This window comes from Halichoerus grypus, chromosome 6 (assembly GCF_964656455.1).
Source record: "Halichoerus grypus chromosome 6, mHalGry1.hap1.1, whole genome shotgun sequence".
NCBI classification, from domain to species: Eukaryota; Metazoa; Chordata; class Mammalia; order Carnivora; family Phocidae; genus Halichoerus; species Halichoerus grypus.
In genome coordinates this window covers 113286960-113431138 of record NC_135717.1, presented here as the reverse complement: position 1 = coordinate 113431138, position 144179 = coordinate 113286960, and the positions used below count along the sequence as shown (strand labels likewise).

Here is a 144179-nt window from a genome sequence, read left to right as displayed (position 1 = left end):
GTGGAGTAAACTTAGATGTATATTATTAAGTAAAAGAAGCCTTAGCAAAACTGTGGAGACAGTAAAATGGTCAGTGGTTGCCAGGGGGTAGGGAGGATGAAAGGATGAATAGTGGAGCATAGAGGATTTCTTAAGGCAGTGATGCCATTCTGTATGATACTATAAGAGTGGGTACATGTTATCATACATTTGTTAGAAACCATCAAATGTGCAACACCAAGAGGGAACCCTAAGGTAAACAATGACCTTTGGTAGATAATGATGTGTCAATATAGGCTAATTGACTGTAATAAATATGCCACTGTAATGAGAGGTGTTGATGGTGAGAGAGGCTGAGCATGTGTGGGGTCAGGCAGTATATGGGAACTCTGGACTTTCCCCTTAATTTTGCTGTAACCCAAAACTGCTCTAAAAATAGTCTATTTTTAAAAACTGTATACCTAAAAATAGAATTATTCTTCTCTCACCCACATTCTGTGTCCTGTTTTCTCTCATTTTTCTTTGTCATTCACACTAGTTAGATATTGGATGTCTTAGCTTATCTTTCTAATTTTGTTCCCTTTTCTTTCAATTGCTCTTGTTTTTGTTTTTGTTTTTTTGTCTTTTTTTCTGCTTTCTTGGAAATTTCTTCATTATACTCCAAACTTCTTACCGATTTTTTTCTGCTATAATATTTTTAAATTTCCATGATATCTTTCTTGTTCTCTGACTTTTTCTTCCTCCTATCCTCTACTTCCCAGCCCCAGATTCTGTTTATTTCATGGTTGTAATATCTTTTCTTATGTATATGTCGTGTATACAGTTTTGGGTTTGTGTTTTATTCTCTTTCCTAAAATATCCTGGGTTCCATTAAGTTGTAGCTTTTAATGTCTATGTGTTTTTCATATTGGAAGTCTTCCTCTTATGTCTGAAGATTGTATCTCTCCATTCATATTCAAGAATGAGGCACTACAAAGTTGATTGTGAACTAAGTCCATGGCATCATTGTAGGATGATAAGGCTGAGAGTTAGCTTTTCTGTTAGTTGATCCACAAATATGGTACCTGTGGCTTTTTAAGCATCTGGGTTCTTTTAGTTTTGTTTCTCCATAAGATTTTCCAATTTGTTGTCTTGCTAATATCAGCCTAGCTGCCAGTGTTCTGGAGGGATCTCATCTTTTCACTTGTAGACTTTCACTCAAACCCCCATTTTTAGTCTCTTGTATCACCTCTGGCTTCTCTCCTGACCTTTGTCAGGCTGGTCAATCACAAGTCTAGAAGGTTCTCTGGTTCATTTTCTCCAGAGAATGAATTCTCTTTGTCTTTGGGTAGGAAGGGATAGTCTCTTGGCTATACTCTGTTTTTGTAAAATCCTCCCATGTGATCATTGATATTATCATTACTTAATTTTAAATGTCCAATGTTTGATTTATTTCCAGTCATAATCATGTTTTTTAGGCAGAGAAGTTATTTTTGTGGTCTAGTAGAGTCAAATCATTCATTTATTTGATCACAGAGTAAAGTAAAATGAAGTAAGCTGGATATGCCCTGCATTACTTTGGGGGGGGGGATATTTTACTGTTTCGTTGGGGGGTGGAATAATTTTCATGTTTTGCTTGGTTTTGGATAAAGCTCAGGAGGTCATGGTTCCCAGCTGTTTTCCAGCATCCCTGGCATTTTGTATAGCTTAGAGCATCTTGTGGGAGTAAATATACTAAAATATGTCTGTAGGTGCTGGTTATTGTTAAATTATACAGCTGGAGCCCTGAGACATAAAGGTATATTATCTAATTTTCAAGCAAATACAATTTTAATGAAAGTAATCACTCAGGGATTTTCTTCACTACATTTGCTTTTTATGTCTGGGCTACTTTTATGAAAGGAAATGGGAAAAATAATTTGAGAACCTAAAATAAATCAAACTTTATCCACCAATATTCTTAAACTGGACTATCTGAACTTATAAATGGTGGAATTTACAATAAATTGCATAGAAATAATCAGTTCTTCTTAAACAATTTTTAAAGGCTTCCAGATTGAGAGTAGAGACGTGTTCTAGTCCCAGCTCTGCCACTAAAAAGCTCCAAGATACTGGTATTAGTACTATTAATAGCAACTTTTATTGAAGGCTTAAGATATGCTTCAGTTCTGACTCAACTAGTTATTGTGCTTTAGTCTCTACACGCACAAACTCTTTTAATCTTCACTACACCCCATCAAAGGGTTGGACTAAATTACTCTTCAGCCCTTTTCCAGGCTTAAATGATTCCAGGAGATATGTCTCTGAAGCCAGACCATAGTTCCACTAGGGGAGATGGGGAGGAGAATCAGGAAGTGAAGAAATCTTATTCTCACTAAAAGAGATGGGTAGACAAGCTTTTTGGAGCCTGAGATGAAAAATAAGAGCCATTTTCTATTCTAAACCAATATATAATCTAGTATAACATACATTATAATCAGATGTTTTAAATTGGTTTTTGTGGTGGCCCAAGCATCTGATACCCAAAAATAGCATTGCTTTCTTAGAACACAGCCTGTTTAAATTGGGCAGGGAAAAGGTGGCTTGTAATGACTTGCCCATCAACATGGGGTCTTGTGTTTGACAAGTTAGACATCAACTCTATCAGTCAGGTGGCATAATGTCTCCCATCACAGTAATTCCACCACCACTTGATATTTATAAAGCATCTTGAAATTTTAAATGCCTCTCCATACCCATGATCTCATTTGATATCTAGTTCTCAACACTGTATCATGTCTGAAAGACAAGAACTTCTAGAATATTACTGTTACTGTCTTGAGTACAGGATTGTGTCACCATCCAGTGGAATTAGGGAGAGAAGGTAAAATCCAGACACTTATTCTCAGTTCTGACTCAGCAGACTGAAAGCTTTCACTGCCTAATGATTCTTTTCTTTCTTTCTCTTTCTTTTTTTCTCTTTCTTTCTTTTCTTTCTTTCTTCTTTCTTTTTCTTTCTTCTCTTTCTTTCCTTCTTTCTTTTTCTTTCTTTCTTCCTTTCTTTCCTTTCTTTTTTTCTTCTTTCTTTTTCTTTCTTTCTCTTTCTTAGCTTTTCTTTTTTTTTAGAATTTTACTTAAACAAAAACAGCTCACCTGCTTCTCCCACTTACCACCCCCTGCTTCTTGCAACTACCAATCTGTTCCCTGTATCTATGAGCTTGGTTTTTTATTTTGTTTGTTTGTTTGTTTGTTTGTTTTTTAGATTCTACTTAGAAGAGAGATCACATCATATTTGCTTTTCCCTGTCTGAATTATTTCACTTATTATACTTAGCATAATGTCTTCAAGATCCACCCATGTTGTCCCAAATGGCAAGATTTCATTCTTTTTTTATGGCTGAGTAATATTTCATTGTAAATGCATTCCACATCTTTATCCATTCATCTATGGATGGATAGTTTGGTTATTTCCCTATCTTGGCTATTGTAAATAATGCTGCAATGAACATGAGGGTGCATATATCTTTTTGAATCAGTGCTTTTGTTTTCTTTGCCTAAATACCCAGAAGTAGAATTGCTGGATCATATGGTAGTTCTATTTTTAATTTTTTGAGGAACTTCCATTCTGCTTCCCATAATGGTTGTACTAATTTACATTCCCACCAACACTGCACAAGGTTTCCCTTTTCTCCACATTTTTACCAATGCCTGTTATTTCTTGTCTTTTTTTGTCATCTTTTTGATAACAACCATTCTAACAGGTGCATAGTGATATATCATTGTGGTTTTGATTTGCATTTCCCTGATGATTAATGATGTTGAGCATCTTTTCGTGTACCTGCTGGCCATATGTATGCCTTCTTTGGAAAGTCTCTATACAGATCTTCTGCCCCATGTTCATTTTTTGCTATTGAGTTGTATGAGTTCTTTAGGTATTTTGGATATTAGCCCCTTATTGGACACATGATTTGCAATTATTTTCTCCCATTAAGTTGTCTTTTCATTTTGTTGATCATTTCTTTTGCTGTACAGAAGCTTTTTTAGTTTGATGTAGGTCTCACCTATTTATTTTTGCTTTTGTTGCTTTTGCTTTCTATTAAAAAAACATCAGACTAAAAAAATCATCTCTAAGACCAATGTCAAGGAGCTTACTGCCTATGTTTTCTTCAGGAGTTTTATGGTTTCAGGTCTTATATCTCTCTTTAATCTATTTGGAGTTAAATTTTGTGTATGGGGTAAGATAGTTTCATTTTTTTGCATGTAGCTGTCCAATTTTCCCAACACCATTTATTGAAGATACTGTTCTTTCTCTCATTGTATGCTCTTGGCTCCTTTGTCATAAATTAATTGACCATATATGCATGGGTTTATTTCTAAGCTCTCTATTCTTTTCCATTGATCTATGTTTTGCCCTTTATGCCAATGCTGTATTGTTTTAATTACTATAGTTTTGTAATATAGTTTGAAATCATCATGGTGAAACCTCCATGGAGCATGGTGTCTCTATCTTTGTTCTGTCTCAAGATTACTTTGGCTATTTGGGGTCTTTTGTGGCTTCAAACAAATTTTAGGATTGATCAACTTCTGTGAAAAATACCCTTAGAATTTTGATAGAGATCGCACTGAATCTGTATATTCCTTTGAGTAGTATGGACATCCTAACAATATTAATTCTTTCAATCCGTGAGCATAGAATATCTTTCCATTTATTTGTGTCCTCTTTAATTTTTTTTATTAATGTCTTGTAGTTTTCATTGTAAATGAAATTTACAGTGGGATTGTTTTCTTTATTTCTCCTTCTGATAATTTGCTATTAGTATAAACACAACAGATTTTTGTGTATTGATTTTGTATCCTACAACTTTACTGAATTCATTTCTTAGTTCTGACCAGTCTTTTGATGGAATTGTTAGTTTTCTATATACAATATCATGTCATCTGCAAACTGTGACAGTTTTACTTCTTCCTTTCCAATTTGGATTCCTCTTTTTTTCTTGCTTAATTGCACTGGCTAGGACATCCAATACCATGTTGAGTAAAAGTGGTGAGGGTGAACCTCCTTGTCTTGTTCCTGATCTTGGAGGAAAAGCTTTCACTTTTCACCACTGAGTATGATATTATCTATGGGCTTGTCATCTGTGGCCTTTATTTGTTGGGGTAAGTTCCCTCTATGTCTGCTCTGATGAAAGTTTTTATCATAAGTAGATGTTGAATTTTATCAAATGTTTTTTCTGCATCTTTTGAAATTATTATATTTTTTAATTTTTTATTGAAGTATAATTAACATACAGTAATACATCAGTTTCAGGTATACAACATAATGATTCAACAATTTGATACATTACTTGGTGCTCAGTATGGTAAGTGTAGGCACCATCTATCACCAAACGTTATTAAAATCTTATTGACAGTATTCCTTATGCTGCACTTTTCATTTCCATAACTTACTTATTTTGTAACTGGAAGTTACAATTCTCTTTATTTATTTCAGCCATCCCCCCTTCTGGCAACCATCAGTTTGTTCTCTGTATTTAAGAGTCTGGTTTTTTTGTCTCTTTTTCTCTGTTTGTTCATTTGTTTTGTTTCTTAAATTCCTATATGAGTGAAATCATATGGTATTTGCCTTTTTCAGTGTGACTTATTTCATTTAGTATTATACTTTCCAGGTCCATCCATGTTACAAATGGTAAGATCTCATTCTTTATTATGGCTGAGTAATATTCCAGTGTGTGTGTGTGTGTGTGTGTGTGTGTGTGTGTGTGTCACTTGGGTCACTGTTTATCCTTCATTTTATTAAGGTGGTATATCACACTGACTGATTTGTCCTTGAATCTCTGGAGTAAAGCCCATTTGATCATGGTGAATGATCCTTTTAATATATTGCTGAATTTTGTTTGCTAATATTTTGTTGAGGATTTTTGCATCTATGTTGATCACTGATATTGGCTTGTAATTTTGTGTGTGTGTGTGTGTGGCATCTTTGTCTGGTTTTGGTGCCAGGATAATGCTGGACTTGTAAAATGTGTTTGGAAGATTTCCCCCTTTTTTCTATTTTTCTGGAAGAATTCAAGAAGGATTGGTCTTAATACTTCTTTGAATGTTTGGTAGAATTCACCAGTTAAGCCATCTGGTCCTGGACTTTTGTTTATTGGAGGTTTTTGATAACAGATTCATTCTCCTTGCTAGTAATTGATCTGTTCATATTTTCTATTTCATAATGATTTGGACTTGGTAGGTTGCATGTTTCTAGGAATTTATCTATTTCTTCTAGGTTGTCCAATTTGTTTGCATATAAATTGTTCATAGTAGTCTCATGATCTTTTGTGCTTCTGTGGTATTGGTTGTAACATCTCCTCTTTATCATTTTATTTATTTGAGTCCTCTCTTTTTTCTTGGTGATTCTAGCTGAAGATTTGTCAATTTTGTTTTTTCTTTCCCAAGAACAATCTCTTGCTTTCACTGATCTTTTCTGTTGTCTTTTTTGTCTGTTTCATGTATTTTTGCCCTAATCTTTACTATTTCCTTCCTTCTACTAACTTTGGGCTTCATTTGTTCTTTTTCTAATTCCTTGAGGTGTAAAGTTAGGTGTTTATTTGAGATTGTTCTTGTTTCTTGAGGTAAACATTTATCACTATGAACTTCCCTCTTAGAGCTGCTTTTGCTGCATCCCATAAATTTTGGTATGTTACATTTCCACTTTTGTTTGTCTCAATGTATTTTCTTAATTTTCCAGTTTTCCTTAAGTAATTAATTTCTAGTTTTATATCACTGTGGTTGGAAAAGATGCTTGATATGATTTCAACGCTCTTTAAATGTATTAAGACTTGTTTTGTGCCTTAACATATGATCTATCTTGGAAAATGTTCCAAGTATACTTGAGAAGACTGTGTGTTGTGTTGCTTTTGGATGGAATGTTCTATAAATATCCAGTCCATTTGGTCTAACATGCCATTTAAGGTCAATATTTTCTTACTAATTTTTCTGTCTAGATAATCTATCCATTGATGTAAGTGAGGTATTAAAGTCCCCTATTATTACTGTATTGCTATTTATTTCTCCCTTTAAGTGTCTTAATATTTGCTTTATATATTTAGGTGCTCCTATGTTGGGTGCATAAATATTTACAAATGTTATATCCTCTTGTTGGATTGATCCCTTTATCACTATATAATCTATTCTTTGTCTCTTATTATAGTTTTTGTTTTAAAGTCTATTTTGTCTGGTATAAATATAGCTACTCCAGCTTTCTTTTGGTTTCTATTTCCATGAAATATCTTTTCCCATTTCTTTACTTTTAGTCTGGTGTCCTTACATCTAAAGTGTGTCTCTTATAGGCAGCATATAGATGGGTATTGTGTTTTTATCTATTCAGCCACTCTATATCTTTTGATTGGAGAATTCAGTCCTTTTATACTTAAAATTAGCATTAATAGGTATGTGCTTATTGCCATTCAGTTAATTGTTTTCTACATGTTTCTGTAGTTCTTCTCTGTTTCTTTCTTCTTTTCTTGCTCTCTTCCTTTATGGTTCGATGATTTTCACTAGTGGCATGCTTATATTCTGTTCTCTTTATCTTTTGTATATTTACTATAGGTTTTTGCTTTGCAGTTACCATGAGGCTTCCATATAACAATTTATATCTAGAGCAGTCTATCTTCAGTTGAAAATAACTTGTTTGATCCCATTCTAAAGTTCAACATTTTTACTCTCCCTCCATGTTTTATGTTTTTGATGTCACATTTTATATCTTTTTAGCCTGTGTATCCCTTAATTAATAATTGAAGTCAGTTATTTTTTTTATTTTTTTTTAAAGATTTTATTTATTTATTTGACAGAGAGAGAGAGAGCACAAGTAGGCAGAGAAGCAGGCAGAGGGAGAGGGAGAAGCAGGCTCCCTGCTGAGCAGGGAGCCCGACGCGGGACTCAATCCCAGGACCCTGGGATCATGACCTGAGCCAAAGGCAGCCGCTTAACCGACTGAGCCACCCAGGCGCCCCAGAAGTCAGTAATTTTTACTATTTTTGTCTTTTAGCCTTCATACTAGCTTTATAAGTAATTAACCCACTACCTTTATTACTACATTTACTTTTCCAATGAGATTTATCCTTTCATATATATTCTTGTTACTAATTAGTGCCCTTTCTTTTCAGCTTAAAGATGTCCCTTTAATATTTCTTCTAAGTATGGCTAAGTGGTGATCAACTCCTCTAACTTTTGCTTGTCTGGAAAACTTTTTATCTCTCCTTCAATTCTGAATGATTACTTTACTAGGGAGAATATTCTTGGTTGAGTTTTTTCTTTCAGCATTTTGAATATATTGTGCCACTATCTTCTGGACTGCAAAGTTTGTGCTGAAAAATCTGCTTATAGCCTTATGGGGGTTCCTCTTGTATGTAAAAAAAAAAACAAGTTGTTTTTCTCTTGCTGTTTTAATATTTTTGTCTTTAACTTTTGACTTTTTAATGTGTCTTGGTGTGGGTATCTTTGTGTTCTCTTTTTTGGTAGTTTCTAGGCTTCCTGGATCTGGATGTCTGCTTCCTTCCCTGAGTTAAGAAAGTTTTCAGCCATTATTTCTTCAAATAAGAATTCTGCCCCTTTCTCTCTCTCTCTTCTCCATTTGGGAGCCCCAAATTGCAAATGTTAATCCATCTGATGTTGACCCATAATTCCTTTATATTATCTTCACTTTTTTAAATTCTTTTTTCTTTTTGTTGCTCTAATTGGGTGAGTTCCACTGCCTTGTCTTCAAGTTGACCATCTTTTTTCTGCTTCGTCAAGTCTGCTGTTGAACCCCATAGTGTATTTTTCAGATTAGTTATTATATTCTTCAGCTCTGTGACTTCTAATTGGTACTTTCTTATGTTTTCCACCTCTTTGTTGAAGTTCTCACTGTGTTCATCCATTCTTCTCCCTATTTCAGTATCTTTATGACCATTATTTGAACTCTTTATCAGGTATTTTACTTTTCTCCATTCATTAAGGATTTTTTTCTGAGACTTTATCTTGTTTTTTCATTTGGAACATATTTCTCTGTTTCTTCATTTTGTTTGACTCTCTGTGTGTCAAGACACAAGAGCACAAACCATAAAATAAAAGACAGATAATATGACTGCATTAAAAAAGAAAAGATCTAAACATAAAAAGATAGTATGAACAGTAAAAATAAATAAATAAATAAACCCCAACTGGGAGAAGATATTTACAAAGTATAAAGCTGGCATTTGATTTGTATCCTAAATAAAGTACTTTTATAAATCAAAGAAAAAGAAAGGATAAAAAACTAAATTTAAAAATGAACAAAGGGTATGAGCAGGCAATTTTAAAAGATCAAGAACTATATGAACTACCATCAGGGAAATGCCAATTAAAACCTGACACCTTACAGATTAGAAAAAGCTTAAAAGTCTGACAATTCCAATTTTTCATTGGCATTGATGTGGAAAGATGACTCTTATACTCTGTTAATAAGGAACATAAATTGGTATAACCATTTTGGAAAGTGTACCATAGACACAAAAATTACATTTCTAAATATAATTTTCCTAAAGCAGTGTTTTGCAAATAGTAGGTCTCAATCCATGTGAAGGCAAGTTAGTAAATCACGACCATCTTTTTTTTAATGAAGTAAGGCAAAATAAAAATAATAGTGTATGTCATAGTGTGTTGCAAATAGTAAAAGTTTAGTTTTGTGAAACTTTTGTTTCAGTTATAAATATTCAGATGGGTGTATCCTTATACATGTATGGGTATTCTGGGCATAGTATACAAAATTTATTTCTTACTAGAAGTCATGGTCAAAAATGTTTGAAAGCCATTGGCTTAGAACAGCAGTTCTCAAAGTGTAGTCCAGAAATTCCTGAGGGTCCCTAAGACTCTTTCAGTAGAGCCACAAACTCAAAACTATTTTTATAACAATACTACAATGTTATTTGCCCTTTTTACACTTACAAGTGTACAGTGGAATTTTCTAGAGGATACATGATCTACAATATCAGAATAGAGTAAATGCAGAAGTAGATAGGAGAATCCAGCTACCTTCTATTAAAGAGATTTATAAAAATTTAAAGTAATGCCACTCTTCACACTAATTTTTTTTTACTTTTGTAAAATGTAGTTATTCTATAGTATACTTTATACTATTTTATTGTTATTAAAATAATTGTTATTTATGTTAACATATAATGTGTTTATTACATTATTTTAAGTGGACTAATAAATGTTTAAATTTATCAGGTTTAATTTACAACATAATAAATACTAATAGATATAACTCACATAAAGAAAGATCTTTGGGGTCCTTAATAACTTTTAGGAGTGTAACAGGGCCCTGAAACCAAAAAGCTTAGGAAATGCTAGCTTAGAGAAAGTCTCCCACATGTTCCCCAGGTGACAATTATGGGAATGTTCACTGGCACACTGTAATAGCAAAATAAAGAAAAGAGAAAGGAAAGGTGGAAAAAAAGAGGGGAGTGAGAAAGGGATGAAAAGAAGGAAAAAAGGAAAAAAAGACATTAAAGGAAAAAAGAGAGAAGAAACAATTTAAATACCCACTTACAGGGAAATGGATAATTTAATTAATTTTGATGTAGTCATACAATGGAAAACTATACAAAATTAAAAATGAACTAGATCTACATATTACTCATACAAATATGTTGAAAGAAGAAAGCAAGTTTTAGAAGGATATACAAGGATAACACCATTTACATAAAGTTTGAAAACACTCAAAATAGTACTATGTTTTTCGTATGTATATAAAAATGGAAATTAAGTAAGTATAAAGTCATGCAGGAGAAGATAAACACTATATTCAAAATGGTGATTCTTGTCATGGTGGTGATATCAGGGGAGTAGTTGAAAGTGATATGAGATTGGGAAGAGCTTCAGTGAGAGGCTTCAACCATATTTGTAAAGTTTTGTTTCTTAAGCTGAATAGTATGTCCTGGATGCTTATTATTTCATTCTCTATACATTTTAGATTTCTTAAATATTTCAAAAAGGATTGAATTTGTATTGGCTTTGGGCTATATGACTACACTCCCTCCAATTTGCTTGGGTTATAATAACTATTTAGCTTTATACTATGTCACCTATGAAAACCAAAGAACTATAGGACCAGTGGCAAAAAGAAAAAGAAATTTGTGTGCCTACCTATGTGCCATCACTGCACTGGGTAGTTTTTTTTCCTTATTTAATCTTCACCAGAATCATAAAGTACTCTACTGATTTTAATAATGGTAGAAAGAGGGGTGCCTGGGGGGCTCAGTCAGTTGAGTGTCTGACTCTTGTTTTCAGCTCAGGTCATGATCTCAGGGTCGTGGGATCAAGCTCCACTTTGAGCTCTGCACTCAGCAGGAACTCTGCTGGCGATTCAATCTCCTGCTGCCCCTCCCTCTCTCTAAAAATAAGTAAATAAATCATTTTAAAAAGGAATCTTTAAAAAAAAAAAAAAAGAATGGTAGAAAGACTTTCAAGTTGAGTCAACCCTTCCAAGTCATCAGCGATCATAACAACGCAACTGAAATGTTTAGGTTGTACAATGTGTTAATGGTAGGTCTTCATGAAATTGATTTTTTTATGTTGTCCCAGCGCACACAGACCTGTGGCTTATTTTTCACAATTTATGGGACTGATTTCAGGTATTTTGACACTTTGGAAAATGTGATAAGTTGGGACAACTTGCCCCTCTCCATCTCTATGATATGATTATAGGAGCAACGCTGAGGCATGTATTATACCACTATAAACAAAAGGGCCAAATCCAGAATGGGGGATAAAGATTTAATTCCCCAAACTGGTAATTGTCAAAATTGAAGATGTGACATTTTTCCCAAGCCAAAATCTCTTAAAAATAAGGAGGAGCACCAAAAAAAAAAAAAAAAATTAGCAAATGATAGTCATATGTATTCATATTTCCTATGCTAAATAAAAAAAATACACACTAAAATCATGAGATATTTTGATGTCTATCAAATTAGCAAAGACTTTTCTTTTTTAAAGATTTTATTTATTTATTCATGAGAGACAGAGAGAGAGAGAGAGAGAGGCAGAGGGAGAAGCAGGCTCCCAAGGAGCAGGGAGCCCGATGCGGGACTCGATCCAGGACCCTGAGATCATGACCTGAGCCGCGAAGGCAGACGCTTAACCATCTGAGCCACCCAGGTGCCCAGCAAAGATTTTTTTTACAGGAAATATTCTATGTAACTAGAATGGGACAATACATATAGTGTAAATTAATACATTTTTTAAAAGGAACAGAAATATATACTACATATACATTGCATACAATATATATATACACAAGTATGCATACATGTATACAATTATACATCTTCTATATACATTGTATTATATAATATATGTAGTGTTTCCCAGAATTTCTTTGCAAAGCCATGGATAGGCACACAGGTCCACTGCCACGTGGAACACTAGCACTGTAGAGTGTTGATAAGCATTTGGTGACAAGATATTTTCCTAGTCTAATGCGATTGGGAAACGCTAGGTTAAACAAACTTAAACAGATTTTCTTTAATAAGCTAATGTGCATAATAAACCTCCAAAAGATGATCTTTTACATGCAGCAGTACCCAAATTTATTTAGTTATGAAATCCTCCTTTCAAGGAAATTCCCTTGTGAATAATTTCTCTAGAACACAGTCTAGGAAATGATGCACCTCACCATTTTACTGTGCTCCACATCTCAATAATCTCATCCCTGGAATCATAAAGGGAATTGGCACATTGTGTAACAATTCATACAACTGGCAGGGTTCTGGTCATATATTGATGCTGTCTTGTTATTACAATTAATTAAAAGCATTTAGGATTTTGTTGATATTCTTTGAAATAAGACATCACTCTTCACGATGAAAACATCTGTCCTCAAGCTCTCCTCACTCCCTAATAGGGAGACTTCTCTGCTGTGAAAATCATCACAGAGAAGATACACAAATAGGAAAGTTGGAGCTTTTCCCACTTTACCAGCAAAACAGAGAAATGCCTCTAAAAATTTTTTTAACACAACTCCTATAATTCTTCTATGAAAATGTTAAGTGACCAAAAGAGAAGAATTGACTTTTCAAAAATCCACACATGGATTAGTTCCTGGCCTGTGACATTAGAGTTGCCTGTCTCAGTAGATGAGTTGTTAGCATTGCTGCTCAAGGGAGTAGAGCAGGGGAGTTGGGGGGGGGGGGGGCATCAGCTGTTGCCTGTTTGCCTGTGGCGCTGCACCTGTGTGCCTACCCAGAGCTTTTTGAAGAAATGTAGTCCCATCCCGAATATTTCTAGTCACTTGAATATTGGTGAAGACCAACACATTGCTCCTTAGCTTTGGCAAAAATGCCCAAGCAATACCACTTCATCTTTCTTTTGGACTCTTACAGAATGCTAATTTCAACTCTTCTGGAATTCAAGCAATCTTGGAAAGAGTAGAAGGAATTTTTTTCCTCCTCTTCTCTGCACCCTCCAGCCAACCTTTATTTTCTTCCCCAGCAGAGGAGAGTCCTCAACCCCCTCTATCTTTGACACCCTCTACCCTGCCATCCCAGATGACCTGAACTTTCCATTTGGTGAAACTATTATGTCCAAACCTTTCACTATGGCCACCCACTCTTTGCCTTCCTCTTCTTTTCTAGCCCACTTAATTTCTTGTCTTCCTTCCTTCTCTCCATCTAGTTCTCAAAGTAAAACCCCATTCTTGGCTTACGGTTTGTACTCTTTCTCATTTTCAGGGTGAAATTCCCACCAGTCCTCCTTGACCTCCTGGTCTCAATGTAGAGAAGTATCAGACAGACCTGGGCTCAGACTCCCACTCAGCTGCTGTATGGACTTGGGCTTTGGTTCCCTCATCTGTACAACAGATATTTCTCTAGATACTCCCCAGGGTCTGGGGAGAAATCAGTGTAGGCAGAGTGCCTGATACTTAATTGGGGCTAACGAAATGGAACCTATTATTATTGTTGTTACTTTAATGGTTATCACTTCAATCTGCCGGTGACCCCTCTTCCTGGACTTCCCCTCATTGTGCCCGGATCGCTGACCTCTTCCTTTTCTGTGAGGGGCATCCGGGCACTGATCCATACCCGAATTGCTGTTTCTTTTGGCCAAAGGCATTTGGTTACTAACGAGAGCTTCTCTTCTTCCCATCCGCTTGAGCCATGGGCCACATTATTTTGCCGAAATGCAATTACAACTAAATGGGAGCGTGAGACTTACACGTAATCCAGCTACTACCTCTCCTGACCAAAGTGAAAATGTGGAGACTTTTGCCACAACCGGGAGTGAGGACTTCACGTGCTTTATCAGTTAGTTCGAGGGCTAGGCCCCACTCCAGATACCTCCACAGCAAGAGACTTCCTTCTCGCGCACTTTAACCGCAGACGCTGGTTCCGGACCATCCCTCCATAGACAGAATGTGGAGAACTCGTTGTTTGGCCCGGAATTGGCTAAGCTGAGGAACCTCACCCTTACTAACCTGCTGCCCGGTCCGCCTCTCGAGAGAGAACTCCGCGCCCCAGGGGAGGATCATGCACAGCTGCAGCCTGCAGTCAGCGGCTCCTCAGATAAACAGCCACCTCCCTTGCCAGCACTGAGAGAAAAACCAGGCCCCCGGGGCTCTGGGCCAGAGGAATTTAGAAAGCCTTCTCTCCGTTGGGTCAGCCATTTCCCTGAGCCCTGAGGACCTCCCCCACCCGCTTTCCTCTGCCCTCTCCAGAGGGGTCACAGCTCCTCAACAAGCCCGCGCTGTCTGACTCGGCGCCCCTGCCCACCCTAACCTGCCTCCTACCGCTACTCCTAGGCTTTTACTTGCTCTTCCCTGCACATGGAAAAAGCCACCCAGGCCCTCCCATTCTGACCTACTACCTTGGAAGGCACAGATGGAGAGGTATTTGTGACACCGGCCACATTTAGGGAGAGAGGAGGAGGGACCCCCAGTTTTCAGGTCTTCCCAGTTTCTCCGTGGTTGAGCTCTCATCGTTGGGCCTCAATGAGCAAGGCTGCTAGTAGTAGGGCTGGCAACTCTCAGGCAGACTGGACCAGATATTCTAGAAAACCTGTTCTGCTCACTGCCTGACAGAGGCGGCTCTCACCTTCCGTGTGAGCTTCACCGCACAGGCCACGACTGACTGGATCACGGGCTAACAGCTGACCCAAAAAGGAGCCAACCGATTGGCTGGGCAATGGCCTGGGACTCGCGTGGCCCGGCTCAAAGAAATGAAGCGGGCCAGTCCGATTTCTCTCATACGTGAGGTGTCGAAACACGCAAGCCCACTGCAATCGGTGGTGGCTGGGAAGCCACAGGAGCCACATGCAAGATAATGAGCAAAGGAATCTGGCCAAGACAGAGGAAGAGGGAGCAGAAGTATGGGCAGAAGCATAGACCGGAAGGCCACGTAGGGACTGAGGAACGGAGAGCTACCCCCCCCCCCCGTCGTGTGTCCCAGCCCCCAGCAACACCCGTGAGCCTGACTCGACCTTTCATCTTTGTCCTGTGAGATTCTTCTATAAATGCTCATTCACACCCTTCTGACTGGAACCAGCTCGAACAGGCTTTGTTTCTTTGCAACTAAAAGAATCTTGACTGCAACAGTTTTCTCCAAATAGATGCCGAGGTCTAAAATGATTCCTCCAGACATGCTGCATTACAGTTTGAGCCTCCTGTTAGTGTGTCTATAAGAGTAAAAAACATGGCCATCGCTTCCTGAACACTTTCTTTTGTGCCAGGCAATGTGCTAAGAGCTTCACACACATTGTCTTACTTCTTCTCATTTACACCCTACGATGTAATATTATTATCCCTGTCTTAGATGTAAGAAAACCGACACCTTGAGAGGTGAAGCAAATTACCCAAGGTCATGCACTTTTCAAGGGGCCCACCCAGCATCTAAGTCTAGTTGGGATGATTCCAAGTCTGTACTATCCATCCCCAGGATTTGTCTCCCATGTGATCTGACAAGGCAGGATGAAGCCATGTCACTGCTCCCTGCCGGTGTGTGCTTACAGGCCCCCAGAGCCTCCCCTGAGAATGACCAGTATCCCAGAGCTACAAACCAACAGGGATGCCCAAAGTGGGACTGAGAATTATGGAAGCAACCACAGATACGGCTCACAACTCCCAGTATCCCACCGGTGGATCCCAAAGGACATCAGACATGTACAGGCCCCACCCCCTGCTCACTGCAGGCTTTTGATAGGAAATGTGGGGGCGCCTGGGTGGCTCAGTCGGTTAAGCGGGGAACTCTTGATTTCAGCTCAGGTCATGATCTCAGGGTCTTGAGAAAAAGCCCACATTGGGCTCCCCACTGAGTGCGGAGGCTGCTTGAGATTCTTTCCCCCTGCCCCTCCCTTCTCTGATACTCCCCCCACACCTCCTCGTGCTCGCTAAATAAATAAATAAATAAATAAATAAATAAAATCTTTTTTTAAAAAGGAAGGAAATGTGGAATTAAAAGCATGTTAGGAAAGGCAGCTACACCTGCAAAATTACCTACAGCAGTGATGCCCTTTTGAGGAACAAATTCAAATATATTGAATAATAGATCCATTTGATTTTTTTTTTTTAAGATTTTTATTTATTTGACAGAGAGAGAAGGAACACAAGCAGGGGCAGTGGGAGAGGGAGAAGCAGGCTCCCCGCTGACCAGGGAGCCCGACGTAGGACTCGATCCCAGGACCCCAGGATCATGACCTGAGCCAAAGGCAGACACTTAATGACTGAGCCACCCCGGCGCCCCCATTTGATTTTTTTTTTTAAATCCTCCCTCAATGTACCCCTTATTAACCCTAAACACTGTTTAAAATTAACATTTTCTAAAATAATTTCCCGGTGGGGCGCCTGGGTGGCTCAGTCGTTAAGCGTCTGCCTTCGGCTCAGGTCATGATCCCAGGGTCCTGGGATGGAGCCCCGCATCGGGCTCCCTGCTCCGCGGGAAGCCTGCTTCTCCTTCTCCCACTCCCCCTGCTTGTGTTCCCTTTCTTGCTGTGTCTCTCTCTGTCAAAAAAATAAATAAAATCTTTAAAAAAAAATAAAATAATTTCTGGGAGATGATTTTCATTGTTAGGCTCCTTTCGTTGGTATACAACCCATTAAACTTGTCCATTTGTGCAGGAAAAGACAAAAATAAGTGCAGGTTGACGCTTTCGTGAAGTATAGACAGCAACATACTATTCACTAAGAGGCTCAAGCCCCAATTCCGATCAACCACTATCGATTATCCCTCGGACTATCTTCTAGGATAATAGAAATCATACTGGATGAAAATGTTTTATTCAAAAACACATTTACCTTTTCAGGGCAGAGAAGTGAACGCTCCTATGGGAAGGAAGGTGATGATAAAGGCAGATAGTCATTAAATGTGCCCTCGAACTTGCTGGGGGTTTTTTAAACTAGATCTGTAATTATAGGGCTACTGAAGATATGAAGGATATAGTTAAGGTTTCGTCAGCACTTTTATTGTAATACTTAGTGAGATTAGTCATTTTAGTGTTCCCTTTCTATGCCAAAAATGGAAGACAGCTGTTTGTGCTCCAAAAACTGTTTTTTAAAGGATAGTTCTGTTTATCAAGTGTATTTTGCCACTGGGGAAACATATCTTAAAGCTTTTGCATTTCAGCCCATCATGTCAAAATGAAGTAAGTAGGAATGATGACTTTAGCTGTTACTCCTAGATAATGACAGGAAGCTTTTCGCATGCAGACAAGCCACACAGGGATGATAGGGAATATCTGGTGCACAAATATCTCAATTCCCATCTCCTGCAAAGAGGTATTCCAGATGGCACCAATCAGTCCCGAAGTTCATTCCCTGAGCTAGAGAGCCCTTCGAAGTATTGAGAGGCAGCTGTGTGAGGGCTTGGTGACCTATATCAAGACCAGCCTGTCACCCAAGGACAGAAAGCCAGATTCTTTTGTAAGACTGTGCCTCTTAGTGAATCAGATCTAAATGCAGGAGTTGTGACTGGCCTGGACGTATTCATCTTCCCAAGTATAAACCTCGAGAATTTGTTTCCCCTAGTACATTAAATATTTGCAATCTCACACCAACAAGTTTGAAAACTTAATTAAATTTTAAACAAAGCTCATGTTTATCATTTGTTCTTAATTCCAACTTGTCAAGTTTCCCCAAGAGAGGTAATATTTCTTTCTCTCTCTTCTGTGAATGTTTTGAAGACTGTCATATTCTTTATTCCAGAGGCACCCAGATATTTTGTTCCTCAATTCAATCGGTGGCCTAATGGGAAATCCAATGTGTGGCTTTACAGAAGAGGTTTAAAAAATCCATAAAATGACCCTGACTCTTTTTTTTTTTTCCTTTTTAGCATATATTACTTTGTTTGGGATTTTGTTGTTGTCCTAAGGCCTTGACTTTTAATAAGGTTATACTCTAGTTAGTGAGGCAAGACCTAAGGACATAAAACAATTAAATGATGAACACAAATCAGCATATTAAGGAGCTGTTGGCACAGAAAGGGCTGTGCAGCTCAGATCCCCCCTTCCAGAAAGGGCTCACTGCCCAGCTGCAAGGACTGTGGTGAGCTGGCAGCCTTCAGCTCTCAGGCCAAGGTCATGCTCCTCTCAGGAGGCCCCCAGATAACTGAGCAGCCCAGGAGTACAGGGCCTGGCCATTTCCACGCAACGCATAGCCCACCAGCAGGCCATCTTTGCCCCCCGGACGCTCCATTGGGCTGGCCGACACTTTGTCAGGTCAGCGTGCAGGGTGATGGCTCCCTGTGCCTGATCCCACCTCCCCTTCTTTTCCTTTCACGGAGACCACTCCTCAATAAACTTTTGCAATACTATGTCTCAGAGACATAACCTAATCCGCAACAATGTTGAAATGTTAACAGAAATCAAGAAGGGGTTGGGACTAGGACCGTGTGTGTGTGTGTGTGTGTGTGTGTGTGAGGGGGTGTTAGAAGTGATATTAAAGTTCCCCTAGGGAATTGTGATAAGTCATGAACTTTGGGCTCCACAGCCTTGAAAGATCCCTGCACTTGGAAAGCCAGGGAAGATCGGGAACCAATGAAGGAGAGACCTGGGCAGACCAATCCAATGTAGGTCAAGGCAGAAGGGCACCCAGGAGTCAGGCCTCCCCCGCCCCTCTGAGGAGACAGTTTGCAGAGATGCAGTGGGGGAACATGCCTGTCTTGCATTCAGAAAAACTCAACCTGAGTCTTAACTCAATGTTTGATGACCCGTATGACACCGGGTGGGTCCCTTCACTTCCCTGGACCTCCCTTGTTCACTGGGGATGATGCTGATTCTCCCGGCCAATCCTACACAGCATCTGCACAGGATCAAGAGAGACAGTGAAAGCATTTTGTTGGCTGAATGGCCCTAGGAAACTGTAAGGTATTATTACCGTGTCTGAAAAGTTGGGAGGAAGCATGTATAATGGTGGCCCTAGGGCCCCAGCACTGCCACCTCTGGACACAGGTATGAAGAGCTCATTCACCCTGGTGGGGTCCGCTCCCCAGCTTCCCAGCACCACCCCAAGTCTGAATGTATATTTAGCTGATCTGAACTTAACTTATGCTGAAGATATATTTAGCACATCCCTACCTTTTCAAATGTATATCAGCTAATCATTTTACTATTTTCTTCCTGGTATATTTATAATTTAATCTGGTGATCCTGGCACAAAATATATACTCAATAAATATTTGTTGACGTGAATTGAACTGACCCTTTCATTTTTTTCTCTTGGTCTCTAAATACTTTGTGACAGCTTTCACAAACCGATTTTTTATGATACTGTACCATCCTGTTCTTTATATCAGAGTGGATGATTTAGCCCCTAGCTGTTAAGTAACATGTTAGCTATTCCCTTCACTAGGAGATGATGATGAATTCAATGTCAATTATCAGTGAAAATAAATGTTCATGGACTTTAGCTTATCTTTCACGAATTTTATTCTGAAAAGTTCGCTTAAGGTTTGAAGGTATTTCTTATGATGTATGGCCTTAAAAATAATTGTCCACTAGACATGATAGATATTGCCATTTACTCTGGTTTGGTTTGGTTTTGCTTTTTCCTACTCAGAATCCTTCCCCCAATTTCTTCTGATAATAGCACTCTCACTTTGTTGGGGGCACCACACTCCCTACCTCCACTTAGCCTCGGTGGAACCGCCAGTCCCAGTAACTATGGCCCCGGCCTCAGAGTAAGGCCACAGCCCAGATGGGCTACATCATGGTATTCGTCCCCTTGGCCTGGGAGACTGACTGGGGAATGTAAACACACCCCAAGCTGGGCAAATTGAAATAACTTCTAGATGGATGCTGCAAGAGCGGCGATATCTTCTTCCTCTACAGGGTCAAGGCCTGAGTTGGTGTAAACATAGAGCTAACTATTGTCAAATTCCTCCTTTTCCTCACCACAGGGAGGTAATGAGATCAAATTCCAAAAGAAGCAAAGCTGAGGGAGGGAGAAAGAAGAGAGGTAAAGAAGAGAGAGAAGGAGAGAGAGAGAGAAGACGGCAGGAGGGAGAGAGAAGAGGAAGGAGGAGGAACAGAGAAGAAAGTAGGATTAAAGAGGGAAAGAGAAGAGGTTATAGATAGAGAGAGAGAGAGAGAAGCAGAGGGAGGGTTGAGAGAAGAAAGAAGAGAAAGAAGGTAACACAGAGGAGAAGGGGGAGAAAAGAGGACGGGGGTTGGAGAGAGATGGGCAGAAGAGGAAAGAGAGGGGAAAGAGATGTAGAGATTCATAAAGACAACAGTATAAATACACTATAGACAAAGTGAAATGTCTCCACATTATCATGTTGGCTTACTTGCTAAACCGCCAAAAAAATTTTGAGAAAGTACATTTTGTGATTGAAAAAATAACATACTTTTCTAGACTAGAGAGTACAAATAATCACAGAGTAACTTTAGGATCATGACCTTGAAAACTTTTGAAACACTGTGTCAGACAATGCAACATTACTATTTTTCCACCTTACACAATTAGGTTATTAAGATTCCTTAGTCAGAAATTACATCTGTATTCCCTTCAGTGCCGTGGGCGTAGCACTCAATAAATGTCTGTTAAATTAATGTGGGATGGATGGACAGAATGAACACACTGAAATTTGGAGGCTCTCAAATTGCATCCTCAAGGCTGCGGCTAAGACCCCATAATAAAGTGAGAAGTAACATTTGTCTGTGGCTTGCTCAGCCTCCTCTTTATGGATACTTTTATCCCTTTTTGGCACCTGCCCCCACCCCCCAATGCTTTCCCCACTTCCCATATAATAAAACCTGCCTTCAAAGGACAATCCAACACTCCTGCGTAAGAGTTGTAAATAGCCAGTAGAACTTAATGGTCTGTTCTTCCTGGGCCCTTCTAAGGGCATTTCAAGAGGAGACAAAGAAAGAAAAGCTTTAAAATTCACAAAAATAAATGTTCAGTTCTGGAATTTCTGGCCTAAGTGAGCCAGTGCTAGAAGCATTCAGGATGATGGCACAGGAAGGCACGGGCCTCCTGGGACTCCAGTGGTCACATGAGTGGTCTGGGTAACAGTGGCACAGAATCAGGGTTCAGACTCAGAATTCCTGAAATCCTGACCACTGGGCCCCAGAAGGAAACCCATCTGTTTGAGTCTGATTTCATTTGTTTATGTTTTGCATTTTTTTCTTGTAGAAAAATACCTGATTATTTTGGCCATGTTGTGCCCACTGAAATCACAGAATGTTTTCCAATGCTTTTAATGTCCACCCTGAAAAGAACACATTTATTACTATTCCACAACTCCAGAGTGTTTCTCAGAATCTATAAACAAAAAAATTTCCTATTAATAAATGAACACATACGGAGAGAAACAAAAAGGAGGGGGCCAACTGAAAATGCTCATTAATGATCAATTTAAACCTTACTATAGAATGCTTTTACTCTGCTTCTGCCCCGATTTACTGAGGAAGAAAAGCATGGCTTTCTCAAAGAATTGTCAGGTGCTTTGTGCATCAAAGCCAATGTTCATCTTGCTTGTCAAGTCTGATGAACTACTAACGGCTGGGCACAGCAGTGCATGGACGAGGTTGCCAAAACCATGTCCAGTACAGTTGGAAAAAAGTACCATGATTGATCATCATCCACCATGGGTGCAGAAGGAGAAAATGGAAGATCACGTGCCCTCAACTGTATTTGCCACGGGACATTCATTCAATCTTCTTCAAGTGACTGAAACCAGATTTCCCCTGGATAAACAACCCATTCTTCCAAGCTAGCCCATGTACTTCATACAAGACCAGGTCTAAGCTAATCAGTATTTCCTATTCTCTGGATCATAATTATAGGTTTGTGGTGGTTAAATGACCCAGTCAGAGCCAATGAGACTGTCAGCAGGAGATACCACAACAGTGACATTTTTCCTGCAGGATTTCAGCTTGTAAAGTTTTTATATTTCCTAGTAACTATCTTGCAATCATGAAAGAAGGATGGAATCAACCCTGAGGAAATAGAACCCAAATCCACTGCCTGAGAAAGGAATCATCCGAGAGGAAGTGGTACCAAAATTGACATGAGCAACTCTCTTTGGCCTTAACTTGGCCCCTATTTAAAGCCAGGTCTGAAGCCATATTTTTGCTTTGCTTAAGCTAGTTTGGGTTAAATATTCTGTTATTTGCAACAGAAGAATCCTAATTGACATAGCTATCAAGGCTATTTCCTCCCTCAGCTGTAACCTTTAACTAACAAGTTTTAAAATTAGTTCACCATAAAGAAGACATCAAACAAAAATTGAGGGTTAAGATTTGTGGGTACAATTTCGGAGGTCTTTTTCATAATTCTGGGGTCTCACGTGCCAGAGAACTTCATACCAAAGAAATATAAGCTTCAAGAAGATTCAGATTTTATCTCCAATCCATCCTACTGGACATCCTCACTCCACTCTGAGAAATAAGAAGTGACTGGACAGCATGAGAAGGAATTCCTAGAATTTGAGGGTATTCTTTTGTCAAAGAACCCTGATACAATCAATGAATATTTACTGAGCACCTGCCACTTGATAGGCCCTAGTCAAGGAACTGAATCTAAAAGATGAAGATAAAATATCATCTCTGCCATCAGGGAGTCTGTGAGGTAGCACAGAACACTAACCTGTATTAGCCACCTGATCAGCATTCCAGCTATGCCTGATCCAGCCCTGTGAGGAGAAGTCGCGTGTCTAGATAATTAACTAAGGTTCCACACACAAAGAGGTGGACAGCATGCACTAGAGGTTTTTTTTTTTTTTTTTAACTCATAATACCTCATTTGAGCACACGTGATACTCTGTAAGGAAAGAGAAATCTCTTTCTTGGATCAGCAGCACCAGGAATTGGCCTTGCAAAAGAACCATTTCCCTGGCTGGTTTAAGTTTTCTTCAGTCTCCCAATGCAAGGCCTGAACTCACCACCCTGAGATCAAGATCTGAGCTGAGATCAAGAGTCCATTGCTTAATCGACTGAGCCACCCAGGTGCCCCAATAAATATGGTTCTAACTGCAGTTCTCCAAGTGGAAAATGCCCTCCGTTACCTCTGGGATTTTGCACCCTCTGGCTGAAATATTCTTTCATTGCCTTCTATCTTTCCTACCAACTCCACATTCCTTCAGGTTCCTACTTTTTTCCTGCATTTTGGCTTGCATGTTTACTCACTACATATGTTATTTACTATTTCCCAATTATTACATCGCTATTTCAGTGACCTTGTGGTAAGCATATGACAAGAGCATTGAGCTATGAAGATAATGTTCCTTGAAACTAATTACCTGGTATTACAACAATTTCTCCTACAACTGTGCTAACTATAGCTCTGGAGCGTATAAGAAACCACCTGAATTTTGATTACCTGTGTGTGTGTGTGTGTGTCACATAAGACTTAGAAGCTATAATTTCTAAATTCAATTAGAGAAATTTCTAATTTCTCTCATGGTGCAGTAAGTCCCACATGTGCTCGCTCTCAGGGACCTGCACACTGTGGTCCCTGAGCCAGGTCTGTGCTGTGATCCTGCCCCTCACACCCCAGATCTTACATCCGAGGTGGACTGATCCACACTGACCCACCAAGTCTCCTTCTCTCAAGAATTAGGAATCCGGTGCTAATCTAGTGTCCTGAGAAATGAGTCCATTTGACATGCTCTGTAAATGCCATGGTACCTCACCTGCAGCTCACCAAGGCCCACCTGTTCAATTCCTCCTCAGGGCCTATGGGAATCCTCAGAATCATTTAAATGAATTCTCTCTTTTTAAAGTCACAGTCTGTGACTTCTCATGAAAAGAACCTTTCTAACTCATGCAGCAGCAATGTTACTAAAAACTATCAATACCATATTTTCCTTATTGGTTCAGACTTCTCGATGGCTACATTCTCTATAATTAAAGGCACTTCATTCCATGAGTTACAGAATGCCTTATTAGATAAAAGGGAAATAATTTGATTGCATCTTGTTAGAAGTCTAAACTTCAAGAAGAGGCATCTTCTAAGAAAATCTTTCTCAACCATTATTAAAGGCAACTATCTTATATCCTGAAGCCTCATTGTAATGCTCGCCTCAGAGCCCACATTGTAGGATCTAATGCAACCCTAAAAGAAGACCATGAACTGAAAGTTCTACAGAATCTCCCATGTTGGTGGAGCAATCCTTCCTATATCCTCCTTAACATATAATCTGGTCCTAAGTGAAAAGACTATGGTGTAGCTCATCAGTTTCTTCCTGCAATGACCAGGCATATTTTGAATACTGACCCTTCTCTCAGAATTCTTTCTATATTGACACCATTAAAGCAAACTTGATTTTATAATTTAAAGTTGGCATTGAAATGCACAGTGATCAGCCAATAAGAAATATCTGTAAATTCTGAAGGAGTAATCCATCTCTATTAATTTATAATTCTACTATATGTGTTGCTATTTGTACTTTTACGCTGTTTATGCTAAATCTTTTAAGTGTCCTCAAAGCTGACCTTTTTGCATCATACACAAAAGCTATAATTAGTTGAAGAAAAGAAATTCAAATTCCAGATGTTTGAGTGAGTATTTTAATTTTAAAACAAACACCACCACCACCACCACCCCACACACAATCTTCTATTTCTTTTTAGTGAATATGCAAGTAAGAAGAGGTTAAGTTTATTAGATGGTTTCTTTGATGATTTAGGTTTGGGCTCAAAAATGCCTCAGACTCTTAGAAAATTATCAAATTATAGTGGGCAGTAGAAAAAAATGAAAGTAATTCTAAACTCAAAGGTTTTGCCTGTTAGCAGTGGTGCTCAACATATCGGTGACACTGTTCTACACGTGCTGAAGGACGTGAGGAACGTCTTTACCACCGGTGCCCAGCACTTGTCCAGCCTCTACCAAGCCCACCTGATGGCATCCCTCATGACTTCTATAGCAAATGAACTCTTCACAGTACTCCATAGGATTAGCAGTAGAATCTACAAGTGGCCAAAATTCATCAAAGTCTTGGTAGATAAAAATGGGTCTCTTTCTGGGTTGGCTGTCGGAGGACCATGGAAAGGAAATTTGCCATAGACTTCCCCAAAATGAGGCTGCTCTTTCCATTAGGAGAGATCTTTAATGCCCCAAACTTTTGAAACATTAACTATTAGCTTACGTTTTGGGAAATCGGTATTACCAAAAAGTCCCAGCAAATCTGAGTCTCCTTCAGAGATCCTGACTGAACATCATGATTTACATTCCATCTTCAAAGTGAGATAATGCAAGAATGCCAAAAATTCAACAGAGCCTTCTCAAGTAACAATCTTGTCCTTGAGGGAGCACTGGGATTTTGAGTTGTGGAATTTTCCACTCATTTATCCTTTCATTTTCCAACTTCTTTGCCTTCAAGTGCCCACTGGCTCCTCTCAGTCACAGCTGTACAAATCACAGGACTCTCGTTGGCATGAGACATATATATTATTCATCTATCCAGTTTCATCTGAAGGAAATCCAATAAAGACACAATTTTACTTTCCAATGAAATATTCAAAGCTGCTTTTTCCCCCACGAGAAACTGGGCAGAAAACTCCACCAATGATCTATGTAAGTACAAAACTTTTTGCCTATCAGAGCATGTATGAATTTGATTTTATTAAAATATATGTCTGCTTTCCTCCTGTTGTGCTTCATAGTACTTTGTGTATAAATATGTAGCAATTTCAATGTTTTTACTAATTTGTGAAACCTTCTGTAACATAATAATACCAAGAACACCCTGTGCTTTTCCTTGCAAATATTTACTTAAAAGGACACCTTGTTTACATTTGTGCTACATCCTTGATAGAATGCGTGTACATATTGCTGGATTTGTTTTCCTTGAACTGTAAATACAGTGGAGCAGAAAATTCAAGTGGTGATTATACATCAAGTAATAACCTTTGCCTCTGGGTTGTTGATTGAACTAGAGCCCAGGTTAAGGTCATCATGACCCTCATTTAATAGGCCCTTCTGTTGCTAGAGGAAGTTGCCTGTGCCAAACTCAACACACACACACACACACACACACACACACACACACCCCTTCCTTCTTGACAGAAGTCGGTTCTGAGTCACAAAAATCCCATATGAAAGGAAGGAAGAAAATGAGGTTAATATGGGCATGGAGGTGTTTATCAGCCTCGTGCATTTGCCACAATCATGGGTTAATTATATGCTGTAAAGATAGACCTTTCTCTCCTCCAGGAGCCAGTTCACCACCCCGCTCTGTGAAAGGGTTGTGGGGGACACTCACAGAGTAGCAGGGAGAAACGTCCACCTGTCCCCCAAGCCCCATGTTCTCACCTTCCACCCAGTTCTCCATGCCTGAAGAATTACACCCTCGAATAATAACCATCAGCCCCTGAGCAAAAAAACACTGAGCGAAAACACGGAGCAAAGAAAGATGTGAGATCCATGCTCTCTGTCGGAAGATAAAAGTCACATTATAAAAGAGACAGTCATGTTTTTATAAGCAAAACACAACTTTCTCAACATCTCACAGCCATCTCATTAACCAATGCTCTCTCATCATGAGTGATCATGGTTATTTAGAGTCAGAAGCAAAATATGGAGCGATCTGTCTGTAGGCAAGTGGAGACAAGGCATAATAAAGGAAGAGCTAGGTGTGTGAGGAAAATGATGAAGTGGACATACTTCAGTGCTTAATTCATAATGAAGAAAATGTATCAACTCGAGCAGGGATTTAACCCCTTCTGGGTGGAACGTCAAATACCCATGTAAACAATTATTTCTATTTCTTTCAGCATCCATCTACTCTATATGGTTTGAACTTGGGTTTTTTTCAAGCCTTCGTAAAGGCATCTCATAAAACTTAAACATGCAAAAAGCTATAAATTTCAACATCTATAATTGTTTTTAAAAACTCATTGATTCCGAGTCAAGAAAGTTATAATTTGTGATGATTCAGTTCTGAGCTGCACCAGGATATACCACTGAACTCACAGCTGGGCACCTCAAATGACAGACAGAGAGAATTTCTGGGACCTCATACTTCAGGGGTAGCAAGGAAGATGGCCCTACGGTAGCTGATGTTGAAAAAGACCTTAATGTCGAATAATACAGTGCACCCGGAACACGCTCCAACAGCATTACATAAGCGGTGAGCCTTATCTATTCTACAAAGGGTTGTACACAAGCCTTGATGTTTATTGGTGACGTCACCTTGCTATTTCCCCATTTCAGGTTGTCCTCCTACTCATTTCCACCTAATTTCGTTTGTATAAACATGTTGGGGCAAGGGAAAGAACTGTGAGATTTTAGACTTTCTATTCCTTTGTAAAGGATTTTGTATTACCTCTGAGAAAAGGGTTCAAAAAAGAATATTTTAGGAAATAAGTGGGAGGGAAGAGAGAAGGAATGGTTATGTCCTTTCCCTGTTTTTCCCAAGTTAAAACGTTTTGAAGGGTTAGCACACCTGATATATATATAAATAAAAATGATAATGATATGTGGCTTTTGTTTATCCCTGGAATGAGGCAAAGGTGGTGCAGGAAAGGGTGGAATAGGGTATGACAGGACAGCCTAGGTCCATGGAGCTTAAGATAGGACGTAAAAGGGGGTGGCGGGCTGCTAATAGAACCAGTGTAAACCCTCAAGATCAACTGGTTCAACCCATTTTTTTAGAGCACAAAAACTGTGGTTCAAAGAGGGGAGCATCTTTGCCTAAAGACAAAGAATCAAACAGCAAGGGTTATTATATAAAAATTATGAGCATTTTGGGGGTGCCTGACTGGCTTAGTCAGAAGATCATGCGACTCTTGATCTCAGGGTCATGAGTTTAAGTACCATGTGGAGTATAGAGCTTATTTAAAAAAAAAAAAAAAAGATTAAAAAAAATTGTGAACATTTTTAAAAAGAAAAAGAAAAATGTGAATTTTACATATTGGCCATTTGCTAGCTGTGTCACCTGGAGCAAGTTACTTAACCTCTCTGTGCCTCAGTTTCATCATCTGTAAAACTGAGATAATAACGGTGCCTAGTTCTTAGCCTTACTGGGAAAAATCAAATCAGTTACTACTTGTAAACTACCTAGAACAGCACGTGGAACACCACTCTTCTTCTTATTATTATTACTATTATTACCACTATTATTGGTAATTCAGTCAGGCCTTTTTCAAGTAAATGAAGTTTTGTTAATGAACTGGAAAACTCAGTCCACTGTGGATGGGCACGTCACAGTGGCATGGATGTCAACATTTTGGGATACGTTGGGATGGAACCTAGCTTTGGCTTAGATCCAAACACAGATGGGGGGGCAGGAAGAATCTCATCTCCATGACTAATAGCCACTCATATTTAAAAACACTTAGATAGCAACTTCCATGTAGCAATAAAAAACAACAACAAAACAAAACAAAACAAAACAAAAAAACCTCCAGGAATGGAATTGAAAACCCAAGCTTTCTTGAATCCCAGTTTTGATTTTTAGAAACCTTGACCAAGCCACTTCCTCCTACTTGGTGGTTTCCATATCTAGTGTTAATAACGATCTTCACCTGAACTGTTGTAAAGATTAAATGTTTTGAAGAAGCACTTTATGACCTATAAATTTTACAGAGAACTGTACATCCTTAAAAGCACAATTTATTATAAAATGTTTCTCTTATTTTGAAATCATAGGAAAAAATCTTTCTTACTTTCTTTCAAGGATTTAACATTGACCATGAAAATAGAATATGTCATGAGAATATGCATGGAAAATGTATTCAAAAGAGAAAACACTAAGCTGGCAAGCTTGAAGGTTTGGGTTTTAACCCCAGCTTTCCCATGGACACATCCTATAGCTCCAGGCAAGTCATTTAGACTTGCTGGCACCCAGCTTCCTTTCTGGTAAAACAGAGGGTGAATTAGATGATCTCTCCCCCTCTAATTCCATAATTCTGAATGTCATATATATATGTTCACATGAATCCGTGAGTCACTAAAACCTGGTAGATTTTTTTAAAAATTACTTAATAAACAAAATGTCTCATAAGCAATTCAAGAGATCTTGGAACTGACTCTCAAAACATTGCATAACCATGTTTAGGCAAAGACTTCAAACCCAAGAAGAACATCTTGGAATTGGTCCTCTCTTCACCACCATTGCAATTTACAGAAGAGAGGCTGTCAGTTCATGTGTCCACACGCGTTCTGCCCCAAGGGCTCAGAGCATTTGAATGTCTCATTAATTTGGGGGGGCGCTTAATAAATAGAAAATGGTATTGCCTCTTTCAAAATGAAATGAAAGCCTAAGAGCATGTTTTATTTCTACAACATTCTCAGCATCTCAAAATGCTTCGATAACAGCTTTAGCTTTTTTTTTTTTTCCCTCATTCCTGACTTGATCAATGTAACAACTTTGTGAAGTAGGCGGGGCCCAGGAATTACTGTGGCCGTTTTACAAATGAATATCCCGGGACCAAAGAAACAAAATGATTTGCTTCCCACGAAGAGTTGGTGGTCCTCACTCTTGGATCTCCTGACCCACAAGTGAATCCCAACTCAGTCTAGGAATGACCCACTCGCAGTTAGACACCTGCCTGTAGTCCACCGACCCTTCCTGATGCCTGGCTCCGCCCCGTCCAAGAACAAAATGCTTTCCTCTCATTTACTGCCCCAACTCCTGTCTGGGACCCCCTATGGAACTGAAGTGGTTCTCTGAATGCTTTAGCCCTTTTACAGGATTTCCATGGAAAAATAAAATTCCCAGATAGAAACAATGGACTTACTGATGAGTGAATTAGACCCTGCTTCCCATGCCTTGTGGTTTCTCCCCATAAATGTTTTCCCAGTAATTCAGTGGCTGCTTTGGGAGAGCTGTCCAGAACACTTTCATCAGGGCTATTTTTTTCATCCTACAATTTTGGCCATCTCTCAGTTTATTTTTCAAAAGGGGAAGGGGCTGGATCATGTCCTAGAGAGAAAGATCCTACAAGGTCCTAAACATCTTAAGTCCATGGGATAATTAAGAGGATTTGAGAATTATACCCCTCTCCATTAACTGACTGAGGAGTGGATCAATGTCAAATCACAAATACAGGATTCTGAAAACAAAGTGTAATTTTATGTAACTCACTTCCAGGCCCCTGTGGTGGAAATAAGGCTGTGATATGTTTGATGTGCTTGCCCTGGGCTTGGCTGGCAACTGGAATCCAGCAGAGCCAGCGGGTTGGGAACCAAAGATCACACAGAGATTAGCTCCACAAGAAACATGCCTGTGTTTGCACAATATTCATGTTTCCACCTTCATGATGCCTTAATTTTATTTATTCCCAAACTGAGTGGCAGAGACAACTACTTGTTGTGGTACATATGGTTACATTGCTTCTTTTGATGGTTCTATGGGAGAAGCATGATTGCTTTCCCTCTGACGATTGAAGAAAAATCAACGCAGCTCTAAATCTTTGACTCGTTTTTCACTTATGATGGGAGATATTGGCAGCCATACACACCATTTCACCGAAGTCGGGTCCACAAATATTGAGAACTGACTCTGGGAAAAGCATCATTTTAGGTGCTTCAGGAGACATTTTAAATCTGAGCAAGACACAGCCCCATTTCCCAAAAAGGTATTTCGAAGTCTCCAAAAGGGAATGGTTCTTAAATCAAAGGGATAAGAAATGGTTGCATGAAGGAAGTGGTATTGGAAATGAGTCCTGAAGGCTGGGGAGATTTTTAATACATGGATAAAATAATAACAAATACATATAGAATGCACAACTTTAAATGGCACTATTACATATATCATGCCTCTGCTTAAGGCAAAAAGAAGGAGTCCCGCCAAGAACAAAGCACACCGTTGTGCCAAGGCAAGAATGGGGAAGCAGCAGATATTTGTAGGAATTAGCAAATCTGTTTTCATGCACACAACAAAACTTTAGTGAGCACCTACTATGTCTCAGGTGTGAAGTAATGGTGATACAGAGATTCTGAGGCATGGATGTCTGTCTTTAAGTGTCACACAGCCTGGAGGACAGGCTGACATACTTGGCTCAGCAGTTAGGTGTCAGGAGGTAGTAGGAGATGAAGATGGCAGGCTACACCAGGACCGCATCGAAAGAGTCCTTAAAATGAAGCTAAGGGTCAGTATACATAATTCGGTGACAACAGGATTATTGAAGATTTGGGGCTGAGGCGTGATAATGATGGGTTAAATACACGACTCACTTAGAGCCAATGCAATGGGTTCATTCAGAGCAAGAGTGAGGAAGAAAGATGGGTTCAGAGGCAACAGCAAAGGTCTACCAGGCTCAGGTAACAGGATTCTGAATACAGGAGCACAGCAAAGGATTAAAGAGAATGAAAAGAAGAGGGACTCAACGAAAATAGACAGTGTAGCCCCCCTGCCTTCCCCTCACTTCCTCTTCCTTCCTGTTCTCTTCCACTTCTGTGCTCTGTACATGCTGTTCCCTCTGCCCAGTACCCACTTCCCGCCATTCTTTTCACCTGGTTAACTTCTATTTCAGGCAGGATGGGAGATAGTCTAACAGAGTGGTTAGGACCATCTCTGCCATCACACTGAGTTGTTCCAAGTGCACTCCTCTGCTCACCAGCGGGGCTTATCCTCGACCAGGTGCTTACTATCTCCACACTGAACTTTCTCACCTGTATGTGAGGGAGTCCATATTTCACACAAAATTCATATAAAGCACTGATATCTGGGCCTGGCACATAATAACCACTTAGCAAATGTCAGCTATTTTTTATTCTTCTTCTTTCCCACCTTGGGTCAATCATCACTTCCCGGAGGAGCCTTCCTTGGCCAGGTCACTGCCCTCTGTCTGCACTCTGAGCCTCCTTCTATCCATCACAGATTTTTGCCTTTATTAGGGAGCCAGTCGGTTAAGTGGCTCATTCTTGACTTGGGCTCAGGTCTTGATCTCAGGGTCTTGAGATCAAGTCCCTTCTTGGGCTCTGCACTCAGCGGGGAGTCTGCTTGAGATTCTCTGTCTCCCTCTCCCTATGCCCCTCCCCCTGCTCATGCTCTCTCTCTAAAATAAATAAATAAATCTTTTAAAAATTTTGCATTTATTACAAGATTTTTAGATTATGCCTGTCTTCTCCACCAGGTTGAAGGTCCCTTGAGAACAGGACTTTTCCTCCTTCGCTCACACATATAGCCCTGTCCCCCTGCTACAGTGCCTGCCCAGAGTAGACACTCAACCAATATTTGTCCAATGAATGAATGAATGAACGAGCAAACAGAGGCAGCCCAGCTGTAGCTAGAGTATGCAAGGGTTAGCATATCCAGCTTGTCTTCTACGGAACAACCCAGTATTTTGCCATTTAGCCATTTCATCCCTGTTTTAGCTGAGGCCAGATTAGCAGTGTGTCATCTTTCTATGAATACCAGCAAATTATTATCAGCAATATGTATTTTTTTTAGATATCAGATGAGTCTGGGATAAAATCCATATTTGTGCAACCCTCATTGACCCAGGACATTTGGTCATCCATGCTTGAGGCTGATGAAGATGATGACGACAATGATGATAATCTCATAATAATTAACAAGGTTTATGAATATTAGCACATTAAGTCCCAGAACACACTGGGCTTGTCAGTGGCAAGTACAGAACAGGAGCTCTTGAAGGTCATCTCAAGTGCCAAATGAGAAACACTGAGAGAGAGCCAACCTCCTTGCTCTCTTTAGCCCATCTTAATTTTCTGCGTTGTAGATACAAACACAGATGTCCAGCTGGATGTGCCATTCTCCTGTCTTCTGACCATGAACTGTGACATTAGGGCTCACAAGGCAGGCCGCATGGTTCTGCATCCTCCCCTCCCACCATGCCACGTTTCCTCCAGGTCTTTTCTAAGGAGGACCACAGGTTGACTCACATTTTATTCTAGGGAACAGTTTCTGAATAATTCTCTTGGTGTCTGCTAATGGGCGAATACTAACTCCCTGGGAAACTCCTACACAACCCTGGACAAATATGAGAAAAGCAGATGAAAGACCACTGTAACTCCCAATAGATTGCCTTTACTCCAGCATGCAAACCCTTTAATGCCTCCCTTTGCTTCTACTAACTAAATGTTCTCTCCCTTGGCAGAACAGCTTGGGAGCTTTGGAATGACGAAGTGAACAACAGATTCTGTATTGTCACTAGAATGTATGCTATTATCAATGGCCTTTCTTTTATTGAGTCCCTAGGAAAGGTGGCAAACCACAAGGCCCTCGGTGCATTCCCTTCCATGAAACTAAGCAGGAGTCTCAATGCCTTGAGGGTAAACTCTAAGAGCATTGTGTTCCTTATAGAGCAAGAGAGGAGAACTGAAGTCTTCTTAGCATTCACAGATTGTGGTATGTCCCTTGGTCTCCTAGAGTTGTTTATCCAAGGAGCTCCGTTTGGCTCCTAGCAGACTATTGTCTTAGTTGAAACAGTAAAAGTACAATTAACCACAATATGGTAATGTGGAAAATAGCAGTGAAAACTCTTCGATTCCAGAACTTAGTGAACCTTTTTGGATAAATCCATTATTGCCTTGCAATTCTATTATAAAAGCACATTAGGGTTTCAAAATGCAAAGTGGCTGGGAAAAAAGGCTTATGTAACATTAGAAGCAAAAAACTGATTGTAAAGTCATGTCTATGCTAAGATTGTAACTATATGAAAATGAGATAACATATTGACAGTAACTGGAAGGAAACATTAAAACAGCTGGTTTTCAGAATGGCAAGATTACAGATACTTTTTTCCTCTCTTTTTCGCTTGCTTGATTTCTGTTATTGTCATAATAGCATTGTTTGTACAATACAAGGTTGTCAGCTAGACATATATTTTACTTAAAATATTGTAGAAAATCATAATTCACTTGTAGCAGAGATATTAAAAATTATACTCTACCTTCAAATTGAATATGGGAAACATGGAGCTATTCTACCTTATCTTTAAAAACTACCCCTTATTTTGCAAAGTAAGACAGAGAACAATTTCTAGCATCGTCCTTAAAATTGGCAGAAATGAATTTTATTTACCTCCTTTGGCATCACTGATGACAGCTTCAAAAATTTTATTTTCTTCAATGAGAAATGATAGAACAAAATAATTTTTTATTAAATTTTCTTTCTGTTATCTAGCAGACCAGAAAAACCTCTCTGGAGGGACACCTGGCTGGCTCAGTTGGTAGAGCATATGACTCTTGATCTCTGGGTCCTGGGTTCAAGCCCCACAGTGGGCGTAGAGTTTACTTAAAAAAAAAAAAAAAAAACTTAAGAAAGCCATTCTGGACAAACTATCATATATTTGAGGAATCCTTAGTAGGTCTGGGTCAGAAAATACTTCAGCATACGTATTTGCCTCGTGACAACAAATGCTTAAAGAGAGAATGTTGGTTGGGTGCTGACCACTAGATTTGAATCACTGAATTATAGGGGTACAGATTCAACCCCAAAACTAACCATACAGTTCCTCCATTTCTTAGCCTTCTGGTTATTCAGTGTTTCACCCCACAGGGAGCTGTTGCCTGTAAAGAACACTGAATATAGGGTTAGGGTAAATCTCACACCGAATGAGTGTTTCCTTCTGTCCAGAAATTTCCATTTACATTTTAATTAAATGATGCCTATCCATAAGTATGGACTGCCTTTTCCCTCTGGCATGCCATTAAGAGGTCAAGGTAGTCTGTGGCTAGTTTGGACTTTATGTGCCTTAGAGCTCAGGCCTCTCCTTCTGTCCCTTCCATGCAATTGAATCCAACAAAAATGTATCCAGCTGAGCGACTTCCCAGAGCTTTGGGTCAACAAGCTCTACCAGGAGGCTATGGAAACACCTTATTGGCCCTTGAAAGCAGCGTCTCACACCCATTAGTAGTTCTCATGGCTCATGCTGGACTTCTAAACAGTTCCATCAGGAATCAGCCAGACTGCATGTTCCCAACTTTCTTCACATGACTGGTTATAGGTGGTAAAAGTTATCAGCTGCAAAAGCAGATAAGCCCACTGCTACAATAATGAGCAATCTGCTGAGCAAGAAGTGAACGCCCCAATACTGCTAAACTGATTGCCACACTAGAGAGAATGAACTTGATCCTGGGGTCTATGGGGGTCACAGAATGATTTTTGAGGAGAACAGGGATGATGTAACCTGGGTTTAGGATCAGAGCTAAACAGAGAAGCTGGATGAATGTAAACTGGAGAGGGTAGACACTGGCCAGAATCAGGGAATTAACAGGAAGCTGTGGGAATGGCTGAATTGGCTTGAACCCCTGCAGTGACATAGGCATGGAAATCAAGGAGATAAGAGTTTAAATGGATAAAGTGAAGCAACAGATAAGACGCATGTTAATGAAGGAAAGCACCGTGTAAAGACAGAGTTAAATGTTTGAGTCAACATTTCTAGAAACTTTTAAATGAAAATTTCATGCATATGTTTACATTTTTTGTCTGTTCTCCCTCTTCAACTAGAATGTCAGTTTCTTGGCAACATGCCTCATTCCCCACTATATCCCCAGTGCATGGCAGTTAGTAGGATCTCCATAAATAACTGTGGAATAAATGAATGAATATATGTGGATCCTTAAATATAAAGCATGCAGTTCCAGTAAGATGGAACCCTCTGACTCGGAAACATAATTCCATGCTGTTGAGCTACTCTATCCTGGATGTTTCACTGAGGTAAGCCAATTAACCTCTCTGGCCCCCATTGTCCTTCTCACTAAAACAGAGCCAACAAATGCCACTCTCTTGCTGAAGACGGAAGCAGCAAAGAATAAGCAAGATGAAATCTGATGAGTGCCTGGAGTTTTATAAGAGGAAGACACTCTACTTAACTGTTCAACCCACCATAAAGATGATAGATATAGGCCAAAACGGCTTAATGAAAATCTCCAAAGTCACATCAAATCACTGGGCTACAAATCCCCAAATAGCCCTGAAACAATAGTCTATCCAAATTTCCACCAAGCTGCGGTGTTAATGTAAACCCCAGGATGACAACTCACTGTGGTAGTTCCTGAAATATGAAAAACAAGGCCACTCCCCAGATGAATTAATAATCACAAAGAGAATGCAGATGCCCTTGGCCAGAGCAGGTCAACACTTTAGCTCCCAGCTCCTGGCTTCTCTCTCTCCGTGGACACCACCAATCAATGCCCCTCCAATACACAGGAGCCCACTGCTGGAGCATTCCCCTAGAAGGTTACTTTCAGATCTTTTTGAGTTATATCCAACCAAATTGAAGAAAATAACTTAGCCTTAAACCTTTTTTAGGCCCCAGAAATGGAAGCCAGCTTTATAAGTCTAGGATAATGGCTCAAGTCGGGACAACTCTGACTTCAGCAAAGTCACCGTGAACCATCCTATGCTCTACAGCATCTTCACTGCCCTTATCAGGATGAGAAATTACCTTGTTCTTTTATTCATTTGTTTTTTTCTTGTCACCCACACTCCAGAACTGTGTCGTCCAATACCATAGCCACTAGCCGTATGTGGCTTTGTAAATTTAAAACTTTTTAATTATATAAGATTTTAGAATTCAGTTCCTCGGTTGCACTAGCCATATTTCACGGGCTTAAGAACCACCCATGGCTAGTGGCTAACAGAGCAGACAGCAAAGATCTAGAATATTTCCATCACTGCGGAAAATCCAAATGGACAGCTCAGCTCCAGAAAAAATGTTTCATGTAAAACCTAGAAGAATGTTTTTCAAACCCTAGGCCGTGTTTCAATCATGAGTTGAGATGTTCAGTAGATTACAACCAGTATTAAGTGTTAGTGAAATAGAAAATAACAAAACATATCATATTAAACATAGAGTAAGAATTCCTTAGGAAAATTTGTTTATATGTATGTATGTCCCATTTGGCAATATAAATTGTATTTCTTATTGTATGTCACAGTTTAAAAAAAAAAAAAGCTTATACATATTACCTGTAATATAGTATGGGCTCAAAGTGTTTGTTGAATCAATCATAAATGAAATGTTTTATAGAGTTTATATGATTTAATTTACTCCCAATAGGAATTATTATGCCTATTTTAAAGAAGAGAAAACTAACGTTATGGGAGTTAAGTGACCCATCCAGATGACACAACTTAAAAGGGTTGGAATTAAGAGTCAAATCTGAGTCTGGTGGACTGGAGATACTAGGATCCTACGTACAGATGCATTGCTCTCGAAGCGCTAGATGTGGCTGGCTCTCCTAAGGTGGGACAAGATGAGGAACTTGGAGAGAACCGAGGGAAAATCTGGCACCAGGAAATGGGCAAAGGAGGAAGAGTCTTGAGGACAACAGAGCAGCCAGGGAGAGCCTCAAGAAGGAAGAGGAGATGTGAGGAAGGAGGGAGTGGTCAATGACAGAGTGGCCCAAACTTCAGCAGGAGAAAGACTGGAAATTTCAGTAAAATTCAGCATTGAGGAGGACGTTCGAAGATTTTGGCAAGAGTCATTTCAGTGAAGCAACAGGTTCAGAACCTACCACTGAAGGCTGAAGGGCAAATGGCAGATGACTGTAGACAACCTCCAGAAACTTCAGCTGTGAGTGGGAGGGGATAAAGTGCAGTCAAAGCAGAGTTTCTGCTTATTTATTTACTTTCAGAATAGGACCTTGTGAGCACAATTCCATATGGATGTGAACAGAGAGGCTGATATAAAGAGAGGGGGTGATGAAAGGAACAGACTTCCTGAGCAGATGGGAGGTGATGGATTCCAGGTGAGAGATGGACGGAAAGCCCCTCCAGTTCGACAAGGAGGAAGGGAGGAAAGGGAATGCAGATAGAGACTAACTGGAAGCAGGACTTTCATTGCAGGAGCTCCTCTCCAGTGATCTCTTCTTTCTCTGGGAAGCAGAAGGAGAGGCCTCATGCTATGAATGGAGAGCAGAAAAGGTGTGGAAAAGGTATTTTTTTAAATAAAACAAGGCTTTATCTACATTCAGATGTGCATAAACCCTCAAAACCCTGTTCACAGTTGTCCTAAATCAGAAAGCCAAAACTTCCCCCCATCACAGCCCCCTGAAGAGTAGAAATACAAAACGTTGATAGAAGCACACTCCAATCGGCTGAAAATGAAAGACAGAGCTGCCAGCCGAAAGCAGGACTGGAGAGCAGCATGGAGGAACCCGGGGGAAGCTGGAGCCTGTGAACTTTTAGTGACACCAGTCAGCAAACTTCCTGGAAAGGCCTGGGCAATCTCTTAATCTTATTGAGCTGTTTAACACATCAGACCTTCGGCAATAAGAATCTGACTTCATCTCTCCCGTGAACACAGAAAGCCGAAAGAAATGAACATCTAGCCAAGAGCAGAAGAAAAATATAATAAATGTAGACCATTTTTGTGGGACATATCAGCCCCTCAGGGAACAAAAAATCGAAACTAAAGTTGTACCCTTTGTATACCCAACTAAGAATACCATGTGCATTCACTGAAAGTTACTAATCATGCATTTAATAGCTGCATATATAGGATGATGCTACCAATACAAAGTTTATTTGAAGTTAGATAAACATAAGCCCTTCATATTCTAAAAATTCAGTTTAGTCTACCTCTTGAGTAGGAAACAATCCAGTTCTTCCCTACCGTGTGTTTCTTCCCCATCTATCTCCTTGACGACCCACATGGCACACTTTACTTCTGGGCACGCAGTGTCTGAGAGGTTTTATCCACATCAGGTTGTTCTCCAGCACCAGCTGGGTGCCCTACAATTTCACTCCATTCTGACACTATCTACCTAGAGATAGCGTTAGATCCCACAGGATCAGGACTCAGTCCCACCAGACTGTCCCCCACTTCAGATACCAATTACGACTCCAGGCTGTCACCCATGCTTCTGACCTATTGGCCCTAAAGCTGAGGTTCCCACAACGCCCTCCTCACGTTCAATTAATTCACTAGAGTGGCTCATGGAACTCAGGAAAACAAACAGTTGACTTATATTTACTGGTTTATTAGAAGAGGATATGATAAAGGATACAGATGAACATCCAGATGGAAGAGATGCTTAAGGCAAGGTATGTGGAGAAGGCGCTGAGCTTCCATGTCCTCTCTGGGCACACCATTCTCCCAGCACCTCTACCTGTTTGCCAACTTGGAAGCTATCTGAGCCCCATACAACTAGGTTTTATATGGAAGCCTCCTCAAGTAGGCATGATCAACTATTCATTCTACTTCCAGCTCCTCTCCCCTCTCTTAAAATTCCAAGCTCTAATCATGGTTTTGTCTTTCTGGTGACCCGCTCCCACCCAAGAGCCATCCAGGACCTACCCAGAGTCCCCTCATTGGAACAAAAGATGCTCACAGTACTCTTATCACTTAGGAATTTACAAGGGTTTTAGGATTCCTGTGTCAGGAACATGTCAAAGACTAAATATTAGAACAAGAGATGCTCCTAGTACTCTTATCACTTAGGAAATTACAAAGGTTTTAGGAGCTCTGTACCAGGAATGGGGGCAGAGAACAATATATATATTTTTTTTCTATTATTTTACACCTTCAAAAACCTGTTCAGTTGTCCTGAATCAAACTTTTAAAACTTCCTCCATCACAGTGCAGGGAAATAACAGGAATACAAAATATTGAAAGGAATTCCATTCCCAATGGCAGAAACAGCCCTTGTTTTTCTCTTTATCTAAAATGTTTGTCTTCTCCACTTATACCACCACCCTCATAGCTTCTCACTCCAGCTCCCTCTCTTCCAGTGAGTCAATATTCTCTTCCCATAAGACTCTTAACATCCCCTCCAAAGCCCTCCTATATCTTGATTGCAAACACACTGGCAATGGGATGGCACACTACCTTGTGCAGCCACACCGTGCATAGTTCAGGGATGCCCAGAACATAAAACTCAGTAAGTATGCAAAAGGCCCCACAACTCTCTTGGAGGGCAAGTTGGATCCCTATCTCACACCACATACCCACAAAAAATTCCAGATAGATCAAGATTTAAATGACAAAGGAAACCATAAAAGAATGAGGAGGGGAAAGGTTGGAGAATATTTTAATAACCTCAAGGTGAAGAAGGCCTTTTTAAATGTTGCCATAAAACCAAGAAGCCACAAAAGCAATGATTGATAGATTCAACTACATAAAAATGTTTAAATTTCTGTATATCTCAGAATACCATGAGCAAGATCAAAAGAAATTTTACTTTGTATCACAGACTAAGAACTAATTTTGTCCATAAATAAAGAGCTGTTACAAATCAATTGGAAGAAAAATTTTTTAAATGCACTATACCACTCAAAATAAAAGAGATATAAACTTAAGCTACAATGAGAGACCAGCATTCAACAATCAGATTGGCAAAGATCAAAATATTTGAGAATACTATGTTGGCAATAATTTATAGAAACAGGTACATTGCTGCATTGCTGGTGGGAATATAAATTATCATAACCTCTTGGAAGGCAATTTGACAATAATCACTAAAATTGAAAGTACGTGTGTTATTTGAACCAGCAGGTGACTCATGGATATTTACCCATAAATATAGTCCCACAGGTGAAAATTCACTTTTTTATGTAATAACAAAAAACTGGAAACCTAAATGCTCTTCCATGGAAGACTGAGATAATCAGTCTGAACTGATTGAGTTGTCATGTATTGAGATGGGTAGAGCTCCAAGATATAGTTAAGAGGAAAATGATAAGGTTCAGAAGACTGTATACAGTATGCTACTATCTGTATGAAAAGAAAATATATATACACAATACTTATCATCTGTATGAAAAAATATATATACGTACGAATGTATGTATATGTTTATAAATATCTAACAGACCTCTAGAAATATATGAGAAACTGGGAAGAATGATTGGGAATTAGATGGCTGGAAAATAAGAGAAGGAAGGAGATTTTCTATTCAATATACTTTATGTGGATATTTTGAATCTTTAATACATGCTAACCAACGTCCAGCAAACTAGCAAGGATACCACTAACTTATATAAACATAAAGCTCGCTTGACACTCCATAAAACTACAGGAAGTCCAATCAGGGATCAGCTGACATAATCTCTGAAAGAATAGAGCCCCAAATAGGGAACCTTGAAGTTCTCTACATAGGAATTCTGCCTGAACACTACAGCTTAGCATTCTTTTTTTTTTTTTTTTTTAAGATTTTATTTATTTGAGAGAGTGGAGAGTGAGAGCACAAGCAGGGATAGTGGCAGGCAGAGGGAGAAGCAGGCTCCCCGCTGAGCAGAGAGCCCGACATGGGACTCCATCCCAGGACCCTGGGATCATGACCTGAGCCGAAGGCAGACATTTAATCGACTGAGCCACCCAGGCACCCACAGCTTAACATTCTTGCAGGCACAGAAAACACACATGTGCAGTGGTCAGTAGCCTCACTGGTGAGCGGAATAGAACAATTCAAGTAGCTGCTATCTAAGCCAAGGAAGCTTCCTTGCTAGCCACCATTCTGCGACTCTGGCTTAATTCCAATCTTAATTGAACGTTAATTTTTCAATAATTTAGACTGATATAATCACAAAAAATTAAAACAACTGGAGAAAAAAAATCACCAAATTGTCCTGACTTGATCTGAAGGAGCATTTCTTCTGGCTTCCCCTCCAGGAAAAGTCAAAATGGCCTCTGGTTTAAGTTTGAGTCTTATTAAAACTTCCTCCCCAAGACTGTACTTAAGCCCCTTTGTGGACTGCTGGTCATCAGAGAAATCTGGCACATTATGTAGACGAGAAAGATTAATGTGATTCCCAAGTAAACCTAACAGTGAAATTCAACCACAGTTACTCACGTTGATAAATGATTCAGAGTACTGGTACACCGTTGGAAAACACAATTGACTTTTTATAAAACAGGGAAGCAATTTCTTTTCTTACATTTTCTCCTCCAGCATTTCTGAGCAGTTACATTAGGAAGTGGCTGTTTCCCCTGGCAGCTGGGCTCTGTATCTCCACCACTGGAGAAGCAATTTCCAGCGCTACAAACATCTGGAGAGCTGGTTCATTCCAAAAAAAAAGAAACAACAACAACAACAACAAAAAACAACCTTGAACTTCTATTTGGTAAGAGAGTTTAAAGAATATACCTCAGACCATGCATTAAACACTAGTGTTAATCATTGCCAGAAAGGCAAGGGTGGAATACAGGTAAATTGAACCTAAACCCAAACTTATTTTGCAGTACCTTGGACTCTAGGTCTTGTGAACAATGAGGCTATGAACCCAGGACCCAGCACACATGTGAGGGTCAGGAACTTTCCAGTTCCATTATAATGGTATGACGCTGCTTATCTCTGTTTCCTCATCTAAAAAAATAAAATAAAATAAGCCTTGTTCACCTATGTTAGGGTTGTGGTGAAATCCAGTTTACCATGCCTAGCACCATATCATCTCTGGGAGGAAGAGCTCATCAACTAAATATCTTTTTAAATTGTAGGCAAAAAAGAGAAAGTAAAAATCTAGTTTTACCTATCACAAAACTTTATTTGACTATACTCACAAATAATATGTAGTAATTTTTTCTTAATGTGCTTACACATTTCTGTTCTTTCCTAACATAAACAGAAGAAAAAATTATCTCTGGATACTTCCCAAAGTGGATGCATTTTTTTCTTGCCTGGGCGTATAGCCAATAAAGATTAAACTGGGGAGGGAATTGATATGACCTTGCGCAGGCACATTAACCCCTCAGGATGTCAGCCTCCTCTATAAAATAAGAAAACTGGACAAATAAGTACTTCTCAAGCCACATTGTACTTTGGAATCGCCTGGGGAGCGTCTTGGCCATTGGAGTAGGGTCTCTGCATCTGTGATTTTTTTTTTTTTTATGAACTCCCCAAGAGATTATTCTGATACACACCAAAGTTAGAGAATCTCTAAACCCAATAATCTCTGAAGTCATTTCCTGCTCTAACAATCATTAATCTTTCTTTAAACATACCTTCCCTGTGTATATAGATAATCTTGTAAAAATGCAAAACCTCAATCATAGCATGCTTTAGGGACATTTTCTTCTATTTTCCTTTTTTGTGTGGCCTTCCCTCCTGCTGCTCATCCCTTTCTGCCCACAGCAGTCACCTTCCTTCCACAGGACCCTAAATGAACACTCTGTCAGTGATCTTAGAGCAGGCAGAGTCCTGCTACTCCCTTTTTATGGATTGGGATGCTGAATCCCAAACCTCAAATGTATCTTTCCTAATCCAGCTGAAAGTATCAATTATGTGCAAATTCTCTGTCTCCTCTCAACCATCCAAATAACCTCTTCTAAATAGCAATTGCCCCTGTGCAATCACAGCTGTTTTCACCTCTGTCTACAGGGCCGACCTTGGTGCTTGGCAGGCACTTGGTATTGTTTGTTGACTGACTAACCGGCTTTGAAAAGGAGAAAATTTCAGTCTTTGCCCTGACTGTTTTGTGACTCTTCATGAGTCACTGTCTTTCCTGAATAGATGAATATAAGAATGCCAGAGATGAATGAAGGCTGCAAAGGAGCCCGAAAGCCAGAACCCACATTCTCCCATGAGCCCCATCTCTCTCAACTCACAGGCAAAAGAGACTCTGAAAATGGACACTGTGTATACAAAAATAAGAAAAAATAACGGCTCTCTTCAAAATAGTTAGAGTCCTTCAAAAGATCATACCCAAATCTAAATAAATACCATGTGAAATCTCATAAAAGTTTTTAACATTCAGTTTCATTTTATTGTATTTTGTTAAATGTTTACATTTGGCAAGAAATCAATAAATATTTTACGGATGGACGGAAATCTTCATGAGACTGAAATTCAATTAGTTTGCTTGGGACCAAAACACTTCCTTTGGCAAATTTCTATGGATAAGAAGTTGAGATAGGATTTGCCGCCCCATGTTCCACACAACGCACTGGCGGTCCCTCTCCATGTTTTTCCACCCTGGTGTATAACCAGGCACGAGAGTGGACATGACCACTACCCATCTCTGAAGTGCCAGGTAGGGCTGCACCAAAACCGTCCGGGAAATAGAATGTGCTGCCTACCTTGGCAACCCAAACCCATGTATAACAGCTCTCCTAGTCAGGTCACTCTTCTGGTGCTGTTATGTCTATTACAAATTTAATTAAGAATTCAGTGAAAGAGTCAAAGATCAAAAGAGTATGGCTCATGACATTCCCTCAAATCCCTAAAAAAATCAATACAGAGCACAAATATTGGCCTGTTTTTGAGGATACTTGCAAATGCAGTCACGCGTGCTGGATAGCTCTCACAGAAAAGATTTTGGTCTTCAGGGCTCTCAAGCAAACCTTTCAGTACAGCATTGCAATAAACATTAATCACCATGGCACAATGAAGGCAAGATTGGGACATAATCCAGAGTCCATCAGAACCACACTCCCAGACTACAACCTTCCCATATCTATGAGCCACAGTGGCCATGCGCAAGCATGGAATGAGAAAAACCAAAGGAAGTGCCACAGGAAGAGAGAGGACTCTTCCCCAGCCCTTTCTGAGGCTCCTCCGGGGGCTTATGTCAATCTCTGCTTCTGTTCTTGAGATTCTTCATATAGAATGGCAAACAGAGTTCATTCTTTTTTCCAGGTATATGGTGAGCCACGTAATTCTCAGAACCTAATGTAAATGGGTGTTTGTATTCACTCACCACTCCCCTAAGAGGGACAGAGTGTAGTGAGAAGTGCAAATCTTGGAATGTAAATATGTCTGAAATGCTTAATATGGCTAATCCACAAATGTTCCATAGAGTAGTTCAGTTAATGGAGAAGTGTGAACTTGGTCTGAGGTGAAGCAAGGAAGTCAAGCAGTTACTATCTGTGAGATCTAAACATAAACAGCTAGCTAGATTCTATTTTCACTGGCCTCCATATCTGGAGAAATGTATCTAACGTAAACTAATGTCCACCAGTTTTTTAAGTTCCATAAGAGAAGTCAATATCTGGAACTACAACAAATATAAAATTCTTACTGTTATTAAAATAAATGTTATCTATGATATACTATTAACATACCTTTACATGCACAGTCTCTAACCCTTCCATTAGATCACCCTTCATCCTGTTGCTTCAACCCAACACTTAGTCTCCGTGGTTGCTTGCTTTCCCTCAATCCCACACCCAATTTACCATTAGCTCCAACACAAAATATATCTGATATCTTTCTAGCTCTTCCCAGTTCCCTGGCCACCACTATAATCTGAGCCAAAACTCATCTCTCTCCTGGACCACAGCAATAGCTGCCAAAATGAGTTTCTCTGCTTTCCTTCCTAACCCCCTCAAAGCCATTCTCCAATAGCAGCCGGAGAGACATTCTGCACCTCAAAGTTCCCACGGCTTTCCTTCACACGTAGGATAAAATCCAGCGTCCTCCACAACCAAGCCACATCTGCACGTCCAGCTCCGTCTCCTCTCACCCTCCCCAGCCTCAGCACCTTCTAGCCGGCCACTCTGGTGTTCAGTCTGACCCTTCTACCCACCAAGCTCATTCTCACCTTAAGCTCTTTCGCCTGCCTCTTGGAGGGGCTGGATCTGGCCCATCATTCCGTTATCCAGGTCTCAAGTCAAGCACCCTTAAAAGAGCGTCTCTTAACCATTCGTTCTAAAGTGGCCTCTCAATCCCAAACTATCACATCACTCTGGTTATTTCCTCCATAATAATCATTCCTTTGACTGTCCTTAGCTGGAAGAGAGCTGCCTCACCCAGGGTTATACCCCCTTCCTGTGATCAGTCTGTATCCACTCACTGGTCTACACAACAGTAGAAAGGAGAGCCATTATCCACCGTGAGGGCATTGATGAAAGTCATCCCAGTCTCAGACCTCCCTGTGGGATTGACTGAGACCTTCCCTGAGTTGTAGCACAACTTGTCCCTTGTCCAGTCCTGCTTACACCCCCTCACATTCACAGATGGGCAACGCCAAGAGCACTCCCAAATAATTTCCTACATGCTAATGGTTTTCTGCAGCAGCTTCCCAGAATCCCAATGTACAACACAACTTGTCATATTCTGGACATGTCTTGGAAGTAAAACCAACAAAATTGGCTGATGAATGTGATGTAGGGTATGAGAGAAAGAGGAGAGGCAATGATAACACCAAGACTGATATCTTAAGCAACTGGATGAACAAGTTGTCATTTACTGTCATGGTTAACTGCAAAAAGAATATGTTGGGGATGGCACTGAGACTCACAATTTGGTACTGTTCCTATTGTGATGCTTATGAGGCACCCAAGAGGAGCTTCAATAAGCACTTGGATTTACAAACCTGGATCTCAAGGTAGAGGTCAGGGCAGAAATAGAAATGTGGGAATTGTTAGCATGTGGATGGTAAAGGCTTACAACTGGATGAGAATACTTTTAGATCGAAAAGATATATCCATTATAATTTTGGCTAGCCTTCCCAAAGTAGACTTTTTCCATTATTATTACAGTATTTTAATTCTGAAATTTGAGATTTAACTTTGTCACTAATTAGCTATTCTACCTTAAATGAGTCATTTAATTAACTTATTGGCCTCTTGGTTTCTCCGTCTGACATGTGGAGATAAATAATAATTACAAACTCCAACTTCAGGGGTTTGATCTGAGGATCAAATGAGAAGATAGACAGGAAGGCATTTAGAAGAGTTAAAACATTATCCTAATGAGACATTTTATTTCTGTTAGTTTTTTTTTTTTTCAAAAATATAGTTTCTTTGTTACTAGGAATAAAAGTGAGACAAGAATTAAATTAAACATCCATTAAATTTCATGTAAGGGAAATAACAAAAGAATCATCCAAAGGAAAATAAAAGTAAGTGAAGTAACATTAACAAAAATAGAAATAAACACATTGGAAAATATTGAAATTCTAGAACAGCTAAAACTCAGCTTTTTAATAAGTTAAAAATACAAAAACATTTTGCAAATTAATAAAAAACAAAAGATGAGCTTACATATAATATGACAAGTGAATAAAACATAAAAGATTTTTGAATAAAGTGAATATCAAAAGTATGCTAATTTACTTAAAAGCTCCATTCAGATGATAATTTTGCATCTTAAAAAAGAACATAAAAACAAACTTATTTCTCCTGGAAATTAATTGGAGTTCCCTCGTGCCTGAACAAGATATCATTATGTGTTGTCATTTTTGTTTCATCACTTTTTAAACTGAGAAATGGAATTTTAATTGTCTATAGAAATATTTTTTAATTTTTTCTTCATGGGAAGATCTCAAAAGACTAACTTAAAATATAAGGCGGTCCAATTCTTCTGATAGCCCGTTCCAGTTATGCTGGGTAGGAGCACCTCACCTGCTCCGCCTGCTGCATTGTTGCGGGGGTGGGGCTCTCCACAGAAGGTGGTTGACATGGAAGACATCCAAGGCCTTTTCCCGTGAAGAACAAGACTCTGGAGATTGAGCAAGTAGAGAGCTTGGGTACAGATATTTTATGTTCTTAACTTTAAGATATGATTAGAGATGACTACGGCCATTTTGCCCTGGAATCATGCATACCTTTGCCATGACAAGTCAAGAAGGAAGTGAATTCTGATCACCTTGGCAACAGCCCTTCAGAAGGTGGAAGTCTCTTTGGTGGAAATCTTCAGGTGCCTCTTTCCTAACAGCATCTATTTCTCTGAACTTGCCTCCCAATCTTGGTGTACCTCCTTTGGGACCAGTCCTCTCCTTCCTCCTTCCACACACTGTCTGATCTCCTTCTCTCAGGACTGTACTTAGCTCCTGTGTATCACTTTCCTGTGCTACCCGCTGATGGAGGCTCCATCCTAATGCTCTGCCACTGGGGACAAACAACACTGGGCTATGCATTAGTCAGCTCCAGCTACCATAAAATACCATAGACTGGTGGCTTAAACAATACACCAAGATCAGAGTCCCCGCATGGTCAGTTTCTGGTGAGACCTCTCTGCCTGTCTCACCAGCAGCTGCCATCTCGCCAGGTGCTCATGTGATCTATCCTTTGTGTTTGTGCAGGGAAAGGAAGGGCACTCCAATGTCTCTTCTCAGTAGGACCCTGCTCCTATCCTCTCAGGGCCTATATGACCTCATTTCATCTTAATTGCCTCCTTATAGGCCCTTCTCCAAATACAGTCTCACCTTGGGAGTTAGGATTTCAGCATATGAATTGGGCAGGGTGGGAGGAGAGACACAATTCAGTCCATAACAAACTAAGAGAAAACTCTAAAGCTAATCTCAGAAACAGTGTTCTGAGATTTCATTTAATCCGATAAGAATTTACTTTTACTTTCTGTTCTTTCATCCATCTGCACAGTCTTTCTCACTAACACAGGATGGGAATATACAGGATTCTCTTCTCAGAATGCAGTAGTATTTTAGAAATAGGATTACTTTTAAATTCAGAGAAAGATAGCAAACTATGAACAGCAATTACTTCCCAGGTGGAACTGGTGGAAAGAGGTGTGTATGGGGGTGGGAGCATAATCTGCTGTTTTCTAGTCTATATAATTGATGAGTTTTTTTTAGATTATGACAAGGGACATGTATTCCTTTACAACTGAAAAGAAAAATAAAATATAAACATGGAAAAAATTCATTGAATTAGAAAGCCAAAATTTAAGGATATTTGTTGTGAATGTCAAGGCTAAAGGGAAAAAAAAAAAAGTTGCCTGCTTTTTGGCATATTGTTTAAGCAACTCTGACTCAGACTCCTGAATTTTCCTACTTGTCTTCCTCTTTTATCTTCTTTGCATGATTTTAAAGCTGGAAATAGACTCCTTAAGAATTTTAATAAACTGTTAACTGTTAATAAACAAAAAGCTGAAAATTTTTATAAATAGCTTGCCTGATTTTTTTCATTGTAACTCCTGTTTCCTTCTGCATTCTTTTAAAGAATCTAATTTAAATCTGCATCCTTAGGGGCGCCTGGCTGGTGCAGTCAGTAGAGCATGCGACTCTTGATCTTGGGGTTGTTAAGTTTGAGCCCCATGTTGGGTGTAGAGATTACTTAAAAATAAAATCTTAAAAAATAAATAAAAAATAAACCTGCACCTTTTTTAGAGACTGTAAAACATAAGATTACCATGTTTTTTAAGAATACCTATTTAAAATAATATTTTAGATCTTGTAGCTACTTTACATTATTCTAAGTCATGTAAGTATGACATGAAAATGACCAAAAAAAGGGAGGAAAAAAAAAAAAGAAAATGACTTAAGGAAAATGGTGGATTGGTGTAAACAGTTCATCTGGCTCGTCCACGGAACACCAGTCAAGTGACCCTATCTGTCACCACATGGTAACTCATTTTTTCTAGCTGGGCAGCAGTCAGTTCCCATATGTGTGACATGGGGACTGTGAGGGTTCAGGAAAGCTTGTCCTCAGTAAAGTATATACTTGAAAAATTTCAACTGCTCAAGAGAGCCCAACACATAACAGACATTCAAGTACTCAGTAAATAAATCAAATTGGTAAAATTATTGACCAACCTCACATATGTCTGGCATCTTTAGAAATTAAACTTCTGATAATTGCAACAGTTCAAAGACATTAATTCAGAAAGCTAGAGTTATTCTGATTTATACTTTTTTCACTGGATTCAAGAAGGATCAGGAGGATGGAAACTAACTCAGATGATCCAAGTGGAAGAAAAAGAAGCAGGAACATCTTACGAGGCACCAAATTCAATAGCTACTTTTTTAATTGAATCAAACAGTTTGGAGGTTGTTTAAATGACTTAGTTTCTTTGCGTAGTCCACAGTTAGTGAATGAACAAAGTGTGCCCTCTTCTCGGAATGAAACAGATTGCTCCTACCCTGTGAACTGAGCCTACTTTCTCCCCCCGTATTTTTAGACTGCAACAGGAAACACTCCAGAGTAAGGAAGTTGGAATGTGACTGACCTTTTACCTGGAATGATACCGGCAACACTGGCATTTGCCACCAGTGATGTGAGAACAGAGCTGACGAGAACTCTTCACTAGACAATTGAACAGCTGCTTTTCATTTGGCCTGATGTCTATCCCTTCAGTTTTGCAATGTCCTATAACTACGTCAGACACCGCTGATTTTAAAACAGGGCATTACCACACTTTATAATCTACTCCTTTTTAAACAAATCATAAGAATGTATCATAGTTTCGTTATTTTTGACTAAAGATCCAAACAGATTAGTGAAATGGCAGTCTAGCAAGATTCTCCTCAGCATGTACAGCTAGACCGTTCTCTGTGCATCCATCCAAGGCCTCCCCGTGTGAGGGATCTTGCTACTATCTCGTTAAGATAGCCTGAGTAAAATGTCTAAATTATTCCAATGTCTGGTCACATAACATAAAGCAATTGACCAGCATTTGGGTCACTGATATGTAATACTGCGGCATAATTATGCTTTGAACGTCTTCACACTCAGCCATGAAATAACTGTTGGATAACTTTGGACCCAATTCATAGAAAATCTTATATGGTACTTGCTTCCTTCATAGTTGTAAACCAAAGAAGATGATAGCATCTTCCTTTCCTCTTATTTAAGTATATGAATCAGAATTGGGTTTTTAATTCACACCAAGTAATAAGTATACAATAGCACCTACACTCGTTTTGCATATATTAACAGAAAAACATAAAATGTATTCTATTACCCTAAAATTCCCCCGGCAGGATTCTGAGGTGGTAATCACCAAGTCCTGCTGAGGACACCTCCCAAGCTGCTCATCTCCCTTCCCACTGGCACCACTCAAGCGGCCCGAGCTGCTACCGTCACTTGCCCACATTATTGCAACTGCCCACTAACTGTCCTTCGTCTTACCTCCTCTAATGCATTCTCTGTTCCACCAGAGAGAGCTTCCTGAACTGGGAGTCTGCTAACGCCTCTCCCAACTTAAAACCCTTCGACAGATTCTCACTGCTCTAAAATAGAATGTTGGATCATGAAGATGGTCTGAAAATGATCAGACCCCTACTCCCTGCTCCAGCCTTATTCCTCACCCTATTGGCAACCTATGGAGTATCCTCACTTTCAGGAGTCTTCACTAAAAATCACATTAAATCTCATCTAATTCTCCTAATAAACCTTTGAGGTAGGTGACATACCATCTCCACTTTACAGATGAGATACCTAAGGGCTAGGACCGTGGATTTGTTCACTCAATTTTCATTCATTCTCATCAGAGTTTGCAAAGACAAAAACTACATTTCCCAGATTTCCTTGCACCGAGGGTTCTGGGAGTAAACTGGGTCCCAGAAGGGGATAACACACAAGTGAGATGAGGAGACATAGAAGGCAGAAGTGAGGCAGACACCCCCTTTGCATCCCTTCTTGACTATTTCCGTGGGGAAGGAAATGACAGCTCTTTGGCGCCACGCTGTAGGGTCTATTGCATAGCCACCTTGGTGTTCCGAAACTGTGGTGGCGGCAGCAAGTTCTTGATCCTGGCACGGTTCCAGGGCTGGCCTCAGGGGTAGGAGCTCCCCCGGTGGGCCAATTACATCAGGTCTTGTAGCCATTCCTGGACAACTTTGGGACAACCTAGAACCTGCTTCTTCAACCCTTCTAATGCTTTCATAAGTGCCTAGTCCCCTGTGTTAAATCCCTCCCTGTTTAGAATACTTAAAGTTGTTTCTCTTTTCTTGTATTGAACCCAACAGTGTGCAAAAGCCTGTATGTTAAGCTGCTGAAACAAAGACATCCCCCCAAAACAGAGTAGCTTAAATAAAACCAAAGTTTCCTTCTCTTCCACATTGCAGTCCAAAAGTGGGTGATACCACACAGTGGCTCTGTTGTCACCAATATGCAGCTTTTCTCTATGGCCCAGGGAAGCTTCCGTCTTTTGACTATTTCTCAGCCAGTAGGAAAGCCAGGAGGTGGAGAGAGTAAATACCCAATGATTTTCAACCACATACAAAACTCCCTTTCACATGCCATTGGCTAGAAATAAGTCACAAGCAACACCTAATCAGAAAGAAGGGTGAAGGAATATACTCACTAGGTAGGCAACCGTGTACCCTGCTAATACTTGGGGCGGGGGTGGGGGGGTGGTGAAGATATTTTGTTAGAAAAAGAGAAAAAGAAAAATGGTTATCAGGGTAACTTACCAGTGTCTGCCATGGTTACCACTCTGCACAGTACCCATGCACACATTCTTCTTTCTGCGGATAGACCACATTCACCCCACCCTGAAGGAAGATTCTAATCTGTTGGCTTCCATATGAAAGTAACAAGAGCCAAAGATCTCTCTGTTCACAGCCCTTGAGCCAAGTCTCCACTTTTATTTACCGGCCTCTATGCTCAACCTTTTCTTCTCTCCTTCAACTTAATGTTGGCTCCCTTTGGTGAGAGCCATCTGAAACAGTTGGAAGGTAATGTCTATATAAGTCTTTAGCTCTGGGCTGACTTCCATTGTCTGGCCAAGCAGAACACTTAACAGAAAGCTCATGAGAAAGACCTTCATCACCAAATTTACCTGCAGCTCCTTGGGGATGCAGACAGATTTTCCAGGCTTGCATGGCCCAAACTTTTAAGTTCTGAGTCATATTAGATTACAAACCATAAGTGAGAAAACCTCTACTGTTAGAGCTATATTGCTTACTGGTTAATAATTACCCAACTTCCCTTTCCTCTTATAATACACTATTAACAGTAGTGAGGGCTAGCCAACATATACTGATATTCTGAGCGGTTCTTGAGCTAAAGGTCATTAGGCACATGGGTCATCTTCCAAGTTATGGTAGGTAACTATTTTAGTAAATGATATGCCACAGACTAGCAAATGTTACCAATTTTCTGAGCTAAAATATTATGCCAATGTCACCTTCTGCTTATTGCTACCCAAAGCCACAAACTTTAGATTTTTGTTAACGTAATGCCAACTTTTGGTACCAATTTCTATATTAATTAGGGTACATGCTGAGGTCTTAAAAAAAAGATCCCCTAAGATACAATGTCTTCATAACACAGAATTTTGTTTCTCTCTCACCTAACAGTGCAGAAGCAAGCAGGGAGACTCTGCTACCAATAAGTGACTTTCTCCTCTGGGCTCCCTTTATCTGTCCTATTACCATTTCCCAGCCAGAAGAAATGATTTTTAAAATAAATATCCAGAAGCTGCCACATCACTTCAGATGACACCCCACTGGCAAGAACTTAGTTTGGTCACTACAAGGGATGCTAGGAAATACTGTGTCTAGCTGAGTAACTGTGTGCCTTGTTAATACTCAGGAATCCCATTACTCAGACAAGCAGAGGAAAGGGGACCCTGGGAGATTCTTAGCAGTCTCTGCCACCATGGGGACTAGAGTATTAGAACTGCTTGACTCCAGATACCAAAGGCAAAACGACTTCCAAAACTGCCTTCCAATATTTACAAAGAATGTTAAGGCTCTTATTGCTACTCTTTCCTTTGATGACACATACGCTCCAGAATGAGAAAGTTATGATGCTTGGTTTAACTCACCTAATCATTCATTTATAGATTTATTCTAGCAGGCATCATTTATTGCATCCCTACCATGTGCCAGTCATTTATTTAGTTAGACAGTAAGAAGACACAGATAACTAAGGTAGAATCATCTGGGATCCTTAAGAGTTTCTATTTAAGCAGCAATGTCCACAATAGCCAAACTGTGGAAAGAGCCAAGATGTCCATCGACAGATGAATGGATAAAGAAGATGTGGTATATATATACAATGGAATATTATGCAGCCATCAAAAGGAATGAGATCTTGTCATTTGCAACGACATGGATGGAACTGGAGGGTGTTATGCTGAGCGAAATAAGTCAATCAGAGAAAGACATGTATCATATGACCTCACTGATATGAGGAATTCTCCATCTCAGGAAACAAACTGAGGGTTGCTGGAGTGGGGGGTGGGGTGGGAGGGATGGGGTGCCTGGGTGATAGACACTGGGGAGGGTATGTGCTATGGTGAGCGCTGTGAATTGTGCAAGACTGTTGAATCACAGATCTGTACCTCTGAAACAAATAATGCAATATATGTTAAGAAAAAAAAAAGAAGAAGAAGATAGCAGGAGGGGAAGAATGAAGGGGTGGAAATCGGAGCGGGAGACAAACCATGAGAGACGATGGACTCTGAAAAACAAAATGAGGGTTCTGGGGGGGAGGGTGGGAGGATGGGTTAGCCCGGTGATGGGTATTAAAGAGGGCACGTTCTGCATGGAGCACTGGGTGTTATACGCAAACAATGAATCATGGAACACTACATCAAAAACTAATGATGTAATGTATGGGGATTAACATAACAATGAAAAATTTAAAAAAAGAGTTTCTATTTATTTGGATGACTTACTTAGAAAATTCATTAGTCTCTTCTGAACATATGATAAAACCAAAAATTTTCTTAAAAGTAACAAATTCAAGGGAAACACACAAGGGAGTTTTATTTTTCACTTTCCTCAATTTTGTACTACTTACATCAATTGGCCTAACTAAAATTATAATTTAGTGTAAAATGAATCACTTAAGGCACAAAAATCTGGGCAATGAGGACAAGTTTCAACTCCATTACACCTACACACTCTTACTAATCAACCGCTATGTTGATACCAGCTTCTCCCCATGACAATGAAGCTGCAGTACTCAGAAGACGTTCTCTCTGCACTGAGGGCCCCCCAGTTTGGAATCCTACTTCTCGTGGATCTAAGCCAACACCAAAATATTCCCCCAGAGAAGCCAGACATAAATGAATATGTACTGTTTTATTCCATTTATACTTCAAGTATAACAATAGGGGGAAAAAACTAATGTATGCTCTTAGAAGTGAGGATAGAGGTAGTACATGGTGGGGGCATACAGGATGCTTCTGGAATGCAGATAATGTTCTGTTTCTAGATCAAGGTGCAGAGAACACAGGTGCATTTTGTTAAAAATCCCATTTGACAATATACTGAAAATTCTGGTAGCAGTTTGTCACTGTTCCTATTATTTAGAAGGATCTAGAGAAACTTATGGGGTACTAAGTGTTGAACCAGCTGCTGTGAAGGTTTTTCAACAACATAAGGTATATGTGCCTTACCATTTCCCAACAAACGGAGGTAGTTGTCATGTGAAGAAAGAGACGGGGGAATCAGGGGCTCTAGCACTGGGTGTACATGTGTAGGTCCATGGTGATATTCACCCCTCTCAGCCTGTTTTCTGACTACACCTGAGCTCTAAGGCCCTCCACTCTGTGATTCTCTCTTGATCAGTCATAGTTGCCATTTTTCTCTTTTGATATAAAGTAGCTTTTTTTCTGGCCCTCAAATTATCAAATTAGGTAGACACCAGGAAAAAATGAGGATATCATGACAAATCTCCATAGCTCTTTACCAAAGGTAGGACACTATGGCTGAGAAACCCTGGGACCGGGCACCCCCCAACACCTGGTTTATGGCCAATACGTGGCCTGAGGCAAAGCCTGGCACTTTTCTGGACCTCAGTTTTGTCATTTGTAAGTCAAAGGAGCTGGACTGGATGATCCTCCAAAGTCCTTCTGGGTCAAGGTTCCGTTCTGAGTTAGCTTGTTCAAACCTAAGAAGTAGCAGAACCAAAACTCTGGGTTTATGGCCCAAGCCCAGTTTTCTTCTACAGATATGTATGTAAAAAAAGCAACCTGTGGTCAGATTTTAAGATTCTTGTTGCCAAGTATGTCCTGGACACTGAGACCAACCATGTGAGGTAAATACATTATCCTTGCCTTTCGGATGAGGAAACTGCCCATCAGGTGGGCAGGCGACTCACTCCAGTTATGTGTGCCTGACTGGTGCCAGACGCAGGACGGGAAGCCTCGTCCTGCAGATTTCAAGGCTTTCCTCTCCCCACACAGGCTTGTAACATGCCCCCAGATCAACAAATAAGCCAAAAATAAATCCAATCCCAAAGCAAAAATAGTCCTTCTTTTTCTAGTTTCCTCCAGTTGAGAAAGAAAAACAAGAATGGGGAGTTTCATTTATTAGAACAAAATATCATGTAATTTATTAAAATGACCAAATTATATACAGTTGTATAAGGTCTCACAATGGCTCCAAAGTCCCAGCATGTTCTCATACTTGATATAGACACATGTCTTTGTGCTGCACTTCACATTTCATCTGGAAGATATCAATTCTTTGGGTTATAAACGGCATTATAAGCACAGAGTCAAAGCTCAACAAGGATTTTCTTTTTTTCTTTTAATTTTCTTGCAGAAAGGCTTGCAGGTAGACCACTCAACCTGATAGGACGCCCCTAGCGGGTGTCAAGTGTGATACGGGCGTGCGCTCCGCGGAAACAATTCTAGGACACGTAGGGGGCATTGTGGACAACACTCTGAGCAAACTTAGAGATATTTTTAATTGTTGTTTCCAGCTGGCTGATGATTGCTTCAGAACAAGTCTCCCGTCATGGCCTGGCACTTGATCTGCAGAATTCCTTAAAAGACACTGAGCCCAGCAGGTGTAATATATCATATGCCCAACAAAGACAAAAAACGTCCTGGACGTTGCCATAACTCTCAAGGAGTTGTTAGAGTTCACTTAAGTACTTCTAAAAATATGATGGGTTAAACTTTCCGAGCTGGCTTCCTTTAGGTGGACTGTCAATAAATAGGCAAAGGATAGCTATTACAAGAAAAAATGTACAATATTTAATCAGTCCTTATTCTGTGGTTTATCTGTGCTGAATCCCCCATTCAATTTGTATCCCCAAATTCTACCCTAAACTGAACACTGAGGTTTTGGGTTAACACTACATATAATAGGACTATTTTCTAAATCAGGTGTTATGAGCCTGCCTACTTGTTTTTTTTTTTCTGTAGTTGTAAAATGCATGGGTATGTTCCCATTAAAGCTATGTTCTCATGTGTCCCCCCCATCCCCCCTGGCATGGTGACCTTACTGAGTGCAAGGATAATGTCTCTTAGAAACTGCTTACGTCCCATAGCACTTTCTAGTGTTCCATGTATCATTTGTGAAACATATTTTTAGAATCTATTATGCCAGAGGCCAGGAGTTACAAATATAGCACAGCAAGCTGGACACAGTCCTGTCCCCACAGAACTGACTGCCAAAGTGGATATAGCCAGGAACCCTGGGGTCCCCAATGAGAGGGAAACAGAGGGGCCTGCAGAAGCTCGCTGGAGGCCTGTAAAGGCTTCCTAGAAGAAATCCCAACTGGGCTGAGACTTGAAGGGCAAGTAGGAATTCACCAAGTGAAGAAGGAGCATGGGGGTAGGGGGTGCAATGGGGAGGGCCAGGAACTGGAGAAATAGGATATCTCTGACAGAGACCTAAATGCCCATCTGAAGGCATGCAGCAACCATTTGCAGGTGACAGTCTAAAATACTGATGATGTGGGTAGTGAATGCTATGGGGCACACTGTGCTGAGCTAGACTCTGCATGTAGGGTCCCAGTCAAGGTCCCGCCCCCCAGGAATGCTCCCGCATGAACAGGAGCCTAAATTTTACTCAGTACTCTTTATCTCTTATCAGCATGTGCAGTTCTCACTTTTAGTTGGGGCCCCTGTAGAGCACAGGGACAGAGGGAGGCTCTACGACCCACTCATCTACAAGTTTGCATTTGGGGAACACTCACCATGGGGTGGGCAGTCCGATGTGTGTCGTGACTAGTAAAACCTGAGCCAGGCGCTGTCCTAAGCCTCTGTCATATACTCGCGAATATTTTTCTTTTAATTCTTACAAACTCTCCCTGAGGTAGTATACGCTATTATCCCTATTCTACAGATGAGGAAACTGAAGCACAGAGAGGCAGAGCAACTTGTCCAAGGTCACACAGCTAACAGCTGAGGAGTAGCATTTGAACCCGGCCAGCCCAGCTCAGCCTGAGCTCTTAGGCCCTGCACCCTATGCTTCTCTACCTCAGCACAATGAGGAGCACCCCAAGCCTCTCTTCCTCCCAGGATTTTTCCTTCTGCTGGGGAAGGTGGACACAAACACCTACCCAGAGTACAGGGGCTATGCTAGAAATACGAATCACACCAATGCAACTCAAAAAACAAACTTCAGGAGGCATAGTCCACAACGTGGATATAAAACAGCATATATTTTCCACAAGAGAAATGGCTACCACTTACTGAGTGTGCCTCCCAAGTACCTGGCATTTCATTTAAGTTACCTCATTGCCTTCTCATAACAATTATGTAAGGAAGATAGTATCTGTTCATCTGATGTAAGAGGAAACTCAAGCTAAGGTAAGTTGTGTAGCCAGGTCCAGCTGATGAAGCTGAGGTTCTTGCCCTGTTCACTGTGGCCTCCTTAAAATACAGCGCTTTATCCTTACTCCAAAGAGTCGGCATCGATTTCAGGTAACTTCTCTTTGCTGTAGAGAGTAAGGGGAAGTATTTCAGTCCAGGCAGTTACCAGATTCACTTCCCAAATTCTGCAACAGGAAGTGGCTGCAAACACACCAAAACATCGTGCTCACGGCAGCCTGACTGCTTGAAGAGAAACCTCTAGCGGCAGACCACTCCCTCTGAGGCTGACAGGAGCCCTGCCCAGAGCACTCTAAGGTAGAAGGGTGCCATCTTGGAGCTCTAGATCCCACTGGGCCAGGGGAGAAGTGGTTATGAAGAGCACTGCAAAGCAAAAGGGGGAGGAAGAAGAAGGGGAAGCCAGAGGAGGGAAAGGAGGAGGGTGGATCAGACAGCACAGCACAATTAAAGCTTTAATCCTTCAAACAAGGTTTTCCTTCAACAGCAAAGGGTGCCTAATCTATGTTGTCAATTCAACCTCTGCCTTGGCTGTCAGGTATCCCACAAAAAAAAAAAAAGACTAGGAAGCAAGGGTTTATATCCAAGATTTCAGGAGAGGAAGATACATTTTAACCTTGAAGTACAAGATACATTGCATCAAAGAATAAGGAAAAGATGAAAATCATAACTTTGTTTTTAAACATATATTACAATTTTATAACAGCTTCTTTCCTCCTTCCTCCAATCCCCCAGCCATGTGGACTAATACCAATTGTTCTAATTAAACCTACAGTCACATAACCTGAAGATCAGTTTATATTAGTTTTTAACTCCTTTTGGAGAATAGAAAAGGGGCAAGGTATTAGACTTTCCAAAGAGAAGAAAAAAGAACATAAAGGCAAATAAAACTAACCCAGCATTTGGGCATCAAGAGTAGCAATGATTCCAATTAGAGTATCACAGAGGAAGGAATGTGCAGCTGAGTCAGAAATGTAGTGACCTGTGTGATAAACAAAGGGAAGTGAATCTTGTCCCTCCTGGCCAATGAGTGCAGACAGTGAGCATGGAGCCTGGTGGCAGCCTGCTTTCCCCTGGGGCTGCTTGGGGATTAGGTAAATATAAACATCTTCAAATAACCCAAGATGTAAGAAATTGAAAGCATAACAAGCCGGAGTAGTCATCCGACGATATATTTAGGAGAGCTTATTTTGCAAGCTAGAATTACAGAACAGCAAGATGTGGTGAATTAAAAGTATTTAAGGCTGAGTTTCTAAGACTGGGAGGTAGTTGTAATCTCTGACCAAGAACGAGAAGAGACCACCATTCTCCGAAGATCAGGCAGTAATTTTAACAAACTGGCTCATTCACCATTGCGCCAACAGCCAGTTTCTACATCAAGACTAGTTCAAGATTTCAACAAAAGGAAGTGGTTTATAAAAGAATTACCAAGAACTCAGAAGTATTTAATGGGGGGGGGGGGGGAAATTGCTATACAAGGAAAAGCTTGTTCTGTATACTATTTAGGCTACACATGTCTTTCAAGTTGGGGGGGAGTGGTGCTAGTAAAAGGTAGGTCCTTTAAAAACAGACGCTGCTGCAAAATCCCTACACTCACAGAATTCTGTGCGGCCTTGAGGCACAGTTAGGGCCCTCATCTCCCTGGAGCCTCATAATTAGCTACTTAGGTAGAACAAGAAATATGTTCATTTACAGAGGAGGAAAGAGAGGCCCAGGAAGGTTAAATATATTGATATGATCACGCAGCTAATAAATGCAGGACTGAGATCATCAAATTATCTTTTTTCCAAAGCCCATGCTTTTTTTTTTTTTTCTAGGCCATGTATATCTCAAAAAGTAACTTCTGAGCTCAAAGATGTTAAAAAATAGAAATGATTTCAACTTTCTTTTTTTTAAGATTTTTATTCATTTATTTGTCAGGGAGAGAGAGAGGGAACACAAGCGGGGGGGAGTGGCAGGGAGAGAGAGAAGCAGACTCCCCGCTGAGCAAAGAGCCCCATGCAGGATTTAATCCCAGGACCCTGGGATCATGACCTGAGCAGAAGGCAGATGCTTAACCGACTGATTTCAACTTTCTTGACTTGCTGTTGAAATCTGTCTCCTAGGGGCCCCTATGTGGCACAGTCAGTTGAGTGGCCGGCTCAGGTGGTAATCTCAGGACCCTGATCTCAGGGTCATGGGAGGGAGCCCCAAGTGGGGCTCTGCTTGTGTTTCTGCTTGGGTTCTTGCTCCCTCTGCCCCTCCCCCCAGCACTCGCGCGTGCTCTCTCTCTCTCTCTCAAATAAGTAAATAAATCTTTAAAAAAAAAAAAAAACCATCTCCTAAGTTTCCTCAACTCTTAGTTATCGTAACTTTGCTCACCTCTTCTGATGCACTTCTCACTTCTTTGCCGCTCACAGTGGTCCCATTACCTACATGGAGCTTTCCTAAATACTCTGCAAACATAGCCTCTCCCTTCTGATTCTAAGGCAATGGTTACCTCACTTTCCCCATCTGTCAGGTCTTGCTATGTAATCTTTGGTCTGTATATGACTTGCTTTACCCACAGAACTGTATGCTTGGCAGTGGAGGAACCAAAAATGGGTTCCCTTTCGTGAGCCACCCGCCTCACCCCTGCAGTAAGCACAGCACCGCTGTGCTCGACACACCAAAGATGCTCACTAAATACAAACTGAATTGCAAAGAATCACTTATTCTCTCAGCGTTCTATTCTTGCATGATAAATTGCTTCTTGGCATCATATAATTTGGGCACTACAGTAACTTGTATGATATACTGTGGGAAATTTATCAATTTCATAAAATATGATGTTTCAGTTGCATGAGGTTCAATTTGCTGACTTTGCGTGAGTCAAAAATTAATTTCATCTGCTGTTTTATCAGCCTTTGCCTCTCTTGTGGGGAAGAGTGGAAATACAGCGATAGTGAAAATAATAATAATAATAATAATAAATAGCTGGTATTTATTAAGTGTTTATCATATGTCAGACCTATGCTAAATTATTCATATTTATTATTTCATTTAACCCTCATAATCCGCCTCCTGAATTTACAGATGAGAAAACGGAGGCACAGGGGAGAGAAACAACCTTATCCCTGGTCCCACAGCTCATAGAGAGCAGATTCAAATCCCCCCCGGGGGCCACATTTTAAATCAGTCACTTAGTGCAGTCACAAAAAAAATGACTCTGTAGTCTTTTTTAATGGTTATTGAGACGTAATCACTTTACATGACTTGTCTACTTTAATTTTCACAGAAACGCTTGAGATTTGTAACATGCTTCTTCTGAATCCTGCAGTTAATAAGCTCTGTAACTTTGAGAACACTACTACGACTGAGGCTTTCTGCCTCCATTGCCTCCGCTCTAAAATGAGCATGCGAATAGTTATTGTTAGGATTAAACTAGTTTGTGCGGCAGCAAACACCTGTGAGCAGCACCAGGTGCCCACGGCACGGTACTGATGGTGTGGCCTTAACCAGCGCTGTGGCCACTGCCTGTGGCCCACCTTCCCCAACACGGGTTCCACCTCATTTGTGGACATTCACTTACTTCCACACTAAGGCATATTCGTCATATGTCTCTCCAGGGTTCAGGATGTGCTTTAAAACGATTGGTTTGCGGGCGCCTGGGTGGCTCAGTTGGTTAAGCGACTGCCTTCGGCTCAGGTCATGATCCTGGAGTCCCTGGATCGAGTCCCGCATCGGGCTCCCTGCTCGGCAGGGAGTCTGCTTCTCCCTCTGACCCTCCCCCCTCTCATGTGCTCGCTCTCTCTCAAATAAAGAAAAATCTTTTATAAAAAAAAAAAAAAAAAAAAGATTGGTTTGCCAAATATAAAAGAAATATGCCTAAATAAAAATCCACACTTTTATAAAATATAAATACACCTAAAACTGTGAGGGGCACATATTATTAGGTCATTGACTATTTGATGATAGATGTATAAATAAATGAATAGATGACCTAATAAAGGAATAAATGATCAAAAGCTCAAACAAGAAAGTGAATGACTAATAAACAAAATTATGAAGTTTAAATTGATCTGCAGAGCCTGGGAATGAGTGAATGCAAAGAGGAATAAAATGGAAGCCACATTTTTTTTTAATTTTCCAAGAACTGTATTTCCATGTCTGTAAACCATGTCTCTATTAAAATGCAATTAATAGTTTCCAAAAATAAGTAGTATGAAGTCACATTCAAAGCTAATAAAGTCCACATCCAATTATAAGAGAACCTCAATGAGATCTCACTCAAAATTGAGGAAGGAAGTCTATGGTCAGGTTTTTATTTCATCCTTAATTTCCCACGCTTTTCAAAGAGCCATATTCTAACTCTTTCTCAAACATTTGCAAGGAAGTATTGAGACTGTGAAAATAGATACTCCAAATACCTACACAAATATTTACATTGTCTTTTTAGTTAAACAATTGACTTTGTTCTTTAGCATTTCGGTCAAAATACTTAAATCTTTTAAAACATCAATAACAAGAGGATATGGTTGTTCACCAGATAGTCTAAACTTACCGGTTTTAGCAAAAGCTTCACAAGCAGGAATTGGGCAATTAAAAAAATGTTAATGCACACACACCCTGAAAATAAAAAAAAAGGGGGGTGGTGGTTGGCCATTTATTCCTTCTAACACAAAAACACATCTCTTCTACCTCCCTATGTTTATATAGTCAAGACTTGCTGAGCATGTACATTCACTCACATCACTGTGACAATAACCTCAATTTACTGACTTTACGTAGGATTTACTTCAAAGAAGGTCTTATATTGGCATGCATTGGTTTATTACTTTTCATAGCATCCCTGTACATAGGGATGTGACTAGCATCTTACCTTTATCACACAAGATTAAAACTGGAGGTACTAGGAAATGAAGTGACTTGCCCAAAGGAGACAAAGTCACATAACTATGACCTTATGAAACTTGGCTTAGAACTCATGTCTTCTTTCATATAATAGGGTGTTTTCCCACTGGATTATTCTTCCTTTACATAAATTTAAGCAGTCATAGTGCCCAGCTGGGCAGGATAGACTGACTACTTGGGCAATTTCCAAGATCTTTGGAGGGTGGGTTAACGTGACCCAGCGGGTGTTCTGAGACTGGAGAGAAAGAGAAGCAAGGCAGACAGAACTGTGCGTGTTGGGGGACATTCAGTGAGCAACATGTGAATGACTGCGAACAGATCAGCAAAAGGAAACTGTGTAAGAAAAACTCAGACACAGGAGCGCTTTATAACACACTTCTTTCGCCATTGGCCTCATTTGAATCTTCCACTGCAGCCCGAGTTTTGTACCTGTGCCTAAACGTCAGCCCGAACCTGAGCTCTCACGCGCATGCTGGAGCTGCTCTAGCAAGAGCCCGGAGACCTGGTTCTCCAGTAGCCGACTCGGGCCAGGTGGCTTTGTGAGAGGAGACTGCACGAGGGTACGTCCAGTAACACTGAACCAGTCACATCTATGACACTGGATGGCACATTCTTTGGGGGTGAAGCCATTCAAAGGCCCTCTGCTGTAAAAGTCACAAGGAGGCATTTGGACGCCCCTGGTTACCTCTTTCAAACCTGACTTGAGCTGCCAGGACTGAGTCACTTTCTTTCACTGTGGGTCTCATTACTGGTGGCTAGTTCCACCTGCTTCAATATTTGGTTGATGACAAAAGTGACCCTGGAGAGCTGAGCGACAAGGGCAGCTGAGCAGGCTTCCAAACCAACTGTGGGAGAAACCAAGATAACCTGTCCCCTACAAATGGGACTATGAAGACAACTAGGCCAAAACAATGTGTTCCAATAGGTACCTTTGTCTTAGGCTCTTTCTTGGGGTTAACCAGGGTTGGGTGGGGGGTCAGTTTAACAGCAGCAGGAGATGAAGTCAGCTCAACTTCCAGCAGTAAGAATGCAGGGGAGACAGATGAAAACACCTCTGGACACATGAAACTAACAAGAGAGGAGAAAGACTGGACAGCACAGATCTCTAAAAGAGACACCTGGAAGCAAGATCCATCACAAGCCCTTCTAATACAAGAATTCTCTAGAAGGAAACAGGCTTCCGTCAAATAAGGCACCTTTGAGAGACGAGAGACACAATCCTTCTCTGCCATCTTGAAATATTCCTCCCTTAAATCCCCTTATCCTTGCCCTCCTTGCAAACCCCACCATCACCCATTTTGTAAGTTAACCACTACATTCTGGGATATAATGCCAGAAACAGATTTCGCCCAGCAAAGCTTTTTACCCACCCAACTTCTCAAAAGCATTTGCCCTTTCCAACCATCTCTCATGAGCGGATGAAGTGACTAATTCTTTACTTCATTTAAGCAATGAAGTTGTCCTTTGTCTAAATCTTACAAATCCAAGAAAGGGTTGTCAGCTCTCAGAGAAACAGGGACCAATGTCAGGGGGTGGTAGAGTAAACAACTACTTACAGAGAAGCTCAAAAGATCTGGGGTTTCCTTTCAGTTTTGCCGCTTATTATCCGTGTGGCCTTCTGTAAGTAACTCAACTGCTGTGTCTGCTTTCTTCCTCATGAAATCCGCTAATGTCTTCCTCTTGATGCATTCTAAATAACAAGGAATCCAGCGTTCAACACACAGTCTCTCTTCCTCCTGTACCTGGTCATTCACACTAATGGTTTCACGTCACTCCCTAAGGACACTTTTGTTTCTGGAATGTGTATATTCTGATCATCAGAATCTCAGAAAAAGACCACAAAATAGGCAAGACCATCAAAATCAAAGTTGGCCCTTTACAAGTGGTTACATGATGTTAATAATATTCACCTATCTCTGAAATCTAGTTTCTCACTGAAACAATTTACTCTATAAAACAAGAATAATGTTGTAATTAAAGATGATTTCAATTTAGGAATTGTCAGTGAATTCAATTAAAGGTAGACTTGGGAAAATTGTGTATTGTACCTGAATAATCTGTGATTTTCTTGATGCCTTTCTTCAACTGCTACAAGCACTGATATTTTCAGGATATTAAAACATCTATGTTGGGACGCCTGGGTGGCTCAGACGGTTAAGCATCTGCCCTAGGCTCAGGTCATGACCTCCAGGTCTTGGGGTCAGCCTGCATCGGGCTCCCTGCTCAGCGGGGAGTCTGCTTCTCCCTCTCCCTCTGCCTCTCCCCTCAGTTCTCTCCCTCTTTCTCTCTCTCTCAAATGAATAAATAAAATCTTTAAAAATAAATAAGTAAATAAACAAACATCTGTGTTAAACCAGAATATTCAACGCCATCACAGTTCAGCACTTCCTGGCTGAGAAAGGTTTTCACTAGATGATATTTAGGGACAACTTTTTATAATCATTAAGCCTCATCACATTATTACTAAAAATTTATCTTCTATGAAACTTTGAGGATCATAACAAATATATTAAGCAAGAAAGTATGCAAATATTGCTCTCTTTGTCAAATGAGAGAAATGGCACAGGAAAAGAGACACATTTACCATAAATCACAAACACAGGTTTCTGAGATAAAAACAGAGAGCAGAATCCTAGGCATGGACAGTTGACTCGGTCTCCGCTCTTTGACTATGAACACACACGCCCGACAGGATGTAGACTTTTCCCCGTGCCTCACAAGAATGAGCATCGGCGAGAACACACTGTTTGTCCCCCAGCCCACTATGCTCTACAGGCTCTGAGGCCCACAGAGTTTAGGCAACTTGCCCAAGATCACATAGCTAGTCAGAGAGGCCTCCTTCTGACCCCCCTCAACAGGGCTCCTTCCCAGATACCGCTCAACTCAGTTCCATCTCCCACCACACGTGCCTGGAACGGGCTCACTCATTCACTTGACAAAAATGTACTGCAAACCCACCTAGCATGCTAAGCCCTACGTATAACGCAAGTTCTCATCAGCTAAAACATGTTAGGTTACCCTCCCTCCCAGTGGGGGAAGAAAAAAGCTCAAAAGTCAAAATGAACAGATAAATAGGTGAGAATGAGCCTTAACACATTCTTTAAGATCAGACAGACCTGGATGCCTAGACTGACTGTACCCTTTACTCACTGTGTGACCTTGGGCCTCTGTGTCCTCTTGTGTAAAACTGAGGCGTTTTGTGAGGATTAAATAAGATAATGTTGTGTGTGTTTTTTTTTAAATAGCACCGTGTGTGGACAAAGGGTCTCAGGAAGTGGTAGTAATTACCACCACTACCCACTGAATCAGGCTAGGAGTGGAATAAGTACTCTTATTCTTCATTCCTCCATCCCCCCGCCGCAGAGCACTCAGCTCCGGCCACCTGTCCCACGTCCACGGGGAGAGCAACGGGGAACTTCAAAGGGGCCTTGCCAGCCCTCAGGTCCTGGTTCTGCCGCGCAGGACTTCCTAATTCTATGTCTCTGACTTTCGCAGTACACCAGGACATTTAAATTCCTTAGTCTATGAATCGTCTACCAGTCCAAACTTGCACACATTCCTGCCAGAAAAATTCAGAACCTTGCCTAATAAGTATTTAGTTAACAGGAAGATATCAGACCAAGATGAGAACTACTAACCTAAAAAACAAAAGAAGTGTATTGTGAGCTTTCCCCAACACGCCTTTTATCTCTTGTCTCTGAAATTCATGTAATCCATAACAATGTGGGGCATTACATGAAAACCAACCCTGGATCCCTAGCCTCCTGAGCTCTCCTGGAGGAGATCGGATAAATGCGGGTAAACACCCAGGGACGGATATGGAGACACAAAAGGCAGTCTCGGCTATATAAAGATAGGCACCTGTTTGGAAAGGCTTCAAGGAAAAGAGCTCTAAAGGGCAGTGGGGTGCTGGGCAGACTGCAGAGTTGACCAGACAGCAAAGCAAGACAGTAGGGGGCAGCAGAAAGAGTGACCCCTCAGTAGCCGAGGGCAAAAGTGAGGGAATTTGCAAACTTCTCCAGAACACCTTAGCACCCACATGGTTGACAAGAACCGGAGAGCTGAATCAGATTAGAAGGCGGACATAAATTACGGAGCAAGCTCCTCTACCTCACATGTTTATCTGCATTGATCGGGTAATGAGTCAGCTTTCTATTTACCCTTACCAGAAGTGGGAATGTGAATGCCCCAAACCCAAATAACTTCAAAACCCTGGAAGTGACTTATTGGCCTCATCTCAATCACCAAAAGGCAGAGACATCTAGGAGTAATGGCAGAACTTTTTTTTTTTTTTAACACTACTAAAAATTATAAGAAGAGCTAGAGAACTACAAACCTATCTATGATTTAAAAAGTTACATTTTTATGAACGTTTTTGTTAACATGTCTTGCCACATATGATGGCAAGTTCGTAATGACTAGAAGTCATTAAAGCTTATGTTTTTGCTTTTTGGACAACGATCCCTAATACGTCAGCACGGTGCTGTCAGTGGGTACTGTTATAAATACTTCTTGACTAAGCTGGTCATGTTCCTTACACAGGTCACAAGACACACACATACCCCTTTCAAGAAACCTTGATTCATTCCTCCACGAAGGCCCTGCAGGCCACACTGGGGACAATTTTGAGAGTAAAATAATATTTCTCCTTTAACAAGTGCATTCGACATGACAGGCACTATTCTCGTACTTTACTCATTACTTCCAGTCCTTGCTGATTAAGGAATTCCAACCTATGATAAAGCAGCTGTTGTTACAGATGAGAAAACAGGGCCTAGAGAAGAGAAGCGATGTGCCCAGGTCCCACAATTAATAAGTCACTGCAGGAGACTACAGTCCAGCTGTACCCAACTCCACACCGCAGCTGTGGGGTCTTGCTCAAGAAGGAGGCAGATTAGGGGAAGCCTCTGGGAAGAATCTCTCATGCCTATACCTAAAATTTTTTTTAAAAAACCTTGTCTTTGTAAACCTTTGTTTTTCAAATAGAAAATTGCATGAAATACCCAGTGCACAAGCCCCAACAATCACCACACAAGATTGAAACCAGACCCTTAAGCCAACGAAGAGCTCTTTTCCCAAGACACAGCTATGGAAAAGAGGTCAGATTTCTTGGGGCTCCCCAAACACCTTCTTCCACCTGCCAGGAGCTCTGCTGTCGAGGTCTAACACCAGCCGGGTTGAAAATAATTGCAGTTTGAGGGCTCACTTCGTCGGCCCTGACAGCCAAAATAAATCTTACTTGTCTAGATAATCTCATAGGAACAATCCACCGTGTCCTGCTGACTCTCCCCGCTCAGAATGATGGGTCTTGCACAGCCCCCTCCCCGCCCACCCTTGGGCCCGGGCTCTGCTGACAGTGAGAAGGGGCCCATGGGTGGGGGAGCAGCTGCGAACCCCAACACCAGCCTGGACTCCCACAGCACACTGGCTCCGCGTTCCCCAGGAGGGTGCCCTGGCCAGGGTGCAGGGATAACTTCAGCCTCTACGGAGGCAGCAGGGAAAGGCCAGTGCATTCAGATTGTTGTTTCTGGATCGGTTTAGCAAGTCTGGGCTTTGGGAAACACGAGGCCGTGCAAGGACTGAAAGAGGCCCTTGTTGAAAGGAAGCTGCCTCCCTTCTCTCTCTCCACGTGACTCTCCACAAGCATGATGGCCAGGACTCCTGTACCCCTCTCACCGCCTTATCGGAACCTCAGCCACCACCTTGGGAATCCATGGTGACCACAACGCCACGGCGATGACGTTTCCAGCTGACTGGGACAGTCCCAGCAGTGCCCAAGGAACCCATGAAAGAAGAAGTGTAGGTGAAGGGGCCATGAAAGAAGTGTAGGTGAACAAAGCACCACAGATGTGTGCCTTCATTATTTGAGGGAGATAAGAGACTGGCCAGCAGATATAGCTCAACCTAGACAAAACCAAAGCAATGCTGGGCACGACAGGAAAAAAAAAATTAAAAAGCTAGAAGGGGAAAAAAAAGAAAAGAAACAGAAAACACCTCCCCTTTCTTACAGATGGCACAGATGTGGAATTCAAACCAATTATATTTTCCAACCCAGAAAAATGTTTATCAGACTGCACATATATTTGGGGGCACCAATACCACTCTACAGCCTCTCTTTCCAAATACCCTTCTTCTATTACTATATTACTAGACTTTTTAGAATATTGACAACTCATTTTTCTGAATCTGTCCCTCTCTTCCAGCTTGAATCTCCAGGAATAATAATAATAATATAAAAGAAAAGACAATCTTTAAAAAAAGAAAGAAAGAGGACCTGAAAAGTTTTATTTTTTTTTAAGATTTTATTTATTTATTTTCTCTTGAAAAAGAGAGAGTGTGCACACATGCGGGGGGGGGGGGGCGGGTAGAGGGAAAGGGAGAAGCAGACTCCCCCTGAGCAGGGAACCCAACAACATGTGGGGCTCCATCCCAGGACCCCGAGATCATGACCTGAGCTGAAGGCAGATGCTTAAAACTGAGCCACCCAGGGGCCCCGAACCTGAAATGTTTTAGATATGAATTATGATTTCCTTTAGAGGACATGATTTTTTTCTACACTGCCTTTATGAATACATGCTCAGCTGTAGTTTCATGGTTCAATCCCTTGCTACTTTTTGTCTCACAGGGGAGCTAACAGCTACCACTTTCCCTGCCTCCGGGCTCACACTCTCCAAGCTACCCACCACCCTGCTACCCAAGCAGAATTCTACATTTTAAATCTCTTCATGTTCTCCGTCTTGACATTTTTCAATAGCTACCCATTACCTAGAACAGAGGTTCTTAATCTTTTGTAGACTCCTGATTAGAGCTTTGGTTACTGTTTTTCACTCCTTGAAAGTGAATCACCCATGACCTACCTAAGGTTCTCTAAAGGAAGAAAGGGAGCTCTACTGTAATTGGAATGAATTGCATTCTATGTACAATAGGGTGTCATCCATGGTTAATCTTATAAAATTAAGTCCTTTATGACGTAGATTCTTTGCAATTCTTTTAAATTAGATTTAAAAAGTTTATACCCATACTGGTTTGCCAGTTATGTTGTGTAAAATACTTAAAAGAGTTGTCTGACTAAAAGATAACTTACACATTTTTTATTTGCAAAAGATGAGGCTCCCAAGTTGTCTGACCTTTCCTGTGATGACTAGTGGCTGCCAGGATCATGCAGATATTTTCAGAAAAATAAATACACTTAATATATCTCTTCAAGGTAAAGATGACATATTCATCATAAATAATGTTTTTCTAAATAAATCTGCTATTTTGAAAATGGGTGTAGTAGGCAGTCTCTGAGACTGCCCCTCTCCCCCTCACACCCTCACTCCCCCCACCCCACCCCCATCCTTTCTTCCTGGTATCTAGGTTCTTGTATAATCCCCTCCACTTGAGTATAGGCTGGATGTAGGCACTGACTTCTAACAAACAAAATATTTAAAAAGTTACTTGAAATTATGTCACAAAAAGACTGTGATTTCCATCTTATTTGTCCTCTCTCATTCTCACTTTCTGGAGAAACCCACTGGCAAGGAACTACTATCTCTGGCCAATAGCCAGTGAGGACCTAAGGCCTGCCAACAGGCATGTAAATGACATTAAAAGCAGATTCTCCCCCAATCCAGCCTTGACTGGAGAACTGGCCAACACCTCAATTGCAGCCCTGAGACAAAAAGAACACAGCTAAGCCAGTCTTGAATTCCTGACCCAGAAAAACGATGAGATGATAAATGTCTGCTGTTTAAGGCCACTAATTTGGGGGACAGTCTGTTACACAGCAAGAGATAACTCATACATTTGGGAAATATTTCCCCATCATTAACGAGTTGATGGCTGAAAATAATGTGAATGTGTCTCACTTAAAAAACAACAAAAACAAACTCTCCTATCTGCATATTAGAAAATTAGGAACAGAACTCCCTAGGCTATTTAAAACTTCCCAGATAAAGACTATGCATGGGTTTGAACCAATTGCTAAAAATGAAAACTGCAACACCTTCCAAAGAGTTTGCAAGAATGACTTATTAACATCAGGGAAGATGGAAAGTTAGTAATTAAATTTCAAGAAAAACCTGAACATAGGGCTTGAGATTTGAAAAAAATAGCATCGTGATTTAGTTAATCCTGCCAATGAACACTTCTTCGATTGGAACTCTCTTTTTGAAGTACCTTGTTTTGATTAAACCCAGAAATCAAAATAAACTGAGCTTAAAACCAGTCCTTTAAATTACCCTATCACAAAGCATTAAACTAACCAAAGTTTTCAAACCTTCAAGCACATTGCTCATTCTAATTTTGAGTATTTTAATGAGAGCAAAGAAAGAACTATCTTTAAATATTGTCTATGTAATCTTATCCCTATGTATTTTGTAAGAGATACAACAGACTAGGATGACAGTACATTCATAAATAAATATCCATATAAAGTATTAAATAATTACATATTTGAAGACTAACACGCTCAAGTTGTTTTTACCATTAGGTGTATGCAACTGAGAAAGTTCATAGGACCCTGATCTCAAGGTTAAGTCCAAATGCTTTCCTTTAGTTTGCATAACTTCCAGCTCTCTTTCCAGTCCTGCACTTGGAGCCACTTACAATTCTCAAGACACTTTTGCAGTGAGCTTAAAAGCAGACCCTCCTGGCTCAAGGGTCTTCCAACACCACCCCTACACAGCTCCCCTCCCAGGGTTCGTGCCCACTGAAGTAGGAACCCATACTTCAATGCTCGGCTTACATGTCAACCGTTTCAGGACTTTGCCCCTCTCTACCCCCCTCCTCTCCAATACCCTCCCGGTGTCTCTGTAATTCCTTTATTATAGGACTCACCACGCTATGGCATATTTTAAGGATTTGCTTATTTTTCATCTACCCATACTAAACTGAGGGCTTTTGACAACATTTGCTCAGTAGCAGACAGTCAACAAACATCTGTTGAAGAGAATGTACTCATGAATTCATTTTTTCAGATCGTTTTTCTCTACAGCTCTAAGTATAACTAGTTGAGAAGGGACTCTCCCTTCTCATCCTGGCCAGCTATCTGGCTTCCTCACCACCAAGATTTAATTTCATAACTTTTTTTAAAATGTCAAAAATTGAAGTAAGGATCAGATCCAGCAAATTCTGAGCACGTTTCTCACAATATCGTGTAAGCGGCGCTATTGGGTGGTAAGAAGCCAGACCACCTCAGGTTACATCCACCTCGGCCACCTGGGCACAAGAAATAGCCTCACGCTCCTCAGTTTCCTCACCTGGTAAATGGGAACAGAATGACGAACGCATATAAGCGGTGCCCCTGGCGGCCCCCGGACCGTCTGTCGCGCCAGCAGCGTGGGGACGGCGCAGACCCAGGGACGCCCCTCCTTCCGGCCTCCGACCACCCTCCAACCTCTTTTCCAGACACAAACTCCGCCACCCTCTTCTCAGCCCCCCTCCGCCCCCCGGGACCCGCCAGCACCCTATCTGGGGCCGCGCTCCCGGCCTCGCCAGGCCCCCGTCCCCGCGGCCGAGGCCCGTCCAGCACCCGCAGCCTCGCACGCCGCCGGCCTCCCCGCCTCTCTCTCCACCGCGAGGCCCAGGCTCCGGCCCCGCGCCCCGCGGCCCCCCCTCCCCGCCCCCCGCCGAACGCCCCGGAGAAGCCCGACGGCGCCCGCGGCTCCGGAAGATGCAGGCCCGGAGGCCGGGCGGCAGCCTCCCGAGCCCAGCGGCCGGGGGCCCGACCCCGCGCAGAGGCCCCGCTGCCGCTCCCGACAGGCCCGGGGGCCGCCCGCGCAGGCGCCCAGCCCCCCGCTGCCCGCCGAACCGCGGCCCGGGCCCCGCCGCCGGACGCAGCCGGACTCAGCCGGCCTCAGCCGGACGACGCGAGCGAGCGCCCGACTCACCTCGGCGGGCTGGGCCCACCGGGCGCGCTGGGCGCGGGTCCCTTCCCGAGGCTCAGCCGCAAGCGCGCCTGGGGCCCCGGCAGCCCTGGAGGGCCCTCGGGCTCGGGCCTGGGCCTCTGCGGGGGGCCGCTAGGCAGCTCTGTAGCCCCCCGGGGCCCTCTCCCGACGGTGGGCCGAGGGCAAACAATAGAGCTTTCTGCAGCAAATAATAATATAATAACAGTAATTAATGCACATAGGTGTGGCACAGAGTAAAAGTTCAATAAACGTTGGTTATAATCCTATTGCCCTGGCAGAGACATTAAGCAAGTATATAATAAGTACTAAGTCCCAGACTAGACGGGCCCTGTACCTCCGATGAGTACACACATGCACTTACAGCTAGAACTACCTGAAGGGCAGGTACTCTGGACGCTTTTATTTTCATTGTTGTGGTCCCAGGGCCTGGCATATAGTAGGTGTCCAGTTAACGTTTGTTGTTTATTTCAAAATTCCCCATATATTCCTGCCTTGTACAGATTTGGATTCACATTGTGTTTCAGATCATCCTTTGGAAGCATTCTCAGGGTATCTATTGTCAGAAGCAGGATGTGGGAAAACAGTTAATGTGGCTGATGTTGCAGGAAAAGCTGAGAAAGACAAGGGAGGAAATTATAGTTCAATAGAAACCAAAAGTCAATCAGTAATTTAATGGGAAATGATTCACAAAAGCAGTATTTACACACAAGTACAACTTGTTCCAGTGACTTCAGAAAGTAAAAAAAAAAAAAAAAGGTTTATTTAAAAACAAATAACCTTGGCAAATTCTAACAGAATAAAAATGTTTGCAATTAAATCACTTCTGTTGTCAGAATTCTTTGAATTGCAAATGACTATAGGAGATTAACTAGTATAAGAAAGGAATTCAGTGGGTTCACAAAAGTGACAATTTTAGGGGTTTGTTGCAGGGACTTATAAACTGTCATTAGGTGGATCCTTCAATCTATCTACCCCTTTATCTATACAGACATCCATCCATCTCTCTGCCTCCTGATCCATCTCTCTAGCTTTCAGTTATCTCTTATTGGAAGCAGGTTTTCTTCATCTGGCAGGGAAAAAAAAAAGGGCAAAGCCACCAAAAACTTCAGGCATACATCATCCCAGTTCACTGGCCAAGGGTGGAAAGTTTCTTTTTCCTTTTGGGTCCATATAGGGTAGAAAGGAATGCAGGGTAACCCAAATAATATTTATCCACCACATCCACAACGGAAAAAACACTCCGAATTCAACTACTCCAACCCACAAACAACTATCCATCTTCACATTCCCTTCCAGTGCCACTGAATAACTCTTATATAGCATCCTGGCTCATATTTTTTCATCTGACATTTTGTCATAAGCATTTTACCTATTGCTACATAGACTTTATAGTGATCACTTTTAAGTGTCTATGTAACATTTACTAAGGTGTTAGTCACTATGCAATAATTTACTTATGTCCTTAATGATTAATATTTTGCAATTTCTAGATGTCGCTGTAATTTTAAAATATGGTAATTATTCTCTTCTTACCTATAGCATGTTACTTTTTAAAAAGTATTTCCTTAATATAATTCTCAGGAATTGGATTAATGAGTGAAATGGTAAGAACATTTACATAGATTTAGTTCTTAAAACATATAACCAAATGTATGTTCAAAAGTTGTAGCAAGTTTCAGGGCCTCTAGTGTTTCCATGCCACGGCATTACCATGTCTTCATCAGCATTGAGGTGGACTTTCATGAAGTCATGGTCCCCAAACCTTCTTACCAGTCATAGCGCCTTCATTAGTCTCACTACGTTCTTAGCCTCTCTCTCTCCCCTGAGGAAACACAGATGAGAACGGGGCTTAGCCCCGTTGCTATCACATAGTAGGCACTCACTAAAGGTTAGGGAGGTCCGCAGCTGAATATGTTAGGAGGCTATCCGTGTCCCTAGGGAAAACCGCCTTTTGACATCCTGGCTTTGAGCATACAAAGGATGGAACAAAGATAAGCACAAATATATCTGCAGGGTCATTTCTACAAAAAAACTATACAAAGAGGAAGGACTTACTTTTTGATTGGTCTACTCTCTTGACTTTCTCTTATCTGTTTTGGCAGACAGATAGATCTGAAGGAGTTATTCACACAGAAGTGTAATGCAATCTTCATTGGTCCTCTTCTAAAGAAGAGGGGTGTGTGTGTGTGTGTGTGTGTGTGTGTGTGTGTGTGTATTTTAAGATTAACCAAACCAACATTGCTCAATGTTGTGGGTCAAAACCCTGGATGCCTGTCAGAATGATCTGTAGAGAGTTTTTTAAATGCAGATGTCTGGGCCCCATCCCAAATCCTCTAATTTAGAATACCCACAGGGTGGAGCCAGGTATTTATAACTTTTTAAATCTCCACAGGTGATTCTGACAGAGCCAGGATTTAGGAACCAAATAAATCAACCAGCAATGAGGTACTAGTATTAATGTCAGTTGTTCTTAGTTCTTCCATTTAAATTGGAAACAAACTTTATTAGGGTTTTCTTTCGTTACACCTTTCCCCCGTCTCTTGCTTCCACATGGAAAAAGCTCCACCTGTAGGAATACTGCCCCCCCCCCCCCCGAGCTAACTACCCACAGGCCCTCCGCCCACCTCTGTGGATCAGCCCCTGAATATTCTGCTCTCCCATAGGAGGCCTGGGCTTCTTTAGGTTGCAAGTTGTGATAACTGGGGCCTTTGCAGTACCTGACTGAAGAACTAGCGAGTTTCCTGGGCAAACAGATGCCATATTGTCCAGAATCTACGCAACGCCTGGGTCCCTCTCTGAGTCTCCTAGTTCCCAACTCAGCCAGGAAAAGGGGTGCTATTTCATGGGCTCCCTCAAACCCCACCAGTTAGTTGTCTATTTACACATCTTATCTTCCTTCCCGGACCACATGATTGTTGAGGGCAAGTTTGCACATCTTCCCCATGGCTTGTAAGGCACAGAGCCTGGCACCTTACAGACATCAGACAGGTGTATAATGAGCAAAATACGAGGGGGAGAACTGACATCCACTCCACACCTACTCTGTGCCCAGCACCATGTGAGGCCGTTAGTTACATGGTTTCATGCTACCAGCATCACATCCCTGTGAGGTAGGATTTCATAGTCCAATTTGCAGGCAAGAATAGAAATGATCATCAAACGAAGTTCATTTGGTCAAAACTGTTTATAGGCAGGAACGTAAAAAAGTGAGAATATATTCCCCTTTTTCTTTCTGCAGCCTAGTGTTCTTGAGATAATTTACTCTACGCACACAGCTAAAAGTCTACAGATCCTTTATATGACAGACATATAGTTATCTGGAGATGATTGTCCTCTCGGTTGGAAATTATCAAATTGATGAGGTCTAACCCAGACAAGTGCCCTCTCTTTTTCTACGTTGTTAATTATCATGAGATCTTGGTATTTCAAATAGGATTATGCCATTTGGGCTGGGCACTTAAGATTTCCCTAAGGGCCAAGGCTGAGTAATTTTCAGGTAATGAGCTTTAATGTCCAAGGAAAGAGACATCCTGAATCACCTTCTGAACCCATGCCATGGATCTGCTGTAATAGTATCAGGAGTTCTAGAACCTTGCGTAATTGATCTTGTGACTTGAAACTGAATCACTTTCAAGGCTTCTTCCAAAATGGTTTTTGCCCTCCTGAACTATACTTTATTACAGCTACGCTTATCCAGACAACTGAGGAGAAAGAAAATGATAATTCCTTGGTGCTCCCATCTCCACTGAGGAGTCTCTAAAGTCACCCCGAGCCTCCTTTACCCACAAGGGCAGAGGGTACCACAGGCAAACTTTTCCCCAGCCTGAAAAATCATTGAGAGTGAGATGTAGAGGAAAGGGAGGTTCTTCTACAGACTCAGGATTCAAGTTGTTAGTTCTCCAAGGCCTCTGAGCCACCCCCTGAGGAAGTGACCCAAGTTCTACAAACCCTTGGGCACATCACCAGAGAGAGACTCTGCATCAATGTGTAACATCAGTGTGCAAAATTCACGAACCCATACCCTACTCACTCAAAATTCGAGGTCATAAAACCTTAAAGCTGACACTTTTTCCTGGTATAGATGAGGACACAGAGGCTCAGAGAGGTTAAGTGACTTGCCAGAAATCACACAGCTCTCAAGAAGCAGAACTGTGGTTTGAAAGTATTCTCTAGAATTTGGGTACAGTCCTGCTCTGTCTATAAAAGAGTCCTGCCCTTAAGGTGAAGGGAAAGATGAAATTTAGCTTTCTTTTAAGATAAAATAATTAATCGTCTAGAAAATAGCATAACTGAGGATGTATAGTGGTAAAGGTAGACTGGAAGATATATGCTTTTCCTACTGGAAAAGAGATAGTTAGGCAGGAGGAAGAAGTAGGAGGTAAGAATTAAAAGTCTACTCTTCAATTTGCCAGGGGGTGTCATCTGAGGAAAGTTAGTTGACTGATGTGAACTTCAAATTTTTTCATCCATCAAAGGGACCTACACACAAGGTTATTACACGATTTAAATGAAATCATACAGATAAACTAGCTGAAACTTAGTTACTCAATAAATGTTACTTCCTTTTCTCGAAACAGCTATAAGTTAACCACTATTCTTCTCCAGTCATTAAAGAGTCACCCTTAATTTTTTCTTGGTCAGTCATTGTGTTTATTTATTTGCTCAATTGTTTATTTTCTGCCTCCTCCCACTAGGAGGTAAGCTCAAAGGGGACAAGTCCATTTTTGTCCTCATCCTCTTTTCATCCCCAGTTCCTAGTCCTAGTACAGGGCCTGACCTATAGTGACAATTAGAAAAAATTGACAAATGACATAAAAGATTTAAAAACTTCATAGGGAGAAATGAAAGTATTTTTCCTCACCATTTTTTTTTTAGGAAAAGGTAATATTTTACTAATTCTTTTATCCTAAGTGTGTCCTGTGTAAAGACTATGGTTACATTTATATTTTAATTTATGTATATATATATATATATATATATACACACACACACATACACACACATGAATCCAATATAGTGTATACTAATATAGTTATGTGTATACTAATACCTTATGTAAAATACTGTTATATATAGTATTATATACTAATAACTATATATGTAATAAGTGTATATATGTACATTATACATGTAATTTATTATATGTGTAATAAACTATATTTAGATATCAAAATAAATTATGTACTAAATATGAGATACTGTTTGCCATTGGGGAGAGGTAAAGGAATAGGTACTCAAAGAGGAACAAGAAAAGCAAAACATTAATCCATAAATGTCTTATTTCTTTTATATTAAAAATGATAGACAAAGTAAAAAGGACAAAAAGCTAATTAAATAAGAGGGAGAAAAACTCAATGGGAAAGAGGCACTGATATGAAAGAAATAATCAGAAACTGACTCTGCCCTAACAACCTTATGAAGTAAATAGTCCTATTCCAAGTTTACGGATGGGGAAGCTGAGGCCAAGCAGTACGTTCAAGTTAAAGCAGGCAGCAAGCAGCAGGCCAGGCGGGGAAGTGAAGGCAGGGGCTGTTAGACACCAGCCCGCGTTCCTGCCTCTGGGATTCAGCTTGATTCTGCAGCTGATCAGACTACCATCTGCAGAATTCCCAGATCTGCCTCTGGAAGAACCTACATAATCATCATTATTAGAGCAATGTCATTCTCTAAAGGACCAGGATCGATGAACATCTTTCAGGCAAAAACCGGACTTGTGAATTGTTGCCCTGTGATAAATAAGATACTGGATTAGCCAGTTTTCACTCGATTATGGTCATTAATAACTCCCAAATCTCAGTTGCTTTTCAACAACAAAGTTTTATTTCTCAGTCCCATTTCATATGTTGGCTATGGCTCTGCTCCTGTTTCTTCATGCAGGATCCAAGCTGAAGGAGCAGCTTCTCTCCAGGACACACTGGACATGGCAGGGGAGAGAAAATAGATGCCAAACTGCAATGGCCCTTGGTGTTTGCCAGAAACTCGTGCTCAGATGTGGCATACATCGCTTCCTCTCACTCCATTGGCCAAAGCAAATCACATGGCCCAGCATGACCCCAGTGACACCTGGAAGTAGACTCCTCCCACAGAGAAGCACTGTAAATTGTATGGCTGTCGACAGACATGTGTAAAATTATTAAAAAGTGCAGTAAAATAACATAATAAAAAAAAGTGCAGTAAAAAACTAACAATAATACAATATTCCACAGATAGCATGTTCTCTACTTTTGATAATCAACAGGTAGAGTTTCTGTTTTCATTTCCAACAAACGTCCTAACACTTTTTTTTAAAGATTTATTTATTTATTTTTAGAGAGGGTGGGTAGGGGCAGAGTCAGAGGGAGAGAGAGAGAATCTCCAACAGACTCCCCACTGAGTGGGAGCCCCACGCAAGGCTTGATCCCACGACCCTGAGATCACGACCTAAGTCAAAATCAAGGGTCAGGGGCGCCTGGGTGGCTCAGTCGGTTAAGCATCTGCCTTCTGCTAAGGTCATGATCTCAGGGTCCTGGGATGGAGCCCCGCCTTGGGCTCCCTGCTCAGAGGGGAGCCTGCTTCTCCCTCTCCCTCTGTTGCTCACTCTCTCTCTCTCTGTCAGATAAATAAATACAATCTTAAAAAAAAAAAATCAAGAGTCAGATGCTTAACTGACTGAGCCACCCAGGCACCCCTAACACCTAACTTGTTATCATTTACATAAATTATTTCTTTCAGAGGTTCGGTTTGAGTATTTAAATACTAAAAAAGGTATTTAAATATTCCCTGAAGTTCCCAGAAAGTTCCCTGCCCTTTTCTGAGCGAAATGCAATAAATAATAAACAATCATGACCTGTTTTAATATTCTATGGTTCTTTCAAAAATTACAGCCACACCTAACTGATTTAAATATATTCTCTTAGATCCACAGATGTTAGTTGTGTAATAACGACATTTCAAAAGAAACAAATGGCATAAGTGCCCAGACTGGGTTCATTTTGTTAAACAATGGTTTGGAATTTTCCTATTGTGGGTGTTGGAATCCAAGTGAAAGGAAATTCAATTAGAAGTGCCTACACTTGATTTAATCCTCTTGTCTCCGTATTGCCATTCTTAATATTTTTGAACAAGTGATCTGCATTTTTGTTTTGCACAGGACTCCACAAATTGAATAGACAGTTATGCTCAAAACAGATGTTCTCTCCCCTGGAACAATTTCTCTGTGACCCCTTCAATAGACTCAGGCGCCTCTCCCAGGTGCATTCATAAGGCCCTGTGATTATGGCCCTTGATACCCTATACTGAAATTTTTTTATATATTCTTTCCTTCTAATCTATGGGTTCCTTGAAAACAGGAACATTGACTAATTCATCATTGTATTTCCAGCATCTACTACCAAAAAAAAAATTTGATGAATAAATGATTATCAGACATGGGGAATATTTTCTTAAAATTCCCAATTCTGTGAAATTGTATTCTCCTGTGGAAAAGAAATCACTCAATCTGGCCATAGTCTTCTTCCTGTGCTTCTTGCCAGGTATTGCCACTGTGTGTGTGTGTGTGTGTGTGTGTGTGTGTGTGTGTGTGTGTTTACATATACCACATCTTCTTTATCCATTTATCCACTGATGGACACTTACGTTGCTTCCATGTCTTGGCTATTGTAAGTAATGCTGCTATAAAGATGAACTCCTTCAGCTTTTGTTTGTTCAGCAAAATCTTTATCTTTCCTTTGTTTCTGAAGGACAGCTTCTCCAGGTATAGAATTCTTGGTTGACAGTTATTTTGAATATTCATCCTATTCTTTCCTGGCCTGAAAAGTTTCTTTTGAGAAATACAGTCAACATGTAGCCACTTGTCTCCTCCTTCTCAGGCGTCCGTCTTGGCCTCTGAGGTACAAGAGGTGCTTCAGTCTTATGCTTGTGTTCTAGGATTCTCTCAGTGGTTCTTGTTCTTGAATAGTTGGTAGTTGTTCCTCTTGTGAAGGGGAGTGAAGTCAGGAACGACCTATGTTGCCATCCTGGTGGCAACAGTTCCTCCTACTTTGAATAAAAATAAACTGGAGTGGGGCGCCTGGGTGGCACGGTCAGTTAAGTGTCGGGCTCTTGGTGTTGGCTCAGATCATGATCTCATGGTCATGAGATCAAGCCCGGCATTGGGCTCGGCTCTCAGAGCCAAGTCTGCTTAAGACTCTCTCTCCCTCTCCCTTTGCCCCTCCCCTCATCTCTGAAATAAATAAAGAAATATTTAAAATAAATAAACTGGAGTATGTGCCATTTGTTTTTTAAAAGTTCTGGGCAGTTAACCAAAAACCAAATTGGGAGAAATTACATAACATCAGCATTGCTTAGATGGAGGTATGCATCATGGTGAAGCATGTAGGTCTGTTTGGGGTCCAAACATTCCTGAGTTTAAATTCTGACTCTGCTATTTACTCAGGTAAATACTTGGGTCATTTACTTAAACTTCTCTGTGTCCGTTTCCTCATTTTTTAAGAGGAGATAATATCTGCCACCTCACAGGTTTGTTTAGGAGAACAATGAGAAGATACGTATAGAACACTTAGCACCGAGCCTGGGAAGCACAGGGAGCCCCCGGCGCAGCATGCACATCCCTCAAGTGGCTCAAATACCTTTATTCCCAAACAGCCCAATACTCCCTGTTTTCCCTCCACCCCATCCATATGCTAGTCCCCTCATCACCTCCTCCAAATTAATCTCCAGGTATAGACTCAGTTAATCTCCAAACCACAATGGTCAATAAAATATCTTTAAAAAGGAATACCCTCAAGCCTTGGGTTTCTGTGGAACAATTCCTTTGGTAACAGAGGACTTTATATACTTTGAAAATATATGAATACATCAGGGTTGTCTCCCCTTGATATCAGTAAGTAATTCAAGGGGTGAAATAAAAAAAAAAAAAGTCTTGCTTGCTTTACTAAAAAAGATATGGCATCACTGGTAACTTTCTGATAAGAAGCAGCTTATATACAGCATGAATCTCCTAGACTCCACCCAGGGGAACTGTTCTCTGTGACATTTTTCCTTTCCAGTTGCTTTTAACATTCTTCATAAACAATATTTGACCCAAAAAAAGCTCAACAGTAAAACTATTTTTTAAAAAACCTAAATATCATCAGAAATGCTCATCTTATTTATTTCAGTCAATTGGGGTGCTTGAATCAAACCTGAAAGGAAAAGACTTTTTTTATAAAATACTGTACAAATAGAAAGTGATTTTGTTTGCAATGCCTCAGTGAACTGAAGTCCTGAGTCATGTTCAAATGCTACAGGAGGGACCTCGACCTGAGGGTCACAGATGGACCATCATCACATCCAGCAGAGGGCCACAAATACGGGTATACCCACACAGGGACATTTTTTTGATTGCAGGAGCCATAGTTTTCATGAGATTTTCCAAAGGATCTTTAGTTCCACACTTGCTTCTCACGCCCCCCCTCCAAAGTTAAGTGCAATCATTCTCAAGATGTTTGGTATCTTGACTGAACTATATGTATCACATCTTTTGTAAATTGAATAGCCACTTCTAATGTCTATAAATTCAGATTTCCATTTTAGGACTTTTTTCATAAAGGCATCAGGTACATTTGGAAAATTTTAAGGTCAGAAAGAACACTTGACTCTAAACTGGTTCAATGCAATGTTTCCATGCAAACAGGGATGGGATTAAACCATTTCTCATCTTAAGGACTTAGTTATCTGGTTTGCCACTTACTTGAAGTGATACTTTTGAATCACCTTAGAAATGCCCTTGGCCCTGAAATAATCAGCATGTCATACCTTTATAAAATACCGTTCACTGCAATGTTGTTTATAACATCAAAATGTGAAAAAAAAATTCAGTAAGTGATAGGATTTCCTAGTATAGAGTACTACACAACATGTTTTTAAATGATGCTTTCAAAGGATTTTCACAGCATGGTAAATCTTAATAGGAGTAAAGTAAGCTTAAAACAAATGGAACAAAATTATATATATATAAAGTATAAATATGTTGCAAAATTACCCATAATGTTTGTATCTGTATATATTTCACAAGATACATATGTTATTATAACTAGCCTGAAGGGACAGATAACAAAATGTTAAAGTGGTTATCTCTAGATGGTAGGATCATAGATTTGCTCCTTTTTGTCATTGGTGGTGGTGTTCTCTTCTCTTTTTTTTTTTTTAAGATTTTGTCTATTTATTTGAGAGAGCACGAGACAGGGGGAGGGGCAGAGGGAGAAGCAGACTCCCCGCTGAGCAGGGAGCCTGATGCGGGGCTCCAACCCAGAACCCTGAGATCATGACCTGAGCCAAAGTCAGATGCTTAACCGACTGAGCCACCCAGGAGCCCGTGTTCTCTTTAACTGTTGCTGTCGTCTTTTTTTTAAAAACAATACTTTTTTATTCCTGGTTATCAAACAACCATAAAATATTTAGATAGAGCAGAAAGACACCAGTTAAAAAGCGAAAATCACTTACAGTCCCGACACTGGAAAATGTTACAATTAACATTTTGATGTAACCCTCCTGAGTATTTCCACACAGGTCCCCCATACTCTCACACTCATGCGCAAACACACACACACACACACACACACACTAAGGAAAGAGAATTGTACATACATGATCTTTATATTCTGTTTTTTTAAAACTAATACACCATTTCTTAGAGCAGTTTTAGGTTTACAGAAACACTGAACAGAACGTAAGAACTGAGAGTTCTGAGTATATATACTCATTCCTCACCCTTCACCACCCAGTTCCCCTATAATGAACATCTTGCATTGGTGTGGTACATTTGTTACAACCGATGGACCAATATTTATTATTATTATTATTATTATTAACAACTAATGTTTACCTTAGGATTCACTTTTCTATGGGTTTTACCAAATGCATTAGGTATCATACAGAATAGCTGTCCTGTCCTGAAAGTCCCCTGTGCTCCACCTATTCGTCCCTCCCTTAATTTCCCCCAGCCCCCAGCAACCCCTGGTCTTTTTACTGTCTCCATGGTTTAGCTTCTTCTAGAATGTCATAGAATGTCATACAGTTGGAACGACACATTATGTACCTTTTGGACTAGCTTCTTTCCCTTAGCAACATGCACTGATGGTTCCTCTGGGTCTTTTCTGTTTTCCTGATGTGATAGCTCATTTCTTTTTCTTTTTTTTTTTTTAAGATTTTATTTATTTGTCAGAGAGAAAGCACGCGCACAAGCAGGGGGAGTGGCAGGCAGAGGGAGAAGCAGGCTCCCTGCTGAGCAGGGAGCCCGACGCGGGACTCCATCCCAGGACCCCAGGATCATGACCTAAGCCAAAGGCCGATGCTTAACCAACTGAGCCACCCAGGTGTCCTGATAGCTCATTTCTTTTTATCACTAAATAATATATCATTGTCTGGATATACCACACAGTTTACTTATCTATCCACCTACTGAAGAATTGGTTGTTTACAATTGTGGGCAATTATAAATAAAGCTGCTATAAATATCCATGTGCAGGTTTTTGTGTGGACATCAGTCTTCAACTCCTTTGGATAAATACCAAGAACTGTGACTACTGGTAAGACTATGTTTGTTTGGCTTTGTAAGAAACTGCCAAACTGTCTTCCAAAATGACTGTTGTAGTCTGCTTTTTAATTAGCAATTTATTGTAGACATCCTTTCATATAAATAAATAATAGCTGCATAGTATTCCATAGTCCATAGATACTGTAGCTTAGCCATTCTCCTATTTATGGGCATCGAGTTCACTTCCAGGTTTTTACTATTGCAAGCTAGACTGGCATCAACATTTTTATATCTACATCTTTGATCCCTTGTTCAATTATATCTGGAAAATAATCTGAAAAAAATGTAAAGGCGTGAACATATTTAGTTTTGATGAACGGCTATACAAATGTGCATTCCCGTGAGTACTAACTGAGAATGCGATACCACCTTTGCCTCTCAGAGTTAGTCCTCCTCGACCTCACCAACCCAGCTGGTAGGAAAGTGCATCTCAGTGTTGTTCTGGCTTATCTTTTATTGATTACTCCCAACATTAAACATGTTTTTACTTTTGTTGGCGATTTGTATTTCTTTCTTTGTGAATTATGTTCATATTCTTTTTACTTTTGCTACTGGAGTCTGCAAGAGAAATTTTTTGTTGTTGTTTTCTAAAACTCTTTGTATACCTTATTTCTGGTTTCTAGCAGGCAGTTGACTAGAATGTGCATTATTAACAGCTCTTAAGAGCAAAGGGAAAGAGACATTACCACATGAAATGTATACACTACCCTCGGAAAGCGTGAAAAAATTAGAATAAGGAGATACAGTGTTTCTGTGATATGTGTTGTATTTCAAAAAATTTTAACTTTTGCGGGTGGTGATTTTGATTTTTGTTTATTTTGTTTTATTTTTGCCATATTAAACTTCTATGGTCAGATTTGTGGGCCATTCGTTTGTGTTTTGTGGCCCTGTTATCACACTTTCAAAGGCTGCTCTAGTCACAGGGTATAAGTATAAAAATATTTACTTTAAGCGTCATCTAGCAGTTTAATGTGTGTTTTTTTTTATTTTTTTTAATGTGCGCTTTTTAACATTACAATCTTTTATCCATTTGTAATCTCTGTCTATGTAAACTACGATCCCAACGTTTCTTTTCCCCCCAAATGGCTAGCGAGTTGTCCCAGCACCATTTATAAAAAGTCCATCTTTGGGGCCACTTTATCACATGCTATATCTCCATATATATTTGGGGCAATCTCTGAACTCAGTATTTTGTTCCATCCTTCCGTGGCTTTTTGGAGCTAGTGCCACACTGTTTTAATTACTGTAGTTTTAATATCCCAGATAACCTCCTGACTCACCTCCTGCAAGTCTTTACTCCAATACCACCTTCTCTGTGAGAGTTGTCCTGAGCACCCTACTTACAACCACAACTTCTGGCTACCTCCACCTTGCCCTTCACCCTCCCACTATCGAGTCCCTTCTTGGTTTCGTTCTTCTCCTGAACACACATCACCATCTGACATCCTACATTTTTTACTTACTGTCTGCATCTCTAAACTAAGTTCCACAAGAACAGGGATTTTGGTCTGTTTTATGCACTTTTGCATCCCCAGTGCCTAGAACACTGCCAAGCACAGAGTAGATCCTCAAAAACAGTTGTTGAATGAATGAATATCCGGTAGAGAAAAAGCATCTTATATACAACCACTAACCTTTTTTTGAGAATTCACCAGCCCTTTTTACATGATGATTCTTCCATGAAATGGAGAATTGATTTGGCCAACTAAAAAAGAAAAATCCATGGGATTTTGATAAGATTAATGTTGAATAGAGAGATTATTTTAGAAAGAACTGAAAACTTTATAGCATTGAATTCTTCCAAGTAAGAACCAGTTATTTTTCTTTTTTTTTCAAATCTTCTTTTATGTCCTTCAGTATACTTTAACAATTTTCTTCGTAAAGGCCCTATGTATTTCATATTATAATGGTTCCTAATCATTTGTGATTTTGGTTTGTTTTTTAAAGATTTTATCTATTTATTTGAGAGAGAGAGTGCACGAGTGCGGGGGAGGGGCAGAGGAGAGGGAGAAGCAGATTCCCCCACTAAGCAGGGAGCCTGACTCAGGGCTCTATTCCAGGACCCTGGGATCATGACCTGAGCCGAAGGCAAACAAACGTTTAAGGGACTGAGCCACCCAGGCACCCCCATTTCTGATGTTTTTGTTACTATTCACTTATTCAATAAATGTTTATTATTGTTTACTATGTACCAGGCACGGTTCCAGGAGCTAGGGAAAGAGCAGTAAGCAAGATGGTGTCTGCCCTCGTGGAGTTCCTGTTCTAGTGAAAATGGAACTCTTTTTTTCCCCTTACATTTTTTAATTTGGGGTATAAAAGAAAGCTATTGAATTTTGTGCATTTACTTTAACCTGTCTTCTTACTAAATTCTCTTGTTGCTTCTAAAAGTATTATGATGGATTTTCCAGCTTTACCAAACAGATAATCAAATCCCCTGCACATAGTGATAATTTTGTATCTCCTTTCCAAGGGTATGCATCTCTGGTTCATTTTTCTCCTTTTATCCATTAGCACAATAAAGTTTTCCAATAGTCCCTATATTTACTCACACTTGAATTTCTGGAAATTAACTCTATTTTTACAGTAAAAAAAAAAAAGCCATAAATTTTTTTTAATCTTTAGGCCTGTATAATATACCAGAAATTTTAATTTAGATGAATCAAAATATCTGATATGATACAACTGACATCTGTTGTATGCAACTGGTGTAAAGGTCATTTTGAGAAAATCTTAATTTTCTTTCTCTTTGCTGGCAGATTGTTGATGTAAAATTGATAAAAAAGAAAAAAAGATTGAAGTTGGTTTATGTTTAGGTGGCTAATTAATTTATCGAATCAGCTACTGCTGAATCTAAATGTTTTTTAAATAAAACATAAAACCATGTTTCTCCATTGAAAGTTAGAAAATATAAATCTACTTTTTTTTAATATCACTTGCTATTTACTAATTCCTTGCACTAACATTGCAATAGCCAAAGATTTAATTTGCATATCTAACCACATTGAAATAAGGCTACATGAGTAAGGCTTTATGTCACATTTATAAACTAAGATTTTCTGGGGAGGTACAGTTGTCCTAATAAAATAAAAGAGATTCAGGGCCAGGATACAGTGCCCATTTCTACAGCTGAAGAAAAGGAGTCTTGCCCGTGCTCACACTATAGGTCATGGAGCTCAGACTCAAACTCTGATTTTCTGTTACCCACCAAATGTTCTTTCTACATGCTCCTCTTTTCACTTGGCATTATTCATGTAATTAGAAACACTCAAATGTGTTTCCTCACCTACTTAGAAAATTTTCTCAACTGTTACCATTGCATATTATTTTAGTAGGAAGTTATTTCTTTTTTTTTAAGATTTTATTTATTTATTTGAGAGAGACAGATAGTGACAGAGATAGCGAGAGAGCACAAGCGGGGAGGAGAGGGAGAAGCGGGTTCCATCCCAGGACCCTGGGATCATGACCTGAGCCGAAGGCAGACGCTTAACCAACTGAGTCACCCAGGCGCCTCAGGAAGTTATTTCTTGTAAAATTCACATGCGGCTTTTGATTTTATGGCACCCTTTTCCTGGAGGTTCAAATAATGAATGTAGTTTGAAAAGAGTAAATTCTTACAACAGCCCTGTGTATGGTGGAAACAGAAATGATGAGTCTTCTATGATATAAATCAACATTCTAATCGTTAAAAAATAGATGCATTCATTCATAAGTGTCACAAAACACTCCAAACTGAGTAGGAAGGCATATCTGAGTGCAACTGATAACAGCCAAGCCTGAAGAGGAAGCGCAACAGCCCATTACAAGCTATTGAAAAATTCCATTAAAAAAAAAAAAAAAAAAGAAGAGAAAAGAAAAAAGACATACGGCAGGAAATTCCTAACCAGTAGTGTAATCTCTTACATAAATGTGCTGGCAGATAAATGGATTTTTATGATTTTGCTTACGCCCTCTGCTTATTGCCCCTTTAGATATGTCACCTTGGAGATGTATTATAACTTCACTCTAGCCCTATTTAATGTTCAGATTCAATAAATTGTAGGTTCATCTTAATCCCTTCAGGAGACTCTTGGCCTTTAGCCCAAAAGTGGGGGAAGGGGTCAGTAAACTAAAATACCAAAAGAAACTTGCTATAAGTCCCAGGAAAAGCATTATATTGAGGACTCAATACCCTAATTTACAATTATCATACATAAGGAACTAGGCAGCAGAAATTTGAATGTACTAATTAAGCCCACAGCTATAGAACTATAAACATGGCAATGAGAATAAAGAGCCAAAAAACAAATGACATAAATATGTGCTAAGCTTCATGCATACGTTAAACACTGACCGGATGTTTTACCTACGTTATCTCATTTCATTTTTATAGCAATACTGCGTGCAAAATAACTATTGTGCTCATTCAAAGATCAAAAAACTGAGTTTCTAAAAGATGAAGTTATACAATCCATGCCCTCTCACTTCCTAGGCAGGCCTAGATTTAGTCATTCCTGGCTCTACCACTTTCTGCCTACACAGCCCTGGATGAGTCTTGAACCTCTGTGAGCCTCCCTCTCCTCACTTGTTAAATGAGAGGGGATGAGACCCACTCAGCACCTCAGGAGCCTGCCTCGAAAACACTAAACTGCAAAACAAAGCAGGGGGGTAGTTACTACTATGGACACTAGCAAACGATAGTTAAGCTAAAAAGAGAAAATGATGGGAATTGATTTCCAAACTATTTTCTCGGATACTTTGTTTTCAAAATGCTTGATTATGCAATACTGTGCTGTGTTTTCCAGGCAAGGTCTTTTGGGTTGAGTATCAATGAATCATTTCCTTCATATTCAGATGAAAGATATGCCTGGATAGGTCAGGTTCCCACCCTGTTTTATCTTAACAGTCCATACATTGCAGGTAAGCAAACAATTAGTATTGTTAAGAATTTCACTTATGGGAGTCTAAGATTCCCTCTCTACAGATATTTCCAGCATAAAAGACAAGGACTATTGTATTGGGCCATTGACCTACTGACTCTTGGTCTACAATGACAAGCTCTAGGCCAGCAAAGTGAGAGAGGCAAGAGAACTAAATCCAGAGTTTTCCATTTTCCTTGTCGACCAAATTCAGTTTTCATATTAAATCCTGTGTGGATCTACAAGATAAAAAACAGATAATAAAAGTAATATTTTATTAGAATGTTTTATCAGTCCAAATTTGTCACATGTGTTTAATATAAGATTAATAAACTGAGAACAATGAGTTTTAAGGAACACAAAAAATTTGAAATTATAGGTTATTCATGGTAGTGATACAGATCTTAACCTCAGTATCCAAATGTCTGATTTTGTTGTTTGGTTTTTACTTAAGTGAGATAAGCCTGATTCACAAGATTGCATACAAGAACAGTTTTTTTGGCTGGTTGTTTTGTTTTGTTGTTGTGGTTGACTGTAGATTTGGTTGTTTTGTTTGTGTTCATATTTAATAGCTTATATTGCTTTTCAGTTAAGCAGTTTGCCAGACTTTGTTGGAAACTATGCACCTAAGTAAGTTAACCTAACCAAACAACTTAACATCATCAATAATTTAATATTGTTCTGCAAGTATGTGCAGATAAAGTGATTGCTTAGCTGGAGAACTTGAGAGAATCAGCTGAACAACTATTACAGACAATGAAAAAATCCAGTATAATAAAAAACATAATATGGAAAAGCAATAGTCTTCATACATACAAACAGCAACCAGAAGATATAATAGAAGGAATCACTACCCCCAAAAATTAATAAAAAGATAAAAACTCAAGATAAACTTAAGAGTCATTTTTTAAAAGACTGAAACAAAAATATTATGTTTTTTTGGTTTAAAAGACTCAGCATCTTAAGATGTCAGTTCTTTCAAAGTGAATTTATAAATATTGTGCATCCCACTCCCAAAATTATTAGAAGGATCTTTTTTTTCAATCTAGACAAGTTGATTTTAAGGTTCTGGTATAAAACTAAATGAGCAATAAGAGCCAGGAAAAAAGCATTTAGGGAAAGATAAAAAGAAGAATTAGGAAGGACTGATCATACCAATTATTAAAGAGGGAGAGTAGAAGGGCGGGAAGGACGCGAGGTGGAAATGGAAGCCTATATAATTTCTTCTGTCTGCATTGAATGTCTCAGAAGAAATTGGCTCTATTGGTTGGCTCATAGATGTCTTTTGCACTATTTTAAAATTTTATATCATATTCACATCTAAACCATCTAAAAATTAAAAGATAAAACAATTTTAACATGTAGATGTTAATTGGATAAATATAATAATAACTTTCTGTTCTATCAAACCAAGTGAAATATATCAATTGCATTTAAATGTCTGGAATTCATTTATGTGTAGTAGGTTTACTATCTTAATCAGAGATTAGTTATACCTCTGTAACAGAAAATAGCTTGTAATATGGTATATTTTAAAAATTTCATCCTAGAATCTAGGACAGTCGAGGCTTCCAAAACCATTTAACATAAAGCCTTAGTATTCAGAATAGTTATTTAAAAAAAAAAAAAAAAAAAGGAAAAAGAAAAATACCTGTTTCTATAACTGCTACCTAGGAGATACATTAAAATACAATTTCTAATACAAATGTATTACTTTTCTCCTCCTTTCCACCTCACTAGTATACAAATGTCTTGTTAGAGACTTAATGGAATAAATGAGTAATTATCTTATAACTAGTTCTTAGTCTTGAATTTCAGCCAAATTTCAATGATACTAGGAGGCATAAAATCTATTAAAACCCTTAATATTGTTCCTGGTACATAGAGACATTCAAGAAATATTTGTTGAATAAACACTAACTATTAAAGATATTTGGTAAGTTGTCTTTTGGGATCCTAATGCCATTAAATGGATTTTAAAACTATGCTGATTAGGATTTTTTCAGGTGCAATTGATATTTTTTAAATTCCACTTTGAAAAGTTGAAATCACAGGAATTCGTACCAAAATAATATCAATACAAAGTAACCAGAAAAGAAAACAAAGCCCATATTTTCCAATATATATAGCAAAAGTATTCTAATTGTTCTCCTATGATCATTTGGTCGTTCAAGATCCCTGAAATGTATTATTATCAAAAGACACATCATTCCTTGCAGCATTATAATAGTAGTAGCAAAAGTCTGAACACAATCTAAATATCCATCAGTAGAGAACTGGTTTTGAACAAATCCTAGTACCTTCCTGTAATGGAATACTACATAGCTTTTAAAAGAATAAGTTAGGTTTCTATGTGCTGGTGTAAAACAAACAAGATATTCTGCTAACTTTGTTAAAAGCACAGACCTGAGCAAGGGGCCCTGGGTTCTCAAGTCAGTGGGTAACGCTGGAATTGCACACAGTTCAAACATCGTCCCTGGAAGATCCCTTGGAGCAGTGCCAGTTTGGAGGCTCACAAACCCTCTCTCAGTAAAGCCTCAAACCCTCTCTCAGTAAATCCTGCATTGAGCTGGTTTCCTTTGGCACCAAAAGGCATTTTAGCTCCTCAGTGACACATCAGATGAAGCTGGCTTCCACGCAGGGGCCATGTTGTGTGATAAACACAGTCTTTAAAAGCTAGCCTCTCTTCAGCCATAAACAATAAGGAAGTCCAGCCGTATGCAACAACGTGGACGAATCTTGAGGGCATTATACTAAGCAAAATAAGCCAGTCACAGAGGGACAAATGCTGCTTGATTCCACTTAGAGGAAGTCTCTAAAGTAGTCAAATTCATAGAAGTAAGGAATGGTCGTTGCCCGGGGCAGCGAGGAGGGAAAGGAAGAGTCACTAATCACCGGGTATAAAGTTTCAGTGATGCAAGAGGAGGAAGTTCTAGAGATGCGCTGTACAACAGTGCACCTGTACTTAACAATATTGTATTGTGCCCATTAAAATCTGTTGAGAGGGTAGATCTCATATGAAGTGTCCTTACCACAGTCCGATAGAAAGAAAAAGTTAGCCTCACCCTCAGCTCAGGCTGTGCACACTCAGAGGGTGAGCCCAGCTGAAGGAGCAGGAGGTCGGCGTGTCTATCTCCTGCTCCCTCATCGAGTGGCATGGCAGGGGTGATCACCCGCACTGATTCTCTCCTGCTTGGGTTTCTTTGTTTTGTTTTGTTTTTACTAGTATCGTGTTTGTTGCCTACTACATGCAATTGATTTTTTTCCACTTCAGATATTTGCAGTTGATCTAATAAATCAAGTTCACTTATAACACACCTCCTCTGTAAAATTCTCCCACTTATATAAAATAATTAAAGTACACATATCCACATCTATACTTACCTGTACATTTAATCTAGAGGGATCGAGAAACTGGAAATGCAGGTTACTTGTGCCAAGAAGAACAGGGGACCTGAAGATAATCCCTGGAGTCCGAAGGATAATTTTTTGTATATTTTTGTATTATTTGAATGTTTTACCATGTATAGCGTTACTTTAAAAAAAAAAACCTACAAGTGAAAATACTGTGTTTAAAAATGCACACAATATCTAAGGGTGTAAGAAGATTTAAGATTTAAGCATAGACTGAATAACTATTAACCTCCTGCTAATAACAACTTACTCCTCTACCCCAATTCTTAACTTTTCAGGGGCTCGTAGAATTTTTGGAAATTTGATAAAAACTAAAGCCCCCTTCCCAGTAGAATACAGATAGATACACACACATAAATCCATGAGCTTCATGAACTCTAGATGCAAAGCTGTTATGCCACAACATCTAGCTGGGATTCTTGCCAAAAATGTTTAACCTGAATCTACCCATGAAGAAATAATCAAATAAATCCAACATAGAGGACATTCTTCAAGATAACCATCCTATATTCTTCAAAGATTCAGTGTCACGAAACAAAGCAAAACAAAAATATAAATCCAAAGAGACGAAGAGACACAGCAACTAAATGGAATGTGGGAACCCTGATCAAATCATGAATTGGGGAGGGAAAAAATATCTGTAAAAGACATATTTAGGACCACTAGGGAAATTTACATATGGATTCTATATTGGATGATATTATAGAATCACTGTGTATCTCAAGGGTGTGATCATGCCTATTATACCGAGATGCAAAATGTCAAGAGGCCTGCAACCTACTTTTATGGTTCAAAAAAATACACACACAAATCGTGCAAATGAATGTGACAAAATGTTAACAATTGATAAATCTATGTAAAGGGTATATGGATACTCATTGTACTATTTTTCTAACTTTCTATAAATTCGAAATTTTTCAATTTAAAAAAATCGAAGGTGGGGGGGGCACCTGGGTGGCTCAGTCGTTAAGCGTCTGCCTTCGGCTCAGGTCATGATCCCAGGGTGCTGGGATCAAGCCCCGCGTCTGGCTCTCTGCTCCGCGGTAAGCCTGCTTCTCCCTCTCCCACTCCCCCTGCTTGTGTTCCCTCTCTAGCTATGTCTCTCTCTGTCAAATAAATAAATAAAATCTTAAAAAAAAAAATCGAAGGGGTGGCACCTGGCTGGCTCAGTCAGTAGAGCATGCAACTCTTGATCTCAGGGTCGTGAATTCAAAGCCCCACATTGGGTGTAGAGTGTCCTTAAAAATAAAATAAAATAGGGGCTCCTGGGTGGCTCATTCCATTAAGCATCTGCCTTAGGGTCTGGTCGAGCCCCGAGCCAGGGCTCCCTGCTCAGCGGGGAGCCTGTTTCTCCCTCTCCCTCTGCCCTTCCCCCAGCTCATGCACACCCTCTCTCCCTCAAATAAATAAAGAAATAATCTTTAAAATAAAATAAAAAGTTTAAAGGGAAAAATTCCCTTCACTTTCTTCTAACACACCACCACCACCAAATTTCCCCTTCCCTCCTTCTTATCCATTTGACTTTCCATCTCCAACCTTCTTGCCAAAATGGATTGTCAGAGCTGTTCAAGAAATCTAGCACTTGATTCATTTTTTCCAAAAGTATTATGAAACAGAGACAATGTCTCAACCAGAGCCCATGTTTCCTTTGCCTTTGTCTCTCTTGGCTCAACCTGCGAGCGTGGCAAAGTCAGGAACTACGCTCTTCTCATCCTTATCACCCTTGTGTTGAAGCACAATAAGGGAAGGCAATAAACATGAACTGAACTGAGCCTCTGGACCAGTTCACTGATCTCTAGTACCTATTATGTTATCCTTTAGTACAGTGGGTAACAGATTGCATGAGAAGATGAAAAAAAAATGCTGACACCAGATCATTAAAATGAACTTCTAGGGTTGCCTCTCCCATGAGTATGGATGAAGAGAGCCATGCTTCTGGGAGCTTTGTGGCACGTTAGCAAGAATATGGAAATACAAAGCAGGCCTGAAGGGGGCGGAGCAAGATGGCGGAGGAGTAGGAGACCTGGATTTCGTCTCCTCTCAGGAATTCAGCTGGAAAGGGATCAAACCATTCTGAACACCTACAAACTCAACAGGAGATCGAAGAAAAGAATAGCAACAACTCTCTGAACAGAAAAGCGACCACTTTCTGGAAGGTAGGACGTGCCGAGAAGTGAATCCGAGGCGATATTCGGGAGGATAGACGGCGGGGGAGGGGCCTCCGTCGGCCGCTTCTGGCAAGTGATAGAGCCACGGAGCACAAAATCGGAACTTTTAGAAGTCTGCTCCGCTGAGGGACGTCACTCTGGTGGCGAAGTGGGGGGTGGAACCCTCGCGGGACAGTGTGGTCTCAGGACCCTCGGGGTCACAGAAAGACCGGGGGTGCCTGAGTGCGGCAGAGCTCCCAGGTATCGGAGCAGGGAAGCCGGCTGCAGAGACGGAGCCCAGGCGCGGGCTCTCAGCTCGGGGTTGCTATAAACCGTGATCTGCGGCACAGTCGGGCCACTGCTCCTCCAGCAGGGACCCAACAAGCGGCAGATCCGGGGAGACTCACCTTCTTCCCCCGGGAGGAGCGGCGCGGGAGCGCACCATGGGCATCTGCTGGGTTTGGAGACTCCGCGTGGGGTCAGGTGCCAGAGATAGAAACGCGCGGTCACAGGCCGGGTGAGCACGGAGTGTGGCCGGAGACTGGGGAGACGGGAGTGATTGACTGCTTTTCTCTGGGGGCGCACTGAGGAGCGGGACCCCGAGTTCTCGGCTCCTCTGGGGCGGAGACTGGGAGGCCGCCATCTTCACTCTCCGCCTCCAAAGCTGTACGGAAAGCTTGCAGGGAACAAAAGCTCCCGAGAGCAAACCCGAGCAGATTACTTAGCCCGGACCGGGCAAGGGCGGGGCAATTCCGCCTCAGGCAAAGACATTTGGGAACCACAGCAACAGGCCCCTCCCCCAGAAGATCAGCGAGAACAGCCAGCCAAGACCAGGTTTACCGATCAGTGAGAACGGCAGAACTCCAGCGCTAGGGGAATACTGCACATAGAATTCATGGCTTTTTTACCATGATTCTTTAGTCTTTCAAAGTTAATTATTTTTTTTAACTGTCTTTTTTTCTTTTTTCTTTTTTTGAATTTTTCTTTTTCCCTTTTTCAACCAACATCTTATCAATCCCTTTTTTAAAAAAACATTTTTATTTTTCATTTTTAGAGTCATATTCTATCCCTTCATAGTAGTTACCCGTATTTTTGGCATATATTATATAAGTTGTTCTCTCTTTAAAATTTTGAGATAGTTTCTTCTAACAGATCAAAATATACTCTAAATCTCTAGTGAATGGTTTTTTTCTACTCCCCTGCCTGATCACATTCTCTCCCTTTTTTCTTTTTTTTTTAATCCTCTTCTTTCTTTTTTCAAACAACTTATCAATTCCTTTTATAAAATTTTTTATAATTTCCATCTTTACAGTCATATTCCATCCCTTCATCATATCAACCCTTATTTTTGTACATATATAAGTTTTTCTTTCTTTAAAATTTTGGGAGGCACTTTCTTTTAACAGACCAAAATACACCCAAAATCTAGTGTGTGGCACTAATCTATAAACCAGCCTGATCATATTTGATCACATTCTGTTTTTGTTTTGTTTTGTTCTGTTTTTGTTTGTTTTTATATTTATCTTTTTCTTTTTTTCTTTTTTCTTTTTTTCTTCCTTTTTCTTTTTTCTCTCTTTCCCTTTCTTTTCCCACTGCTTCAGGTCTTTTCTGATTTGTTTAGAGTATATTTTCTGGGGACGTTGTTACCCTGCTAGCATTTTGTTCTCTCATTAATCTATTCTCCTCTGCACCAAAATGACAAGACGGAAAAAATGACCTCAACAAAAAGAACAAGAGGTAGTACCGACTGCCAGGGACCTACTCAATATGGACATTAGTACGATGTCAGATCTAGAGTTCAGAATCATCACTTTAAAGATACTAGTTCTGGGCTTGAAAAAAGCATGGAAGTTATTAGAGAAACCCTTTCTGGAGAAGTAAAAGAACTAAAATCTAACCAAGTAGAAATCAAAAAGGCTATTAATGAGGTGCAATCAAATATGGGGGCGCTAACTGCTAGGATAAATGAGGCAGAAGAGAGAATCAGTGAGATAGAAGACCAAATGATGGAAAATAAAGAAGCTGAGAAAAAGAGAGATAAACAACTACTGGATCACGAGGGCAGAATTCGAGAGATAAACGATACCATAAGACGAAACAACATTAGAATAATTGGGATCCCAGAAGAAGAAGAAAGAGAGAGAGGGGCAGAAGGTATAATAGAGCAAATTATAGCAGAGAACTTCCCTAATTTGGGGAAGGAAACAGGCATCAAAATCCAGGAAGCACAGAGAACCCCTCTCAAAATCAATAAAAATAGGTCAACACCCCGACATCTAATAGTAAAACTTATGAGTCTCAGAGACAAAGAGAAAATCCTGAAAGCAGCTCGGGAGAAGAGATATGTAACCTACAATGGTAGAAACATTAGATTGGCAACAGACTTATCCACAGAGACCTGGCAGGCCAGAAAGGACTGGCAGGACATATTCAGAGCACTAAATGAGAAAAATATGCAGCCAAGAATACTATATCCAGCTAGGCTGTCATTGAAAATTGAAGGAGAGATAAAAAGCTTCCAGGACAAACAAAAACTAAAGGAATTTGCAAACACGAAACCAGCCCTACAAGAAATCTTGAAAGGGGTCCTCTAAGCAAAGAGAGAGCCTAAAAGCAACATAGACCAGAAAGGAACACAAACAATATATAGTAACAGTCACTTTACAGGCAATACAATGGCACTAAATTCCTATCTTTCAATAGTTACCCTGAATGTAAATGGGCTAAATGCCCCAATCAAAAGACACAGGCTATCAGATTGGATTAAAAAACAAGACCCATCGATATGCTGTCTGCAAGAGACTCATTTTAGAACCAAAGACACCCCCAGATTTAAAGTGAGGGGGTGGAAAACCATTTACCATGCTAATGGACACCAGAAGAAAGCTGGGGTGGCAATCCTTATATCAGACAAATTAGATTTTAAACCAAAGACTGTAATAAGAGATGAGGAAGGACACTATATCCTACTTAAAGGGTCTATCCAACAAGAAGATCTAACAATTGTAAATATCTATGCCCCTAACATGGGAGCAGCCAATTATATAAGGCAATTAATAACAAAAGCAAAGGAACACATTGACAATAATACAATAATAGTGGGGGACTTTAACACCCCCCTCACTGAAATGGACAGATCGTCTAAGCAAAAGATCAACAAGGAAATAAAGACTTTAAATGACACACTGGACCAAATGGACTTCACAGACATATTCAGAACATTCCATCCCAAAGCAACGGAATACACATTCTTCTCTAGTGCCCATGGAACATTCTCCAGAATAGATCACATCCTAGGTCATAAATCAGGTCTCAACCGGTACCAAAAGATTGGGATCATTCCCTGAATATTTTCAGACCACAATGCTTTGAAACTAGAACTCAATCACAAGAGGAAAGTCGGAAAGAACTCAAATACATGGAGGCTGAAGAGCATCCTACTGAAGAATGAATGGGTCAACCAGGAAATTAAAGAAGAATTTAAAAAATTCATGGAAACCAATGAAAATGAAAACACAACTATTCAAAATCTTTGGGATACAGCAAAGGCCATCCTGAGAGGAAAGTATATAGCAATACAAGCCTTTCTCAAGAAACAAGAAAGGTCTCAAGTACACAACCTAACCCTACACCTAAAGGAGCTGGAGAAAGAACAGCAAATAAAGCCTAAACCCAGCCGGAGAAGAAAAATAATAAAGATCAGAGCAGAAATCAATGAAATAGAAACCAAAAGAACAGTAGAACAGATCAACGAAACTAGGAGCTGGTTCTTTGAAAGAATTAACAAGATTGATAAACCCCTGGCCAGACTTATCAAAAAGAAAAGAGAAATGACCCAAATCAACAAAATCATGAATGAAAGAGGAGAAATCACAACCAACACCAAAGAAATACAAACAATTATAAGAACATATTATGAGCAACTCTATGCCAGCAAATTAGATAACCTGGAAGAAATGGATGCATTCCTAGAGATGTATCAACTACCAAAACTGAACCAGGAAGAAATAGAAAACCTGAACAGACCTATAACCACTAAGGAAATTAAAGCAGTCATCAAAAATCTCCCAAAACACAAAAGCCCAGGGCCAGATGGCTTCCCAGGGGAATTCTACCAAACATTTCAAGAAGAATTAATACCTATTCTTCTGAAACTGTTCCAAAAAATAGAAATGGAAGGAAAACTTCCAAACTCATTTTATGAGGCCAGCATTACCTTGATCCCAAAACCAGACAAAGACCCCATCAAAAAGGAGAATTACAGACCAATATCCCTGATGAACATGGATGCAAAAATTCTCACCAAAATACTAGCCAATAGGATCCAACAGCACATTAAAAGGATTATTCACCACGACCAAGTGGGATTTATCCCTGGGCTGCAAGGTTGGTTCAACATCCGCAAATCAATCAACGTGATACAATACATTAACAAAAGAAAGAACAAGAATCATATGATCCTCTCAATAGATGCAGAAAAAGCATTTGACAAAGTACAGCATCCTTTCTTGATCAAAACTCTTCAGAGTATAGGCATAGAGGGTACATACCTCAATATCATAAAAGCCATCTATGAAAAACCTACAGCGAATATCATTCTCAATGGGGAAAAACTGAGAGCTTTCCCCCTAAGGTCAGGAACGCAGCAGGGATGTCCACTATCACCACTGCTATTCAACATAGCATTAGAAGTCCTAGCCACAGCAATCAGACAACAAAAAGAAATAAAAGGCATCCAAATCGGCAAAGAAGAAGTCAAACTCTCACTCTTTGCAGATGATATGATACTTTATGTGGAAAATCCCAAAGACTCCACCCCAAAACTGCTAGAACTCATACAGGAATTCAGTCAAGTGGCAGGATATAAAATCAATGCACAGAAGTCAGTGGCATTCCTATACACCAACAACAAGTCAGAAGAAAGAGAAATTAAGGAGTCGATCCCATTTACAATTGCACCCAAAACCATAAGATACCTAGGAATAAATCTAACCAAAGAGGCAAAGGATCTGTACTCAGAAAACTATAAAATACTCATGAAAGAAATTGAGGAAGACACAAAGAAATGGAAAAACGTTCCATGCTCATGGATTGGAAGAACAAATATTGTGAAGATGTCAATCCTACCTAGAGCAATCTACACATTCAATGCAATCCCCATCAAAATACCATCCACTTTCTTCAAAGAAATGGAACAAATAATCCTAAAATTTGTATGGAACCAGAAAAGACCCCGCATAGCCAGAGGAATGTTGAAAAAGAAAAGCAAAGCTGGCGGCATCACAATTCCGGACTTCCAGCTCTACTACAAAGCTGTCATCATCAAGACAGTATGGTACTGGCACAAAAACAGGCACATAGATCAATGGAACAGAATAGAGAGCCCAGAAATGGACCCTCAACTCTATGGTCACCTAATCTTTGACAAAGCAGGAAAGAATGTCCAATGGAAAAAAGACAGTCTCTTCAACAAATGGTGTTGGGAAAATTGGGCAGCCACATGCAGAAGAATGAAACTGGACCATTTCCTTACACCACACACAAAAATAGACTCCAAATGGTTGAAAGACCTCAGTGTGAGACAGGAGTCCATCAAAATCCTAAAGGAGAACACAGGCAGCAACCTCTTCGACCTGAGCCGCAGCAACTTCTTCCTAGAAACATCGCCAAAGGCAAGGGAAGCAAGGGCAAAAATGAACTATTGGGACTTCATCAAGATAAAAAGCTTTTGCAAAGCAAAGGAAACAGTCAACAAAACCAAAAGACAACTGACAGAATGGGAGAAGATATTTGCAAATGACATATCAGATAAAGGGCTAGTATCCAAAATCTATAAAGAACTCATCAAACTCAACACCAAAAGAACAAAGAATCCAATCAAGAAATGGGCAGAAGACATGAACAGACATTTTTCCAAAGAAGACATCCAAATGGCCAACAGACACATGAAAAAGTGTTCAATATCGCTCGGCATCAGGGAAACCCAAATCAAAACCTCAATGAGATATCACCTCACACCAGTCAGAATGGCTAAAATTAACAAGTCAGGAAATGACAGATGTTGGCGGGGATGCGGAGAAAGGGGAACCCTCCTACACTGTTGGTGGGAATGCAAGCTGGTGCAGCCACTCTGGAAAACAGTATGGAGGTTCCTCAAAAAGTTGAAAATAGAGCTACCATATGATCCAGCAATTGCACTACTGGGTATTTACCCCAAAGATACAAAAGTAGGGATCCAAAAGGGTACGTGCATCCCGATGTTTATAGCAGCAATGTCCACAATAGCCAAACTGTGGAAAGAGCCAAGATGTCCATCGACAGATGAATGGATAAAGAAGAGGTGGTATATATATATATACAATGGAATATTATGCAGCCATCAAAAGGAATGAGATCTTGCCATTTGCAACGACGTGGATGGAACTGGAGGGTATTATGCTGAGCGAAATAAGTCAAACAGAGAAAGACATGTATCATATGACTTCACTGATATGAGGAATTCTTAATCTCAGGAAACAAACTTAGGGTTGCTGGAGTGGGGGGTGGGGTGGGAGGGATTGGGTGACTGGGTGATGGACACTGGGGAGGGTATGTGCTCTGGTAAGCGCTGTGAACTGTGCAAGACTGTTGAATCTCAGATCTGTACCTCTGAAACAAATAATGCAATATATGTTAAGAAAGAAAAAAAGAAGAAGAAGAATGTAGCAGGAGGGGAAGAATGAAGGGGGGGAAATCGGAGGGGGAGAAGAACCATGAGAGACGATGGACTCTGAAAAACAAACTGAGGGTTCTAGAGGGGAGGGGGGTGGGAGGATGGGTTAGCCTGGTGATGGGTATTGGGGAGGGCACGTTCTGCATGGAGCACTGGGTGTTATGCACAAACAATGAATCATGGAACACTATATCTAAAACTAATGATGTAATATATGGGGATTAACATAACAATAAAAAAGTTAAAAAACAAAGCAGGCCTGAAGTAGAACAAAGGTAAGGTTTTTGCACTGCCATCTGTGCACACGGCTGGCTCGATCCAACCTCCACCTGTTAGCTTTTTATTCCCTAATACTGTCCCATTTTCTGTGCTGATGGGGCTGCAGAGCCTGTCATTGGCAACACAGCACCATCCTACTTTAGAGTAAATAAAACTATTTCAAGCAAATTGGAAACTAAATGACAGAAAGTGCCACAGATGGAACACACTGGGAATGCTGCATTGTTCATAGTCCCCAGGGCCTGGGAATGGAGTGACTCCAAAATGCTGGCAGTGGACCCAAGCTGACTATCACCATGCATACGTAGAACAAGCCAACGGAATCGTATTCATCTTTGGGAATAAGAAGAAGCTCCTTTATTCTCTGTTACAACAAGAATCAAATCTATCCGATGTGATCAGTGTTTCCCTTTTTTTCTTTAGAGAGGGGGAGGAGGATAGGGAGAGGGAGAGAGAATCTCAAGGAGACTCCCCACTGAGCACAGAGCCCAATGTGGGGCTCCATCTCACATCCCTGAGATCATGACCTGAGCCAAAATCAAGAGTCAGACGCTCAACCAACTGCACCACCCAGATGCCCCCCCAAAAAAGCTTCCCTCTTAACTGCACTCAATGCCCATTATTTTTCCTTCTCCTATACCTTCTTTTCTCTTCAGAGATGTCTCTAGAAAGGAAACACATGGCCCTCAATCAGTTGACATTTAAATTCTGCAGAACTCTCTGAAATATATTTTGTTTACGGTAAGCTTTAAGAGACCCAAGGCAGCCTCTTTATGAAAATCATGATGATTGGTTAAAAAACAAAATTAAATGTAAATAAAAGTATTGCTTAGCATATCAGGAATGGCAAAAGTAGGTCTGAGGACTTTTTCTGGAAGAACCTAAGGCTAACACTATGTTACCTGGCTTTAGGATATTGCTTATTGTTTTTACAACCAAGCACTCCCTTATTTCCTGTTCTCCTTTTTTATCTATTCGTCCAAGAAGACATCAGAGGAGAATAAAAGAGGAAAAAGGGTTTATGAAAACAGAAAATGGAAGGCCATTTCTTTCCAAGTAGTGATCAGGCAAGACCAACCCCCTGAAATTCCTAGGAGATCTAGATCTACCAACGCAGGAGGTCTATTCTGCCTAGCTCTGGACAAAACATGTATAATTGCCCCACACTGGTGTGTGACCTGTTGCATCACCTACCCCTAATTACACAGTGGATCCTACCTCCTGCGCTTCCTCTCCCAATCACTACTATCAGTTGTTCTGGGCCCAGGAGATCAGATATTCAGATTTACCATCTCCAGCTCCCCGCTAATACCAGAACTCTTAGCCTGGCTAAAGGAAGGAAAACAGTGGCCTACCTTTCACTGCTGAATAGTTTCAGCCCTGATTTGAGAGTCCAATAAAACCTAATCTCTTGATAAAGCTTTAAAAAAAATAAATGAAGGGTCGCCTGGGTGGCTCAGTTGGTTAAGCATCTGCCTTCGGCTCAGGTCATGATCTCAGGATCCTGGGATCAAGCCCCACGTTGGGTTCTCTGCTCAGCAGGGAGTCTGCTTCTCCCTCTCCCTCTGCCCTTCCCCCTGCTAATGTTCTCTCTCTCTCTCAAATAAATAAAATCTTTAATAAATAAGCAAACAAATAAACAAAGATGTTTATAATGGCAGAGCACACTGGCTCAAGACAGGGGTTAGGAACTGGGACAAGTAATTGGTGATATAAAATAGCTTCCCTATCCTAGCCTCTTTTGTATCCTCAGGTCCTTTCTTCTGCATCTACCTGCCCTCTCCTCCTTTTTAAAAAATTTTATTTTAATTCTAGTATAGTTAACATACAGTGTTAGATTAGTTTCGGGTGTACAATATAGTGATTCAACAATTCCATACATCCATCTATTTTTAACTTTTTAAACTTTTTAACTTTTTGAGGAACCTCCATACTGTTTTCCAGAGTGGCTGCACCAGCTTGCATTCCCACCAACAGTGTAGGAGGGTTCCTTTTCCTCCACATCCTCACCAACACCTGTCGTTTCTTGTGTTTTTAATTTTAGCCATTCTGACAGGTGTGAGGTGATACCTCATTGTGGTTTTGATTTGTATTTCCCTGATGATGAGTGATGTTGTGCATCTTTTCATGTGTCTGTTGGCCAGCTGGATGTCTTCTTTGGAAAAATGTCTGTGCATGTCTTCTGCCCATTTTTTTAATTGGTTTATTTGGTTTTGGGGTGTTAAGTTGTATCAGTTCTTTACATATTTTGGATACCAGCCCTTTATCCAATATGTCACTTGCAAATATCTTCTCCCATTCAGTAGGCTGTCTTAGTTTTGTTGATGGTTTCCTTTGCTGTCCAGGATCTTTTTATTTTGATGTAGTCACAATAATTTATTTTTGCGTTTGTTTCCCTTGCCTCAGGAGACTTATCTAGAAAAATGGTATTTGCCCTCTCCCTTTTTTCTCTTCCTTTTGACCTCTTCCCTACGCTATCCTACTGTCAGTTAGTGACTGCCAAAGGCACCTGACTTGCTCAATTATTTGTCTCCTGCAGTCAAGACTATGAGCTCCCTTCTCCTTTTCACTCATTTGTCAGCTGAGCGGCCAGCAAGAAGGTTTAGCCCAAATTAGTACACAGTGATCCACTAGCTCCCTGAGCTCCGATGTTTATTGAGCAACGCTCTGTACCAGGTGCAAGGGAAGAGAAGAAAGCCTGTCCTTTCTGCAAGAAGCCTGTGTCCCAACAGAGGAAAACAAACATACAAATAACTAAGTCTAACACAAAAGAGAATCACAGAGATGAAAATACAGTGGGGAAAGTGATCAGATACTAACGAACAGTGATTTCACCAATCCCTACCAGATTATACTGCAGAAAAAAAATTTTTTCGGGGCACCTGTGTGGCTCAGTTGTTAAACATCTGCCTTCAGCTCAGGTCATGATCCCAGGGTTCTGGGATTGAGCCTCGCATTGGGCTCCCTGCTCAGTGGGGAGTCTGCTTCTCCCTCTCCCCCTTCCCCTGCTCGTGTTCCCTCTCTTGCTGTCTCTCTCTCTGTTAAATAAATAAAATCTTAAAAAAAAAAAAAAGAAAAAAGTTTTTTCTAAAAACCCTCAAACAGACAAAAGTGCAAAACAAAGACTTGTTGGATGTCATACAAAGACATCTTCAACCTCAAAAAGCACCTCTCCTCCCAAATTTTTGCAAGGGGCGAGGCATTGCATGGTACAAATGCTTATGCTCTACCAGAAAAGGAACTACATAGATAGAAGACCAGGGTAACTTCTTGTAATGTTATGTTCCCACCTGTAGGGACTCTTATACAAGATAAGCATTTATTTTGCTGCAAGATGCTACAAATAAAGCTGCTTAAGTTGAGTAGCACAGTGCAGACAAGCAAAGCCCCCAGGTCTACACAACATAAGGAGGGGGGGCGGGATGTCCCACTGGTAGGTTATTCCCCTTCCTTTCTTTTCGTTATCCGGGGAATTAAGGGAGTTCACAGAGAGTGGGCCTGAGTGAGTAACCTAATAAACATTTTCAAGTGTTGGGTAACAGGACACATGGAAAGGGCAGGACCACTGGGAGAAGATAGGAATGCAGGAGGGAGAAGGGCACCAGTCAGAGGCAGCATCTGAGGCCCCAGAGGCCCTGCCTATAAATAACTGCTTTTCCCCACGTCCTCTCACGTCTTCCCGAAGTTAGAGTCAGATTCCTGGCCAAAGGCTACATCGCACTCCTGCACTCTCGTGTTGTCCTTTCCCAAAAGGCGCCATTCTGACATTCCCGTAATGCAGTGGGGTGGGGGCTGTCTGTGACCAGCAGGGATTTGGGAGGGGTCTGGGAGGCCAGTGCCCCCTTGTTCGATTCCTGCCTCCCATTTGCCAGCCTTTTGAATCTCTGTGCTCGTGCTTCCTCATCTGAAAAATGGGGACAGTGATGATGATGATGATAACTATCAATCATAATATAGACACTGTGCTAAGTGCTTACATGCATTACTCATGTACTCTTCAGAGAAAAACTTTGAGGCAGTATTAATCATTATTATAAGTAATAATAACACTTCCTCCTTTGCAGATGAAGAAGTTGCAACTCTGAGAGGGGTTAATTAACTTACCCAAGGTCTAACCTCACTGCCTGAACCCTTGATCCCTTGTACTATTGTGACAATACCTGTCTAAACAGGGTATTGAAGGGGTTAACATTAATGTACATGGACACCAATTAATGCTATTGTCATTATTTTTGGTGCTATTGCTGTAGACGGTGATATTGTTTTTGTTGCTTTTCTCTTTCCAGATGCTGAGAGTTCTGAAGTCTATTAAGCACAAATCATCAACCTCTACACTGGCAAGTCCAAACTAATGCCTTGGGGACATTTTCGAGCACCAAGAAACAAAACCAATATATCTGTTAGGTGTTTCATTGTTAAGATATGTCTACTGAGGATGAATGAGAGATCAAAAGACAAGGAAATGGGCTTCAGTACTAGTATTTCAACTTACTACCTAACATGGTCCCCAATGCTTATGTTTTCAAAAAGCTCAGAATGACAAAATGGAAGGGACACTGTTCTTACACGTTTCACTTAAATTTCCTAAGTTAAAATAATGTATCATATGCTAACTTTTGACTACCCAAACTGTACTATTGCTCCATCCTTATCTTTTAATTCACTTTTCATTATCATGAAATAACTATGATAAAGGTTTAAACCTCTGACGTGCTAACATGCCAGTCAGATTAAACACAGCAAGCATTTGGCATACACCTAGAGACTTCCTTAGGTAAAATAAAATTATTGCATTTCATCACTTCCTTCCTCTTGCCAACTAATGTCCCCGTGTCTGAAAGGGTCATTTTCAAGGCACATATCTATTTATAATAGTGTATTCACTGTCTTCCTTCCTCTGGCACATTGTCTGTGACCTTGACCATTTCAGGACTGATAGAATAGTGCCATCAACATATGTCGATGAAGCTCCAGACATCTCATAAGAGATTTCATAGTTATTAAAGCAATAAAGAGTGACAAGGAGAGGTCTATACTATAATACTGCCTGTCAAGAGAAAAATGTCACACTTACCATAAAGTACCCAGAGGCATAATTAGGGGTAGAAAGAGGAGTGATTTCTTGAACACAGTAATGAGGGGCTAGGGTAAAACATGGCAGCAAGGGAAGATGCCTTCTGCCCCACACGCCTGAGTGGAATCTCCATCCACAACAAAGGGTCCAGATAAAAGTGATGATTCCACATCCAAAACGTGAAGCACCAGTGAATGCCCAAGTTAGCAGCACATGAAGACGTGCCAGTAAGAATTTCTGTGAAGAAATAAGATGTTCTAAATTGTCTAACTTTTCCCAACAGCATCAATATGAAAACTAAAATAATGAATCCTCCCAAGCACCTTCTAAGAATATTAAAGGAATTTAAACGTCACAGTTCCTGAATGCTCATACCCATAAACACAAATCCAAACACCCCATAGAGCTATAAATAAATTCTGCCTGAAGGTCTCCTTCCTGTTCACATATGTCTCCATAAAATCTGGTAGGATCTCCTCCCTTTTATCCTAGCCTTTATCCTTGCCGTTCCTGTCTGTCAGGGACAGGAGGTAAAAAAAAAAAAAAAAAAAAGACACAAATAAAATGGGCTCCAGATGCTTGTTCAGTTAACTGAAAAAGTCAGCTTACTTAGGACCAAAAAAAAAAAAAAAAACCAAAGTGCCTCTGTAACCCAGCATTAAGTGCTTATGGCATTTCAGGGCCCCAGGCGAGCTTGGTGTCTCCTCAGCTGTCCTTCCAGTTCATTGTAAGATTCCGGGGGGCATGGCTGTAGACAGGAAGGGTCTCGGCAGCAGCCCCACACCCTCTATCCTGGTCCTTGGCCCTTCTTTTCATGGCCGAGGGGAGCCTGGGGCAAGTCGACATCACTCCCTCTCCTGTGTTAGCAGCGGCTTCAAAGATGGAACAGCTTGTTTCCAAGTGACTTTTCTCACCTTCCAGAAAAATCATCTGTTCCTCACTTTTGCTATCAGTCTCATTCACCTGTCAGCACCCACTCCTATCCCAGCTCCTCAACTTCTCAGCTGTGGGAACCTCTCTGGGCCTCAGTTTCCCCATCTGCAAAAGGAGGATAGCCATGGTGTCTACTGCTGCTGAGACAGTTAAGTAGGTCTGTGTAGGGAATGTGCTTAGAACCGTCCCTAGGACATAGTCAGTACCAAGTCATTACTCTAGCTTCTTTTTATTCTTTTTTAATTTTATTTTATTATTAGTCACCATACATTACATCATTAGTTTTTGATGTAGTGTTCCACGACTCATTGTTTGCATATAACACCCAGTGCTCCATGCAGTATGTGCCCTCCTTAATACCCATCACCGGGCTAACCAATCCCCCCACCCCCTCCCCTCTAGAACCCTCAGTTTGTTTCTCGGAGTCCATAGTCTCTCATGGTTCATCTCCCCCTCCGATTCCCCCCTTTCATTTTTCCCTTCCTTCTCCTAATGTCCTCCATGCTATTCTTTATGTTCCACAAATAAGTGAAACCATATGATAATTGACTTTCTCTGCTTGACTTATTTCACTTAGCATAATCTCCTCCAGTCCGATCCATGTTGAGGCAAAAGTTGGGTATTCATCCTTTCTGATGGCTGACATCACTCTAGCTTCTAGTACTCTCACCGGTGGGAGTAGCAGCGAGTAGCAGGAGTAATGGTAGTATTCTCTGTCACCAACACAAGGGACCCCAGTGCTGTTATCTTTCCCTCTTTAGATTAGGTGGAGGGTGAATAGTTCAGCCCCCCCCCCACCCCCTTTAAGAGTCTGACTTAGAACAAAGCCTACTGCCAGTGTTCTGGGACCTTTACCGGAAGGTTTTCCTTTTCTCTTGACAGGAGGCACTATCTATTGAAAGCATCCTCGCCACCTCTCCAGTATTAACAACTACCAAACGTGACTAGAGAATCATAAACATGTCAGTGATTTGGTTCCAGGGGTTTACATCATGATGGAAATAGTCAAGGTCACAAACAATAGGATTGAAGGAAGACAGCACCTCCATGATACCAAGCCCAAATTTTCCCCAGCTTTTCTGTCATGGGGGCCTTTTAGGATTTTCGTCCTCTATACCACCTGGGTTTGATGGATCAATTGTTCCCTGACTACATTTTGTATTTTGAATAATGCTCCAGTTTATGGGATTGAATCAGGGTGATAACAGCAAATGGCAGAAAAATAGTGGTCTAAAATCATTCCCAAACCCAAACCTCTTCTCTCAGAATGAAGTCTAGGGCTGTGGCAAATAGACTGGCACATCATTTGCTTCTTCTGCCCCAAATTTCTAGTAACACTCAGAGGCTGGGGTTTTAAAATATTTTACCTGAGGCTTAAAATAATAATAGATCCAATCGCTTAAATCCTTTTTTGCTCATCCAATATTTGAAATTTTTATAAGCTCTAAAATAATATGCTCTGATCACTGAAAATTTCATTTTATGGGATCCTATAATTTCAACACATGTCTTAACCTAATTTATTCTTGTTTCACCTTAAATCTAGAGGGATCCTGGCACCAGCCAAAGTAGACGTGGTCAGAGTCACTGCCATAGACTGACTTACTTAGCCATTGTACACATTCTTCACTGGAGGAGGGGAGATGTGTTCAGAAATGAGTAACTGAAAATAATAATAAAAGAATAATATTATACTATGAAATTTTCTTTCAAAATTAAATATATCCTTACCTTGCTGTGGATGGACTAAAATGGTCAGAAGACAATGTCTCCTGGTGGTGGATTGATCCAGGGGCAACTCTGTTCTCAACCCATGGTCCCCACTAGAGGGGTTCAGACAACTACCTGTGGATGGTGAGAGAAGGTCATGTCCTACCACTGCCTCAAATCAACACATCCAAAACCCAGAAGACTATACAATGGGCTCTTCACTCAAGTCCAAGTGTCGTAACCCATCTCATACAGTGATGTAATCCATCCTGTACAACATCAAAGTGTGGCAAGGAATCACGAGTGGCATCCCTAGACTAACTCATTCCTAGGTACTAACCATGGGAGTGGGACACACTCCCTTACTTTTGGGAGCCCCAGATGGCACCCCAGCAATAGTGAGTGAGTGACCCCCCCCCCCGCCACCCTTCTATGCATTCTCTCCCTCTCCCCTAGAGTTCTTCTCTCCCTGTGTTCTCCACTTCTCTGGGGTCCTGACCATCAGAGCGGGTTTCCAGTTATACTCATTATCTACTCCCCATGGTTCCATGGCTACATAGGGAAGATTTAGATGTCTGTGGGTGGAGATGGTTGGGGAGGAGTCCCTCACAACGATCTGGTCTCTGAGTGAGACCACTTTACCTTGCAAAAGTTAATCTCCTGTTAGTATCATTTCCCTACCTTATTAAGTTAAAAGAGGGTAGGCCTCCCTCCTAGCTTTGCATTATATTTCAAAAAGCTGCCTTCAGTTACCATATTACCCTAGATAAAGTAGCTGCCCCAACCCTCTCTATTCCATTAATTCGATTTATTTTATTCTTGGCATTTAACATTAGATAAAATTTGTATGAACATTTTTACATCTTAATTGTCTCTGTGCCCATCTTCCCCCTGACCCCAGCCCTCCTAGAATATAAGCTCTATGGGAACATGGGCATCACCTCTCTTAGGATATTCACTGTTTTATACCCAATTCCTATAAAGGTGCCTGGCACACAATAGGAAAGTTCCAGATCTGTGTTGCCAATTATTTATTGGTTTATCATATGGGCACCTCAATTACAACTTGGAAAAAGCTGAATCCAGGGAAGAGTTCCCAGAAAAGTGACTCGTCCTCATTTATTTTCTACCATCTACCATTCTCCCCAACTAGAAAATTCAGTCATCCTAGAATTAACTTCTCTCTCTTCTTTGTCCACCTCCCCACATTCCTATCCTCTTTCACCATTTTCCTCCTTGCTTTCCCTTCGTGCATCTCACCCCCTCCATCCCCTCACCCATCTAACGGGCTTTAAACTCAAGCCAGGTTTTCCTCCTCAGTCATGGCGCCTTACCACCCATAAGTGTCACCACATCTGTGAGGCATTTTCCTCACCACTGCAGTCGGCAGCTGTCATCCCATCACACCCGTTTGTCTCGTGATTCGGTGAGTGCTTTCTAGGTCCTTTTAGGGTCGCACACCTTCTTGAGAATCTGATAAAGGTCATAGCCCCCCCCCCCCAAAAAAATCCACATGCTCTTAAATTTCTATGTAAAATGTCAGGACTCTACATTTTAAACCCTTTACTATAACAAGCATCATGGTTATTTTGTTATAACTCTCTGCTTACACACCTGTCTTCCTCACTAGAGTGTTCGCCATTCTAGGACATGTTTGTATCATGTTTTATCTTCTTCCTTCAATCCCTTTGTGTGGAGCACTGTGTTTGGTATGCACACGGTACTAAAAAAGGTAATGGACTATCTGGTGCAATATTTAGATGTTAGATTAATACAGCATTTCCAAATAATAGTCACTTGAATAACACTCTCCTAATTTTTGCCACATCTGCTACAACTTGTCCTATTACTTACTTACTTACCTCTTGTGGTAGGTTATTTGCAAAATTAATGCCAAAGATTCTTTCTACCTCTGAACAGGTGTGCCGCTAACCTCCCAAAAAGATGTAAAGTCTATTTCTCCGCTCGTTGGGTCTAGACTTGTCCTGTCACTTGCTTTACCCAATGAAATGGAGCAGGAGTAATGCTGTTTGACTTCCAGGTCTAGGCCTGAAGAGACTTTGCAGCTTTCTATTTCAATCTCTGGAGATCCATCCGCGATGTAAAAAAGCTCCGGGCGGACTACGAAGTGCTGAGAGGCCAGGTGGAGAGAGAGAGGCTCAACCCGCTTCAGCCCTTCCAGCCACTCCAGCTGGGCTGGCAGACATGAGGGAAGATGTCTTGCACCTTCCAGTGCCATCCAAGTTGTCAAGATGAAGGAATAACCCCAGCAGACATCATGTGGAGGAGAAGAATTGCCCACGTGAGCCTAGCTAACCCATAGAATCCTAATAATTAAATCACTGTTGCTTAAGCCATTATGTTTGGGGTAGCTTGTGAAACAGCAATAGATAACTGATTACTTAAATACACTTTTTTTAACTTAAGTATATGTTAAAAGAAAATTTTTGTCACTTCCATAGATAGAAAATTAGTATCGCTTTTTTTAATGAAACTAAACGCAATAAAAAAAAAGAACAAAATAATACTGTTCACTTCTAGCTAATACTGCTGCATATGGAAGCCTCTATATTAGTTCCAAAGGAAGATCCCCAAATGTCAGAGAGGTATGAAAAATACACCAGAAGTAAACTGGAACTCTCTCTTTGGTGTAAACTGGACTGGAAACAAATAGAATGAAAATAGCATGCTCACTCATCCTGAAATGTGATATTATTTATCATCAACATTCATTATTGTGTGGCTATCAGTACTAGATAATAACAAAGGTGGTAAACAGCCATGGCAAAATTGAGGAAGTTACTCAAACGACTGACATTTGGAAGATGCTGTATCAACCTAACACCTAAACATTAAGACAGGCAGGCAGTCAACACTTCTTTTAGTACCTTCTACACAACAACACAATGCTAAACGGAGAGGGGTTTGAATGAAAGATAAAACATAATGCAATCCTGTCCTAGAAATACTTATATTCTACTGGAGGAGACAAGAATGTGAGTAAATGGTGACAACTCATTAACCATGATAAATGTAACTGTATTAGTTTATTTAAATTTAATTTAAATTTATTTAAATTAAATTTAAATTTATTTAAATTTAAAGCCCATGGACTCAGATTCCAAATCTCTTACATTTTGTGTACAAGTTTGAGGGTAGATGGCTATTTCGTGGCCCATAACTTTCATCAGATTCTCAGAGGAGTCCACCGGAGTCCCATGCCATAATTTGGGAAACACTGGATTAGATAATATGTACTATTGTTCTTGGTTCAACGGCTTCTACCTCAAGACTTTTCCACATTGCCTGGACATTCTTTTTTAGTTTGTAACTCTGAAATCAAAACTCTGACCTTCCCTTTTCCTCTTTATGGTTTTATACCTGTCTCACATAACTATACAAAAGTTCTCTTAAATTCCCTGATGACCAAACTCCTCTATCTCAACTATATTTTAAGCTCTTTGAAGCTAGAGACATGTCCTCTAACTTCCTGCCTTCTATTATCAATAAACATCTGTTAAATGAAGAATAAACCTCCTAGAACTCCTGCAGGAAGTTTCTCCTGCTGTCTAGGACTGATTAAAAATGTGTTTTCTATTGCTCAGACTATGAACACAGAATGTGTGTTGAATTTTGGGGGGAAAAAAACCACCGAGTTCTTCCTGCAATGTGTGCTGTGTGTACATTCATAAATGTCTGCCTGGACTAGCATTCTGCATCCATTTCTGCTCAGGCCAGTGTTGAATATTGTAAATGGCGTGGGGACCGTGCTTGTTTACATACTGCACGAAGCAGCTCTTGCCATGTTATTCACACACAGGGCCCTGGGACCTCTCCCAGGCATGAAAGTCCTGATGTTGACATTTATGCTTTTCTCAGTGTTTCTTCTTTTACCCTATTGCTCCAACATAGCAATTTTGTTCCTCTCTGGAACTTAAATCAGTGGAAAATATAGACCTCTAAAAGTTGAGTACTCTCATCAGAATTTTTAAAAAATGTGAGCCATGTTGGGAACGGAGTGAGCTGAAGTCCCCTCTGTTCAGAGACCTTGAAGGTTTGACATTTAAATTTATTCTAAAATAGTTTTTGCATGAAAAACCAAGAAAAGGAGGATTGTGGTTTGTACCTTGGCATGGAATTTTATATGAGTGGGATAGAAACAGAGTGGTGGTGTTGGAACTGTCTGCAGGATTTACTGGCACTGATTGGGGCAGGAGTGGCCCAGTGTCCAAACAAGCACATAATTCATATGACTAATTTTAGCTTTGCCTAATCCTCTACCTCCCCCCCATACACGATTAACATATATGGAGATGTTAATAAAACTATCCTCTCATTCTCTTCAAAATGATTGATTCTCCATGATTCTCCAGGCCTGAACTTTCCCACAAAGGAAGGGTGCTTTCAGGGCAAGAGATTGCAAAAGGCAGCAAATCAATGGCAGAACTCATGCAAAACTTTCAGTGAGGGGACAGAAAATAATTATTATCTAGTACCGATAGCCACACAATAATGAATTTTGGTGATAAATAATATCACATTTCAGGATGAGTGAGCATGCTATTTTCATTCTATTTGTTTCCAATCCAGTTTACACCAAAGAGAGAGTTCCAGTTTACTTCTGGTGTATTTTTCATACCTCTCTGACATTTGGGGATCTTCCTTTGGAACTAATATAGAGGCTTCCAAGAGGTTATTCCAAGAGGTTTCCAAGAGGTTATTCCAAGAGGTTTTCAAGTGGGTATGCTTCTGAGCTATGGGAGCATCTGAAAATATTACATATATATATAATATTATACTTTATATGTAACATAATAATATATTTACATACATACATAATAAAGTTTATATATATATGCTCTAAACTTTATTATTTTTTTCTAAATACTTTTTAACCTAAACTTTCATTTTTAAGGCATGTTTAAGTACCCTCTAAATATAGTCCTTAGTACATGTGTTAAATTTGAGTTCTTGAAACATCCTTTTCATTCATCTATATCCCTGAACTTTTTAAATAATAACACTTCCTTATAACTATGAGTTTGAACTGATTAGCCATGACATGACAGGGTAGTTTACAAAGACTTAATAATATGCATTATGTATGTGTTATAGAAAACACCTGCCACTTGGAATGTACAGCTCACCTAACACAAAGTAGCAGATTTTGAGGAAAATGCATGGTACGTGGAGTAACTGCCAGATGCACGTTAAAGCCCTCCCTCCAGGGCCCCAGATAATGATTGCAGTGACAGTCCTTGAAATAGCAGGGACCAAGCTAAACTCTCACATCTTTTTTCTTTTTTTTTTTTTAAAGATTATTTATTTATTTATTTGACAGAGAGAGACATAGCGAGAGAGGGAACACAATCAGGGGGAGTGGGAGACGGAGAAGCAGGCTTCCCGCTGAGCAGAGAGCCCAACGCGGGGCTTGATCAGCACCCTGGGATCGTGACCTGAGCCGAAGGCAGACGCTTAACGACTGAGCCACCCAGGTGCCCCTCATATCTTTTTTTTTAGAGCTTCTTCCAAAAGAAAACAAAGATGTGTGTGTGTATGTTTTCCTGTGTTGAGGGTAGAAAGTTCTGGAAGTAGATGTTAGGTGGTGCCTGAGATACCAACTTAGCAGATAAAGAAAATGGGGTGCCTATGGAGAGGGTTAAACCAGAGGTCCTGGAATGAGTCCTTCCAAGTTCAAAAATCTTTTATCCTCTGGTTCAGGGCAATTGAATGAGCACAAAACTCTGCTTCTCCCTAGACCTAAAGAGCAAAAAGAAACAATAGAATGTTAACCGAAAGGTGGTTGGAGGATGAACAGGTAGGGAGGTGCAGCCCAAATGCAGCCCGTCAAAGGCTGTGGTGAGTAGAGCAGGCTCCCAGGTGCTTTAAGCCTCTGCTCCAGTGAATGAGGTAACAAGGCCATCTGTCCTTGCATGCATGCCCTCCACCTGGTGAAGATAGCCCTGTGCACCTGAATGGATTGTGCATTCATACAGTCATCCCTGTCGTGGGCTCCTCTGTATACAAGAGCAGGAAAAAAACATTGCATCTCAATCTTGGGAAGTAAAATATACCTTCCTGTTTCCCAGGGTTCACCCTGACAACAGTGTGGAAGAACCCAGAAACACTCAAAATGTCTAGATTCAATTTCCTACTCTACTGTTTATCAGTGTGTGACCTTATGTTATGGGCTAAACTGGTCTGAGCCCAAGTTTGGTTTTTGTTTGTTTGTTTGTTTGTTTTTAGAGAAAGAGAGAAAGCACATGCATGCGTGTGTGGGGAGAGGGGCAGAAGGAGAGGGAGAGAGAGAATCTTAAGCAGGCTCCATGCTCAGTGTGGAGATCCACGCGGGGCTCCATCTCATGACCTTGAGACCATGACCTGAACTGAAATTAGGAGTCGGAGGCTTAACACACCGAGTCACCTAGGCACCCCCCGAGCCCAAGTTTTTTTAAACTGCACAATGAACATAAATGTAGTACTTGCTTTACCAACACTAAGTGGTGAGGCTAAGGACAGCTCTGGGAACAATGCCTGCAGGTATGTGCCAACAAGACGAGAGGAAGAGGGTGGCCTTTCATGGAGGGCACTGGGGCACATGGTTCACCCGATGTACGGCAGATGGCACCTTTGTCAAATATGCTAACTGCCGGCGAAGTCCAGCTGAGCCATCCAGAGTGGAGGTCTATCCTCCCACCCACGTAGGTCCCTCCGTGCCCACAGCCGAGCTTCCCTCCTATAGCCAAGTGCACGTTGATACTCCCGCCCCCTGTGCTCTGGAGCCCGTTTCTTCTCACCCAAGACATCGCTCCAGCCGTTGTCCACCCGCCCCCGCATCATTGAGTGGTTGTTCTCTATCAGGTCATTCCTAGCACACAAATGTGCTGTGATAACTTCTTCCATTAAGAAATGTTTTTAAGTTTTCCTGGTCCCACATCCTCCTCCAGCTACCATTCCATTTCTCTTCCTTTTAAGAGTAAAACTCCTCGAAGAGTAGTCTGCCTCCTGCCTGGCTCCTCCCGTGACTTCTGGAATCCATTCCAAACAGCTCTCCCCCTCGTTACTTCATTGGAATAGTTCGAGGGAAGTCACCAGTGAACCCCATGGTGCTACACACAACGGTCAGTTCTCAGCCTCCCCTCACTCACCCTGTCCAAGACTGGACACACTTGCTCATTCTTGGGTCATGTGGCTTCTGGGAGTTTATTCTGCTCAGAACCCTAGAATGGGATCCCTCTCACATGGAATAAAAACCAAAAGCTTTAGAATGGCTCAAAAGGCCCTCTTTGACTACTCTTCTGGGAATGTTCTCCCAGATAACCCAAGAACTCATTTCCTGAATTCCATCAGCTCAAATATCACCCTTTCAGTCTGCAAGTCTTGCCCTGACCCTCTAGATAAAATAACTGCCTCCCTAGCCTCCTATCTCCCTTACTCGAAGCTTAATATTATAATCTACATTATACAAGTATAGGTTTACTTATTTTATATAAGCTTGTTTTGTTCACCACCCTAGCCGCGGCACCTACAACAGTGTCTGCACAGAGTAGGAACTCAGATATTTACGGAGTGCTCCGGTGAAGGAATCCTAAGCCCCAGAAACCAAACAGAGGCTGTGCACATAGCCAGCCTTCAATGCTTAGTTCAGAGAGAAGTCAGAATAGAAATGGGCAGTGCTAAGGATGTTCTGTGCACCCTGTTTATGTTGGGTTGGGTAAATTTCTCCCTGTGAGAGTGTGAAACAGGACAAAAGCAACATGATGCCTTTGGAAAGATTCTACAGTACCAAAGAAAACGTGGATGTCCTGTGAGTGTCCTAAACAGAGGTATATGAACATATGATCTCCATAAAATAAGAGGAAGGAAATTTGAGAACAAATAGGTGAAGATGAAAGGAGAAAAGAGAATGAAGCCACTAGTGTAAGAGAAAAATGCAAGGAAACTCAAAATGCCATATCAGAATTAAAGCATTCCTTTGAAGCAATAATCATAATGGGTACTGCAGAAAATTAACTGTTGCATCGATAGATCACCTGAGTAGCCCTTCTAAAATGCCGAACAAAAGTGGAAAAATGCATTAAAAAGACAAAGAAATTATTAACAAGGTTAGTATCATCAGTGATTTTTGTTGTTGTTGCTATATACTTTTTTCTACTTCTAAATTTTCCATAACGTATGTGTGAATTATAATAATCAGGAGGAAAGGGAAAGGAAAAAATTAAATATATATCTTAAATTATTTGTTTACAGTTTTTTTTTTTTTTTTTTTTGAGAGGACAGGAAATTATTCCCTAGACTGCTGTGTCCTGGCAGGCTCACAATGCTGTTCTTTCCCTCTAGCACTTAACCACCCGACCCAGAAATTCCCACAAAACTTATTTCGTTGGAAATCACTGTAGGATTTGGCTTTTTTGATATGATCTCAGAAGGATCCCAAAACTTTGGGTAAAATTGGGAGTATTGAGAAACAAACATGAAACTGAAAATACGGTTTCTTCATTTTCCTCTGCTTTTTTTTTTTTTAAGATTTATTTAATTACTGGGGCGCCTGAGCGGCTCAGTTGTTAAGCGTCTGCCTTCAGCTCAGGTCATGATCCCAGGGTCCTGGAATCGAGCCCCGCATCGGGCTCCCTGCTCCGCGGGAAGCCTGCTTCTCCCTCTCCCACTCCCCCTGCTTGTGTTCCCTCTCTCGCTGTGTCTCTCTCTGTCAAATAAATAAATAAAATCTTTAAAAAAAAAAAAAGATGTATTTAATTAGAGAGAGAGAGAAAGGAAAAGTGGGAGGGGCAGGGAGAGGGAGAGAGAATCTCAAGTAGACTCCGTGCTGAGCGGGGAGCCCCAAGCAGGGCTGGATCCACCACCCTGGGATCAGGATCTGAGCCAAAATCGGGAGTCCGATGCTCAACCAATTGCGCCACCCTCTATTTCTCACTGTGATGGGTACCCAGCCATTTTGTTTAAATGCCTGTTAGGGCAGAGAGTGCCAATTCCACTTAAAAGTACATATTTGGGGGCCCGCGGGTGGTGCAGTCAGTTGAGCGCCCAACTCTTAGTTTCGGCTGAGATCCTGATCTCAGGGTTGTGAGATTGAGCCCCAAGTCAGGCTCTGAGCTCAGCAGGGGGTCTGCTAGAATTTCTCCCTCCCACTCCCTCTGCCCCTCCCGGCGCTCACTCTCTCTCTCTCTAAAATAGGTGAATAAATCTTAAAAAAAAAAAAAAAAGTACATATTTTGGGTAAAGGTTACGAAAATGTGCTTGGGCTTCTGGGCCTATGTGATTGTTAGTGTTCTGATGGAAAATCGGCCTCAGGACCCTACAGCCATAATGTGGTGGTCTTGACTGTTTTGCGCAAGCTTCCAATACTGCAGGTAGGGCTTTTAAACTGCAACTGGCCCTGCTACTATGTAGTGTTATTTCTTCCCCTCCTTCCCCAAATTTGCAAGCTTGTTTCTTCTTAAATGCTCCAGGAGATGATGCATGAATGCATTTTATTTCCTCAATGGAAATGTAGATGCTGCACAGCTGTTAGACTTGAAACCACCAGGTGGTACTTGGAAGCAGGAACTAAGATGTTGTTGCCAGGGTAACCACACATTCTTCCAGCTATGGGAAGAGCTGCCATGTTTTCTATGCACTTAGGAATATAGTTATAAAAGGGTTGGCTTAGTGCATATGAATATTTACTATTTAAAAAGAACACCCATTTCTTCATAAACCAGTGGAATCTTTTTTGAATATTCATATGCCTGAAAAGGACATTTTATCTTTTCAGGGCATCAGGTCTCATCTTTCTTTGCCATTAGGATTGTAAGGATCCAGTAATAACTAATATTTTATGCTACCAGTAACATACTGGTACATCTCATTTTAAACATTAGATTCATTTTAAATAAGCAGTTAGAGCTTAGCATTTATACCACTGTGAATTCTGTAAGAAAATACATTTATGGAATGTACTTAATTGATCAGTCATGAAAACTGTTATCTCCCTAGAATCTGGGAGATGTAGAGGATAATCTTCTGAGATTCTCAAAATTGCAGGCATTTGACAAACCTGTAAGGTGGTTTGGGATCACCCTGGCAAGGAAGAAGCAGTCCCACAACACTCAGAACAAAGCAGAAATGAAGCCAATGACACAAATATTCTTCCTTCCTCCCCCCCTACCTTCTTTCCTTTTTTAAAGATCTTATTTACTGAGCCCCTGCTTTGCACTAGGACTGTGGCTGGAGCTGTGAAAGTTTCTCTAGAGATTAAACCCGGCAGGGAGGTGCAGGTAGTTTGGCAGGCTCATCCACAGTACTAGATTTTGTCAAATTGTTCTCCAAAGTGGAAGTGTCAGTGAAATTCTCCCATGAGCGATGCATAAGATTTCTGTTTGTTCTACATCCTCACCAACACTTGGTCTCTGGTGGATGCAAAATCCTATCTTCTGACAGTTTAAACTTTGCATTGCCCTGATCACTATGTTCTCATGACTACTGGCTATTTGAGTTTTCTTTTCTGTGCACTGCCTGATCATATCCTTCACCCATTTTTCTGTTGGGTTGCCTTTCCTTTATTGATTTATAGGGATTCTTTATATATTCTGTGCATGAATGCTTTTAAAAGTTTAAATCTCTTTTTTATTTGCTCACTAGTCTTACACTTGTTTAAGCATCTTTTAATTACCGAAGTTTCTAATTTTATCGTTGTCAAGATTATTTGTCCATGTTTTTCTTTATGGTTTTTGTACATTGTTAAAGAAATCCTACCTATTCCAAGTTCATAAAAATGTTTTATTTAGATGTTTAAAAATTGTGCTTTTCACATTTATGTCTTTAAGCTATCTATAATTGATTTGTGTGTATGGTGTGATATAGGAATTTAATTTTCCTTTTTTTCCCTATTGTACCAAAATCCATTACTGAACCATCAAAAATTTTCCCCAATCTGGCCTCTCATATATATCATGTTTTCATATATGTGTAGATCTGTTTCTAAACTTTGCCATTACTCTTCTGCCTTGATTACTATAGCTTCATAATAATTCTTGATATCTATTAAAGTAAAATTCTGCACCTTGTTCTTCTTCAAAATTATCTTTAACTATTTTGGGCTCTTTGCTCTTCCATGTAAAATCTAGCAAACTTTGCCCACCCGCTATTGTCATCATGAGTATTTTATGCCATGGATGATGCAACTGATTTTTACATACAAAGGTTAATCACATAATATACAACCTGATCAGTGGGAGCTTGGCTGCTAATTAAGTTGCATATACAAATTCTAAAAATGCCATATCCCAAATCATATCAAAAATGATTGCTGAATGACTTTGGTTGATTATGGATATTGACAGACTTTGGGTCTTTCCTCAGAAAGAGACTCGGCCATCTCCCTCTACTTCGTATGATGCTCCCATCAGCAGTCAGTGGCTCACTGTCCTCTCCAGATCAGTGTCAGTTGCTGGCAGGAGCTTCCACGGTTCCTAAAGGAGGAAGAAGCCCTAGCATCGGCTTAGGGCCAGTATGGGAGGGGAGATTGAAAAATGTCCCACTTCATCTACACTACTTCCCTAGCACCTCCATGCTGCCTGCCCCTCAGAGTCCTCCGCATTAATCACACTTCTAGGACAGGATTTAAATTCGTCTTTGTACATTCAGAAACTTCAGGCTTGTCACTGCTTCAATAGCAAATGTAGGAATCTTTTGGAGCAAAGATAATGTTATATGGATCTTTACATTCCTCTCACGTATTTACTACATAACAGCACTCAGAAATATCTTTTTAAAATTATACTAATGCATAATAAACTTAGAGCTGCTAGAGCTATCTCTGTCTTCGTCAAATGCTGGGCATGAACTTTGAGCACATTTTATGCATCAAGCAGAATGCTGAATACTTTGCAGATGTCTCTCCATATTATCTTTACAGCACTCTTGCAAGGTAGATAATATAATCCCAAACTGACAGGTGAGGAGATTGAAGACCAGAGAAGTTATTGCCTAAGGAAGGTGCAGCAACTAGCAGTAAGTTATAGAGTGAAGATTCAAGCCCAGAATTGTTCAGATTTCAAAGTCCTTGATCCTTCCTACAACACTTCAGACCTATATTAAAATCTTCTAGTTTAGAACAATAAACATAACCTTGGGTGCCTGGTTGGTTGTGTCGGAAGAGCATGTGACTCTTAACCTTGGGGTTGTGAGTTTGAGCCCCACATTAGGTGTAGAAATTACTAAAAAATAAACTTAAAAAAAATTTTTAAACAACGTAACTATTTGCATTTTAGGGATACTAACTTAACAAATTGCCCTATGCCCCTATGATGAACAATTCAATCATTCATTTGAAATGCATTTAGTGCCTATTATATGCTAGGCCCTGGATATTCTCTCTCTCTTTTTTTTAAGATTTCATTTATTTGTTTGAGAGAGACAGAGAGCAAGAGAGCACAAGCAGGGGGAGTGGCAGAGGGAGAGGGAGAAGCAGACTCCCCACTGAGCAAGGAGCCCGATGTGGGGCTCCATCCCAGGACCCTGAGATCATGACCTGAGCTGAAGGCAGAGGCTTAACAGACTGAGCCACCCAGGAGCCCCTAGGCCCTGGATATTCCTGAAAGCAGCTCAAAATTAACCTGAGTGTCAACATACCCTGAGAAAAAGTTTAAAAAAGCGAAAATGTCAAATTGGCTGGGACACATGATAAGCACAACAGAACAGAAATTCAAGGTTCTCTGACTGATTACTGTGAGAAGCTGCAGATAGGCTAACTACTATAAATTTTGCTGAAGAACTGTGCATTGTCCTTCTGTCTAGTCTGAGTTGAAAACCCTAAGAATTTTAAACCATTCCAAAATATTCTGTAAATAAGTTGGGACAAATTCACAGGCTAGCTACACATAATCAAGTGAGCAAAAGATGTCTTAACATTGTATTATTGGTTAATCCTATAGAAAATATGGGGGGGGGGAATCTCTCATTTTAGTCAATAAAAAGTGAAAAGCCTGGTTCTCTTCATACCCTGTAGGTAGCAAAGTATGTAGATCTCTGAGTTTTAGTTTTCCAGTTTGTAAAAATGGAGAAAATCATAAAAGCCATCTCAAAAGCTCAGGTTGATTAAATGTGATAATGCATTCGAAAAGTACTTTAGAAAGTGTAATGTGTTGCATGCATGTGACTTATTATTAGATAGAAGTTTGATCATCAAAACACCTGTTTCCAAAGCTATGCTTGTACCATGAGTGAACTAAAAAAGCGGAGTTCCTACTCATTTTAGAATGGAAAAAAACCCAGGGCAGGAGATGGGAATGGAAATGAAGGGCTTCTAAATGTAAAGGGATAAGATTCGAACGAAAGAAGTTATTTCAAGTTTCCCTAAGAATGAGAGTAAATACAACTGAAACAATAAAACTTTTTATAGGTGGCACTGTCTTTGTGGGGGGATAGTAGAGATATTACCTGAGCCACACCTTCCAAATTTCAGGACCACTGAAACTGTAATAAAAGAATCTGGGGAGGTAATGTCAAAGAATCAAGACTTTCTGCTATGTTTGGTTGAAGTCCAAACTTTAATGGGATTTTAACCTATTGCATCTCCAATGAAGAATTTGACTGTGGATAATACTGAAAAGAAATATTTGATGAGAAACAGGAGAGGCCAAAACTCACAAATCTTGTGAGGCCACTCCTGATGTGATGCTATGTCAACAGACTGGTTTACCCAGGGCCTTTCCCAAGCTTTCAATCTTTCAGTTACAGCTTGCAGACCATTGGAAATAAAAGAAAATGCATCATCTTAAATCACAAGTGCATGTAGAAGAAAAGAATCAGTGGCATTGCAGAAATAGGATTTATGGCTAAAAGGATCTAATACTCTGGTGTGTCTTTCTCTTTGTTTTCAGAGTCCTAAAAGGTCCAGTGGCACCCTAACCCTAAATTGAGTGCCTTAATAAAGCCTCTGATAGAAAAGAGCCGTGGACTGTCAGCAAGATGCTTGTGGATTATCTGAAGTAGTGATTAGCAATTGTCCCTTGGATTCAATGACAAAAACCACTACACCTTCTCTTCCCCAACTCCAGCTATTTAAGTAGACTAAGATGGAACAGAATGAACAACACAGACTGAGGTGAAGCATAGGAAGTGATATGCAAAAACCTGCCTTCAGCTGAAGCATAGGAAGTGATATGCAAAAACCAGGTGCTCCTCGGTGGCTTCGGGAATACAGCATTCAATGTGCAGTTTGTGGACTGCACCAGATGCTGGATGGAGGAGGAGGTGGGGACTGCAATCCAGCCTGTCCTCCACTCCTTGGGCTCTACCCTCTGGGACCGGCTGTGTCAGCCAGCAGGAAGAAGAGCCGTCTCCAAAGAGCCGTCTCCAGGCGACAGGCCCCATCCCTCTGAAGGGCTGTACACAAAGCTAACTGTCACAAAACTGTCACACAGACACGTGGGCCCTGCCTGGCTGACTCAGCAGTGACTCCCTAAATGACTTAGGGAAAACCACAAATTTTCCATTTCATCCAGAGTAAGCCCTTCGTATTATTAAACTACACATGCTTGACAATCCACACACTGACTACGTCCATCCATCACCCACTAATGAGTGACACCAAGGGTCTTTATCTTTCATTGGCGATAACATAAACAAATCGTTATCTAGCGTGGTCTCAACCTGAGGCTTTAAGCAAGGGCATGATACTCTGCTATAATTTCCTCACCTTCTTGTCCTCCAGCTTTAGCCCCAGTTGAATGGAAGCACCTGGAAGATGTGTCTTCACAACAGGGGATTAATCCCAAGGATCATCTTTCTTTTAGCTTTAACTAGTGATGTGCTGCTTCCACTGGCACTCACTATTAGCAACTCTGACGTGGCAAAGACAAAGTCTGAGAGATTGTTTATTTGTTTAAGCATGGTGTTTAATATGTACGAGGCACAGTTCTAGGTGCTTTCTTTACAAGCAAGGACTCCTTAAATCCTCACCAGTCATTATTCATTCTTTACATTTGTGAACACGGAAGCACACAGCTAGCAAAAAGCAGAACCAGGAATCAAGCTTGGCAGTCTGGGGCCAGAATCCATTCTCCTATCTCGATTGCTCACTGTGGTTGCCACCCTAGCAAAAAAACAGGTGCCTCTGAAAAGCGTGGTTGCCAATATTTCCACCCAGTGAATAATGTCCTCAGTTAAAGTCTTTGACAAATAAATGCTGTGGTCCTTAAAGCTGGATCTAATACCTACATTTTTAAAAAATATGTTTAATATCATATCAAAAGAGCATATCAGAATGCAACGTTCTCAACTACAGTACGCAAAGACCAGGTTTGCTTTGTATTTAACAACAACAAAAAAACCCACATACTTTCTGCAGACAAGTCTGAAATTATTTTTAAAGATTGATTTATTTATTTTAGGGGGGGAGGAGAGGGGCGGAAGGAGAGGGAGCGAGAATCTCAAGCAGACTCTGCGCTGAGCACGGAGCCCGATATGGGGCTCAATCTCACCACCCTGAGATCATGACTTGAGCAGAAACCAAGAGTCAGCCGCTCAACCGACTGAGCCACCCAGATGCCCCTAATCTGAAATATTTTAAAGCAAAGTGAAATGCTCACTCTCAGCTCCCCACTTTCCAGAACCAAGTGATGCAAAAATCCCATATTCTTAACAATAATCTGACTTGTCGGAGAAGACATTCAGCACCTTTTCTCTTCAATTCTTCTTTGTAAATTCAGGTTACAAAGTTTATGAAGTGAAAAATGTCAATTGTGTTTAAAAAGGCAAAGGAGGGGGTGAGTCTTTAACCAGGACTTCCCATGAAGTTGGTCTTCAGAATCACAAGCAGCTTCATCAGTCAGAAGAAGGAAACTGAAATACTACTTCTTAGATGGACAGAGGAATTTAGTGATCATCAAACCAGTACTCAAAATGAACTTCAAATCCTTGTCAGATACATGTATGTGTGAATACATGTATGTTTGTGTAAATATCTCTGTTTTATATGGTTATAATCATCTAGCTTAAAGCATACTGCGAATTATGGCCAATCTAGAATCAACTTTATAAAGTAACTAGGAATGACTAGTTAATTAACTTCTGGTTCCTCCAAAATTCAGAAAGGTGGGTTTTAGCCCTAATGGATTAAAAACATAAGTACTAGGTACTTGCTGAGAGCACATCTGGAATCACTTTTATCCTGAAACTGTTGTATAATGAGGTGCTAACATAGCCAACTATGGCTCACCCCCCACTGAAATGAGTGTGTGTGTTCTGGACTTAACCCCTTTTCAGTAGCAAGTTCAAATTCCAGAACAGCTTGTCCAGGGATCATGTCGGCAGGAATGTGCTTGTCTTGGAAACCTATGGACCAAAATATGCTCATCCTTAAGAAAAGTAGATCCTGCAGATAACAGGGACTGGCCAATCCATGTTCTCAGATGTCTCAGAACTGCTGGTTCTCCTATTCTTACCCTCTATCCAACATCAAGCCCATATTCTCTTCAGCACTACTTGGGAAACAAAAGACAATAAGCAAGAAGTTGTAACGAATCCTAACAAAATATCAGACCAAGACATTTGGGGAGAGGCAATTTTCAGAGGAGACGAGCAATTTTTCACAATGTCACTGATGAAGTGTGTGAATTAAGCATAGATTTCATGGCTGTCAATTCACAAGGTTTCCAGTGCAAATAGATTAATCTAATGGCTGCATAATTAGATTTATTAATTCCCATGACATGACATTCAGAAGTGGAATGAGAAGACAGGGGACCTGGGTTCTACCCCCAGTTTTCCCACTAACCAGTAAATAGTTCAGCCAGTGATGTTATTTTCCTGCCCTTCATAAAATTAGTCAGATAAATCTCTAAAATCCCTTCCAACTCAGAATCTTAGACTCAAAGTATTTTACTGAACCTCAGATACGTATATATGTGTATGTGTGTGTAGATGGGGTGTGGGGGGATTCCAAACAACCTATTGAAGAGTAAAATCGGCATGAAAATCCAGATGCTGCTCTATCCCATTCAGACAACTTTTTAGTTATCATTTCTTCCTCATATGGGTCACATGGAGTGCTCACGGAAACACACCTTGAGTTCCCATCGTTTATACCCTTCAGTCTCTCTCATTTCCTTCCCACTTCTTACCCACCATCACACCAAAAGGGACATAGTATAGATAGTATAGTGCAGAAATTTGCAAAACTGTAAAACAATGCCACCCTGTAACACAATGTCGTCCTTCTCCCTAAATGTTTTTCTTTTGAGAAATAGAGCTATTTTCACTTTAAAATATTATGTATGTTAGCACATTGTTGGTTTCTTATTTTTTAATGACTTAAATATGTTTAAGTTTTTAATATGGCAAATATTAATAAATACAACCCACCTGAACAAACCTTTTGCAGTCCTCAATAATTTTTAAAAGTGCAAGGTGGGGGTCCTAAGACCAAAAGTTTGAGAACTACTAGCGCAGTGGTTAAGATCACAAACTCCAGAGCCAGACTGGCTGAGTTCAAATCCCATTTGTACCACTTGGGAGCTGTGTGACATTGGGGACAGTTGCTCAACATCCCTGTGCCTCAATTTCTTCATCTCTCAAAGAGGCATAATAATAATACAGCTCGCCTCATAGGGTGGTCACGAGGCTTAAATGAGTTGGTGCATGTACTGTACTTAGAACTAGTGATGTTATCCATCACTCTCTTTGGTGTCCTTCCCTTCCTCTTCACCACCTCCATTCCCCTGTTTTCTCTCTCTCTCTCTCTCTCTCTCTCCCTGTTGTTTGTTTGTTTTTGCTTGGTCTGCTCTGGTCTGGCCTAACTACAGCGGCCTCCGCCTTAAGCCAGCAAGTAGCTGTGACAAGCATTGCTTCAGACAGAAGGTGTAGCTGCCCAGGTCCCCCCATCAACCATCGCTTTCCTACCCCTGTGCTGGGCAGCCAGCTGTACTTTGAGTTTGCCCTTCACAGAAGCTCCATCAGCAAAAGACACCTGGAAAATCAAAGCAAGCAACGCTACATTTTTAAAAACATGCTATGTCAGATGAATTAAAACGTAAAGGAGAAACTTTAGCCTTAGGAATAATCAATGAAACAGAAGAAGGAAGTAGAGAGAAAATGCAAGCAATTACATTCATTCTTTAAGAGAAAACGTGGTTGGGGGGGCACCTGAGTGGCTCAGCTGGTTAAGTGGATGCCTTCGGCTGGGGTCATGATCTCGGGGTCCTGGGTTCCAGCCCCACGTTGGGCTCCGTGCTCAGTGGGGAGTCTGGTTCTCCCTCTCGCCCTGCTTGTGCGCACTCTCTGTCTCAAGTAAATAAATAAAATCTTTAAAAAAATTTAAAAAGAATAAATGAAAACATGGTATTTACCCAGCCTCCTTCCAAATTTTGAACTATTATTTTTCACTGCTTTCCAGCTCCTTTTTTAAATCTCTCTTCCTCCTCCCAGAAAACCTTCTCTCCCCAAGAAACTTCAAGCCATCAGCTGGTTTAAACATTCTGATGAACCTGATTCCCATCATATGCAGGTGACTAATAACCATTTAACCTTGGGGGGGGGGATGGCTTTGAGCTTTATTAATATATATAATCATAATGCCTTGTTTTATATTAGTTTTCTAATCTACAAAGTATTTTCACATAAATTTTCCTTTAATTCTTGACAATCGGCATTTTATTATTCCTATTTTAGAGTTTAGGAAACTGAGGCTCAGGGAAGCTGGCAAATTTGCCCAAGATCACAAAGCTTTGGACAGAAATTAAACTGGGGTACAAATGAAACCGGACGATCTTTTAAACCCTGGGGGAGTGGGATTGGCTGAGCGAGGAGGGGCGGGGCCTGGTGGGGAAAGGTGGAACTGGACTATCTTTGTCAGGGGGTTACCCCTTAAGCAAATCTTCTCCACTGTGGAAATAACCTCTACTACTCAGGGCTTTTCATAGCTTTTTCATTGCCCCCACAACTCAAGCTATACATTCTCTAAGAATTTCAAGATTTACCTTCATTTTTTTATTTACTAATTTGTTTCCACAACAGCTACCTTGGATACCTGTTCTAAGGAGGAGTTTTAAAACCCCATGCCAGGATGCCTTATATTGGGGCTGCTTCTGAATAGAGTGTTTGTAAATGGACAACTGTCTGTATCGCATGTGTGATGTCATTAAATATATATTTGGTCATTCCAAAACTATCTGGCATTTGTCCTTTACCAACATTACTATTTTAGTTTCTCAATCATGCGAGCTTAAAATGTACAGCTGAATCTAATGAATGTCAAACTTGGGCAGTGACTCAAGCTGATTAGAGGGCTTTTACACACATAAAAAATTAAGATTCACAAAGGATCGGTTGGGGGTGAATATTCACTTTATTTTTTTTTAAGATTTATTTATTTGAGAGAGTGTGTGAGTGAGTCAGGGGAGGGGCAGAGGGAGAGACAGAAGCCCAAGCAGACTCCCCACTGAGTGTGGTGCTTGATGCGGCGCTAGATTCCAGAACCCTGAGATCATGACCTGAGCCAAAATCAAGAGTCGGCTGCTTAGCCAACCAAGCCACCCAGGCAGCACCCCCTTTTTTTCAAAGATTTATTTCAGAGAGAGAGAGAGCACGGGAAGGGTGAATATTCACTTTAAAGGAAACAAAGAGGAATCCTTTTGAACCATCAGTCCTTCTGAATATGTTTAAATTTGCATTAATTTAAACACAACTGTTAAGAAATTTTACCTATGTGAAATAACAGACATCTGAAATATGTGATGTTCTTTGCATGTAAAAGAACTAAGCAATCTGAAATATTTTTTAGCAATAGTGGTATGTTTAAGCCAATAAAACCGTTCTTTTACCTATTTTTTGTAACTTATCAGTTCTGTCCAGTAGAACTTTCTGCAATAATGAAAATGTCTGTTTCAGTGCTGTCCAATAGGGTAACCATCAGTCACATGTAGCTATTGAGTACTTGACATATACCTAATGCTATGAGGACCTTGATTTTTAATTTTATTTAATTTTAATTAAGTTTAAATAGCTTTGTGTGGATAGTAGATATGCATTGGACAGAGCAGTAATAAAGTCCCCTTTCAGCAATAAAAAATCCTATGGTTCTATCATTCTAAGGATCCCAAATTGTAAGATCAGGATTAAATCTGTGGTTATTAAACCTCTGAACATTAATTAGTTACTAAAGTAAAACTGGCTAACCAGACACAAAATTTTTCAGTTGTTTTTGTTCTTATTTAATACACTTCAAAAAAACTGTGCAAAATAACAACTGGGGCAGTAGCATATATACACATTCAAACAAAATATATACCCCTGGCCTTGGGTAGTTAATATCTAGTGGAAAAGATAGACAGGCAGACAGATAGATAGATAGATAGATAGATAGATAGATAGATAGATAGATAGATAAAAAGAAAAAGAAGGAATACAAGGAAGTATAAGAAAGAAGGGAGATTGGGGGAGTTCAGTATGGACCAAGAATGGACAGAGACTATGTTCCCCATGGGTACATTGGTCTCCTGGTTTGTGTTAAATCCCAATTCGGTACATCCTTACAAGACAAGACTGACATAAACTCACCCTTTTAACCAGTACTGCTGACTTCCTATTTTAGGACAAACAACTGTGCTGAGCTCTGGGGACACACTGTTGAGCAGGACAGAATGTCTGCCCTTCAGGAAACTGATGGATCTCCTAGGAGGCAGAGCCAGGTGAACAAGCAATGAGAATAGAGGGTGCTTGGTTATAAGGGCTACCATAGTAGACTCTGGGTGGCACATGAGCACACAGAAGAGTCTTCTTCTAAACCATTCCTGAAGGGTCAGGGAAGGTTTCAAGGGCAGAAAAGAAGGTTCCAGAAAGAAAGAAGGAAGGATAGAAGGGAGGGAGGGAGAGAGGAAGGAAGGAACCCATAGTATCTTATTGAATGTATCCAATATTCATGTTTCTTTTGGAAATTTCCTTTTCACTTTACATTATGTCATTGACCATTTCAAGGGTGTTCACTTCTTGAGTACATTTCAGTCAATATATATTTATCCAACACTGACAGCTGACCAGCCTCATCCTCATTTTCCTAGAGGTCTCACCACTTACTAGGGGCTAAAGGTATTTGAAAACAAATATTTCTCCTGAGGAAAATAAATCCCTAGGTCAAATATTTCAATAGTCTTCCACGTATGAAAAATGTAATAATACTGCCTTGGAATGCATGATTTCTTCATAAGTTTCTTTTTTAAATTGCGTGTGGTTTTCCACCCAAACTAAATTTAGACATTTCTCCAAAATAAACCTCAGGAAAGCTAAATAAATAAAGGGCGGGGGGGGGGGAATCCCACCAAAATGTTAATTTAATATTTCAATACAATTATGTTTGTTAGTAGGAAATTTCCATAGCATAGTGACCACAGCATGGGCTTTATCTCCAACAGTCTGGCTTCAAATTCCAGTTCCTCCACTTACAAACTGAATGGCCTGAGGCAAGTTATCTAATTTAGACATGCCTCAATTTCCTTACCTGTAAGGAATGAGCTAAGGTGTATAATGGGACCGAAACAGCCCCCACCTCACACAGTTGATGAATTAAATATTCACATATTTATAAAGAACTTAAAACAGCGCCTATCCCAAGCAGTACACAAATACTAGCTGTTCTTTTTAGTTACAATAATTCTAACTGCAGAAACCTATGAGAAGACAATATACATAGTTCTGGCGCAAAAGTTCAAACCAGTGTAGAAATGGCATCCGGCAGGCTCAGCAGCTTTTTCTAGTCTGTGCTTTTGCCTCCAGGGGGAAATGAGCGAAAAAGGCCCCAGAAGAGGCTGTGAGGAACCCTGAGCAGAGCAAACCCACAATGCCTTCGCAGGCAACGCAGCTGGTAAACAAAGATCTTAACTTTCTAATTCAGGCTAGTATTTTTTCTTTTTAATTTGCTTCCAAGTCTTTGATGGAATGACTTGAGGAAAAGGAAAAGGTCACAATTACTAGAAAGAACCTGAAAGGACACGAGAGATGAAACAGTTGGAATACTTCTGTAATAAATGTTTCCTTACAAGAGCCGCGATATGGGCGGAGTGTCTGTGCAATGTCTACTCAATACAGCAGAAGGATAAGAGGAAATCTTTGGAATGCCGATTTCCAAAAGACTTAACGGGGGAACCATCTGGAACCAGCTGCACAAATCCCACGTTCACCGAAGCCTCACGGGTTGCCTCTTGGGTCTGGGGGTTTAATCGGACAAATCCCAGTGCCTGTGGGTCTCCCAGGGCACAGATGATGGGCCAAGGCCGCACCCTTCCTTCCGTCCTTCCGTCGGTCCGTCCCTCCCTCCGGTGCGCGCTTTTCACCGCCGCGGCTCTCCACGTCAGGAGCCACGTACACAGGCACGGACAGATGCCAACAGGGCGTGACCGTTTCCCACACTGCAATCTCCCAAGCAGGGCACCCCGCCGCGGCCTGGCGCCTTCGCAAAAACCACGCAGGACCTCCAGCCCCCCTCCCCTCTGCGGCTTTCCTCAAAGCACCCCGGGATTAGCCCCGCCGTTTGAGGGCTGTCTAGGTTTCCCCGTCGCAGGCGGGGGCGAGCGTGGCCCGCGCGCACTCGGCAGCCGCCCAGAAGGCCCCGGCCACACGAGAGGGTGCGTCGGCTGGGCCCCTGCCTCCTTCCCTCCCTCCCCCCCTCCCTCCCAGCGCCGCGGGGCCTCTGCACCTCCAGCGTCCTCCCCTCCTCCTCCCCTGCGCGCCTCCCCCAATACATTCTTCCTCCCCCTCCCCGCTCTCCTCGGCACCTCCCCCCCCCCCCCCCCCCCCCGCTTCTCCTCCTCCACCTCCTCCTTCTCCTCCCCTCACTCGCTCCTCTCCCCGCCGCTTCCCCGCCCGGGGCTCGGGAGGCGGCGCCTGGTGAATCACCGTCACGTGGGCCCCGGGTGCGCAGAGGCGGGCTGCTCCTTGGCGGCTCTGGCGCTCCGCGACTTAGTGGAAAATTCCCGGAGACCTACTGGGGCTGCGCGGCGCCGGAGGCCCCGCCCGCCGCCTCCCCCCACACCCCCACCCCCGCCATCGCCTCCCTCCTCGCTGCCCCCCCTGCCCCCGTCTGCCGGCCGTGGCCCGGCCCCGCCACTGCGGAGGTTCCTTGTCCCTCGGGAGCGGCGCTGCGCACGCCCCGCCCGCTGCAGCCTCTAGGCTGGCGCCGCCCGCGCCGCTCGCCCTCGGTTGGCAGCCCTCGCTTCCTTCGCGCCCCTCCTTGGGGCTCCGAGCCGCCGCGCGGCCTTGCCCCCGACCTTGTGTGTAGCCCGCTGGCATCCTGAGAAGCGAGGAGCGGCGTCCTGGCGCCTCCGCTTTCGCCTCTGGGGCGCCGCAAGCCCCCTCAGTCCCGCCACCCCAGATCCGCAGGACACGGTGGAGGGAAAGACAAAGGGAGCGGACGGTTCCGATCTTGTCTTTCACTCAGTTAACGCACTGCGTCGTCGCTCCAACAAAGCACATCCTCGGCCCAATTTTATTTTACTTACCCCCACTTAACCACCAGGCAAATAAACAAGTTATTTTCCCTATCCCATAACATTCCTCACTTCGTTTTTCCAACCGCGAATGAAATTTATTCCTGAGACAGCAACTTCGGGGAGTTTGTTGACCTCATCCACCCAGGGGTGACAAATGACTACACAATGACATTATTTCACTCAAAAGGGGTGTGTTATGCGCGTGGTTCCCCTCAAGAAAACAAATACATTTAACAGTTTCAGCGACTGGCTGGTTCTGGACTGCCCCTCTGGGTGGATGTCCCTGAGTGGGGACAGGGGTTGAGAAATGGCACTATCACCAGATGTCCCCCCAAAAAGTTACTTGGAACTAGGATGCTGGCATCTTAATCAGACACAGGGTGCCCAAGATTTCAGCTAAAACTGGGAGTTTTACCTGAGTAAGGATTCCAGAACCAAGCTCAGATATTAAAATGCTTTCCGTCTAAGAACCAGAATTACAGGTATGTTAATTTTAATAAACCCCTATTTGAGTATCTTAGCCTGGGGCAAAGAAAGATCCAGAAACTGACGGAAGGCCGGGAATGTTAACCCATTGTGGCCTAAGAGTAGTTTGAGTAGAACACAACTTGCAGTTACTGTCATTTCTTTTTGGACAAGAAAACAGACCACTAACAATTAAGCATTAAAAAAAAAAAAAAGGTATTTTAAATCACCTTATTTTGGAAAATTTTAAGAGTCTGAAAATTCAAATTTTCAAAAGAATGGAGCATACTATACTATTTGATAAAACATAAACCTTCTCTTTACTAAGTATATACACATTTTGTCTTCTAGCTTAATTTGCAATTCCTAGTGAAAACTTGGCGCATTCTGAATAACCTGGAAGCCTGTACGTGACAATTCACATCTGTGATTTTGCTTTCACATTTCACTTTCCAAGCACTTATTGCTAATTAGCAGGTATCAGTTTACCCAGTGAAAGAACTATGGTCAATAAATCCTTCCTCTTTCTGACACTGTTTTCGTTCACATTAATTATTATATATCACACCTAGCAAAATAGACCATCCCAGGGTCACATGAAAAGGCCGATGGATAAATACCACAAAAAGGTCATTATTCAAGCCGTTCCTTCCCATTTTACTTGGGGAAGAGACGAGAAAAACAGAGTACTGGTACTCTGGAAAGTTCTATAGTCCTGACAGAACTGAATATGTTGATACTAAAATATCTATAAAATTACCTAAATATTTTTTTCAATTTTTAAAGTTGAGCTTCTGTGGACACCATGATTTTCTTTTTTCTAACTGAGAAATGAGGTGTGCACTTACAGAACAGTAATGCTTCCAAACATATGGCTTCACAATATGCATCTTGTATTTTTTGTGTATGACTATGTTACCTAATTCTGGCCAGTAGGACCTAAGACCTCTACAGTAGTACTTCCAGGAAATGTTATCTCTCATAATAAAATTGATTCACAGAATCGACATTCCTTTCTTCGTGGATATGGCCCTGTCTGCATATGACCCCTGAAACCACTGCAGCCAACATGTGACCATGATAGGAGACATCTCGAGCATGCCAAAAATGTCAGAGTGAAGAGATGGTGAGCTCTTAATCTTTGAGTAGATTATCAAGGCCAAGAATTAACCCTATGACTGCCCTATCTATGGACTTCCTATTATATGAGATAGTATATGAGTATATGAGTCATTACTTAAACCACTTTTAATGGCATACTGTGTTTCTTGCAATAAAATATTTTCTGCTGCTGACAACCTCTCTGTGCTGGCCTGCCTCCAGGATAGCGCCCAAAGATTCTCACCTCCTGGCATTCACATCTTTGTGTAGTCCTCTCCTAAAAACTGACTCAGGGCTTGCCAGGCAGGCCATCAGATAACTACAGACCTAGCTGTCAGCTGACTGCAACCTCATAGGAGACTCCAAGCCAAAACACACAACTGAACTGCTCTTGAACGTCTGCTTCATAGACTGAAATTTTGAAGTTTCAGCCACTAAGTTGTGGAATGATTTATTACACAGCAATTGCTACCTAATGGAGTATCCTTCAGCACCAGAAAAACATGCTAAAGTCACCAGGGTGCTCAGACCGTTAATATTATTGCTTTGGGCTTGCGAGCTGTCTTACAAAGACACAGTACAACCCTTCATTTGTTGAGCACCTACTAAACATAATGCCAAGAATAAAAGACACAAAATGATAAGAAGAGAAAAAAAAAAGAGCAGAGAGAGGAATTTGTTGAGGAACTTGGGAGAGACAAATGCTAAGAAATATATACGTCATTGGAATAAAGGGACAGCTGTGGTTGGGAAGGGAAGGGTAGGATTTCACTACTTCTTCCTAATGCCAGTGTCCATACTTGAATTTTGAGTACCACAAGACAAGAATGTCGGGCTGTGTACATTGCAAAAGGTCATATTAACTAGGTGAAATGAAGCCATTAGAAAGCAAGTCTTGGGATCAGTTCTCACACTTGTAGTTTACAGAACACTGGGTCAGGAAAAACTTGTCCTTTCCCACCATCAAGCCATGGCAACAGACATTTATTCAGTGTATTATTTGCTATGCACTGTGTTAAATTCACAAATTCATAGAACTCTTTCTATATATCAGGTGCTGTTGCAAAACAAAGGACTTTTCCTTTTGGAGTTATTCCACAAAGGGGTCTGGCAGAGAGGCAGGAAGGTCATAAGGAGGTCATAAACAAATAAACACATGATTAAATAATATGTTTTCATACCATGAAATCAATGCAATAAAAAACATAGGACAGTGGTGAAATGGAGATTGCATGCAAGGGACAACTTTTGCCAGAATGATCAAGGAAGTTTTTTGTTTTTGTTTTTTTTTGAGGAAGCAACATTTAAACTGAGACATAAGTGATAAGAAACCCCCATACAAAGATCTAGGCAGGGAGATTTCTAGGTGGAAGAAACAGCAAGTGCAGAGCCCTGAAAAGGGAATAACTTAGAATGTTTTAGGGAGAGAAATAAAATCAATGTGGATAGTATGTGGAGAAAAGAAAAAGTGGTAGGAGATGAGGCCGAGGAGGTAGGTAAGGGCACAACCAGGTCATGCCGTGGTGAGTGAGGAATATGGATTTTATTCTGGGTGCCATGAGCAGTCACTGGAGGGGTTTAAAGGAAGGGAAATAACTTATCCCTTCATTATTTAAGGGATTTTATTTCTGTTCTGAGGTCTTTCTGACGGCTGGGTATAGAATGGAAGCCCAGCGATGAGTTAGACTGTGGCTTTTGCAGTGATCTAGGAGAGAGGTGACAGTCCCTTGGACTAGAACCAGAACAGTGGAGATGGTAAGAAGTGGCAGGATTCTGAATTTGTTTGGAGGCAGAGCCCTCAAGATTTGCTGATGGATTGGATATTTGAGGAAAAGAAGGGCTCAAGATGACTCCGTGGTCTGGGGCCTAAGCTTCCTCATGAATGGTGGTGTTATTTTTCGAACCTGTAAAAAGTAGAAGAGGAACAGTTTTGCTAGGGAAATCAAGAGTTCTGTTTTGGCCAGTAAGGGATAAGATAGATGCCCTTTAGATAAACTAGATAGTATGTTTCCTCTGGTCCTAGAGAAGCTCAAAACGCTTTACTCCTGCATTTATTCACTCAACAAAAATGTATTGTCCGGCACTGTTCTAGGTGCTGGAGCCAACAGTGATCAAAGCAGATTGTTAACCTTAAAAATACAACTGCCAGTTAAGATGGGTTTATTTGGGAATGGCAGAGAATTACAATCTGGGTCAGGCAAGCCAAGGAAAAACCATAGGCAAGTCCAACAAACAAAAGAGGGGAACCTTACTTTATGGAGAAGAAGGAGGAAGTTGGGAGGGGTTGTTTTGAACAAGAGTCCAATGGAGAGAAGCAAGAGTTCAAGTGATGACAGTTTCTCATCCACTGAGTTACAAGGGTAGTTAATTTCTTGAAGAAAATGCAATGTACATCTTCTCATGTTGGGGCCTGTTGAGGATTCTTCTGTTGGGTCTATAATTGACAATTGTTTTCATAATTGACGTTGAGTCGTACCAACACCCCCTACCAGCCTCCCGTTCTAGCATCCCAAACCCACATTAGTGAGGTTTCCCTTTATTAATTTTCACAAGATTAAATTCCAGCCTTCACGGAGCTTACATTCTAGTGAGGGAGATAAACAATAAATAAACAAATAAATAAATACAACCCAGGGAGAGACAGGTATCATAGAGAAAAAACTTATTTAATTCACCCATCTACTCAGAAAGTACCTTCTTTTTACAAGCGACTAGGCTGGGTATGATTAGTCAGATTCTACCCTGAAAAGACACTAACATAAAATCTGTTACATAGACAACACAAAAAGAAGCCCACAAAAACATACTTACAAAGCACTAAGTTCAAAGTAGAATGAGATCAGTTTCAAATGGCAGCATCTAATCAAGAAAAATTAATGAAAGGTGGTATTTAAGCTGAGCCTCAAAGGAAAGATAAAGTTTAGATATACAGTAATGGCGGGCAGCTGCCTACCACAAGGAAAACTAAAGGATAGGGATAGCAATATAGGCTAGGGCCAGATCAAAGAAAGCCATGAAAGCCAACCTAAAAATGGAACTATTTAGGGGTACCTGGGTGGCTCAGTCAGTTAAGCGTTTGACTCTTGATTTCTGCCCAGGTCATGATCTCAGGGTGGTAAGATTGAGCCCCACATCTGGCTGCCTGCTCAGCAGGGAGTCTACTTGAGATTCTCTCCCTCTTTCTCTGCCCCTGCCCCCCCAAATTAAAGAAAAAAAAAAGGAAGGAAGGAAGAAAACAAAAGTATTTGGTTGGAAATGGAGGATAGAAAGAAGTACATTTAGTATTTAAGCCCACTTTGGGCAAAGTAAAATGCTGGATAAATAGAATTTTGAAGAACATCATAAAGACCAGTTGTTTAACAACCATTTGGGAATATCAATTCCTTATGCCCCCAGGAAACAAAACCTCTGTATTTTATTAGGTCATAATGGTCAAATAATTCTACAGAAGAAAACTATCTTCACTAGAAAGTTCTAACAATCTACCTTGACTGCATTTCTGAAAATCCAAAATTGACAACTGATATTTGTGATTATTTTTCTGTCGTAGGATAGGTTTGCTTTCAGTAGCTTTCAAAATTCTTTGATCCCAACCCACAGTAAGAAATACATTTTACATCACAACTCAGAATATATACATATGTATAAATCAAAATTAAAGTTTTATGGAATAGTACTTAGCATCACTATATATAGCATAGTGGTATCTTTTATTCTATTTTGTTCTACGGCACTCAAGAAAAAAAGCTCATAGTAATCCACTGAATTCATCTCTATCCGCCACTGTGTTCCATGCTGCAGTTTGAAAAACATTCTTCTAAAACATTAGCTTGGAAATTAAGCAAAATTGTAGCACTTCTAACCAGCAAGCATTGGGCAGCACAGGCTCCCAGAAATTGGGAAAGGGCACTGTGTCCCACGCATTTTAGCCAAAGCATATCAGGCCTCAGTTGGAAGCCACTTGAGTTAACAGATGCACCTCAGATTGGCCTTTGAAAAACCGGCAAAAGAAAAGCAGATGTTTCAATACCTCCCCCTCTTTTTTTTTTTCACCATTTACTGTTCAGGTTCTAATACAGAGGTCAGAACAAGATTACAGTCCTTCCCTCAACACACACACACACACACACAAACACGCATACACACACCCTTAATTTTACAGGTTCTCTAAAGTATGTGTTGCAATACAAACCACCAAAAAGTCCAAAGGACAAGAGATCCAGCTGTGAGGTTGCAACTTGCCAACCAAAACCACCAACCCTGAGGGCTTCCTTAGCACATCTGACTGGGCAAGGGGACTCACCTGGATGAAACAGTGGTTTAAGACCTTCTGATTTTTATCAGTTGAAACCTGATATAAAGAAACTTGCAGGGAGTCCTCTCTAACCCACCGCTAAGATTGCTCTCCTGACAAGAGTTGATTGGTTTTATTAGGGAACGAATGTGGAAGAAAGGTAAGTTTTTTCAGCCCTGATTGTGTGTCAAATGCCAAACCTACCTTGGGGAAGTTCACAGTCTCCCTGGGGAGACCAGACTACAAACTGGAACAATTTTGAGTACAAGACAGCACAGGTTTAAAAAGCCCAGCGCCCCATGGTTTAGAGAACAATTCGTGCAAAAAGAGGGGGCCGGCCTGAGGCTCAGTGACTAAGCCTCGAGGGATGGTCAGGGGAAAGTTGGGCGCGAAAGCAAGAAAGAGTATTGTTCAGGTGGGACTGGTCTGACCAGCACAAGGGTTGGGGACCCGAGGAGCGCAAAGGGGAAATCGGGTCCTCCCTTGTCAATCATGAACACTGGTGCAGGCCCAGGACACCCGCAGCCTCACGTGCCACGGAAATAGACAGCTGTACAGATTTCCTCAGGAAAACATTGAAAGCAAAAATTGTGATCACACCCAACCCTTTCCTCTATGCCCTGCCCAATCTCTCCCACGTCCCCAAAAGGAAGAGAGCAGTAGGTCAAACTCGTTTGTTTATTCATTCATTCAACAAGCATTTCTCCTAAGGGGCCTTTGTTTCCAGCAAGGGATGGACTGTTTCCTTTCCGCAGAGGATTCCGCAGCGAAGGGGCCCCCTAGTTGCCTGGCTCAGCAAGACCACATCACCACTGGAAAGGAAGGACCGGCTCGGGAGAAAGTCTCCCAGACCAGCATTCCAGTGGAGCCAGCGCCTTTGTAAAAGGCGAGGAGGGCGAGAAGAGCTCTCAAATTTGGGTCGAGGGTGGTGGAATGAGTGAAACGTGTCTGCATAAGGAAAACTGGGCACTCCTACATCTCCTCAAAAGAGAGGGTCCCCCCCCAACCCGAGGCCCAAACCGGGATCTCCTTTCAAGGGGTCTGGCTTGCTGGTCAGGATGTAGCATTTCCCCTAGTAGGGTTTTCCACGTTCGTACAAAAAGGATAGACCGAAATGCAGCTGCCAACTGACCCCGCCAGGCTAGTTTTGAAGAGAGCAGGTCTAGTTGGAGAAGAAAGAACGAGAACGGAAACCGACCATGGAGACAACGTTGCTGCATTAGTCCAAGTTTGCGAGAGAAAATCCCCAAGTAAATCACAAAAATAACAGGCAGGAAAGGGTTGGGTGGGCGGGATGTGTCCCCAAAAATCCTTGAGGAGAAAGCAAAGACTGCTGGTAACTCGGACGGAAGGGATTGAAGGAGAAGGCTCCGGAAAGACAACCGCATGTGTTGGGCACCTATCGAGGTTGAAATGAACTGGCCAAGGGAAGCATGGGGGGGGCGCGGGGGTGTCTTTCGGGGCTGACCAGGAGACCTGAGAGAGCGGGGTCTGGCTTTGCCCGAGGGTGGGGGACGCCAGCGGGCGGGGCCGGCCGCCCGAGTGGGCCGGGTGGGGGGGGGGAGGAGGGGTGGGGGGGGCAGGGGGCGGGGTCTGCGGGCCCGGGCGGGCCGGGGGCGGAGCCCAGGTAGTGTTGATACACAAAGAGAAGGCGCCCGGGCGGCCGCGGCCCCGCCCCCTGACGCGTCCTCCTGAGCTGCCGCTATAACCCGCTGCCCGGCAGGCAGAACCATATCCGCGCGACACCGCCGTCCCGGAGCGTCTTCCCCACAGCAGCGCCCGCAGCCGGACCACGCGTTCCCGCACACTCGCGCCTTTCCCTCGAGACGGCGGACGCCGGACGATTGGGGTGGCAACAACTTGCCATTTCTTTTTTTTTTTAATTAAAATTATTTTTCCTGCCTATTGTTGGTTTTTGTTTTTGTTTTACGATTTTTGTTAGCCGAGAAAAACCCACCGAAGGCGTTTGCGTGACGTTCCCGGATACAGGAGCGGAGACCACCGAGGTAACGCGCGCGGGGGCGTCTGTGCGAAGGGCTCGGGGCCCCGGGCGGGAGTGGGGGAGGGGCGTCCGGGAGGGGCCGCGGCGGGAAGGCAGCTGCGGAGGTTGTTTCTTCCCGGCACTGGCGTGTCCGGTCGGCGGGACCCGCCTTCGGTTCCGGCCCCTACGGGGGTCGCCGCTCTCTTCGGGCGGGGGAGGGGCGCGGCGCGGGGGCCGCGTACCCGCCGGGAGCGGAGCCGCATCCTCCCGTTAGGGGGAGGGGAACCAGCCCGGCCGCGGCTCCGCTGCGGCAAGTCTTGTGACTGATTTGCATTAATTAAAAAATTAGATCGAGGGGGCCTGGAATATGGGGGCAGCGGAGGAAGGTTCGGGCTTCTGGTATACAGAGGCCACGATTGGGGAAGACGGGCCAGGAACATTTGATAATCGGAGATCGATATTGCATCAGTTTCCTTTCCGGGCATAGGAGTGGCCGGCCGGGCGAAGCGCTCGCGAGCCAAATGCCTGTAGACTAGTGTGCTCGAGGGCACGGGCGTGCGCGTGTAAACAAACTCTCGGCGCCTCTGGTCGCCGAGGAACGGGCATTCTCCCCTTCTCGGGAGAGGACCCATGTCAGCCCTTTCTGCCCCCTTTGCGTCCGCTCTCTGCCGCAGAGGCATTTCCCCATGTGGGGACTCCAGGCATGAAAAGACGGATTACGCGCATTGCCGTTGCAAATGCTAGAAACTGGGTGGGATGTGTGCCCTGCATGCCTGTGCATGACCAGAGAGGCTGGAGGAAAGCCGAAACAGAGCCCCCGTGCACCCCTCCCCTCAGACTTGGGATAATGGAGAGGGTGCAATACTAAAATCCTCTGGAGAGGGGTCTGGGGGTCCGGAGGGCGCGGGCCTCTGCGGGCGCATCGCCGCGGTGGGACCATCTTTGTTCTCCGCGGCTCCGCTGTCTGTACTTTTCCGCCCCTCGGCGCGCCCCCGCCCCTCGCGCTCAGCTGGTACTTTTCCACTCGCCTGGCCGGGGATGAATCAGCCGCGCTGCGCCTCCCGGCGGCGTCACGTGACCACGGCGGGCGGGCGCCGCAGTCTTGACGCGCCGCCTCTACCTTCGCAGGCAGCCGCGCGGGCCGGTGCACAGCCAAGGACAAAAGGAGCCCAGTGTTCATCGCTGCACCCTCTATTCCAATCCCGGTGCCAGCATGAAGAAAGCCGAAATGGGAAGATTCAGTATTTCTCCGGATGAGGACAGCAGCAGCTACAGTTCCAACAGCGACTTCAACTACTCCTACCCCACCAAGCAAGCAGCTCTGAAAAGGTGGGAGAAGTTGTGTGCTTTTTTTTTTTTTTTCAAACGCCTTGCGGGGGTCGGGGTACTTTACCTAGGACTCTGCTTCGGTTGCGGTAATTTACCGTAGTATTTGGAGAGTGTGTAATCTCTGAAAGAGTATCCGATTGTCGCATTGACAGTATCTCTTGTGAAAGTCGACTCCTACTTAACACGCATTTCTGGGAAGGTGTGTGACAACTAAAGGGCTGTTTGTGTTAAAGCATTCCGTTGTATGTTTCAAAACGACTGAGAATTCCTTTTTTTCCCTCACAGCCATTATGCAGATGTAGATCCTGAAAACCAGAACTTTTTACTTGAATCAAATTTGGGGAAGAAGAAGTATGAAACAGACTTTGTAAGTTGAAAATAGCAATTTGTGTGTCTGTGGCTTTATGGAGTAAAAGAATAGTTTTACTTTTAGATTTCAATCTAACTTGCCCAAAGCTGGTTTTCTCCATTTAATTATTGTTATATGTTTGGTTATCGTTTTCCCTCTATGTAGCATCCAGGTACTACTTCCTTTGGAATGTCAGTATTTAATCTGAGCAATGCGATTGTGGGCAGTGGAATCCTTGGGCTTTCTTATGCCATGGCTAATACTGGAATTGCTCTTTTTATGTAAGTATGTGTAAGTAGTGAGTCTGCCATGCAGGGCAGTTAATATGATGATAAAACTTTTGGCTCCAGAGACGGAATTTACAGTCGAAATAGTTGACTTAAAAATCATTTGTGTGAAATTTAAAATGAGAAATCCAAAAACCTCCTTATTCTAGTATCTAACTGCATGATATCAAGAAAGCCAATTAGAAATAGGACAACACTGAAAACTGATGATTAAACCAAAAGTATTTAAGTCAATGGGAATAGTTAAAGTTGTAACGGGTTGGATGTTTAAAAAGAACTATTGATAAATCCAAGGTAGTTATTTGTTCTGGGAAAATGGGAAGCAAAAAATATTAATAAGCATGGTACATCCAGGTCAGTTTATAAATTGACATAGTCTCCCCAAGAACCTTTGCATAGCGCAAACAGACTTTTTAGAATATATAGGGTGTGGTGGTGTTTGCTTAACCTAGAACATGTTCTAAGAAAAGTGAGTCATAACTTTCTGGACACTGAAAAGACACCCATATGTTGGGGGGTTTTTTTGTTTTTGTTCTAATATTTATTTCTTCCAGGTCTGTGTGATTGCCACATGCCATAGCAAAAAAATAAATATTTTAATAAGTACCTGCTTTTAAATGTTCTTTTCCTTAGTTGCCCAGTTAAATGATTTATTCCTATGCTTTCTAGCATAAATACCTAGAATAGGATTTTGGAGCAATAGAAGACTTTAGAGCAGTGGTTCTTAAACCACTGTGTGGGGTCACTGATTCTCAGATAATATAATAAAAGTAGGAACCCTATTTCCAAGGGGAAAAAGGTACAAAATAAAAATACATGTGAATTTGAATATACATTTTCAATGATATTTGTATTGTAGCTGTTAATTTTAAGTATCCAGGAGCCCCTGGTAAGGCAGTTTCTGTGGAAGATAGTGTGACTTATTGCGCAGATGAAGAAACCACACCTTACAGGGAGCAGGGAATTGTCCCGTTGTGACAGATGT

At 41.1% G+C, this 144179-nt stretch overlaps 1 protein-coding gene and 2 long non-coding RNA genes across 8 annotated transcripts in view; 1 reads left to right on the top strand and 2 right to left on the bottom strand.

The window, feature by feature from the left end:
* Window positions 1-25006: 25006 nt before the first annotated feature.
* On the bottom strand, window positions 25007-74181 carry LOC118553036 (uncharacterized). 3 transcript variants are annotated; one of them, XR_013448545.1, is made up of 4 exons: window positions 73552-74181; window positions 64857-64990; window positions 62951-63015; window positions 25007-25840 (listed from the first exon to the last, which is right to left on the bottom strand). It is a non-coding gene; the product is annotated as an uncharacterized LOC118553036 (long non-coding RNA). The 3 variants fall into 3 exon arrangements; XR_013448546.1 differs by lacking the exon at window positions 25007-25840 and adding an exon at window positions 56167-56314; XR_013448547.1 differs by lacking the exon at window positions 25007-25840 and adding an exon at window positions 57568-58538.
* A 4806-nt stretch (window positions 74182-78987) lies between these two features.
* LOC118553034 (uncharacterized) lies at window positions 78988-110031 on the bottom strand. Of its 2 annotated transcripts, XR_004925789.2 has the most exons (3): window positions 109930-110031; window positions 86379-86449; window positions 78988-79298 (listed from the first exon to the last, which is right to left on the bottom strand). It is a non-coding gene; the product is annotated as an uncharacterized LOC118553034 (long non-coding RNA). The 2 variants fall into 2 exon arrangements; XR_004925790.2 differs by lacking the exon at window positions 86379-86449.
* A 30923-nt stretch (window positions 110032-140954) lies between these two features.
* The window catches only part of SLC38A2 (solute carrier family 38 member 2), a 13947-nt gene continuing 10722 nt past the window's right edge, over window positions 140955-144179 (top strand). Inside the window, exons 1-4 of one of the 3 annotated variants that reach the window (XM_078075920.1) lie at window positions 140955-141254; window positions 142330-142558; window positions 142844-142925; window positions 143073-143188. In XM_078075920.1, the coding sequence (XP_077932046.1) occupies window positions 142443-142558; window positions 142844-142925; window positions 143073-143188 (314 nt within the window). In that variant the 5' untranslated portion in view covers window positions 140955-141254; window positions 142330-142442. Of the gene's footprint in view, window positions 141255-142329; window positions 142559-142843; window positions 142926-143072; window positions 143189-144179 lie in introns of those variants that run through there. The other 2 variants (XM_036119908.2, XM_036119910.2) reach the window with 2 other exon arrangements.